At 41.3% G+C, this 123,140-nt stretch overlaps 6 protein-coding genes across 13 annotated transcripts; 2 read left to right on the top strand and 4 right to left on the bottom strand.

Moving 5' to 3' along the window:
• Window positions 1–7,782: 7,782 nt before the first annotated feature.
• On the bottom strand, window positions 7,783–10,760 carry LOC116352800 (uncharacterized). 2 transcript variants are annotated; one of them, XM_031788808.1, is made up of 5 exons: window positions 10,650–10,760; window positions 10,129–10,148; window positions 9,885–9,999; window positions 9,535–9,705; window positions 7,783–8,968 (listed from the first exon to the last, which is right to left on the bottom strand). In XM_031788808.1, the coding sequence occupies exons 1-5, from the start codon at window positions 10,650–10,652 to the stop codon at window positions 8,360–8,362; spliced, it is 918 nt and encodes a 305-aa protein (XP_031644668.1). In that variant the 5' UTR covers window positions 10,653–10,760; the 3' UTR covers window positions 7,783–8,359. The 2 variants fall into 2 exon arrangements, with proteins under 2 accessions (XP_031644668.1, XP_031644669.1); XM_031788809.1 differs by having other exon boundaries at window positions 10,422–10,659.
• A 7,367-nt stretch (window positions 10,761–18,127) lies between these two features.
• On the bottom strand, window positions 18,128–21,251 carry LOC109903456 (uncharacterized). 3 transcript variants are annotated; one of them, XM_020500187.2, is made up of 5 exons: window positions 20,995–21,251; window positions 20,474–20,493; window positions 20,230–20,344; window positions 19,880–20,050; window positions 18,128–19,313 (listed from the first exon to the last, which is right to left on the bottom strand). In XM_020500187.2, exons 1-5 carry the CDS (start codon window positions 20,995–20,997, stop codon window positions 18,705–18,707), a joined length of 918 nt encoding a protein of 305 aa, XP_020355776.2. In that variant the 5' UTR covers window positions 20,998–21,251; the 3' UTR covers window positions 18,128–18,704. The 3 variants fall into 3 exon arrangements, with proteins under 3 accessions (XP_020355776.2, XP_031644670.1, XP_020355777.1); XM_031788810.1 differs by having other exon boundaries at window positions 20,767–21,004; XM_020500188.2 differs by lacking the exon at window positions 20,995–21,251 and adding an exon at window positions 20,767–20,988 and having other exon boundaries at window positions 19,880–20,344.
• An 11,574-nt stretch (window positions 21,252–32,825) lies between these two features.
• Window positions 32,826–34,576, top strand: LOC109904412 (major histocompatibility complex class I-related gene protein-like). The gene is made up of 3 exons (XM_031789256.1): window positions 32,826–32,872; window positions 33,720–34,011; window positions 34,242–34,576. Exons 1-3 carry the CDS (start codon window positions 32,826–32,828, stop codon window positions 34,473–34,475), a joined length of 573 nt encoding a protein of 190 aa, XP_031645116.1. The 3' UTR covers window positions 34,476–34,576.
• A 7,641-nt stretch (window positions 34,577–42,217) lies between these two features.
• On the top strand, window positions 42,218–47,193 carry LOC109904676 (XK-related protein 8-like). The gene is made up of 3 exons (XM_020501859.2): window positions 42,218–42,655; window positions 43,093–43,283; window positions 43,600–47,193. Exons 1-3 carry the CDS (start codon window positions 42,291–42,293, stop codon window positions 44,337–44,339), a joined length of 1,296 nt encoding a protein of 431 aa, XP_020357448.1. The 5' UTR covers window positions 42,218–42,290; the 3' UTR covers window positions 44,340–47,193.
• Window positions 47,194–48,801: 1,608 nt separating this feature from the next.
• On the bottom strand, window positions 48,802–76,866 carry LOC109903455 (eyes absent homolog 3-like). 4 transcript variants are annotated; one of them, XM_020500185.2, is made up of 18 exons: window positions 76,731–76,866; window positions 64,703–64,799; window positions 63,875–63,924; window positions 63,403–63,500; window positions 61,007–61,090; window positions 60,635–60,704; window positions 59,764–59,873; window positions 59,229–59,369; window positions 58,590–58,666; window positions 56,299–56,479; window positions 55,171–55,340; window positions 54,643–54,726; window positions 54,337–54,485; window positions 54,049–54,209; window positions 53,407–53,521; window positions 53,158–53,279; window positions 52,339–52,439; window positions 48,802–52,147 (listed from the first exon to the last, which is right to left on the bottom strand). In XM_020500185.2, exons 2-18 carry the CDS (start codon window positions 64,760–64,762, stop codon window positions 52,067–52,069), a joined length of 1,854 nt encoding a protein of 617 aa, XP_020355774.1. In that variant the 5' UTR covers window positions 64,763–64,799; window positions 76,731–76,866; the 3' UTR covers window positions 48,802–52,066. The 4 variants fall into 4 exon arrangements, with proteins under 4 accessions (XP_020355774.1, XP_020355772.1, XP_020355773.1 ...); XM_020500183.2 differs by having other exon boundaries at window positions 53,398–53,521; XM_020500184.2 differs by having other exon boundaries at window positions 53,398–53,521; window positions 64,703–64,802; window positions 76,731–76,865.
• Window positions 76,867–79,874: 3,008 nt separating this feature from the next.
• Window positions 79,875–95,676, bottom strand: LOC109903454 (serine/threonine-protein kinase Sgk1). Of its 2 annotated transcripts, none has more exons than XM_020500182.2 (9): window positions 95,446–95,676; window positions 86,155–86,230; window positions 84,765–84,837; window positions 84,359–84,544; window positions 83,939–84,183; window positions 83,478–83,697; window positions 82,822–82,977; window positions 82,576–82,665; window positions 79,875–82,328 (listed from the first exon to the last, which is right to left on the bottom strand). In XM_020500182.2, the coding sequence occupies exons 1-9, from the start codon at window positions 95,471–95,473 to the stop codon at window positions 82,167–82,169; spliced, it is 1,236 nt and encodes a 411-aa protein (XP_020355771.1). In that variant the 5' UTR covers window positions 95,474–95,676; the 3' UTR covers window positions 79,875–82,166. The 2 variants fall into 2 exon arrangements, with proteins under 2 accessions (XP_020355771.1, XP_020355770.1); XM_020500181.2 differs by lacking the exon at window positions 95,446–95,676 and adding an exon at window positions 86,757–86,984.
• Between the last annotated feature and the right edge of the window lie 27,464 nt (window positions 95,677–123,140).

A 123,140-nucleotide genomic window follows, 5' to 3' on the forward strand; every position in this document is an offset into this window, starting at 1 on the left:
GTGGTTCCGGAGGAGATGTAATTTAGATGCTTTTCACAAAATTCAAAATGGTGGAAAAGCCATCATGGTTGATCTTATGAATTAATTACGCTTCACCATCTGGCAGTCCGTCGGACAAATCTGGTTTTGGGAAAGCCAGGAGAACGCTACCTGCCTCAATGAATAGTGCCAACTGTAAAGTTTGGTGGTTTGAATTATGGTCTGGGGCTGCTTTTCATGGTTCGGGCGGCAGGGTAGCCTAGTGGTTAGAGCGTTGGACTAGTAACCGGAAAGGTTGCAAGTTCTAATCCCCGAGCTGACAAGGTACAAATCTGTCGTTCTGCCCCTGAACAGGCAGTTAACCCACTGTTCCTAGGCCGTCATTGAAAATAAGAATTTGTTCTTAACTGACTTGCCTCGTAAAATAAAGGTAAAATAAAAAAAATAAAAAAAATAGGTCCCTTAGTTCCAGTGAAGGGAAATCTTAAAGCTACAGCATAATGACATTCTAGACGATTCTGTGCTTCAAACTTTGTGGAAACAGTTTGGGGAAGGCCCCTTCTTGGTTCAGCATGACAATGCCCCTGTGTACAAAGTGAGGTCCATGCAGGAATCGTTTGTTGAGATCTGTGTGGAAGAACTTGACTGGCCTGCACAGAGCCGTGACATCAACCCCATCGAACACTTTTGGGATGAATTGGAACGCAGACCGCGAGCTAGGCCTAATCGCCCAACATCAGAGTCCGACCTCACTAATGCTTGTGACTGAATGGAACCAAGTCCCCACAGCAATATTCCAACATCTAGTGGAAAGCCATCCCAGAAGACTGGGGGCTGTTATAGCAGCAAAGGGGGGACCCAACTCCATATTAATGCCCATGGTTTTGGAATGAGATGCTCGACAATCAGGTGTCCACATATCTTTGGTAGTGTAATTACTATTTACAGAACCAGTCAAAAGTTTGGACATACCTACTCATTCAAAGGTTTTACTTTATTTTTACATTGTAGAATAATCGTGAAGACATCAAAACTATGAAATAACATATGGAATCATGTAGTAACCAAAAAAAAGTGTTAATACAGAAGCCCTATTTGGTAAAAAATATTATGGCAAGAACAGCTCAAATAAGCAGAGAAACGACAGTCCATTACTTTAACATATGAAACTCAGTCAATCAGGAAAATTTCAAGAACTTTTAAAGTTTCTTCAAGTGCAGTCGCAAAAACCATCAGCTTCAGAAATTGCAGCCCAAATAAATGCTTCACAGAGTTCAAATAACAGACATCTCAACATCAAATGTTCAGAGGAGACTGCGTGAATCAGGCCTTCATGGTCGAATTGCTGAAAAGGAACCACTGCTAAAGGACACCAATAATAAGAAGAGACTTTCTTAGGCCAAGAAACACAGGCAATGGACATTAGACCGGTGGAAATCTGTCCTTTGGACTAATGAGTCCAAATTATAGATTTTTGGTTCTAACCACTGTGTCTTTGTGAGTAGGTGAACGGATGATCTCCGCATGTGTGGTTTCCACCATGAAGCATGGAGGAGGTATGTTGGTGCTTTGCTGGTGACACTGTCAGTGATTTATTTAGAATTCAAGGCACAATTAAACTGCATGGCTACCACAGAAATCTGCAGAGATAAGCCATCCCATCTGGTTCGCCGTATGGGACTAGCATTTGTTTTTCAACAGGACAATGACCCAAAACACACCTCCAGGATGTTTAAGGGCTATTTGACAAAGGAGAGTGATGGAGTGCTGCATTAGATGACCTTGCCTCCACACCCTCATCCCAATTGAGATGGTTTGGGATGAGTTGGACTGCAGTGTAGGAAAAGCATCTCAATTTATTGTTGCTAGTTAAAATAGTAGAATACACAAGACGCAATTTCGAAATTTGGCTGTGCATCAGAAGTTTTTTCTTGTTATGTTAGCCACTGATAGTTAGTCCCATGTCAGCTAACATGTTTTAGATTGCTAAGTTAGTTTAGCGGCTAGCTATCTAAACTTGTTATCATAGGTGAATTACCGGCCGGGAGGCACCCTTTGTTACTCAGTGTCACTCAAATATCATTAAACAAATGTAAAAATTCTCCACCCTATGGCAAAATGTGTAGAATTGCAGGAAGTTAGCTGTAAAACAGCAAATGTTCCTCGCAGCCCCATGGCAAAATGAGTAGAACTGCATGAAATTAACTGTAAAACGTACAATTTTATCCACTATCAAGAGAGGACCACTAAAATGTTTTGCTTGCTATGTGGGTGTGGGTAGGGATGTGTGTATGCAGACCTGCGAGCAACTGTGGACCCTCATGATGAGTTCAGATTTCTTTTGACCCCCAACCCCATCAAAGTTGCCCATCCCTGCTCTAGGTCTCTGCGTGACCTTTCAAAGTTTGCCATTTCAAATCGCCTATTATTAGTGCCACCTTGTGGCCAATTGGCAAAGCATTGCATGAGAGGGTGTCAACTACTGGCGGCCTTACCATCTCACAGGAATTTGTATGTTAATTTTGCTCGTAAGAAGACCCAGTATGTTAATAATGAACCAGAAGAAATACAATAGGGTTTCACCAGCTTTGTTGCTTGAAGCCATAATGAATGCCAACCAATACAATAGGATTTCACCCAGCTTCGCTGTTGAACCCCTAATTATATTGGATAACAATTCAATTAAAATTTACAAGTAAATATGCATCAAAAACGTACCTAAAATGACGACCTCAGCACCATGCTTTTCAGGGCTGGCTTGCCTGTCCACTGTTTCACACATACGTTACTGGCTGTGAACAGTCTGAGTATTTGGCGCATGGTGGAGACAGTCTGTCAGAGAGGCTGAGGGTTGAGAAACAGAGTCTGCTGGCAGGGAGGCAAACAAGAAGGCTGGCAGGGAGACAAACAAGAGCATCATGTCAAAGGAGCTTTAGCAGACTGTTGATATTTGGTTACTAACATAATTAATCCTGCAATAAATTATTTTGATTGAATCCCATTCTGCCCCCCTTGACAGTGACTTTGCTAATAGCTACACTACACAACGAGAAGTAAGTGGACACCTGCAAGTCAAACATCTCATTCAAAAATCATTGGCATTAATAGGGAGTTGGTCCCCACCTTTGCTGCTATAACAGCCGCCACTCTTCTGGAAAGACTTTCCACGAGATGTCAGAAACTTGCTGTGGGGACTTGCTTTCATTCAGCCATGACAGCATTAGTGAGGTCAGGCACTGATGTTGGCCAATTAGGCCTAGCTCGCAGTCAGCATTCCAATTCATTCCAAAGATGTTCGATGGGGTTGAAGTCAGGTCTCCAAAATATAAAGAGTTTCAGAGACAACTCAGTAATGAACGTTTCTATAGAAAACGGAGTGTTGATCCCACACAGGTGTTCCAAAGGGAAATATGCTCTAATCTGGAGCCCTATTAAACAACCTGATCTCAAAACCTGAATATGAATATCTTTGCTGCAAATGTGCCATACGTCCATGCGTGTACATTTTACCAAAATTACACAAACCTAAAAAACAACAAGGCAATTATCCAGGCAGAGCAGCGGTTGCAGGAATAGGCTCAATGCTAGAGCCATTGTCAAACTTTGTACTCTTTTATTAAAACTCATGTGTAAGCATTGCCATCATATGTAAAAGACTCTTTAGACTTCATAAACAAGATCTCACCAATAGCGGGTTTAAAAGAAGACTATTTTGGTCACATTAGATGTCGAGAATCTACGTATATACCAGCATTCCCCATGTGGGGTGGCTGGCAGCACTAGCACACTATTTGGGAGACAGAGATACCAATGAATATCCACCAACAAACTTCATTCTAGAACTGGCCGAATATGTTTTGACGTATAACTATTTTAGGTTTGATGATGAATACTACCTCCAAACGAATGGAACATCGATGGGTTCCACATTCGCTCCGAGTTATGCTAACTTTTATGCAGGTCTTTGTGAAGAACGTTTTGTTAATAATGAAAACGAAAATCCATTTTTGAATAAAGTCCTGAAGCTCTATCGATATATTAACGACATTTTTGCATATGGGAAGGAACTGAACAAGAGCTGTCAGATTTTATGGCACTACTCAATGACATTGACCCCAATCTCAAATTCACTGTTGAATGTGACACTCAACGTGTTCATTTACCTCGATATGTGGATTGAGAAATCAAATGGAACCCCGTTTACAACTCTGTATAGAAAAGAAACGGACAGAAATACTCTATTACAGGGGGACAGCTTCCATCTTGAGCCATTAAAAAGAGGACTTCCAAGAAGTCAGTTTTTCAGACTGCGCCGTATATGCCACTCCACAGAGGATTATCTAGAAAAAGCAGCGGAGGTGAGCATTAGGTTTCTAAGAAGAGGCTATTCGCCACAATGTGTGGATGAAGCTCTTAATTTGGTTTTAGGGAAAACACGAGATGAACTGCTCCAAAAAAGACCCGCTAACGAACAATCCATAATGTTCACAACCACATATACTTTGAACTCGCGAAAAGTGGGAGGTGTGGTCAAGAAACACTGGCATATTTTATCATCGGACCCAGCTTTGCCGGCTGAATTTAAAAATCCACCACTTATTGTTTATAGGAGAGGTCGCAATTTACGAGATAAATTGGTTCATGCCAACTGCCAGCCACAAAAGAAAATCAGCCAGGCTCTTTTACACCCTCTACCAAATGAAAAAAAAAAAGTATTTAGTCAGCCACCAATTGTGCAAGTTCTCCCACTTAAAAAGATGAGAGAGGCCTGTAATTTTCATCATAGGTACACTTCAACTATGACAGACAAAATGAGATTTTTTTTCCCAGAAAATCACATTGTAGGATTTTTAATGAATTTATTAGCAAATTATGGTGGAAAATAAGTATTTGGTCAATAACAATAGTTTATCTCAATACTTTGTTATATACCCTTTGTTGGCAATGACAGAGGTCAAACGTTTTCTGTCTTCACAAGGTTTTCACACACTGTTGCTGGTATTTTGGCCCATTCCTCCATGCAGATCTCCTCTAGAGCAGTGATGTTTTGGGGCTGTTGCTGGGCAACACGGACTTTCAACTCCCTCCAAAGATTTTCTATGGGTTTGAGATCTGGAGACTGGCTAGGCCAATCCAGGACCTTGAAATGCTTCTTACGAAGCCACTCCTTCGTTGCCCGGGCGGTGTGTTTGGGATCATTGTCATGCTAAAAGACCCAGCCACGTTTCATCTTCAATGCCCTTGCTGATGGAAGGAGGTTTTCACTCAAAATCTCACGATACATGACCCCATTCATTCTTTCCTTTACACGGATCAGTCGTCCTGGTCCCTTTGCAGAAAAACAGCCCCAAAGCATGATGTTTCCACCCCCATGCTTCACAGTAGGCATGGTGTTCTTTGGATGCAACTCAGCATTCTTTGTCCTCCAAACACGACGAGTTCAGTTTTTACCAAAAAGTTATATTTTGGTTTCATCTGACCATATGACATTCTCCCAATCTTCTTCTGGATCATCCAAATGCTCTCTAGCAAACTTCAAACAGGCCTGGACATGTACTGGCTTAAGCAGGGGGACACATCTGGCACTGCAGGATTTGAGTCCCTGGCGGCGTAGTGTGTTTACTGATGGTAGGCTTTGTTACTTTGGTCCCAGCTCTCTGCAGGTCATTCACTAGGTCCCCCCGTGTGGCTCTGGGATTTTTGCTCACCATTCTTGTGATCATTTTGACCCCACGGTGTGAGATCTTGCGTGGAGCCCCAAATCGAGGGAGATTATCAGTGGTCTTGTATGTCTTCCATTTCCTAATATTTGCTCCCACAGTTGATTTCTTCAAACCAAGCTGCTTACCTATTGCAGATTCAGTCTTCCCAGCCTGGTGCAGGTCTACAATTTTGTTTCTGGTGTCCTTTGACAGCTCTTTGGTCTTGGCCATAGTGGAGTTTGGAATAAATGTACTTTTAATCTGTCTGTCTGCCTGTCTGCTTCGTTCAAGACATGGCATATGAGGGTGCAGTGAGATACCCGATGGGCTGGACGATACTATTCTCATCAATCAGCAGGAAAAACATACTTAAAAACTGGAAATAAACCAATCCTCCATCCTCCACAATGGAAAGGTCAAATGCTTTATTATCTAAATGTTGAATGTGCATGGTCGATGGAGAGAAATAAAATGGTGCAGTTTGAGGCCATGTGGCGGAGAGTGATGGGTGCTGGAGATGGGAGATGTGAGCAGGTGGGTCTGGGCAAGGGGAATGTTGTTGATGTTGTTGAGTGTTTGTTTGTGCATGTTTTGTACTGTTGAAAAAAAATGAATAAAAGTAAAAAGTAAAAAAGAACACTAGAGGTTCAAATGGGATTACTTTTGATTTCACATAGGAAAATAAGTAGTCCAATTCTGATAGTGTTGATACAAAATCCTAGGGTTTAATATGATTACTTTTGATTCCCAATAGGAAAAAACACACTCCAGTAGAATTCCAATAGGATTCTGATACAGGTGACACAAAATCCTATAGGACTGTGAGAATTATATAGGATCCTATTGAAAAAAAATCACTCGTCCTATAAATCACTAGTCCTATAGGATGTTTTTACTAGGGTAGTGTAGTTTTGTTTCTTCCCTCTTATTCTCTATACAGTATAGTTTTCACCAAGCGTTCCTATTTCTACTGACTGTTACTGGGATAGAAGACTGGTTTATACTTGGTAGATCAATGTCGTTTCAGGAAAAATTGTATGGAAGAGATAGAATGTGAGAAGAGAACAGTGAAAAGGAGGGTGGAGAAAGTAGAGAGAGGGAGAGGGGGAAGGGTGCTGAGGCGGGGTGTCAGTATCAGGCCAATCTAGCAAATGGCCAATGGCAGAACTCCATTGGTGAGCCCCCAGATAGCTCCGTCAATCAGCACTCTCCCTCTACTTCAACGAGAAATTCCCTTTCCTAGGATGCCACAACAGATAGGCAGACACAGACACATTGAGCTTTGTGTTTGCCATCACTGAGGCATGGTATGGGCTCAATCCTTTTTTTGGAATAGAAACTGAGTTTGAGCACTGCGTGTATGCGTGTGTGTGTGTGTGCGTGTGACTAAGGGTCTCCAATCAGCTGGAGTCCCATCATATGATCTCTACCTCAAGATCAAGAGAGAGGGAAAGGAGAACATACAAATAGAGAAAGTAAAAAGGGTCTAACAGACCCTCAACTTCAGTTCTTTATACAAACTAGAATTATTTCTGACTGTTCTTTGACACGGGGGAGGAGTTATGGAGGGAGAAAGTGAGAGGTGGAGAGATGGAGGAAGAGGGAGAGAGGGAGGGAGTATGAGGGTAGAGAGGGAAGAAGAAAAGAGGGAGAGGTACAGAGATGGAGGAGCAGAATAAGGGGAGACTGAGGGAGGAAAATTGCCAAACCTGGTGAAAAGGGTGGAAAATGCCAGTGCACCAGTTTTTACTTGATAAAATAGCAAACTAAAGTGCGTTTGACACTTGCACCTCAGCGGCAGCCGAAAATAAAGCCCTTGGTCTTTCCATATCCATGTGTCACATAAGTAACTGCAATTTATTCGTGCAGGTTGTTAACCTTATGTTTTTATTAATCCTAGGACATGTCTCTTCCCACACACATACAGTATATTCACTTCAATATACCAATACACAATACCATGAATACTTGCACTTCACTTTTCAGCATCCTGTTTTTTTGTTCTACTATTTCAACTCTCTTCACCCTTCCGTTTGCAAACTAAGAACAGTAAGCACTGACAATCTCTCTGTCACACACACAAATGACAACATAGGCTACATTACAATGGTCACAATGTAAGTTCCTTTATTAGATGAATTCCTCACATAGCTAGAAATCAACCCAGACATGAATTCACACCAACATTTACAGTATTAGTAATTTGTTACAGATCAGTAAAATGTGCATTAATAACTAGAGTATACAGAAATAAAGTTTAAAATCCCAATTAAAATCATCTTAAAAAATATATGTTAAATGCTGTGTCTAGACTAGAATATTAAATTCAATTTCAGGTATCTCCATGAGCTACTCTAAACAACGGTCCCCTTCTAAAAGAACCATCTACTTCACAGATGTCATTGATAAGAGCCGATAGCAATAGCCTAGCAGTTATACTGTATACTACATGCACAGAGTGGTTCACTGCTTTGGCAATGTTTCAATGCTAACTGTCAGACACAAATCACATGTTGCTAGCCCCGCACCAAGCTATGATTATATGTTTCATGTTTTGGATCTCAGTGTGTTGCAGTAAGAGTGTATATATGTGTGTGTGAAGTATGTAAGTGATTGTGTGTGTATGTATGTGTTCGTACGTGTGTGTATGGATGTGCTTCACCATCATCTTTGACAATCTACAGTGGAATGTAATAGTCACCATCCCATTCATATTCAATAGACCTGAGTTTTCTTTGCAGGTCAGATCTTACCGACTGTATCACCTCCATTCGCACCTCATCATCTACTACTCTCCTAGCAACAAATCCCTCTCCTTTGAACAGTTTGCTCAAGCTCTCTGCCTCGGCGCAGTTCCCGTAGGGCCACATCTGCGTTCCTCTTGGCTCAAGGCCAAACAGATTATGACATGATTTGCAAGGATCCATCCTGTCCCGAGTCCTCAGATTGAAAGCCTGGCACCTGAAATCCGTTGGTAGATTGAAGGTGTGGTCAAAGTTCTCTCTCATCTTCTTGGTGTTTGGGTCGTATGTCATCACGGCATTGGATACACCGCAGTGCCAGGTACTCAGACAGGACACAGCAACCATGATCTGTCCTTCTTGCTTCCCATTGCAGGACATGGACGCTCCATAGTAACTTCTTTGAACATCCTTCCCTTGAGAGACACAGATGGTTGAGGAGTTGAACTTGTATTTACTATTGGGTTCTGACATGCCATTGGCGATTTGATGCAGTCTCTCCACCAGTATATTGATCTCTATGTCTGGTCTAAGCGAGGAGACCACCTGGGAGTAGATGACAACAGACATCAAAAGACAGGTCAGGTAAAATCCCCAAAAAGAAAAAAAGGGTGGCCTGTATATTACAGAGAAACCTTATTGAACTATTCACAGCATGGTTTACACAAATATATACAGATAGGAGCAGATCAATATATTATGTTAGAGCAGGTCACACACATCTTTTTGTGAATACTTTACAAAAGTTTCTCCGCAATATACTGTCCACCTTTTTTCTACAAACGGTAGACATCGTAGGATAGGAATGCCCCTTGTGGGCCGTGGCGTGTATTCATGGATACCAAAGGAAGCCAGACTTCTCTCTGTGTTTCAGAATTTTCCGTCAATTCGCAAGACGCTGAATGTACAGTATCGCACAGGAGAAAGCATCCAAGCGAGTAAAACAGCGCCCCTCTGTCTCTCTACTGGTATGCCATCTATCTGATGCTGTCTGGTCCAAACGAATATGACATTGTTGCTGCATATATCATTGAAGTCATTGAAGGTTTGTCCCTTCTCAGTTGAATTAATACGGTATAATAATAAAAAGCATTCATCAACACAACACTTACCATATCCAGCACAGAGGAGAACGGAGTCCGTCTTGGCAGTTTACTGTTGTAATTCTCAAATGGTCTCGGGAAAATCTCCTGCACTTCAGGCTTAAATTCACCAAGGATATCGTTGGGGGTGCATTGTTGGGGTTTACGAAATAAACCTAAGAAGAAGATGCTGTGGAGAATCTTAGAGACAAACACAGGTTTGCTATGAGATGTACAAATTAAATGATTGTCTCTTTGGATGCATAACCCTAATTTCTGGATGACTCTATCCATCCATCCATTTATTCATATTTTTTGAGGTCGTTTTATGCAGGAAAAGAAGATAAACTATCCAATGACACCTTCAAATGCATACATACCTCATCCACATGCACCTTACAGCCAGGGTTCTCTACGTATAGTTCAATCATTATATTGATGATTCTGAAGGCATTTGTCCTAAAACTTGCTTCAGCCAATAGAAGTTCTTCTGCCCTAAAATATATATTTTTTGTCAGTTATGACAGAACAAGATTTTTATTAAATAAATAAGTGTGCAATTATTTAATATATTGAAATATCAAAAGAAGAGTTCATGTTAATGGTGAATATGTTAAGGCTTACTTCTTCTGTCGTTTGGCGTCCTGTCATGAGAAAGATGACGTCATAACCATTAAATAGATCACTTGGCCTATACAATAAACTGATACTGCTGATATGAAAACTCATTAGAAGGTTCATATTAATTTCAAATTAGCCAAATGATTTACTGAAATAGCTACGTTTTTAAGAGGACTGAGCAAATATAGTAGACTACACCTAACATTTGCATAGATGTGTCTGCGCACGGGGACAGAGGCTATTAGGACACTTCTGACCTGCAAAACGACTTAACAAAACATAATACTGACACTTACCTTATCTAAACCCTGATCCTAACATAATTTTAACCAATTCTGAAATGAAATTTGGTTTCCTTATTGCCTTTTACGTGCGCACGTTCCTGCGCGTCAAAAGTCTTGAATGGATTTCGAGTTGTTTTGGCTAAATCGATAGATGGATACAAGATAGTGTGTTCAATTGTTCATTATCGCCTTTTAGGCCTATTTTTCTTCTCAACAGACGGTGCAAAAAAAGCTACTCACCATTTTTGAGGAAGTTGCAAAGATGAAAATGAAACTCAACAGCCAAACAGTCGTTTAGTCACCATCACGTGATTTACAGTAAGAATTCAAGAATTAGATGTGTGCTGACTTTAAGTGCCGACTTTTCATATTTGATTGATGGTTATGCCTTTCGTCCTATTGCCTAATCAAGACTTGATTTTACTGTTCTTACAACAAATTCCTATAATTAAGTTAATGTTGTTTGAGAAACAGCTCTATTAAATAACTTCACTGAGTGTACAAAAAATGAAGGACACCTTAATTACCCAATTGTGTCAAGTTGGCTGGATGTCATTTGGGTGGTGCACCATTCTTGATACACAAGGGAAACGAAACTGTTGAGCATTTTTTTAAACAGCAGTGTTATATTTCTTGACACAAACTGGTGCACCTGGCACCTACTAAAATACATAAATAGTTTTTTTCACCCGTCTCCTCTCCTTCATCTACACTGATTGAAGTGGATTTAACAAGTGACATAATTTAAGGGATCATAGCTTTCACCTGGACTACAGGAAAAGGAGGACCGAGCACACCCCCATTCTCATCGACGGGGCTGAAGTGGAGCAGGTTGAGAGTTTCAAGTTCCTTGGTGTCCACATCACCAACAACCTAACACGGTCCAAGCACACCAAGACAGTCGTGAAGAGAGCACGACAAAACCTATTCCCCCCCAAGAGACTGAACAGATTTGACATGGGTCCTCAGATCCTCAAAACGTTCTACAACTGCACCATCGAGAGCATGGTTGCATCACTGCCTGGTATGGCAATTGCTCGGCCTACGACCGCAAGGCACTACAGAGGGTAGTGCGTAGGGCCCAGTACATCACTGGGGCCAAGTTTGCTACCATCCAGGACCTCTATACCAGGTGGTGTCAGTGGAAGGCCCTAAAAATTGTCAAAGACTCCAGCCACCCTGGTCATAGACTGTTCTCTCTGCTACCGCACGGCAAGCGGTACCGGAGCGCCAAGTCTAGGTCCAAGCTTCTAAACAGCTTCTACCCCCAAGCCATAAGACTCCTGAACATCTAATCAAATGGCTATCCAGGCCTTTCACTGTAAGGTATACACCTGGTGTATTTGGCGCATGTGAGAAATACAATTTGATTTGATTTGATTCATCTGGTCAGTCTATGTCATGGAAAGAGCAGGTGTACATTATGTTTTGTACACTCAGTGTCTATGTTAACATATTTTCTGGTGTCTGCTCCCCATAGGCAGGATCTAAAATAGAATCTCCCTGCTTAAGTACAGGTAATAAAGCAGCTGAATACATGAATGAATAAATATATACAGTTGTGTGAAATGCAGTGGATGATCTTAATGCAACAGTGAAGACTTCAAACGGGAGAACAACGATTCATTATTCTAGTTAATTCAGGCTGATTCTCACAGAGCTGCTAGGGTGCACCTCAATAGTCTACAGTAGCTTCATGCTTTCTCTCCTCATCACCTTTCCCAGCTTTGCTGTTGAACCCCTAACTATATTGGATAACATTTTAGTTTAAATCTACTTGTAAATATGCATTAAAAAAACAACAACCTAAAATGACCCCTCAGCACCAATCTTTTCTGTGCTTGCTTGCCATTGGTGCCTGTCCCCTGTTGTGTAACATACGTTTCTGGCTGTGAACAGTCTGAGTATTTGGCACATGCTGGTGGAAGGTGGAGACAGAACGTCAGAGAGGCTGAGAGGGGAGAAACAGAGTCTGATGGTAGGGAGACAAACAAGAAGACGTATTGTAGAGCATCATGTCAAAGGAGCTTTATCAGACTGTTGATATTTGGTTACTAACATAATTATGTTAGTCCTACTATAAATTATTTTGATGGAATCACATTCTGACATGCATTTGATAATGCAAAACATGTACTTGTGTCAATTCTTTAAAATGTGTTATCAATACAATGAGAAAGGGAATAAATCATGTGTGGGTTTTTCTTTTTGCATATAATGTATTTTTATTCTCTTTTTTGTTATTTAATGGATTCAAGTGTGCAATTAAAATACTCTAAAATAAATAGACTCCCACCGTGTCAGATTTCAGTAGTTGTCTGTGTGAGTTAGCAAGGAAAGCTACTTTCACTTCACAACCATGTCTTTGACCTGCCTAGTTTTTAGTAATGTGAGGAACTGTAGCAAATTTTCATTGGCTCAAAATCCTGCTTTGCATAGTAATTTATTCATGCATTGCGGACTGTTTCGTACTTTCAGTATCTAGGTTTTCATCCAATTGATGACAGATTGTCATGCAAATATTCTGAAATCTGCATAAAAACAATATGCACATTTTCCCAACAGAGTTGTTTCAGACTGATTAAAGGAAAAAGCTTCTTCCAGTCCGTGGTGAGTAATCCCAGTTCTGATGTCCATAAATCATTTTCGGTCATAAGAGACGGACGCAGCAACATTATGTACAAAATAAATTACAAAATAGTTACAAAAACAACGCAAAAAATGAACAAAAAAGCACAATTGATTACAGGCATGTAAAACGTCAGCCATCCTCTTCGGCACCATTTTCGGGATAAGCTTTTTACATGCACCTTTGATATACCGCTCACGAGTATCCCTGTATACATGAATGAACTAAATATTCCTCATTTAAATTCATACGGGTTAAATGGAATAGTAACTGAAATATGGACACGAATGTAGGCCTATAACCTCTCACATGAAGCATAATATAATAATAACCAGTGGTGGAAAAAGTACCCAATTATCATACTTGAGTAAAATTAAAGATACCTTAATAGAACATGACTCAAGTAAAAATGAAAGTCACCCAGTAAAATACTTGAGTAAAAGTCTAAAACGATTGGGTTTTACTTAAGTATCATGAGTAAATTGAATTGCTAAAATATACTTTTTATTTGTATTAATTTTACCTTTATTTAACCAGGTAGGCCAGTTGAGAACAAGTTCTCATTTACAACTGCGACCTGGCCAAGATAAAGCAAAGCTGTGCGACAATAAACAACACAGAGTTACACGTGGGATAAACAAAAGTACAGTCAATAACACAATAGAAAAATCTATATACAATATGTGTAAATGGAGTAAGGAGGTAAGGCAATACATAGGCCATAGTAGCAAAATAATTACAATTTAGCAAATGAACACTGGAGTGATAGATGTGCAGATGATGATGTGCAAGTAGAAATACTGGTCTGCAAAATAGCAACAAAAAAAGTAAAAAAAACAATATGGGGATGAGGTAGGTAGTTGGATGGTCTATTTACAGATGGGCTGTGTACAGCTGCAGCAATCGGTAAACTGCGCAGATAGCTGATGCTTAAAGTTAGTGAGGGAGATATCAGTCTCGAACTTCAGCGATTTTTGCAATTCGTTCCAGTCATTGGCAGCAGAGAACTGGAAGGAATGGCGGCCAAAGGAGAGGTTGGCGTTGGGGATGACCAGTGAGATATACCTTGTGGGTGTTGTTATGGTGACCAGTGAGCTGAGATAAGGTGGAGCTTTACCTAGAAAATACTTTTTGATAACCTGGAGTCATTGGGACTGGAGACAAATATGTAGCGAGGGCCAGCTGACGAGAGCATACAGGTCACAGTGGTGGCATACAGAGCATACAGGTCACAAAATGGATGGCACTGTGATAGACTACATCCAATTTGCTGAGTAGAGTGTTGGAGGCTATTTTGTAAATGACATCGCCGAAGTCGAGGATCGGTAGGCTAGTCAGTTTTACGAGGGTATGTTTGGCGGTGTGAGTGAGGAGGCTTTCTTGCGAAATAGGAAGCTGATTCTAGATTTAATTTTGGATTGGAAATGTTTAATATGAGTCTGGAAGGAGAGTTTACAGTCTAGCCAGACACCCAGGTATTTGTAGTTGTCCACATATTCTAAGTCAGAACCGTCCAGAGTAGTGATGCTAGTCGGGCGGGCGGGTACGGGCAGCAATTGGTTGAAGAGCATGCATTTAGTTTTACTAACGTTTAAGTCAGTTTTTCAGACTGCGCCGTATATGCCACTCCACAGAGGATTATCTAGAAAAAGCAGCGGAGGTGAGCATTAGGTTTCTAAGAAGAGGCTATTCGCCACAATGTGTGGATGAAGCTCTTAATTTGGTTTTAGGGAAAACACGAGATGAACTGCTCCAAAAAAGACCCGCTAACGAACAATACTTTGAACTCGCAAAAAGTGGGAGGTGTGGTCAAGAAACACTGACATATTTTATCATCGGACCCAGCTTTGCCGGCTGAATTTAAAAATCCACCACTTATTGTTTATAGGAGAGGTCGCAATTTACGAGATAAATTGGTTCATGCCAACTGCCAGCCACAAAAGAAAATCAGCCAGGCTCTTTTACACCCTCTACCAAATGAAAAAAAAAAGTATTTAGTCAGCCACCAATTGTGCAAGTTCTCCCACTTAAAAAGATGAGAGAGGCCTGTAATTTTCATCATAGGTACACTTCAACTATGACAGACAAAATGAGCATTTTTTTTCCAGAAAATCACATTGTAGGATTTTTAATGAATTTATTAGCAAATTATGGTGGAAAATAAGTATTTGGTCAATAACAATAGTTTATCTCAATACTTTGTTATATACCCTTTGTTGGCAATGACAGAGGTCAAACGTTTTCTGTCTTCACAAGGTTTTCACACACTGTTGCTGGTATTTTGGCCCATTCCTCCATGCAGATCTCCTCTAGAGCAGTGATGTTTTGGGGCTGTTGCTGGGCAACACGGACTTTCAACTCCCTCCAAAGATTTTCTATGGGTTTGAGATCTGGAGACTGGCTAGGCCAATCCAGGACCTTGAAATGCTTCTTACGAAGCCACTCCTTCGTTGCCCGGGCGGTGTGTTTGGGATCATTGTCATGCTAAAAGACCCAGCCACGTTTCATCTTCAATGCCCTTGCTGATGGAAGGAGGTTTTCACTCAAAATCTCACGATACATGACCCCATTCATTCTTTCCTTTACACGGATCAGTCGTCCTGGTCCCTTTGCAGAAAAACAGCCCCAAAGCATGATGTTTCCACCCCCATGCTTCACAGTAGGCATGGTGTTCTTTGGATGCAACTCAGCATTCTTTGTCCTCCAAACACGACGAGTTCAGTTTTTACCAAAAAGTTATATTTTGGTTTCATCTGACCATATGACATTCTCCCAATCTTCTTCTGGATCATCCAAATGCTCTCTAGCAAACTTCAAACAGGCCTGGACATGTACTGGCTTAAGCAGGGGGACACATCTGGCACTGCAGGATTTGAGTCCCTGGCGGCGTAGTGTGTTTACTGATGGTAGGCTTTGTTACTTTGGTCCCAGCTCTCTGCAGGTCATTCACTAGGTCCCCCCGTGTGGCTCTGGGATTTTTGCTCACCATTCTTGTGATCATTTTGACCCCACGGTGTGAGATCTTGCGTGGAGCCCCAAATCGAGGGAGATTATCAGTGGTCTTGTATGTCTTCCATTTCCTAATATTTGCTCCCACAGTTGATTTCTTCAAACCAAGCTGCTTACCTATTGCAGATTCAGTCTTCCCAGCCTGGTGCAGGTCTACAATTTTGTTTCTGGTGTCCTTTGACAGCTCTTTGGTCTTGGCCATAGTGGAGTTTGGACCTATAGAATAAATGTACTTTTAATCTGTCTGTCTGCCTGTCTGCTTCGTTCAAGACATGGCATATGAGGGTGCAGTGAGATACCCGATGGGCTGGACGATACTATTCTCATCAATCAGCAGGAAAAACATACTTAAAAACTGGAAATAAACCAATCCTCCATCCTCCACAATGGAAAGGTCAAATGCTTTATTATCTAAATGTTGAATGTGCATGGTCGATGGAGAGAAATAAAATGGTGCAGTTTGAGGCCATGTGGCGGAGAGTGATGGGTGCTGGAGATGGGAGATGTGAGCAGGTGGGTCTGGGCAAGGGGAATGTTGTTGATGTTGTTGAGTGTTTGTTTGTGCATGTTTTGTACTGTTGAAAAAAAATGAATAAAAGTAAAAAGTAAAAAAGAACACTAGAGGTTCAAATGGGATTACTTTTGATTTCACATAGGAAAATAAGTAGTCCAATTCTGATAGTGTTGATACAAAATCCTAGGGTTTAATATGATTACTTTTGATTCCCAATAGGAAAAAACACACTCCAGTAGAATTCCAATAGGATTCTGATACAGGTGACACAAAATCCTATAGGACTGTGAGAATTATATAGGATCCTATTGAAAAAAAATCACTCGTCCTATAAATCACTAGTCCTATAGGATGTTTTTACTAGGGTAGTGTAGTTTTGTTTCTTCCCTCTTATTCTCTATACAGTATAGTTTTCACCAAGCGTTCCTATTTCTACTGACTGTTACTGGGATAGAAGACTGGTTTATACTTGGTAGATCAATGTCGTTTCAGGAAAAATTGTATGGAAGAGATAGAATGTGAGAAGAGAACAGTGAAAAGGAGGGTGGAGAAAGTAGAGAGAGGGAGAGGGGGAAGGGTGCTGAGGCGGGGTGTCAGTATCAGGCCAATCTAGCAAATGGCCAATGGCAGAACTCCATTGGTGAGCCCCCAGATAGCTCCGTCAATCAGCACTCTCCCTCTACTTCAACGAGAAATTCCCTTTCCTAGGATGCCACAACAGATAGGCAGACACAGACACATTGAGCTTTGTGTTTGCCATCACTGAGGCATGGTATGGGCTCAATCCTTTTTTTGGAATAGAAACTGAGTTTGAGCACTGCGTGTATGCGTGTGTGTGTGTGTGCGTGTGACTAAGGGTCTCCAATCAGCTGGAGTCCCATCATATGATCTCTACCTCAAGATCAAGAGAGAGGGAAAGGAGAACATACAAATAGAGAAAGTAAAAAGGGTCTAACAGACCCTCAACTTCAGTTCTTTATACAAACTAGAATTATTTCTGACTGTTCTTTGACACGGGGGAGGAGTTATGGAGGGAGAAAGTGAGAGGTGGAGAGATGGAGGAAGAGGGAGAGAGGGAGGGAGTATGAGGGTAGAGAGGGAAGAAGAAAAGAGGGAGAGGTACAGAGATGGAGGAGCAGAATAAGGGGAGACTGAGGGAGGAAAATTGCCAAACCTGGTGAAAAGGGTGGAAAATGCCAGTGCACCAGTTTTTACTTGATAAAATAGCAAACTAAAGTGCGTTTGACACTTGCACCTCAGCGGCAGCCGAAAATAAAGCCCTTGGTCTTTCCATATCCATGTGTCACATAAGTAACTGCAATTTATTCGTGCAGGTTGTTAACCTTATGTTTTTATTAATCCTAGGACATGTCTCTTCCCACACACATACAGTATATTCACTTCAATATACCAATACACAATACCATGAATACTTGCACTTCACTTTTCAGCATCCTGTTTTTTTGTTCTACTATTTCAACTCTCTTCACCCTTCCGTTTGCAAACTAAGAACAGTAAGCACTGACAATCTCTCTGTCACACACACAAATGACAACATAGGCTACATTACAATGGTCACAATGTAAGTTCCTTTATTAGATGAATTCCTCACATAGCTAGAAATCAACCCAGACATGAATTCACACCAACATTTACAGTATTAGTAATTTGTTACAGATCAGTAAAATGTGCATTAATAACTAGAGTATACAGAAATAAAGTTTAAAATCCCAATTAAAATCATCTTAAAAAATATATGTTAAATGCTGTGTCTAGACTAGAATATTAAATTCAATTTCAGGTATCTCCATGAGCTACTCTAAACAACGGTCCCCTTCTAAAAGAACCATCTACTTCACAGATGTCATTGATAAGAGCCGATAGCAATAGCCTAGCAGTTATACTGTATACTACATGCACAGAGTGGTTCACTGCTTTGGCAATGTTTCAACGCTAACTGTCAGACACAAATCACATGTTGCTAGCCCCGCACCAAGCTATGATTATATGTTTCATGTTTTGGATCTCAGTGTGTTGCAGTAAGAGTGTATATATGTGTGTGTGAAGTATGTAAGTGATTGTGTGTGTATGTATGTGTTCGTACGTGTGTGTATGGATGTGCTTCACCATCATCTTTGACAATCTACAGTGGAATGTAATAGTCACCATCCCATTCGTATTCAATAGACCTGAGTTTTCTTTGCAGGTCAGATCTTACCGACTGTATCACCTCCATTCGCACCTCATCATCTACTACTCTCCTAGCAACAAATCCCTCTCCTTTGAACAGTTTGCTCAAGCTCTCTGCCTCGGCGCAGTTCCCGTAGGGCCACATCTCCGTTCCTCTTGGCTCAAGGCCAAACAGATTATGACATGATTTGCAAGGATCCATCCTGTCCCGAGTCCTCAGATTGAAAGCCTGGCACCTGAAATCCGTTGGTAGATTGAAGGTGTGGTCAAAGTTCTCTCTCATCTTCTTGGTGTTTGGGTCGTATGTCATCACGGCATTGGATACACCGCAGTGCCAGGTACTCAGACAGGACACAGCAACCATGATCTGTCCTTCTTGCTTCCCATTGCAGGACATGGACGCTCCATAGTAACTTCTTTGAACATCCTTCCCTTGAGAGACACAGATGGTTGAGGAGTTGAACTTGTATTTACTATTGGGTTCTGACATGCCATTGGCGATTTCCTGCAGTCTCTCCACCAGTATATTGATCTCTATGTCTGGTCCAAGCGAGGAGACCACCTGGGAGTAGATGACAACAGACATCAAAAGACAGGTCAGGTAAAATCCCCAAAAAGAAAAAAAGGGTGGCCTGTATATTACAGAGAAACCTTATTGAACTATTCACAGCATGATTTACACAAATATATACAGATAGGAGCAGATCAATATATTATGTTAGAGCAGGTCACACACATGTTTTTGTGAATACTTTACAAAAGTTTCTCCGCAATATACGGTCCACCTTTTTTCTACAAACGGTAGACATCGTAGGATAGGAATGCCCCTTTTGGGCCGTGGAGTGTATTCATGGATACCAAAGGAAGCCAGACTTCTCTCTGTGTTTCAGAATTTTCCATCAATTCGCAAGACGCTGAATGTACAGTATCGCACAGGAGAAAGCATCCAAGCGAGTAAAACAGTGCCCCTCTGTCTCTCTACTGGTATGCCATCTATCTGATGCTGTCTGGTCCAAACGAATATGACATTGTTGCTGCATATATCATTGAAGTCATTGAAGGTTTGTCCCTTCTCAGTTGAATTAATACGGTATAATAATAAAAAGCATTCATCAACACAACACTTACCATATCCAGCACAGAGGAGAACGGAGTCCGTCTTGGCAGTTTACTGTTGTAATTCTCAAATGGTCTCGGGAAAATCTCCTGCACTTTAGGCTTAAATTCACCAAGGATATCGTTGGGGGTGCATTGTTGGGGTTTACGAAATAAACCTAAGAAGAAGATGCTGTGGAGAATCTTAGAGACAAACACAGGTTTGCTATGAGATGTACAAATTAAATGATTGTCTCTTTGGATGCATAACCCTAATTTCTGGATGACTCTATCCATCCATCCATTTATTCATATTTTTTGAGGTCGTTTTATGCAGGAAAAGAAGATAAACTATCCAATGACACCTTCAAATGCATACATACCTCATCCACATGCACCTTACTGCCAGGGTTCTCTACGCATAGTTCAATCATTATATTGATGATTCTGAAGGCATTTGTCCTAAAACTTGCTTCAGCCAATAGAAGTTCTTCTGCCCTAAAATATATATTTTTTGTCAGTTATGACAGAACAAGATTTTTATTAAATAAATAAGTGTGCAATTATTTAATATATTGAAATATCAAAAGAAGAGTTCATGTTAATGGTGAATATGTTAAGGCTTACTTCTTCTGTCGTTTGGCGTCCTGTCATGAGAAAGATGACGTCATAACCATTAAATAGATCACTTGGCCTATACAATAAACTGATACTGCTGATATGAAAACTCATTAGAAGGTTCATATTAATTTCAAATTAGCCAAATGATTTACTGAAATAGCTACGTTTTTAAGAGGACTGAGCAAATATAGTAGACTACACCTAATATTTGCATAGATGTGTCTGCGCACGGGGACAGAGGCTATTAGGACACTTCTGACCTGCAAAACGACTTAACAAAACATAATACTGACACTTACCTTATCTAAACCCTGATCCTAACATTATTTTAACCAATTCTGAAATGAAATTTGGTTTCCTTATTGCCTTTTACGTGCGCACGTTCCTGCGCGTCAAAAGTCTTGAATGGATTTCGAGTTGTTTTGGCTAAATCGATAGATGGATACAAGATAGTGTGTTCAATTGTTCATTATCGCCTTTTAGGCCTATTTTTCTTCTCAACAGACGGTGCAAAAAAAGCTACTCACCATTTTTGAGGAAGTTGCAAAGATGAAAATGAAACTCAACAGCCAAACAGTCGTTTAGTCACCATCACGTGATTTACAGTAAGAATTCAAGAATTAGATGTGTGCTGACTTTAAGTGCCGACTTTTCATATTTGATTGATGGTTATGCCTTTCGTCCTATTGCCTAATCAAGACTTGATTTTACTGTTCTTACAACAAATTCCTATAATTAAGTTAATGTTGTTTGAGAAACAGCTCTATTAAATAACTTCACTGAGTGTACAAAAAATGAAGGACACCTTAATTACCCAATTGTGTCAAGTTGGCTGGATGTCATTTGGGTGGTGCACCATTCTTGATACACAAGGGAAACGAAACTGTTGAGCATTTTTTTAAACAGCAGTGTTATATTTCTTGACACAAACTGGTGCACCTGGCACCTACTAAAATACATAAATAGTTTTTTTCACCCGTCTCCTCTCCTTCATCTACACTGATTGAAGTGGATTTAACAAGTGACATAATTTAAGGGATCATAGCTTTCACCTGGACTACAGGAAAAGGAGGACCGAGCACACCCCCATTCTCATCGACGGGGCTGAAGTGGAGCAGGTTGAGAGTTTCAAGTTCCTTGGTGTCCACATCACCAACAACCTAACACGGTCCAAGCACACCAAGACAGTCGTGAAGAGAGCACGACAAAACCTATTCCCCCCCAAGAGACTGAACAGATTTGACATGGGTCCTCAGATCCTCAAAACGTTCTACAACTGCACCATCGAGAGCATGGTTGCATCACTGCCTGGTATGGCAATTGCTCGGCCTACGACCGCAAGGCACTACAGAGGGTAGTGCGTAGGGCCCAGTACATCACTGGGGCCAAGTTTGCTACCATCCAGGACCTCTATACCAGGTGGTGTCAGTGGAAGGCCCTAAAAATTGTCAAAGACTCCAGCCACCCTGGTCATAGACTGTTCTCTCTGCTACCGCACGGGAAGCGGTACCGGAGCGCCAAGTCTAGGTCCAAGCTTCTAAACAGCTTCTACCCCCAAGCCATAAGACTCCTGAACATCTAATCAAATGGCTATCCAGGCCTTTCACTGTAAGGTATACACCTGGTGTATTTGGCGCATGTGAGAAATACAATTTGATTTGATTTGATTCATCTGGTCAGTCTATGTCATGGAAAGAGCAGGTGTACATTATGTTTTGTACACTCAGTGTCTATGTTAACATATTTTCTGGTGTCTGCTCCCCATAGGCAGGATCTAAAATAGAATCTCCCTGCTTAAGTACAGGTAATAAAGCAGCTGAATACATGAATGAATAAATATATACAGTTGTGTGAAATGCAGTGGATGATCTTAATGCAACAGTGAAGACTTCAAACGGGAGAACAACGATTCATTATTCTAGTTAATTCAGGCTGATTCTCACAGAGCTGCTAGGGTGCACCTCAATAGTCTACAGTAGCTTCATGCTTTCTCTCCTCATCACCTTTCCCAGCTTTGCTGTTGAACCCCTAACTATATTGGATAACATTTTAGTTTAAATCTACTTGTAAATATGCATAAAAAAATAAAAATAATAAAATGACCCCTCAGCACCAATCTTTTCTGTGCTTGCTTGCCATTGGTGCCTGTCCCCTGTTGTGTAACATACGTTTCTGGCTGTGAACAGTCACATGCTGGTGAACAGGCACATGCTGGTGGAAGGTGGAGACAGAACGTCAGAGAGGCTGAGAGGGGAGAAACAGAGTCTGATGGTAGGGAGACAAACAAGAAGACGTATTGTAGAGCATCATGTCAAAGGAGCTTTATCAGACTGTTGATATTTGGTTACTAACATAATTATGTTAGTCCTACTATAAATTATTTTGATGGAATCACATTCTGACATGCATTTGATAATGCAAAACATGTACTTGTGTCAATTCTTTAAAATGTGTTATCAATACAATGAGAAAGGGAATAAATCATGTGTGGGTTTTTCTTTTTGCATATAATGTATTTTTATTCTCTTTTTTGTTATTTAATGGATTCAAGTGTGCAATTAAAATACTCTAAAATAAATAGACTCCCACCGTGTCAGATTTCAGTAGTTGTCTGTGTGAGTTAGCAAGGAAAGCTACTTTCACTTCACAACCATGTCTTTGACCTGCCTAGTTTTTAGTAATGTGAGGAACTGTAGCAAATTTTCATTGGCTCAAAATCCTGCTTTGCATAGTAATTTATTCATGCATTGCGGACTGTTTCATACTTTCAGTATCTAGGTTTTCATCCAATTGATGACAGATTGTCATGCAAATATTCTGAAATCTGCATAAAAACAATATGCACATTTTCCCAACAGAGTTGTTTCAGACTGATTAAAGGAAAAAGCTTCTTCCAGTCCGTGGTGAGTAATCCCAGTTCTGATGTCCATAAATCATTTTCGGTCATAAGAGACGGACGCAGCAACATTATGTACAAAATAAATTACAAAATAGTTACAAAAACAACGCAAAAAATGAACAAAAAAGCACAATTGATTACAGGCATGTAAAACGTCAGCCATCCTCTTCGGCACCATTTTCGGGATAAGCTTTTTACATGCACCTTTGATATACCGCTCACGAGTATCCCTGTATACATGAATGAACTAAATATTCCTCATTTAAATTCATACGGGTTAAATGGAATAGTAACTGAAATATGGACACGAATGTAGGCCTATAACCTCTCACATGAAGCATAATATAATAATAACCAGTGGTGGAAAAAGTACCCAATTATCATACTTGAGTAAAATTAAAGATACCTTAATAGAACATGACTCAAGTAAAAATGAAAGTCACCCAGTAAAATACTTGAGTAAAAGTCTAAAACGATTGGGTTTTACATATACTTAAGTATCATGAGTAAATTGAATTGCTAAAATATACTTTTTATTTGTATTAATTTTACCTTTATTTAACCAGGTAGGCCAGTTGAGAACAAGTTCTCATTTACAACTGCGACCTGGCCAAGATAAAGCAAAGCTGTGCGACAATAAACAACACAGAGTTACACGTGGGATAAACAAAAGTACAGTCAATAACACAATAGAAAAATCTATATACAATATGTGTAAATGGGAGTATGGAGGTAAGGCAATACATAGGCCATAGTAGCAAAATAATTACAATTTAGCAAATGAACACTGGAGTGATAGATGTGCAGATGATGATGTGCAAGTAGAAATACTGGTGTGCAAAATAGCAACAAAAAAAGTAAATAAAAACAATATGGGGATGAGGTAGGTAGTTGGATGGTCTATTTACAGATGGGCTGTGTACAGCTGCAGCAATCGGTAAACTGCGCAGATAGCTGATGCTTAAATTTAGTGAGGGAGATATCAGTCTCGAACTTCAGCGATTTTTGCAATTCGTTCCAGTCATTGGCAGCAGAGAACTGGAAGGAATGGCGGCCAAAGGAGAGGTTGGCGTTGGGGATGACCAGTGAGATATACCTTGTGGGTGTTGTTATGGTGACCAGTGAGCTGAGATAAGGTGGAGCTTTACCTAGAAAATACTTTTTGATAACCTGGAGTCATTGGGACTGGAGACAAATATGTAGCGAGGGCCAGCTGACGAGAGCATACAGGTCACAGTGGTGGCATACAGAGCATACAGGTCAGTAAATGGATGGCACTGTGATAGACTACATCCAATTTGCTGAGTAGAGTGTTGGAGGCTATTTTGTAAATGACATCGCCGAAGTCGAGGATCGGTAGGCTAGTCAGTTTTACGAGGGTATGTTTGGCGGTGTGAGTGGAGGCTTTCTTGCGAAATAGGAAGCTGATTCTAGATTTAATTTTGGATTGGAAATGTTTAATATGAGTCTGGAAGGAGAGTTTACAGTCTAGCCAGACACCCAGGTATTTGTAGTTGTCCACATATTCTAAGTCAGAACCGTCCAGAGTAGTGATGCTAGTCGGGCGGGCGGGTACGGGCAGCAATTGGTTGAAGAGCATGCATTTAGTTTTACTAACGTTTAAGAGCAGTTGGAGGCCACGGAAGGAGAGTTGTATGGCAGTCATTTGAAAAACCAAGGCTGTTGAGTCTGCCGATAAGAATACGGTGATGGACAGAGTCGAAAGCCTTGGCCAGGTCAATGAAGACGGCTGCACAGTACTGTCTTTTGTCGATGGGGGTTATGATATCGTTTAGTACCTTAAGCGTGGCTGACGTGCACCCGTGACCAGCTCAAAAACCGGATTGCATAGTGTAGAAGGTACGGTGGGATTCGAAATGGTCAGTGATCTGTTTATTAACTTGGCTTTCGAAGACTTTAGAAAGACAGGGCAGGATGGATATAGGTCTATAACAGTTTGGGTCTGAGAGTGTCACCCCCTTTGAAGAGTGGGATGACTGCGTCAGCTTTCCAATCTTTAGGAATCTCGGACAATATGAAAGAGGTTGAACAGACTAGTAATAGGGGTTGCAACAATGGCGGCGGATAATTTTAGAAAGAGAGGGTCCAGATTGTCTAGCCCAGCTGATTTGTATGGGTCCAGGTTTTGTAGCTCTTTCAGAACATCTGCTATCTAGATTTGGGTAAAGGAAAAGCTGGGAGGCTTGGGCAAGTAGCTGTGGGGGGGGCGGAGCTGTTGGCCAGGGTTGAGGTATCCAGGAGGAAAGCATGGCCAGCCATAGAGAAATGCTTATTGAAATACTTGATTATCGTGGATTTATTGGTGGTGACAGTGGTTCCTAGCCTCAGTGCAGTAGGCAGCTAAAAAGAGGTGCTCTTATTCTCCATGGACTTTACAGTGTCCCAAAACTTTTTGGAGTTAAAGCTACAGAATGCAAATTTCTGTTTGAAAAAGCTAGCCTTTGCTTTCCTAACTGACTGTGTGTGTTGGTTCCTGACTTCCCTGAAAAGTTGCATATCGCAGGGACTATTTGATGCTAGCGCAGTATGCCACAGGATGTTTTTGTGCTGATCGAGGGGAATCAGGTCTGGAGTGAACCAAGGGTTATATCTGTTCTTAGTTCTACATTTTTTGAAAGGGGCATGCTTATTTAAGATGAGGAAATTACTTTTAAAGAACAACCAGGCATCCTCTACTGAACTGACGAGGTCAATATCCTTCCAGAATACCCGGGCCAGGTTGATTAGAAAGGCCTGCTCGCAGAAGTGTTTTAGGGAGCGTTTGACAGTGATGAGGGCTGGTCGTTTGACCGCAGACCCATAACAGATGCAGGCAATGAGGCAGTGATCGCTGAGATCCTGATTGAAAAGAGCAGAGGTGTATTTGGAGGGCAAGTTGGTCAGGATAATATCTTTGAGAATGCCCATGTTTACGGATTTAGGGTTGTACCTGGTGGGTTCCTTGATAATTTGTGTGAGATTGAGGGAACCTGTCTTAGATTGTAGGACGGCCAGGGTGTTAAGCATATCCCAGTTTAGGTCACCTAACAGAACGAACTCTGAAGATAGATGGGGGGGGGGCAGCGGCGATCAATTCACATATGGTGTCCAGGGCACAGCTGGGTGCTGAGGGGGGCCTATAACATGCGGCAGCAGTGAGAGACTTATTTCTGGAAAGATTCATTTTTTAAATTTGAAGCTCGAACTGTTTGGGCATTGACCTGGATAGTATGCCAAAACTCTGCAGGCTAACTCCTCCCCTTTCGGCAGTTCTATCTTGACGGAAAATGTTGTAGTTGGGGATGGAAATCTCCAAATTTTTGATGGCCTTCCTAAGCCAGAATTCAGACACCGCAAGGACATCAGGGTTGGCGGAGTGTGCTAAAGCAGTGAGTAAAACAAACTTAGGGAGGAGGCTTCTGATGTTAACATGCATGAAACCAAGGCTTTTATGGTTACATAAGTCAACAAATGAGAGCGTCTGGGGACACACAGGGCCTGGGTTAGCCTCTACATCACCCAAGCAACAGAGGAGTAGGATGAGGGTACGGTTAAATGCTATCAAAACTGGTCGTCTAGTGCGTATGGGACAGAGAATAAAAGGAGAAGATTTCTGGGCGTGGTAGGATAGATTCAGGGCATAATGTACAGACAGGGATATGGTAGTGTGCGGGTACAGTGGAGGTAAACCAAGGCATTGAGTGGACATATGAGAGGTTGCGTCTATGGAGGCACTAGTTATGCTAGGTGCGGTCACCACATGTGTAGGTGGGACAAAATAGGTATCTGAGGCATGTTGAGTGGGACTATGGGCTCCGTAGTAAAATAAAACAATGCTAACTACCCTAAACAACAGTATACAAGGCATATTGACATTAGAGAGAGACATAAAGCGAGGCATAAGGCAATCACAGGTGTTGATTGGGAGAGCTAGCTAAGACAAGAACGAGTAAGACAACAACAGCTAATCAGCTAAGACAACAACAACAGGTAAAATGGCGATGAATGGGCATAGAGGGTCAGTTAACTACACACAGGGCCTGAGTTCGAGGCTGGGGCCGACAGAAACAAAATAAACAAAATGGAGTAACGTGATTAATGAACAGTTAAACATCAAAAGTAAAAGTACAAATAATTCAAATTCCCTATATTAAGCATCATAAGTAAAAGTACAAACAATTTCAAATTCCTTATATTAAGCAGACAGCAGCATTTTCTTGTTTTTAAAATGTACGGATAGCCAGGGGCACACTCACTAAAGCATTTGCGTTTAATGAGTCTGCTAGATCACAAGCAGCAGGGATGACCAGGGATGTTCTCCCTGGTCAAGTGTGTGAATTGGACCCTTGTGCTGTCCGGCTAAGCATTCAAAACTTCTACAGGCTAGGGTCTATTTTTCTCCATTTCCGCCTGACTGACGTCCCCAAAGTAAACTAAACTAAACTAAATCCAGATATGCATATAATTGGTACCATTGGAAAGAAAACTCTGAACTTTGTAGAAATGTTTAAATAATGTAAGCGACTATAACACAATAGATATGGTAGGAGAAAATTCAAAGAAAAACCAAACCGGACATATTTTTTGTTTTGAGAGCCCATGTTCCTCCATTAGAACGTATAGGGAAAAAATTAAATCCAGCTCCCAGTATGCAATTCCTATGGCTTCCACTGGATGTCAGTAGTCCTTGTTCAAGGTTTCAGGCTTGTTTCTTCCCAAACGAGGAAGAATTGTGAGTTTTAGTACTGGGATACAGACTTAGAAATCAGTCTATGCGCGCACGATGAAGAGGACGCGCACCTGCTAATATCATTTTCCTATTGAACATACTTCTTTCTGTATGAAATAATATAGTTTATTTACAATTTAGGGTACCTGAGGATTAAATAGAAACGTATTTTAACTTGTTTTAACAAAGTTTAGCGGTAGCTTTTGGATTCCTTTCTCTGCATGTTGATTGAGTGAATTACTCAAATCGATGGCACCAACTAAACAGACTTTTTGGGATATAAAGAAGGATTTTATCTAACAAAACAACACTAAATGTTGTAGCTGGGACCCTTTGGATGACAAATCAGAGGAAGATTTTCAAAAAGTAAGTGAATATTTTATCGCTATTTGTGAATTTATGAAACCTGTGCTGGTGGAACAATATTTTGATGTGGAGCACCGTCCTCAAATAATCGCATGGCATGCTTTCACTGTAAAGCCTATTGTAAATCAGACAGTGCAGTTAGATTAATAAGAATTTAAGCTTTTAACCAATATAAGACACTTGTATGTTCCTAAATGTTTAATATCCATAATTTCTATGATTATTTATTTGAATTGCGCGCCCTCCAGTTTCACCGGAAGTTGTCCCGCTACTTTTGAGTGTCACAGAAAACGTAAAAAGTACATTATTTTCTGTAGGAATGTAGAAGTAAAACAAAAAGTAGTCAAAAATGTAAATAGTAAAGTAAAGTACAGACAACAGAGAAATACTGAACTTCTCTAGGATAGGGGGCAGCATTCGGAATTTTGGATGAAAAGCGTGCCCAAATTAAACTGCCTGCTACTCATGCCCAGATGCTAAGATATGCATATTATTAGTAGATTTGGATAGAAAACACTCCAAAGTATCTAGAACTGTTTGAATCATGTCTGTGACAATAACATAACTTATTAGGTCACTCTTTTCAATAGGGTTTCATTGGGAATCCAGATTTCTAAGGGACCTTCTTGCAGTTCCTATTTTTTCCACTGTATGTCAACAGTCTTTAGAAATTGGTTGAGGATATTCCTTTGAGAAACTAAGAAGTAACACTGTTCAGAATGAGGCTGGAGGGAAGTGTACTCTTTGTTAGAGGCGCGTTACACAGAGGCTAGCTAGACTTTGTTTTCCTCCTGTATTGAACACAGATCATCCCATCTTCAATTTTATCAATTATTTACATTAAAAAATACCTAAAGTTGTAATACAAAAGTACTTTGAAATGTTTGAACAAAGCTTACAGATAACTTTTGAGATCTTTTTTTATTTTTCTGGATCAAATGCACCAAATAAATGGACATTTTGGATATATATCGAAGGAATTAATAGAACAAAAGGATAATTTGTGATGTTTATGGGACATATTGGAGTGCCAACAGAAGAAACTCGTCAAAGGTAAGGCATGAATTATATCTTTATTTCTGCGTTTTGTGTTGCGCCTGGAGGGTTGAAATATGATGGTCTGGGTTTGTTTGCTTGGGTGCTATCCTCAGATAATAGCTTGAAAATCTGACACGTTGGCTGGATTCACAACAAGTGTAGCTTTAATTTGGTATATTGAATGTGTGATTTCATGAAAAATTAATTTTTATAGGAATTTATTTGAATTTGGCGCTCTGCATTTTCACTGGATGTTGGCCAGTTGGGATGCTAGAGTCCCATATATCCCAGAGAGGTTTTTAAAGTATTTTAAATACATTTTTACACCACTTTTATTAACTCATGCAAAATGTCGCATTCTTGTAGTAAAACTATACAACAAATGTTCATTTTGTCTGGGAACAGGAATATAATTTTTTTTTATTTCTTTCAGCATATGTTGAGAATTTTAATGCCTGTGTAACTTGTTATCTTATCAGGAACGTTTTTCATCATTTTCTCAGCTTTTCATTTACTTATAAACCTGTCCATCTGATGACATTTTGACATTTTGCACAGGACCAATCTTACCACAAGTTATTGCGTTTTCTCCTCGGTCCCTAAACCAAAAAGACAACTTTGGCAATCAACAGACAACTTTACCGGTCGTTGTACTATTGCATAATTTCTTTTTACTATGTTTTTGTTGATGAATGCACAAACTGTCAGATAAAGTAAAAGTTATGTTTGTGAGCAATACAAGCTGATACATTCACTTTGTAAACATAGGAGCTTTACCCTGCCTAGTTTTTCTGTGATGTGGTCGATTGTAACAAATTTTAAATTGCCTCAAATTCCTGCTTCGCAACATAATTTTCATGCATGGCCAGTCCGACCCTGTCACATCCTGACCTTAGTTCCTTTTTAATGTCTCTATTTTGGTTTGGTCTTGGCGTGAGTTGGGGTGGCATTCTATGTTGTTCATTTTATGTTTTGTTCTGTGTGGTGTATTTCTATGTGTTTGGCCAGGTATGGTTCCCAATCAGAGGCAGCTGTCAATCGTTGTCTCTGATTGAGAACCATACTTAGGTAGCCTGTTCCCACCTGTGTTTGTGGGTAGTTGTTTTCTGTTTTGTGTGTCTGCACCTTACAGAACTGTTTCGTTCCCGCGCTCTCTTTGTTGTCTTTTGGTTATTGCAGTTTTCAGTTTATTTATTAAAATGAACATGGACACTTACCACGCTGCATTTTTGTCTGATCCTTCCTATTCCTCATCCGAGGAGGACAGACCCTTAATACTTTAATTTACTCCGCTTAGATGGAGTCTGTTTTTGATCCATAGATATGTGAGCGAGCATCTATAATTGATGGGAATGTTCTTTCAAAGTGTTTTAACAACCGAACCAACCAAGTTAGTGTCTTATTACTTTGCTTCTCTGCGTTCACGCTCCATCAGCAAATAATAACAAATAATGGTGTTTTTTAATCTGTTTGAAATAAGGTTGTTTCGTTTGTCAACTTTGCCCTGCCTCACTCTTATCAAATCAAATCAAATGTATTTGTCACATACACATGGTTAGCAGATGTTAATGCGAGTGTAGCGAAATGCTTGTGCTTCTAGTTCCGACAATGCAGTAATAACCAACAAGTAATCTAACCTAACAATTCCAAACCTACTACCTTATACACACAAGTGTAGAGGGATAAAGAATATGTACATAAAGATATATGAATGAGTGATGGTACAGAACGGCATAGGCAAGATGCAGTAGATGGTATCGAGTACAGTATATACATATGAGATGAATAATGTAGGGTATGTAAACATATTAAGTAGCATTGTTTAAAGTGGCTAGTCATATATTTTACATACATTTCCATCAATTCCCATTGTTAAAGTGGCTGGAGTTGAGTCAGTGTGTTGGCAGCAGCCACTCAATGTTAGTGGTGGCTGTTTAACAGTCTGATGGCCTTGAGATAGAAGCTGTTTTTCAGTCTCTCGGTCCCAGCTTTGATGCACCTGTACTGACCTCGCCTTCTGGATGATAGCGGGGTGAACAGGCAGTGGCTCGGGTGGTTGTTGTCCTTGATGATCTTTATGGCCTTCCTGTGACATCGGGTGGTGTAGGTGTCCTGGAGGGCAGGTAGTTTGCCCCCGGTGATGCGTTGTGCAGACCTCACTACCCTCTGGAGAGCCTTATGGTTGTGGGCGGAGCAGTTGCCGTACCAGGCGGTATAATGCCATCATTGTAAAATGTCTATTCTCTTCTGTACATAAATCATTGATAGGCACTGACACATGTACAGGCACCAGCATTCGAAAGCCTGTATCAAACTACTCAGAGTCAGAGTGCTGATTAAGGATCAGCTTGGCCTTTTAGATCATAATGAATAAGAGGACATCGACATAGGGGACCTGATCCTAGATCAGCACTGATGCGTAGAGGCCCAGGGCTGTCTACCCCTGGCTTATGCCGCATTCAAAGCAACTAGGAACTCAGAACTGGGAACCTGGAAATCTCCAACATTCTACTTCAGTGCATTCAAAACATCTGGGAACTCCGGGGAAAAGAACGAGCACAGACTGGGATTTTTTTTAAATTTTTTTAAAATCTCATCCAAATCGGGAATTCCCGCTCGGGAGCCTTTTATTTGATTTCACCTTTATTTAACTAGTCAGTTAAGAACAAATTCTTATTTGCAATGACGGCCTACCAAAAGGCAAAAGGCCCCCTGCGGGGACAGGGGCTTGGATAAAAAAAAATATATATAGGACAAAAATGCACATCACAACAAGGGAGACACCACAACACCACATAGCGAGAGACCTAAGACACCAACACAGCATGTTAGCAACACATGACATGGCAGCAGCACAACATGGTCACTACTTTCTAGAGCTCTGACTTTCCCACCAGAAGATTACTGACTTCATGATTTGACCTCATATTTTGGAGTTCCCAGTTGTTTTGAATGTGGCATTCCTCAGGCCTTTTGTTGGATTGGTAAAAATGACTATTTTTCATTATTTCTTGAAAAACATAAAATCATACAGTAAAAAAATAACAACATGCTGAAGTTAATGTGTGTGCTGCCAGGAGCCAATTGTGAACTACTTTAATGGGGAATTTATTAATATTCCACTTTACTAGAATTTCAAAGTTGGTTTTCAGAAATAGTGCACATTATCCCCATCTCATCATTCAGAGAATAACATTCAAAAGTACGCTCAGTGAGTGGCCAGTTTATTAGGTACACCACCAATTACTCATGTGGCCATGGCTTGCTATATAATGCAGGCACACAGGCATTGGGTTAGTGTTCAGTTGAATGTTAAAATGGGCAAAATGTGTGACCTAAGCGACTTTGAGAGTGATATGATCGTCAGTGCCAGGTGCGCCGGTTCCAGAATTTTAGAAACGGTCGGCCTCCTGGACTTTTCACGCAAGACTGTGTCTAGGGCTGAGAAGGAATGCCTCCAGAGAAGGGTGTGACAAAAAAAAACATCCAGTCAGAGGCAGTCCTGTGGGCAAAAACAGCTCGTTGATGAGAGGTCGAAGGTGAATGGCAAGAATCATGCAAGATAACAGGCTGCCCCGAACAGGCAAATAAAAGTACAGTACAACAGTTGTTTGCAGAATGGCATCTCGTAACACACATCTCGTCGGTCCGTGTCACGGATGGACTATTGCAGCAGACGGCCCCACCGGGTTTCACTCCTATCAGCAAAAAACAAGAAGAAGTGGCTCTCAGTGTCAACGGAACAGGCTGGTGGTGGTGGTATAATGGTGTGGGTAATGTTTTCCTTGCATACATTAGGTCCCATGATACCAATTGAGTAACTTTTCCATGCTCCAGAGAATTCAGGCTCTTCTGGAGGAAAAAGGGTGTCCAATACGGTACTAAATGGGTGTACCTAAAAAGCTGAACAGCCACACCATCTCTCAATAGGTACTAACCTACCGTATCTGTCAGTATGTCTATCTTCTGTGTCATTTATTACATACTATTGTTGAGTTAGTACATAGAGTTACTGTATATGTGGTAATTGTAGAATATTTCTACTATTAAATATCAACTTAACTAAGCATGTGTGTGTGTATTACCCTCCTCTGTAACCAACAGCAGAGCCTCCTCCCTGTGTGAGTCTCTGATAAGAGAGAAAGCAACGAACAGAGAAAGCAGTGCACTGTGATGATATCTCGACAACTCTTACTCTGAACCTCATTCGGTCTCTCTCGTTGCCTCTCTCTCTCTGGTGTGCACATATCCCAGGTAATGTATGGTTGTGAGTGGGATGAAGAGACTGGTATCACTGATGTGTTGTTCCAGTATGGTCATGATAGAGAGGATTTCATCTCATTTGACCTAAAGACAATGACATGGGTCACTCCAAAGCCACAGGCTGTCATCACCAAACACAAGTATGACAGTAACATAGCTGTCAATGAGGGGTATAAGCATTACCTCACCCAGAGGTGTATAACTTGTCTCAAGAAGTATCTGCAGAATGGGAAGAGTACTCTGCAGAGGATAGGTACAGAAACACTGGGACAATTTCTTCTACATACACAATTCTTATTTAATACTGTTGAGTTTTTAAATGTGTGCATTGAATTGTACATAATTCACAATACTGTTAACACTGTGCATTGCTAATAACAACTTCCTTATTCTGCTCTACATCTTTTCCCTGTCATTCTTTCTCTCCCATCTCTGTCTCTTTACCCCACCCTTCTCTCTCTTCCATCCTTTCTTTCCACACCCATGTCTCTCCCCCAGTGTCTATCCTCCAGAAGACCCCCCCCTCTCCAGTTGTGACATGTCATGCTACAGGTTTCTACCCCAGAGGAGTGATGGTGATGCGGATGAGAGGAGAACAGGATATCCATGAGGATGTGAAGTATGGAGAGACCCTCCCCAACCACGACGGGATCTTCCAGATAAGGTCTCGTCTGACAGTGGACCCTAAGGAGTGGGACAACAACAACACCTAAAGCTGTGTGGTCCAACAAGAACCCTGTATTACACCCTGATCTGTTCCACCAGTCTTTGTGCTCATCTCCACCCTAATCCAGGTGTTGCCCATCTTCCCCATTACCCCCAGCATATTTATACTTGTGTTCTCTGTTTATCTGTATTTTCCGAGTTCCTGTTTTCTACTAGACTCTGATTTGACCTCTTGCCTGCCCTGACACTGAGTCCGCCTGCCTGACCATTCAGCCTGCCCTGACCTCGAGCCTGCCTGCCGCCCTGTACCGTTTGGACTCTGACCTGGTTTATGAACTTTTGCCTGTCCTCGACTTGCCTCTAGCCTGCCCCTTGGTTGTTCAATAAATATCAGAGATTCGAACCATCTGCCTCCTATGTCTGCATCTGGGTCTTGCCCTGTGTCGTTATACCCTGAGGATGAAGTCACCATCTGGGTCTTGCCCTGTGTCGTTATACCCTGAGGATGAAGTCACCATCTGGGTCTTGCCCTGTGTCGTTATACCCTGAGGATGAAGTCACCATCTGGGTCTTGCCCTGTGTCGTTATACCCTGAGGATGAAGTCACCATCTGGGTCTTGCCCTGTGTCGTTATACCCTGAGGATGAAGTCACCATCTGGGTCTTGCCCTGTGTCGTTATACCCTGAGGATGAAGTCACCATCAGACTGGAACACTCAGGTGGTCAAGACCAACTGGAGTTAGTAATTATGATCATACAGAGAAACTGTGAATGTTACGGCATACTTGTAGAGAGGCTACAGTCTACACAAAGGACCTCTGTCATGTTAATTGATCATTTTTGCCTTTGAATATTGGTAAAACATTTAACTCTATGCATATAGTCATAGGCTATTAATTTATTTTTACCTCATAAACCACAAATTCCCAAACTTAGCATACCAAACGTTCAAAATAAAAACAAATGACCTCAATGATAAAGCATTTACTGTGTGGAAAGGTGTCCTCTTTCCTGGCCAATGAAGTCCAATTTTGGGGACCATTTTTTACTCATCAACGGGACAGATGAGTTTGAATCCAAAACTAGTTGGAATACCACAGATCATAATTACATCACTTGCAATTAATGTCTGCACGGTTGAATTCAAATTGCATAGCCAGTTACCATTTTCTCATGGACATTTACAATAAGAACTGTAATATGATCTTTGTAAGCACTGAGAAGCTGTGGAGGAGTGTCCCTAACTTATGTCATGTCATACTAAGACCAACGCCTAAACAAGTACCCATAATTCATTAACATATTTTTTTCATTCCAGAGGATGACAATGCAGGTTTCATCATTGGGAGTGTGGAAGCTGCTGCTACTTTCGGGTCCTGCTGGCTGCTGTCTGGTTAAACAGGAGCAGGACCAGGGAGTCATGCAACAACTACCAGGAACACAGAGACTAGTGGGGACCAGAAACATGGGGTAGATTCATTACATTCAGGGATGTCATTCCAACTAGTGTTCTCCCCTATCATTTGTATTTTCCTACATGGATTTCTTTAAGTATTATACAGTATATTCCTCCACCAGTTTCCCACATTACGAAGAACTTCTCATTCTAGATAACTATCAAGTTAAGTGGGTGGGTCATTTATTACAATATTATGGTTGTTCTAGTCTAGGTAAACATCCAAGTAATGTACATAATGTTAATATGGAATATGTGCAAAATGTAAATATAGAATATAAGTAATGTACAAAATGAGGACATGAATGTGTAAACAGATGTAAATATGTGCATCAGACCAAAGTCAATCCAAAAGGTAACATTTTTCACATAATATGTTTATACTGAAAGTTGCTGTATTTTTCTAGCCTTTTTTATACTCAAAGCAAACTTCATTGTGAAGTTCGTTGATCATAAAAACCTGACCTCGCCTACAGGTGCATCAAAGCAGGGGCCGAGAGACTGAGAAACAGCTTCTATCTCAAGGCCATCAAACTGTTAAACAGCCACCACTAACACTGAGTGGCTGCTGCCAACATACTGACTCAACTCCAGCCACTTTAATAATGGAAATGGATGGAAATTGATGTTAAAAAAATGTATCACTAGCCACTTTAAACATTGCCACTTAATATAGTGTTTACATACCCTATATTACTCATCTCATATGTATATACTGTACTCTATATCATCTACTGCATCTTGCCATCTTTACGTAATACATGTATCACTAGCCACTTTAAACTATGCCACTTTTATGTTTACATACCCTACATTACTCATCTCATATGTATATACTGTACTCGATACCATCTACTGCATCTTGCCTATGCCGTTCTGTACCATCACTCATTCATATATCTTTATGTACATATTCTTTGTCCCTTTACACTTGTGTGTATAAGGTAGTAGTTGTGGAATTGTTAGGTTAGATTACTCGCTGGTTATTACTGCATTGTCGGAACTAGAAGCACAAGCATTTCACTACACTCGCATTAACATCTGCTAACCTTGTGTATGTGACAAATACAATTTGATTTGATTTGATTTGTAGTTGTAGCCTATTAAAGAGAAACCAGCTATAATCAGCAAGCCAATTTAAACTAATTAGAGACCACATTTGTATTAATGTTTGTATCTTTGTTATGAAAAGACAAAATGTCTGCTGTGTTTTCCTGACACGCTGATGTTGAAAGGCCCACAGTAAGTTCAGCCCTGTGGTGATGCTGTTCTGACTGCTCTGTTCCAGTCATATGGGCTCAAATGTCAGCCTATTCCCTATATGGTGCTCTACCAGGCCCCATAGTAGTTATGGGTCTATGGGCTCTGATCAAAAGTAGTGCACTAAATAGGAAATAGGGTGCCATTTGGGACACAACCATGGTGTCGGTGTAACAGAGTGTCACGTTCTGACCTTTATTTCCTTTGTTTTGCCATTATTTAGTATGGTCAGGGCGTGAGTTGGGTGGGCAGTCTATGTTTGTTTTTCTATGATTTGGGTATTTCTATGTTTCGGCCTAGTATGGTTCTCAATCAGAGGCAGGTGTCATTAGTTGTCTCTGATTGAGAATCATACTTAGGTAGCCTGGGTGTCACTGTGTGTTTGTGGGTGATTGTTCCTGTCTCTGTCTTTGCACCAGATATGACTGTTTAGGTTTTCCATGTTTATTGTTTTGTAGTGTTCATGTGTACATTTACGTATTAAAAGAACCATGGACTTACCACGCCGCATATTGGTCCTCTGATCCTTTTCGCCTCCCTGACACAGAGACACTGACTCAGCAGGAATTGACATTAGCTTTTTTAGCCACTAGTTCTTCGGACAAGTAGGACAGATTGTTTTAGCTCAAGGACCAGTGGAAGTAAAATTTCCCCATAACCTCAAAGATCCACCACCATATTTTACAGTGGGTATGGGGTTATTTCCTGCATGGGGCAGCAGGAAGCCTAGTGGTTAGATTGTTGGACTAGTAACCGAGAGGTTGCAAGATTGAATCCCTGAGCTGACAAAGTAAAAAACTGTCATTCTGCCCCTGAACAAGGCAGTTAACCTGCTGTTCCTAGGCTGTCATTGACAATAAGAATTTGTTCTTCACTGACTTAAATAAAAGGTAAAATAAAATAAAAATAATAAAATGTTTCACTTGATGCAAAACCCACCACTGGTGTGCATGGCCAAATAGCTTTTTCTAACAAATTTAAACACCTAGAGTTTGATAAATGGCATTGGAACTGGTGCTATGGTCAGATGACATGAAAATAGAGCTCTTTGGCCACACACACCAGTGGTGGTTTTTGCGTGAAAAATGTGCACATACAGAAAAGTACCTCATACCTACTGTAAAATATGGTGGATCTTTGATGAATGCACTAACTGTAATTCGCTCTGGATAAGAGCGTCTGCTGAATGACTAAAATGTCATGTAAAATTTAAGGGGCTATTTTGCTCCTTCTAAAGCTGTTCTCCAATCTAATAAAACATTTTAGAAAAAGGCTCAGTGCCATTTTTCTGGCAAGGGGAGGTATAGTATTGAAAACGGGGATGCCAATCATTTTTACCCCTATCTTTAAGATAAAAAAGATTACTTGTTAAACAAAATTTCTCTTAGCAATTGTGTTAGTATAAAATAATATACAGTTGAAGTCGGAAGTTCACATACACTTAGGTTGGAGTTATTAAAACTAGTTTTTCAACCACTCCACAAATTTCTTGTTAACAAAATATCGTTTTGGCAAGTCAGTTATGACATCTGCTTTGTGGATGACACAAATAATTTTCCCAACAATTGTTTACAGACAGATTATTTCACTGTATCACAAGTTCACATACACTAAGTTGACTGCCTATAAGCAGCTTGAAAAATTCCAGAAAATTATGTAATGGCTTTAGAAGCTTCTGATAGGCTAATTGACATCATTTCAGTCAATTGGAGGTGTACCTGTGGATGTATTTCAAGGCCTACCTTCAAACCCAGTGCCTCTTTGCTTGACATCATGGGAAAATCAAAAGAAATCGTAGACCTCCACAAGTCTGGTTCATCCTTGGCAGCAATTTCTAAACGCCTGAAGGTACCACTTTCATCTGTACAAACAATAGTACACAAGTATAAACACCATGGGACCACGCAGCCGTCATACCGCTCAGGAAGGAGACGCGTTCTGTCTCCTAGAGATGAATGTAATTTGTTGTGAAAAGTGCAAGTCAATCCCAGAACAACAGCAAAGGACCTTGTGAAGATGCTGGAGGAAACAGGAACAAAAGTATCTACAGTATATCACAAAAGTGAGTACACCCCTCACATTTTTGTGAGGGGTGTACACTGAACACTGAAGAAATGACACTTTGCTACAATGTAAAGTAGTGAGTGTACAGCTTGTATAATAGTGTAAATTTGCTGTCCCCTCAAAATGACTCAACAACCAGCCATTAATGTCTAAACCGCTGTCAACAAAAGTGAGTACACCCCTAAGTGAAAATGTCCAAATTGGGCCCAATTAGCCATTTTCCCTCCCCGGTGTCATGTGACTCGTTAGTGTTACAAGGTCTCAGGTGTGAATGGGGAGCAGTTGTGTTAAATTTGGTGTCATCACTCTCACACTCCCTCATACTGACTGGTCACTGGAAGTTCAACATGGCACCTCATGGCAAAGAACTCTCTGAGGATCTGAAAAAAAGAATTGTTGCTCTACATAAAGATGGCCTGGGCTATAAGAAGATTGCCAAGACCCTGAAACTGAGCTGCAGCATGGTGGCCAAGACCATACAGCGGTTTAACTGGACAGGTTCCACTCAGAACAGGCCTCGCCATGGTCGACCAAAGAAGTTGAGTGCACATGCTCAGCGTCATATCCAGAGGTTGTCTTTGGGAAATAGACGTATGAGTGCTGCCAGCATTGCTGCAGAGGTAGAAGTGGTGGGGGGTCAGCCTGTCAGTGCTAAGACCATACGCCGTACACTGCATCAAATTGGTCTGCATGGCTGTCGTCCCAGAAAGAAGCCTCTTCTAAAGATGATGCACAAGAAAGCCTGCAAACAGTTTGCTGAAGAAAAGCAGACTAAGGACATGGATTACTGGAACCATGTCCTGTGGTCTGATGACCAAAACTTATTTGGTTCAGATGGTGTCAAGCGTGTGTGGCGGCAACCAGGTGAGGAGTACAAAGACAAGTGTGTCTTGCCTACAGTCAAGCATGGTGGTGGGAGTGTCATGGTCTGGTCCTGCATGAGTGCTGCCGGCACTGGGGAGCTACAGTTCATTGAGGGAACCATGAATGCCAACATGTACTGTGACATACTGAAGCAGAGCATAATCCCCTCCCTTTGGAGACTGGGCCGCAGGGCAGTATTCCAACATGATAACGACCCCAAACACACCTCCAAGACGACCACTGCCTTGCTAAAGAAGCTGAGGGTAAAGGTGATGGACTGGCCAAGCATGTCTCCAGACCTAAACCCTATTGAGCATCTGTGGGGCATCCTCAAACGGAAGGTGGAGGAGTGCAAGGTCTCTAACATCCACCAGCTCCGTGATGTCGTCATGGAGGAGTGGAAGAGGACTCCAGTGGCAACCTGTGAAGCTCTGGTGAACTCCATGCCCATGAGGGTTAAGGCAGTGCTGGAAAATGATGGTGGCCACACAAAATATTGACGCTTTGGGCCCAAATTTGACATTTTCACTTGGGGTGTACTCACTTTTGTTGCCAGAGGTTTGCCAGAGCCAGAGGCTGTGTGTTGAGTTATTTTGAGGGGACAGCAAATGTACACTATAAAACAAGCTGTACACTCACTACTTTACATTGTAGCAAAGTGTAATTTCTTCAATGTTGTCACATGAAAAGATATACTCATATTTACAAAAATGTGAGGGGTGTACTCACTTTTGTGATATACTGTATATCCACAGTAAAACAAGTCCTATATCGACATAACCTGAAAGGCCGCTCAGCAAGGACATCCCAGGGAAGGAAAATTACATGGATATATTGAAGTAACATCTCAATACATCAGTCAGGAAGTTGAAGCTTGGTCGCAAATTTGTCTTCCAAATGGAGGGGTTCTGTTTTTTGTGTTTTTTTTTTCACAAAAAATATATTTTGTATCTTCGAAGTGGTAGGAATGTTGTGTACATCAAGTGATACAAACCCCCCTAAAATCAATTTAAATTCCAGGTTGTAAGGCAACAAAATAGGAAAAATGCCAAGGGGGTGAATACTTTCACAAGCCACTGTATGAACTGTTTATAGTGACCACGGTCCATTCTTTAATTTATCAAACCTATCCTAGCCAGAGATGTAAAGTTAGAGCCTATGCATAATGCTGTGTGTAGCCTATAGTGTAAATAACATGTACTAAAATGCCTACTAAATGATGAAGGTATAGCTAATCAAAGAGTACTCCATAAACGAGGAATGCATTTACTCAAATCGACTAATAAGATGTATTAGTCATGAAAGAATAAACACTCATACAATAACAGTGTACCTGGAATACATGACATGCAAAATACAACAGATGATCAACTAAATAAGACTCCTGTGTTTACTTACAGGTGTGTCTTCAAAATAATATCTAGAGAGAAAGTCTGTGTGTCTGGTACAGTGAATTCACTGCCCATTTAACCAAATTGAAAATGGGAAATTCACCCACAACTTTATGATATATATTTTGTGTCAATTTTTTTAAGGACGCGGCTCAAATATTGCCACCACCTCAGCACAAGCAAGCTGATGTTAGATGGGTAAATTGCTGAACCTGGCATTAGGGCCCATTATACTATAATCTCATATCATGTGGCAACCTGGTCTCAGAGCATTTTGTATTCTTCTGTATATCTGAAACACTCCATTTAGTAAAATGTTACATTTTGCCTATTTTTATGTAACCATACCAAATATATATATATATATCATACTATTTTGAGTGTCTTATTAAACTAAATGTTACTACACCTAGTCTATGATACCAGGCTGTGTGTGGGCATATGAGTAATGCTCACACGCCTCGGTCTTCAAACATGTACATTGAAGTGCAGTAGCAAGTATGGAACTGTTGTACTTTAACTGTATGTTACATGAGGATCCATAGGGACTTCAGTAACTTTGTTCATTTGCTTGTCTTTTATCATCTGCTCAGGTTGTGTACAACTTACCTCTCTGTTGTATGGCAATGTGCTTTACATATTTCTCTTCTCCTTCTACAAAACATGTTGGAGGCGTGGAGATTTGATTGGAAGTGTGTGTAGTTAAACTGTCTGGACTTTGCTGTTTGCTTACCTTCAGTTTCACAGTCGATGGGTCACTCAGTGAGCAGGAGTCACAAGTAGCGGCTGTGTTTTTCTTTTTCTTTTCTTTCCCATTTGAGGGTTAAATGCTAGAGCAACCGCAAACGTGTGGAATTGAGGTTTACTCAGTCATCATGGAGGAGGACGGGGGAAGCCCTCTCTTCAAGTACCCAGTATCTGACTTCCTGTTGACAGTCGGTGGTCTGGTGTTCTTTCTCCTGGACGTGGGACTGGACGCGTTGGCGGTGGTGTCTTTTTATCAGGAAGAGGACTATGTGTTCATGGGACTGCTGGTGTTCCTACTCCTAGGTTCCTCAGCCCTGGTCCAGGCTTTCAGCTGGCTGTGGTACCACTATGACAAGGACGGGACTGAGACCAGGACTGAGAGCCTTGTGAAGAACCTCTGCTCTCTCAAGATCCTACATCTTTTCCAGATGGGAGTCTACCTCAGGTGGAGTTCAACTGTGTTTACTTGGTGTTGAACTGGAAACAGCACAGGCCATGTTTATAATCTAAAAAGGTTGTTTTCAGAGTCCTTGTGAGTCTGGCAAGCAAGGCTCCTTTAAGAATTCTCCTTCTCTGTTTCCCTTTCTGCTCCACTGATTGTGTTGCAGTTGAAAGGAATAGTCCCGGCTGACAGGAAAAATACAGCAAATACAATTGCCTAATACCATGTTTTAAATGATACATAAACATCCCAGAGTACATTGTCAGAGTTGTACATTCATGAAGTAGTACATCATTGAAGTAAATGAGTAGCAGTTCTCTGAAAGAGTTTCCCACTCATCTCAAGGCAGAAACACCTTTGTAACCACACTTCTTTGTATTATAGAATTAAGATGGTGAATATAGTCTCAAGTTACACATACTGCTTGGCTGTCATTCTAGATATGCTGGTGTGGTGAGGATCTCGATATGTGGCTTCTGCTGTGGAAAGCGTTACATGGGCGGCGATGCTGTGTATCTGACCCATGACCTAAGCCTGCTGCGCCTCATCGAGGCTTTCTCTGAGAGCACCCCACAGCTTGTCCTCATGATCACTATCATTGTCCAGAGGGGAGAGGTTGAGCCCATCACAAGTACATACATGTATAGACAGAGACTGCGTCCCAAATGACACCCTATTCCCTATATCATACACAACATTGACCAGAGCCCTATGTGCCCTCGTCAAAGTAGTGCAAAAAATAGGGAGCCAAATGTGACAGTCCTAGAGGTATGACACATTGTGGCTGGTATTGCCCTGTAACTAGGCTTCAGAGTTTTCTCCTGACCCTACATAATCTACGAGTACAGACTCCAAACATTATGATACATTTTTATAATTTCATCCATTGTCAGTTAGTTGATCAGTCTGTTATTTAACATCCTGTGTTGGTGTTCTCTCTCCCTCAGTCTTGAAGGCACTTGGTTCAGCATCTGCCATCGCCGTCAGTGTGACCATGTACCACCGTTCCCTGCGCTCCTTCCTCCCTGACAAGGCCAGGCAGGGCTGGTTCTCCTCCGTGGTCTACTTCCTGTGGAACCTGCTCCTTATTGGTCCCCGTGTGGCAGCAGTCGCCCTCTTTGCCTCAGCCTTCCCCTGCTTTATCACTGCCCATTTCCTGTCTTCCTGGATGGTTCTCTTTTTCTTCGCCTGGCGACTCAAGACAGACTTCATGGACAGCCCTGGTGGAGAATGGCTCTACCGGGCCACCATAGGACTCATCTGGTATTTCAGCTGGTTCAATGTGATAAAGGGGGACACCAGGTGCCAGAGCACCCTCTACCACACCTGGATAGGAGTGGATATTGGTATGCTTTGTGGTCTTTGGGTGTGGCAGATGAAGAAGAACCCTCCATATTTTGAACTGCCACTAGATCCCTATGTCATCCTTGGCATTATGATCTCATTCTACATTGTTGGGCTCGGTCTTAAGGTGATATACTACAAGTACAGTCACCCAAAGATCACACAGCTGAGAGAAGACGACCGTTGCCTCGAGCCGGAGCCAAGGTCTGAGCCAGAGGATCTCACCTCAGATTGCCATGACGAAGTGGACTCTAGGCTTATGAGCCATAGAATGGGTCCTACAGAACCGGTCATCAGAGTCAATAAGAGGATGAGGAACTTAGCTGATAACTTCTACTCCTGAATTGATCATCAGAGACCTCCTGAACATGGAGAAGGCTGTATGGGCTTGTTTGACATTGCAGCCGACATTGCAGTCAGTCTCAATTAGTCATTCAGTCACAATTTACCCACAATGACTAAATGGTCTGTCACATGTGGAGATGGAATCCACATGACAGATGGTAATGTGAGCCCTTCCCACACTGGTGAAAATACCAAGGTCCTTTAAAAATATATATTTAAACTTTATTTTGACAGGGAGTCATGCTGAGACCAAGGTCTCTTTTACAGATGAATCTGGAGGCGAAAGAAAGGCACACGTGTTTAGGCGAGGTGCTGGCTAGCGGAGTAGAACACGTGTTTAGGCGAGGTGCTGGCTAGCGGAGTAGAACACGTGTTTAGGCGAGGTGCTGGCTAGCGGAGTAGAACACGTGTTTAGGCTAGGTGCTGGCTAGCAGTGTTTTGTTGTTGTTGGAACATCCCTTTAATGGAAAACTTCAGCTCCCCTAATCGTGATATTTAAACTGAAAATGTAGTTTGCTCACCTGCGCACATACTCCAACTTCTTTTAGTAAAGAGTTATTTTATACCTCCAGCCAATCGCAATCACTCTATTGAGACATATATCAGACTCGTTGAAAAATATGTTGGTAATCTCCTTCAGAACAAAACAGGAGTACATATCCTTCCATAATTTATCAGAGAATGAAACACAAGCTTCGCTTGATTTACAATCCGATACATCAGTCTTTACCCCCCTGCTGATAAGGGTGGGTCGGTTGTACTCATGGATAGTACAGTTTATGTAAAGGAGTGTCATAGACAACTGCTTGACAACACCTCTTACAAGAAACTCAGAAGTGACCCCACTTCCTAATTTCAGAACACTATCTTTACTGTCCTAGATGGGTTTTAAGTTCTGGTCAGATCACCCAAAAAAAACACGACTTTTTGGTTATTCAACACCCTAAAAGTGTCACTTTCTATACTTTGCCGAAATTACACAAGAATGTTACAAAACCTGCAGGGCGCCCTATTGTAGCGGGCATTGACACAGTAACGGCTCCTTTATCGCCTTTTGTTGACTTTTTATTAGACCACTCGCAGAACAGCTCCCCTCCTTTGTAAAGGACACCAGCAGTATGATCTCTATTAGTGAATCTCTTGATCCTCTCCCTGATTGTACTTTGTTAGTTACTTTTGATGTTGAGTCGTTATACAGAATATTCCACACGAGGGCGTTATTGAAGCCATGGAACATTGTCTTCTGCAACGTGAATGAATTACCTTCCAGTGCATGCATTATGACTTTGGCTGAAATAGTACTCGCACACAACTACTTCATATTTCTAAATTATTTCTTTATTCAGATGAAGGGTACTGCTATGAGTTTACTAAGGTTTCTAACTACGCTAATTTGTATGTGGGTTACATGGAGAAACAGTCCATTTTCAACCCTCTCAACAACAAAACATCTTGTCTAACATTATTATTTGGAAACGGTACATTGATGTTTTTGTTCTATTGAGGGGTGAAGTGAAACAGCTCCAGGCACCTGAGATTTACTACGCAATCTGACACGCGTCAAATGAGTTTGCTTGATCTTCTGATTTTGTTTGAGGATAATGATCTATACACTGATCTTTACAGGAAACCTACTGATCGTAACAGTTTCTTGAAAAACAGTTTGCCCTATAGCCAATTCTGTCGAATCAAAATAATTTGCAAAAAACAATCAGACTTCGACAGAAATATGTCTGAGATGCAAAGTAAACTCAAGGATTCAAGGGTACAAAAATGGTCGGATTAATACTGCCACAAGCATTTCGCTTGTGCTAAACTAATCGAGACATGAGCTTTTTCAAGGACAAGTCTCGCAAAAATAAGCATTCTTGCGTTCTAGGCTACCCGCTATTCAAAGTGTTCAGGAACAAATTAAGCAAACATTGGCACTTTCACAAACATGTGTTTTCGGACCCTCACTTGGTCGTATTCTCGCGGGGCAGAAATCTCAGATAAATTGATAAACTCTAATTCACCTCCCTAAAACAACCCTGCACAACGTCTATTTGCGCATCTACCGGATGGAAACGACAAGTGTAATGGCTGCGCTCAATGCAATGGCATTTAAAAATGTAGATCAATCAAACACTCCCAAACAGGGAAACAGATCCCTATCAAAGGTGTTATCACGTGCTCCACTAAGGCAGTTATTTATCTTATATCTTATCCTTATGGTAAAAGGAATGTGGGTAAAACAAAGCGCGAATTAAAAGTACAAATCTCGGAGCATCGTAGCACCATTAGGTGCAAAAACTCGATTTACCCAGTTGCGGCTCACTTTTTGGAAGTGAACCACTCGATTTCGCCCCAACGTTATATCGGCATCGTAACATGTCACCCCCCCTAGGAGATTGGGTGACCTCGACAATTTATTAATAAAACGAGAGGATGCCTGGATCTTTCATTTAAAGACCCTTGCTCCCTTTGGTCTCAATGTAGACTTAGATCTGAAACCATTGGGATTGTGCTACTCATTGTAAATGTGTGTAGCCAAATTGTATCTACGATCGTACGCTATCCATTCATGTTTTTTGTATGTTATTTTTATATCTGGGAATTAACCAATGATATCAGGCCATACCCGGACATGATTACAGACACCTGTATGTGTCCTGAGACACTAAACTAGTGCCCCATAATGTTTGTCATTATACCCTGATGAAGACAGCTTTTCTGTCGAAATGTTGGATAATTAGGTTATAAACTGGTTGGTTCAGCACTGAATGCTGATTGGCTGACAGCCATGGTGTATCAGACCATATACCACGGGTATGACAACATGTATTTTTACTGCTCTAATTGTGTTGGTAACCAGTTTATAATAGCAATAAGGCACCTTATTGGGTTTGTGATATATGGCCAATGCACCACGGCTAAGGGCTGTGTCCTGGCACTCCGTGTTGCGTCGTGCTTAAGAACAGCCCTTAGTCGTGGTATATTGGCTATATACCGCACCTCCTCGGGGTCAAATCATGATGTCAGTGATCTTCAGGTCGGAAAGTTGGAGCTCTAGAAAGAGGCCCGAGTTGGATGACCTTTCAAAAAGTTCAAAAGTCGGCTTCTATTTGAAGTGATGATCTGTGAGGTGCTAACATTTATTTGCTTTGTGATTTGTCAAAAACTGTAAACGACTTGTCAAGTCATGTGCTCCAGTTCTTGTATACACTATAACAAGTACATTGAAGTTTGGCCACTTTTCAGCATATTACAAATCTAAATTCATATTTTTCAGACAAAGGGCGCAGCCATCTTTGAATTTGTTTATTTGCATTTTATAGTGAATGGCATTCTGGGATTAGGGAGTATTTACTTGTCAAACAAACATGGCTGCCATCATAAATCATTTAACTGCTGTTAATTTAGCTGACACGCATCGCTTTTCTAAACAATATTCCATTTCTCCCTTGTACTCACCAGAGATGTGGCACATTGTAAATAAGTCTAACTGTTAGGTTGCTAACTTATGTTTTGGTCAGCGTAACCTGTTATTTAGACTGGTTTATGGAATGCGTTTGGCTGTGGATGTGTTCGGGTGAAGTTTGGATGACGTTCGCGTTTATCTTTTACAATAAAAGATGAAATTGAGGAATAAAGTTGTGAAGACTTATTTCCAATTAGTACAAAAGATTACTTGGATGCTTTTCAGACAATGATAGTTTAGACGCGTTTGTTGCATCATACGTTCTGTTGCTACTGTTCCAATCATATTAGTGATGGTTCGCTGCAGGGACCGTGCACTCAACTCAACAATGATCACAAATATGTGATTGTATGCATCAAAGGGTTTTAATACATGCAATAGGACAGTGATCACAGATTTACCGCCGTCTTGAATCTTTCAAAGTTATCAGCTCTTTAAAATCCTGCTTTAGCAGCTCCGAATTAGGCAGTTTGAAGTTGTTAGACCCAGGCCTCTGGCATAGCATGGAAGAAAACCACTGAGTAATAGCCTTAACAACCTTGTGCCCCAGGATAGCACAAGGTTCTTAATCCAGAAATCGAAACATTTCTGATCTCTAAACTGCCGACGATTTGAACCGAGCCGGTGGAACATTCCATCAGAGGAAGGGGACAGAGCCTCTGAAGTCACCGGGGCATACTATTAGACGAATTGAGCTTCCCATAGCACGGTAAACATTCCAGAAATTTGTATTATTGTCATGAAGTTCTTACTACTGCAGTCTCGTGACCACAGCGGATCAGGGTTACATACTGAAACGTTAGCAGGGCCTCCAGCGTGGACATTTTTAAGATTTCGATGGTAATAACCTCAGGGGATTTAATAAGTTTCATCTCTCACACAATCATTTTCATACAGCTGCTAGCGAGAGGTTCTGAAGCACTTTATGGTGTACATTTGCATTTTTTGTTCTTTGTATGCAAACATGACTATAAAATGTGCCAAGACAATGAAAACCAGGCACTTTCAAAGTCATTTTATTTGTATTTACAATTGCCTTGAGTGTTATTATACACAGGACAACCTTATTGGGCCTTCAACAGTGTTCTGGTCCCAGACAAAAAAAGTGGGGTGGGAAAACACGTCCCTTACATGTTTTATCGTCAAGGCTTTTTTTCTACAGAAGATAGTCACACTAGCTGAGTATTCAAGAAATAACATGATCAAGTTGAGCCAGATATGTCCCTACAAAGCTGTGCCTTCATAGCTCCTTGCATTTGAAATATAAATCACTACATGACAGCCAACAGAGACTTGTCAAAATGCACTTATAAAATTGTATAGTTCTTAGTCTTCAACACAAATCCAAGGGAAATGTAAAAAGCAGACACAGCTTTTTTTTTTTAACAATCAACTTGTTTAGCAACAGAGTACTTTAAATCAGAAACCATCACTGATAGAAATACATGCACCGTAAACACCTAAGATAAACTAAATCATACCAATCAAAAGGGTGAAAGGCAAACAAAACTAAAGATGATCTAACGAACAGTTCAACAATAAAAAACAAAACAATAAAAGGGATTTTGGTTTGGGTATGCTGACTTCCAAATGTGTGTCAACTTCACAAAATGCCATGTCCATCTAATTCATCATTTTACAATGCATTCATTTCCTCTCAACTCCATTAGGTAGTAACATGTACTGTTTTAGGAGAACATACACCAAACATACTGCAAGTCTATATACATGCTTCACCGTAGGCGGTGGATCTGGGCACCATTCAAAGTACCATGTGATACAGATTTGATTGTCTAAGCGGTAAAAGCCAGTCACAGCGACTCAGAAATGCTACATGACCGCATTGGGATTCAGTTTTCAACAAAGGGAAGGGATGACTTGGTGAACAAAGCTGCGAATCGTCTTTAAAAGGAGAGAATTTCCGCTGTAACATTTGTCATCGGCAGGACAATCAAAACAAGAAAATAAAACTGATTCAAAAGGAAAAAATACATTATTCACATACAGTAAGCTTTTCAGTGCTACTGAGTTACAAATAAAAGATTTCAGCACCGATTAATGACGGTAAAAAAAAAAGATATGAGTAGTAAAATAACACTTAAACTAAAGTGTAACAACAACCATGTTTGATAAATGCATTTAACACAACTTAAGTATTTCCCTTAGAGATGATATATTCATATACAATATAGATGGCTAAAAAGGCACAATACAAATATGTACAAGACACTCTAGAAAGATGCAAACAAATACACAAAGAACACATTCTTAACGGTCAAGCTGCAGGGGTGTGTAAAATTGCCAAATCTTCTTCAGGCTCAGTATTGTTTAGTCATAATCTCACACAGACCAGGGTTTATTAATATCAACCCTCTAACCACCTCTCTTGACCAGCTAGCTACATGCGGCAACAAAATGTCCCTTGAAATATAGACCAGTTAATAACAGGCATACCATTACCACTGACCAGAAATGTATTGCACGGTCATCCCTGTCACCCCCCCATATGTATAATGATGAGGGTAGATCGACTGACTACACTGCAAACAGACAGCGGCTGTATATTTTTTGGGCACCCCAGCTAGTTCACAGATGAATTACAAACTTGGGGACATATTTTTGTATGCTGCTGTTTCTCTATTCAAAATGTGACGATAGGAACATCTGTGGTATTTGGAAACTGTGGGAAACACTTGGGAAATAAATCAACACATATTTTTGGTAAGTTACCCACCACATTGAAATAATGGTATCTGGGTTTGTGTGACCCGCACCATGCAAATCAGCTAAAGATTGATTTTACAATTGCGACCTACACACATTTCCATTTATCAATGACTCAAGCAGTTGATCTTTGATGGAAAATATCTGCCATGTGAGGTAATCAGGACCAGATTGACCAGACAAACCTCCTATGACTTGGTCTAACATAATTTCCAGTATTGAACAATAACAACAATTGCACTGTATCTTAAACAACATGTGATTGGATTGTGCCATTTGCCATTCCTTTCAGCAAACTGCTTTTAAATGCTATTTGTCAAGTTTAAGTCCCTTTGCAGGAATTCAAGGACACTTAGGGCTGTGCTCTGAGGAACAGTTAGCCCAGTGGGGACAGCTTCTAAAAGGTTATTTATACATGTACACACATTGAACTTCAGTACAATGCTGAAGAAATTACACATTGTTTTGAAGGCCCATCTTTAGTCTTTTAAAGTTAATTTACAGAAAGGCCTGGTTTGGCTTATCTTAGGTAATAATATAGAGCAACCTGGGGTCCATAGATATCATGCAGTGAAATACAGGCTAGGTTCTTCATTGAGTCATTGTCTTTGCCACATCAGTTTATGTAAAAAGACCACAGAAGACTGTTAGGCTGTTGAAGTCTGACACAGTGGAGAGGTCGGGACAGCTGAGAGAAGGGTGGTTTTATAATGAGCACAACATTCTATCTCCATGGAGGACATTGTCAGTACTAGAGTATAACTAGTAGAAAGGTTACATCCAGAAGGCAATTGAAGGTCATTCCTAAGTAGCCATCTCATCATATGCTTAGAAAAACTAAAACAATTCCCAACCCCAATCAATGCTGCCTCAGTAACATTGAATCCTGTTTTCAAGCTTTGGAATGAGTGCAAAATAACCCCAAAATTAGAAAAAAAATTCATTTTGTGACATTATCCTTTCATGTATAGCTACCGAGGGCTCTAAAACAATCGAAAGCGTCCGTCCGTGATGTCCGACAGTGCTGCAGACCTTTGCTTTGGTCAATCCACGAATGAGAGACAGTGTGCATCCCAAATGGCACCCTTTTCCATATATAGTCACTACTTAGCCAAAAGTAGTGCACTGCATAGGGAATAGGGTGTCATTTGGGATGAACCCAGAGGAACAACAGCCTGTGAGTTGTGGAGCCTGAGGTTTGTCTTCTTCCCTTTAGTTGTGTCCTCTCTGACAGCTGTGCCCCAGTGCCAGGATAGCTGCCATAGGGAGAGTGCTGCTGGGCAGGAGCCCTGCATCAGAGAGTATATCTGTCCAGTCTGCTTCCCAACCACTGCCATCCCCAAGTCCACCTCAGTTCAGTCCATGGCCATCACACTGGGGCAAGAGTAACTCACTAGGGCCATCAGGTGTGTGTGTGTGTATTTCAGAGGGCTGGGGTGGAGCCAAGTACCTAATAATAATAAAGAAAATAAGTCACTCCACAAGCGAACAGTGGTGTGACTGACTGTTTCCCTCTGTGTCAGACCTCTATCCCTTCCGCTCTACAAGAAGTCTAGCTCCAGAGCTTGGTGCAGGGATACTAGGTCCCCGTGGGTGGAGATACGCCAGAAAGGCATGTTGTGCTGCAAAAACAGAGCAGAGATACCAACAGTCAAATCAATACACCAAGACTAATTTACTGCAGTGTTGAGTGTAAACGGTGACCAGAAGTACTTGACATACTGTATGCAAAACAGAAGAATTACTGCCGGCTGTTTGTTCAGTCTTAATACCTTGTAATATGCAGCCGATACCCAAATGCACATAGGCCTACCTGTTTTGCTGCAAATTCCTCATCACGGCCATCTCCTACCACCACATAGGTCACCTTCTTCCCAAAGCGAGAGACGATGCGCTCAAAGCAGCTCTCTTTCCCTACAGAAAGACCACAGCAAAATCATTTTCCCTAGAGAAAGACCACAGCAAAATCATTTTCCCTAGAGAAAGACCACAGCAAAATCATTTTCCCTAGAGAAAGACCACAGCAAAATCATTTTCCCTACAGAAAGACCACAGCAAAATCATTTTCCCTACAGAAAGACCACAGCAAAATCATTTCCCCTAGAGAAAGACCACAGCAAAATCATTTTCCCTAGAGAAAGACCACAGCAAAATCATTTTCCCTAGAGAAAGACCACAGCAAAATCATTTTCCCTAGAGAAAGACCACAGCAAAATCATTTTCCCTAGAGAAAGACCACAGCAAAATCATTTTCCCTAGAGAAAGACCACAGCAAAATCATTTTCCCTAGAGAAAGACCACAGCAAAATCATTTTCCCTAGAGAAAGACCACAGCAAAATCATTTTCCCTAGAGAAAGACCACAGCAAAATCATTTTCCCTAGAGAAAGACCACAGCAAAATCATTTTCCCTAGAGAAAGACCACAGCAAAATCATTTTCCCTAGAGAAAGACCACAGCAAAATCATAAGTAAATAGTCACAAGGACACACACTAGTAGATTGACTTTCAGCTGAGATACTCAAATGCTGCATTTAATCAATTTCATCCACCTTGGATCAAATACAAATCCTTTAAACCCCACGGCTATGGAGAACATGGGTTAAGGTCTGTGTGTTAGTGGTTTAGTTTACCTATCTTGGTGGCACTGTAGATGTTCTCTATGGGGAAGACGTCCCCCAGGCCGTAGAGCAGCACCTTGGCCAGAGCAGGCACCAGCTGGGTGGTCGTCACCAGGACATTCATACACTTACCTCTGTGGACACGGATGCACACACAGTGAGTAAGGCCACAAACTCCACTACAACCCCCCCCCCCCCCCCCCCCCCCCGCATCAAATTACACTGTAAAATAAGAACAAATGTCAAACTCACTGTGCTGACCTGGACTGGATGAGCAGCAAGGATTTGAGTGCCGTACTGAGCCAGGCGTCCGTCACATTTTCCATCTCAGACTGCAGTCGAAGGAGCAGCTCCCTCTTCATGGGACTCAGCAGGCCTGGAGGAGAGCAGAGGTGTTAGATGTGTTATTACCAGGAAAAGCCCAAGAAAACAAATATAGCATCACTAATTTCTTGCATTGATGCCGTATATAAAAACAATACCATCAGAGCAGGGCATTTAGAGGTTATTACCACAGCAACCAGGAGATGGCGCAGGAACACATTTACAACCTCCCCATCGTCCCCCTATTCTTTTTCCATCTATTGGTATCTGGCTTTAGATCTGGCTGTTATATCAATGTCTGGTTAGATTCTACATTCTAGGATGCTGCACACAAAAAAATGGCTGTGCACAAGCAGGAATATTCCTCCCAGGCGAAACTATGACACGGCAAGAGTACACAAAAGCATACTGTTTTTATTTGAACAATGCATCAACTTTTAACGTCTCAAAGTAATATTGCGGATATTAATATTCAGATGTCATCAGTGCTTGGACACCGTGCCCTAAGGGTTTCCCAGTAAGTCACAGTCTGGTGATTAGTCCAAATTTGAAGACAAACACAGTTGTCACACATCTCACCTCCCACATTGCATTTGTATCCGTTGTAGAGGTCCTTTAGACGGCGGTAGCGGAAGGCCAGTTTCCTCATCCACTCCACTCCACCCTGGACTCCAGTAGTGGCCCCTGGGGCCCCTCCACCACTGGGGCAGTTGAAGCCGTCCGCCAGGAAGTTATAGGTGCTGAGAGGAGGATGAGAGGATTGTATGTGGCGAGCGAGGAAATTAGGGTCACTATTTAGCTAAATAGTATGGCCTTTGTATTTACTGGTTGTTTCCAGCAGCATCATAACTGAAGACATGTCCATACCTCAGATCCTGTCCATTGTCATCAGAAGCCATGTCTTCAACATGGACCTGGTCACACTCCTCCAGGTCATTGAAAAACAGGTGTGTGTCTGCCAGCTCAAAGATCAGCTCCTCCATCTGAAGACCCAGATTCAGTACTGTGGCAGGGTCCTACACAACCCCAACAGAACAGAGGTTATTTTCATATCAATAGAAATCTTACCACAGAGAAATTCATTCTATTATACAGACGTGTAAAATAATAGATTACAGCGCAAAACATGATAGTTGCGATTTCCCCAATGTTTCTTCATTCCCAAAGACACACCTTGCCAAACTTCTGAGCGAAGGAGCCGGTGAGCAGAGAGTGGAAAATGATGATCGTCTCATCCAGATCCCAGAGAAAGATTCTCTGAAAGAGCCGGGAGAGGAATGAGTCAGTAACTAAAGAGTGGGATTAATCAGAAATTATTCAATTTATAAAATTACATGAACATGTAAAAACGAAATAACATGTTGTAGAGCAGATACATAAATAACAAAGACAATTAAAAGAACCAGTCACCTGAGTAGCTGGTTAATTTGTAAGTCTGTATATGAATGACTGCATTTTTAAACAGTCTGAGGTGGGGTTTTATTTATTTATTTTTTTAAATGTAAATGTATGCTTTGGCCACATACGAAGATAGGATGAGTCAACAACATTATTTGGGTATGAGTTAGACAACTTTTAAAAAGGGAGATTTTCACTGGAAAGTAACTTTAAAAATAACCTCATTTGAGTAGCTGGTAAATTTGTATGTGAATGAGTGAGTAAGTGGTTGTGCATCTCTGTTAATGTGGGTCCTATAGTTACCTCAAGGTCGTTGTCAGTGGGCGGGTTGCTGTCTGATTTCTTGGCCTTCCCCTTGGCCTTGCCAGCAGGGTTCCTCCTCCCTGCCTCATCCTGGTCCCGGGCCCCCGTGGGGAGAGCCACGCCTGCCGGGAGGGCCACTCCGGTCGGGAGGTTCTCACGTGGAGATGCGTCTGAGGGAGAGGGCAGACAGGTTGTGGATTGATAGCTGACAATTCAGTTGAGCACTGACACAAATCTCCCATGTTGAACACCTCAGCCTAAATGGACTAACAAGCCTGTAATCAAAGCAATGTTGATAACACATTAACTACTGGATCCCAGTGTTATCCATCCAGCTATATTCTAAACATGGAACTGACATTCATCCGGTAAGGCATTGTGACACCGATAATGGGAGTTATCAGAAGTACCTATAGATACCTGCATGGTCATACGGTAAGACTAGGGTTGCAAAGGGAGGGTATATTACTGGAAACTTTCAAGGTTTACCAGTAAACTACCAGAATGTTGGCCTCTTTCAAGGATTTTATGTAATCTATCACAATAAATCTAATGGCCCTTTTGGGTACTTCAGGTTTTTACAGGTGTCTAATGATCTCTGGCCCTCTATGTGGCCTCATCACATGTAAACTATTTTAATTAAACAAGATGATTTTAACAAAATATAATGACAAAGCTGTAAAACATGATCCTAAATATAAACCATTGGTGTTTAATATCCTTTATATTTTTCCCCACCCATTTATTTTAATATGTATTAGTCGTCAATGTTTTGGTGTCAAACTGGTGGCAGTTGTGAAAAACGTCAATCAATGGAAGAGTTGCAGAGTTAGTTGAAAATAATGAAATTGTTGATTAGATGGTTTTTTTCTTCATTAAATTAGGATATTTTCTCTAGATTCGTATTGGCCTATCTACTAGAAAAACTAATGGACACTGATAAACAATGAATACTATATAAGAATACATTTGTTAAAAGTTATTCAAGTATAAATGACCAAAGTTACCATAGATAGCCATTGATTCTGTTAATTACCAAAATAATGTTAACTTTTGTAAACTACCGGTAGCTTTGTAACCCTAGGTAAGACGGTACTGGGCTATTGTTATGAGGTAAGGCTGAAGTACCTGTAGTGCTGGGCAGTCCAGCGGAGGCACTGCCCTCCGTCTTGATGGCTGGATAGCCAGCCACACCCACACCGGATCCATTCCCTTCGCTATTTGGCTGGCCGGCGAGCAAGTAGCTAGGAGGCGGGGCGTAGTACTGAGGGAACTGGGCCTGGCCCAGAGAGTTATAGCTGCTGAACTCCTGCAGCATGAGAGACACATACAGAGAATGGACATGAAACAATCAAGGATGGATTTACAGGCTGTGTCCCACAGGGCTTTGGTCAAAAGTATGGCAGCTGTGAGGCAGCCATACTCCATAAGACATACTCCGTAAATGCATTGTGCCTTGACCCTGCACCACACTGAAGTCTCTGTGTAGAGATTTTGGTCTTGCCGTAGGTTGTAACTTTACATATGCTCCAGTGATGTTTTGCTACAGAGACTAGGGCAGTTGCAGTGACCATATTAGCGCCACACCGGCAGTCATGACCGCAGTAAAATTCTACATGAAAGTTGAGTCACGGTAATCTCCTCTTATGCACTCTGGACATTCCTTAGCAGTAGCCTATCCAACTGGCTAACGATCTTCAGGTCCTAATGGCCTGCTACTCAGGGCTCTATTGTCCCTCTAACCACTGACAATGCAAATGCAATGAAAAAAATCACATCAAAAACTCACCATTTTGATTGATAAATTCGAAGAAAGAAGTTCAACAATAGGTTGAAACGGAGTAGAACATGGCCATTCTGGATGTTGTTTCAAGGCCTAACAACTAAAAAAATGGGACAGCGCTTTCTAAGGAGACGGTTCATTCAAAAATACCCATACGCATATTACAGCTTACTAATAAGCATAGGCCTATATAAACCCGTTATACAATACATAACCAATGAATAATACACATTTTTTAATTTATTTTAATTACTGATATCTTTGGTACATGGTCTAGCCTACATTAAACCAATTCTGATTTAGCCTACACTTAGTGAATTTGTTTAAGATTTTGAATAGCTTAGTAATAGGGATTTTTAGAGAATATCTCACCACTCTTGAGTTTCCATCTACTTCATTCCTATCTCCAGCGCACAGAGAGGGGCTGTCAACAGTTTAATGAAAAATGTTTTGTGAAAACATGTTACTATCGATGTCCCTGAACAGATTTAACTTGGTTTCTCAAATTAAGCACTGGGTAGCTGTTGGAACAGGGTTGGAGAGCCCATGGCAGAGAGTTTGGGCAGAATGAATATCACCTGTGGTGCAGCGAAATTACCGGAGTAGCCTACCTAACATTAGTGAACAAAACATACCGTCAGAAAGTGGCCTCCATTCTCTATTCCAGTGCATAAGGATGACATGTCTTTTTTGTCTTGACCCTGTTCCTGCCCATTTGATAAATAGGCCATTCTAAATCTAAATATATTTTACATATTGGTAAAGACAAGATTAAATTGAGAATAGTCTGATGGGTGAAAATATGATCACTTGATGAGAGAACAGTGTGTGCAACCTGAGGCAAGGAACAGAGCGCAAACTTTTTTCATGCAGCTCAAATATCTTTGGATTTCTACGGCCTTCTAATGTTTGTAACATTTATGACTAAAGTAGCGCCCCAAAATTAATACAAATAAACTATACATCTAGCATATAGGAACTGTTTCAAATTCTCACTTTTACGCTCAGCACTTTTACGCTTTCGCTCCGGAAAAAAATCTGTTCTATTTTATTTAGCTAAGTTCAATTATATGATTCATACTATAAAAGGTAGCCTAGTGGTTAGAGCGTTGGACTAGGAACCTAGTTAAACCTAGTTAAATAAAGGCGAAATAAAAAAATTATAATATATAATAGTGGCACTGGACTTATAAGCATATCTGATCAGCTAAATGAACAAGCCTACAGCCTATGGCACAGTGTAGTCAGATAACATACAATAAGGCCAACTCATTCTGTTCTGAAAAAAACCCCACCATTTCTTTAGACCACCTAAAATAAAATGTATTTTTCATTTTTTAATAATGAATGTATTGTGATGGTGTATATTAAATGTATTTATTAGACTTTAAATGTAGATGTTCCAAAAAGGCACATATTAGTGGCTTGTATGCTGCTTCTATGAGTGGAGCCTTGAGATGCTAAACATGTTTATGATAATTAATGGTAAATTACTATTAGACCAGCAGACTTTTGCATGACAATAACCAGCTGCCAAAATTTCATGACCCCGACAGCCCTAACAGAGACCTTTCAGATTAATTGTTGTTGCTTTTTGAGGCCCTAATTTCCCTGGTCAAAGCTAGCCAGTCCTTACCTGGTGAGTCACTGTAGGTGTAGCCGTGGTAGCTGAGGGGATGTTAGTGTACACACTGGATGTAGTGAAACTGGAGCCTGGCAGAGAAAACAGACACCTCAAAACATTGGAAAAACGCAGACAAGAATTAATACTTCATCTCAATCCATTTCAATGAATAGATCATTCACGCCAGTGAGCGCAGTAACCGTAGTAGTGAAAAGTGCAAAAACACATCTGCATAAATCATAGCACCGATTTCCTTGTCCAGTAAGCTTGTGCCTGACTTGCACTATGGGACTGTTCAGAACCGTAATGTGCTGTGTTGGATATTTTTCTTCCACATTGCCTTTTCCAGAACAGTTAGAACAACTATTGTGGATGCGTAACCAGGCCAGGCCAGCCCAGCCCAGCCCAGCACAGGTTGGCTCAGTTTGGTCCTGTAGTGTGAATCAAGCATATTATTATGAGGTGCACCCTTATTAGCGTTGACAGAAAGCGGATGTTTCCGGTTTTCAGGAACACAGTATTTTCAACCTAACTTCCATTTGCGCTGAATAATAGAAGTAGGGAATCGTCTCAGGCGTCTGTCTACATCTGCTACGTTAGGCTATATGATGTGAGTCAGGGTGGTGAGATTGATAGATGGCGATGGCTTGCCTTGGCTGGGGTATGAATAGTGCACCTGGCCTGGCTGGGTTGAGGTATATGCAGAGCTGAAGCTGAGAAACCCAGGCTGGCCAACAGAAGGCACTGCATCAGGCAGCCCTGTCTCTGTCTTAACGCCTGGCCACATAGCACCTGAGGGAGGGATGGACAGAGAGAGAGAGAGAGAGAGAGAGAGAGAGAGAGAGAGAGAGAGAGAGAGAGAGAGAGAGAGAGAGAGAGAGAGAGAGAGGGAGAGAGAGGGGGAGAGAGAGGGAGCAAAAGGTAGGAGAGGGAGTTGTAAAAGGAAATTTAAAAAAGATGTAGAGAAGGAAAAGAGTTAAAGAAAGACCTTTCAGTCAAAGGAGTGAAAATTATTGGAAATTTTAGGGCATTTGAATCAGTGCAAAAGCTTGACGTAGCGTAACAAGCGTAATAATGAACGAACAGAAGCGTAGTGTTGGGTTATTGTGCAGGTGATGTTAGGAGAAGACCAGGGAGGTGAATAGTGTTTGTGTGTGTGAGAGAGCGAGAAAGATCAAGGACTGACCGAATGGTGGGAGGCCGTAGGTCTGTCCTGCCTGGGGGAAGGCGGTGTACACAGTGGACTGGGTCAGAGGAGGGAAGGCCACCTGGCTGCTGTACGACGTGACGGCTGGGCTGTGGGACAGACGGGGACTGTGAGAACTACTGGAGGAAAACTCTCTTCCCAATAGCATGCAGTGGAGAGCTGGGCCCGCATTGATCAATTGTCTCAGCGTATAAGTGCTGATCTAGGATCAGGCCTGCCCTGTCCATGTAATCTGATGCATGATGATTTAAAAAGCCAAACTGATCCTAGAGCAGAACTCATACCCTCAGACGCATTGAGAATATGGTCCTGGGCCCCCATTTATCAAGTGTCTCAGATAAATATTGCTGATCTAGGATCAGTTTGACATTTTAGATCATTATAGTTCAGATTATTATGGACAGGGCGGACCAGATCCTAGATCAGCACTTCTACTTTGAGACACTTGATAAATATGGGTCCTGACCAGAACTTTTTGTCTAGAGTTTCCACAGACATATTCTTACATTAACATTTATACAGTAGAACTAGAAGTCATCACACACTGATTACTTCTGGCTGCACAAAGCATTTCCCTGCGGGAACAATAAAGTTTGAATTGAACTGTCATGCAAGTCCCAACATACAAGTAACCCAGTGTTTCCCAATCCTGGTCCTGGGAACCCAAAGATGTACACATTTTTGTCCTATCCCTAACACACTTGACTTAACAAATCAACTCCTTATCAAGCCTTAGATTAGTTTTTTGAATCCGGTGTGTTAGTGCTAGCAATTTAAAAAAAATATGCACCCCTTTGGGTCTCCAGGACCAGAAAACACTGAATAACCTATGACAGCAGACAATACTCACCTGCTTCCATGGTAGATGTGGGAGTTATATTCAGAGGCTGTTGTCATGGTGAGCTCTTTGCAGGTCACCGCTGGAAAAACATGAACAATGGTAGGCAAGCCTCAGCTTAAACACGTTTTACAAAACATGGTCTCACTATGACAAATGAAAAGCTTGTGTAGACCCAAGGAGTGTTGTGCTCGAACCGGCGTGTGCAGGGCAGCGGTTTCCACCTTTTGGGTTTTGCCCTAGCACTACACAGCGGATTCAAATAATCAAAGCTTGAGGATTTGAAATCAGCTGTGTAGTGCTAGGGCAAAACCCAAAAGGTGCACCCCTTGGGGTCCCCAGGACAGAGTTTGGGAAACCCTGTGTAGGATGTTGTGCTCATACCAGTGTGTGTGTAGGGGTTCATGGACTCGTCACAAGCCTGAGGCCCTGCTCCTCCTCTGTCTGAACCAGACTGGTCCCTGCTCCCTGAAATCAAAAAGACAACAGTCAACCATCTACACCAATGAGTGAACTACCACTTATGTTCACTAACGCCATCTACAAGTTCCATCTATTCCTTATATGCCCACACACATTCCAGCAGCATACCACCCTGCATATCACTGCTGGCTAGCAGGGTTGGTCCTGGGCAGTTCCAGGATGGGAGACCAGATGCTGCTGGAAGTGGTGTTGGAGGGCCAGTAGGAGGCACTCTTTCCTCTGGTCTAAAAAAATATCCCAATGCCCCACTGCCCTGTGTAGGGTGCCGTCTTTCGGATGGGACGTTAAATGGGTGTCCTGACTCTCTGGGGTCATTAAAGATCCCATGGCACTCATCGTAAGAGTAGGGGTGTTAAACACGGTGTCCTGGCTAAATTCCCAATCTGGCCCTCAAACCATCACGGTCACCAAATAATCCCCAATTTACAATTGGCTCATTCATCATTGGCTCATTCACCGTTGCTGCAAATGAGAACGTGTTCTCAGTCAACTTACCTGGTAAAATAACAGATAAATAAACAATAGATCAGGGCATAAAATGAACACCTACCAAATGTGGGTAGATTTAGGTATTTGCAGGTAACAATGTCTATTTCACCAGCTACTTTGGCGGGTGGTCAATTTGCAGGGCTCTACAGTGAGAGCAGTGCATTCGCAAATGTGAAAATATTCAAAAGTCAAGTATGAGCACTAGAGGTTGACTGATTAATTAGGGCCGATTTCAAGTTCATAACAAATCGGTATTCGGCCTTTTTGGACGCCGATTATGGCCGATTACATTGCAATCTACGAGGAGACTGCGTGGCAGGCTGACCACCTGTTACGCGTGTGCAGCATCAAAAGGACCTTGTGGCTACAAGAAGCCAAGGTAAGTTGCTAGCTAGCATTAAACTTAGCTTATAAAAAACAATCAATCAATCTTCACAATCACTAGTTAACTACACATGGTTGATGATATTACAAGGTTAACTAGCTTGTTCTGCGTTGCATATAATCAATGCTGTGCCTGTTAATTTATCATCGAAGCACAGCCTATTTCAACTTCGCCCAACGGGTGATGATTTAACAAAAGCGGATTTGTGAAAAAAGCACAATCGTTGCACAAAATGTACCTAACCATAAACATCAATACCTTTCTTAAAATCAATACACACGTATATTTTGTTAAACCTGCATATGTAATTAAAATAAATTAATGTTAGCAGGCAATATTAACTAGGGAAATTGTGTCACTTCTCTTGTGTTCATTGCAAGCAGAGTCAGGGTATATGCAGCAGGTGGGCTGCTTGGCTCGTTGCGAACTGTGTGAAGACAATTTCTTCCTAACAAAGACCGTAATTAATTAGCCTGAATTTTACATAATTATGACATGACTTGAAGGTTGTGCAATGTAACAGCAATATCTAGACTTAGGGTTGCCACCCGTTCGATAAAATACGGAACGGTTGCGTATTTCCTTAAAAGAATAAACGTTTAGTTTTCGTAATGATAGTTTCTGGATTTGACCATATTAATGACCCAAGGCTCGTATTTCTGTGTGTTTATTATATTATAATCAAGTCTATGATTTGATATTTGATAGAGCAGTCTGACTGAGCGGTGGTAGGCAGCAGCAGGCTCGTAAGCATGCATTCAAACAGCACTTTAATGCGTTTGCCAGCAGCTCTTAGAAATGATTGAGGCACAGGGCTGACTTCAAGCCTATCACCTTCCGAGATTTGGCTGGCAATAGTAAAGTACATATAAGAACATCCAATAGTCAAAGGTATATGAAATACAAATGGTATAGAGAGAAATAGTCCAATAATAACTACAACCTAAAACTTCTTAACTGTGAACTGCCTGCCAGTGAAGTGCAGTGCTGATAGTCATTTTGAGGCACTGTGCACAGCAATAAAAGTTGGTCTAATTTACTCTAAAGTCCACAAAGTGAGACTTTGTCCCCGTGTTTCTTGGCTATTTACTTCTTTTTCACAAGGTCGGTTGTTTTTCAACGTTAGTTTGAGTCTGCTGCTTCAACCAATAACAAAGAGACGCCCTAGTCAGATCCCAAGTCACTCGCACTCAGGACTCTTATAGGGGCAGCTGAACATTTTGTCTCTGATATTTTGGTTAAAAGAAATTTAATTAAATTTAGCAAATCACGGTCATCCATTTTGTGAGTTGCTGATAGACTTCGTAATCTACCTGCCACAGGGGCTGGTGGATAAAAAAAAGTACATTTTAGGCCCATAGGCAATAGATTAGCATTTCTTTTAGAGCCATTTATTTCTCAGGCTTTCCTTTATTCAACTCACCTCCATCAAGCTGGGCATTAGACAAGGAGGAGAAGGAGTCGTCCTGATCTCCTGAGCCCAAGAGAGTAGGGGGGCTCTGGTCATCACCACCCAATCCCCTAAAAAAAAAACATCCATTTACCAAATATCACAAGCCTATTTACTACCCACCGACAGCACTACCTGTGCTAATGAGAGAAAAGTAAAACTGAACCATCAAACTATTCAGTAATACACTTATCAGTCTAGCCACCATATAGAATCTTTGAAAGGCCATTAATAAGAACAAACACCACTGTACAACCCACAACAGGAAACAATCACAAAATGATCTTCTAGTATATGTGAGAATGCTGAAAAAGCTGACAGACCCTCTCAAATGTCTGCTCTTTCAGTCACCTATTATCAGAACATAGATCTCATTCATCCGAAGTGGCTTTCTAGAGACAAAATGGGCCATGTTAAAAAGCATGTTAGAAATAAACAAACTGACCGTGGCTCTTTATCCAGTCCAACGTTGAGCTCATGCCTTGCCTTCTTGATCTGTGAAAGTAAAACACACATGAATGACATGTTAACCGTTCTTTAAGTCTTAAAACCCTAACCCATAGAAACAAATTACGACAGTCAATCAGGTAGTGTCAACTTTAGTGTCTGGCAAGTTGTGAAGTGATGTTAAAGGGAAATCTACTCAAAAACCCAACATTGCCACCAATTCTGTCAACAAGAAGTATATTACAAATCTTTTCCGAGATGTGAGAATTAACTTGCTATCTGTAGTATTGTATAGATTTGGAATCGTGACATTACGTACTTGAGGAAAATAGGCACGTTTCGACATATTCCTTCAATCATTGGATTCCTATCTCCTTTCTATAATATCTCTGGCAATGGCACCATGCAATGCGCACTGGACTAAAGAGGCAGACTAATTGGAAAAATGTGCTAGACCCTCCGTTAAATTACACCATTCTTGAGGTAGGAATGTAGTAAAAATATGATCAATGGCTCATTCGAGGAGATATCCTCCCGAGTTATGACATTGGCCTGTATTGAAATCTGACATGTATGATAGATGTTTTCTTGATCCAAAAGTAATGTTCCTATTATCTTTCAGTGTAGTGAGACCTTATCACGGTGCTACGTCATACCGGCAGGATTTCTGCCTGCTTGAACGCCAATAACTCAGATACCCATGAAAAAACATGAAATGACCCAGGGAATCAATAGAAAATCCCGCAGAGACGCAAAATAAACAAATGTAACATTCAAAAATCGGTGAGCCATTCCTTTAAGATGAATGTCTTGAGACTCAACTCACCGGCAGTTCAGGCAGGTCCTGCAAGTCATCCATGTCTGCTGAGCCACGTCCTCCTGACATATCTTCACTCTCTTCTTCTGGGGAGGCTGTCCGGACACTGCTTCACACAAACACGGTATGCCCAGGGTGAGTGGACAGGACCACTGGTTTAAGTAGCCAGCTATGATCCCCTCCCCCCTTACGCATCTCCGGGTGCCCCCCGCCCACCCTACTATCGTAGGAGTTGATCAACAGTGAGGCGTGATGTCGCCTACTGGGGAAGAAGTGATGCACGGTCGGCCTAATCTACCGCAGGGGAGCGGCAGGTGAGGCACGTGCACCGTGGCCCCACCACTCCGGTGTTTACAGTTGGATTAAGGGGAGCGTGCCTCCTTACATGACCTAGCCTACATTTGAGGAAATGTATTCTCTGCGGATTATATGAGCGGCATTAGGTGTTCAGGTGCAAGCTGTCGTATCAATAGGTGGTCCACTGGATAAGATCTAACCTCATTTTCAGCCACCGGCCGCCCCCTTTAGCCTCCTCTCGGTGTGCCCTGGCCATAGAGCCCTGATCTAACTGGCATTTGCGGGAAGAGAAGGGAGAAAATAGTATTTTAGAATTTCCCACCTGACCTAATTTATCAGACACTTGTTAAAGAAAACCGTGCACATGAACAGGATGCCAGCCACCTGAATTATAGACATAAATCGAGGCACGTGTCCCAAAAACATTTACACAACTCTTCCTAGTAAAACGGACCACTACATATTTTTTAGGAACCATTTTTGTATACCATGCAGCTTACGTCAGATCATCTTGCAACTTTCTCTGTAAAGCTAACTTTTGTCAAGTTCATATATTCTACAATTGGTTTCTCTTTTCATTGTCAGTAGGCCCATCCATTTTCAGCATTGATATCCATAACATCTAAGTGTTGATATTGATGGCTCATAGCTTCAGAAGCTTCTGCATTCACCACATTGTGTGTGCTTGTTCTGAGAAGTATTTTTCATACTTTTACTGAAGCAATTGTTGACATTGAAAATGTGTTTTAGCTAAGATACGCTTAGAAAATCCACACTAAAATTTATTTCTCATATATAGCAGTACTGTTCTTAATTTCAGATAAACACTTATCTTTCTATCAACAATCTTTTAAAAGTCCTGGGAGTGTATTTTTCTAATTAAAGTGACCCAAAACATACGGACATCATCCAGTGTCCTGAAAAGTGGATTAGTACATGTATCATTTGCATATTTTGTACGCAAACAGTATCAGAAAAATTATAATACAAATTTTTTTTTGAAATATTTGTGTTAGATTATAAATCAGTTTTATAGCATTCTTAGTATGAATAATTGTCTTTATATATCCTTAGAGATTCATTTAAATTATTTGATATATCCTTAGAGATCAATTTCAATGATAAATTCAAGCTCTTTGTGTATGAGAAGTAATTATTTAGTGGCCTGCAGTAATGTGTACTCCCTATAACTCAAGGCCTCTCCTGACTGATAAGAAGTTATGTGATATGCAGAGAAATCCTGGGTGATGGAGGAGTACTGAAGTGCATATTTGTGGAAAGGAAGGGGCAAGAGGGTGTAAGTGGACACTGCACTGCACTGAACGTATGTTTTCACAGTCTTATGTCCAACAAATAAATGGATTTTTATTTTATTTTAAATTGCTCAGAAAATGTTGGGTTCGAAATAAAACCATAACCAAATTCAGCCCACAAGTTGGGGAACCCTGGTGTTTACCTTCAATTGGTTAAGGTTAATTTGGATATATCAAAACGAGAAGAAAAACCCTATTTAGGTTGTGGTGCCTTGCATCAGGGATGCAAACTGGTAAGGTCCCAAAAACGTGACACTTTCCCTCCCCCCACTGCTTAGGAGGAAATGCAGGTTAACTAATTAAAACAAAGAAAATTATCTACATGATCAGCTTGGGTGTAAAAGAGTGGTTGACGTGAACCTAACTCACAGCTAAAAAATGTAAAGAAAGCAATCCAATGTTATTTGTTGCCTCGTCTTTACTGCAAATGACACTGACATCTTGAGAAAAAAAAAACAATACACTAATATTGCAGTTAGCCATGACAGCCTTTATAATAGAATGCTTGTGACCACACATAAATATTGCACTTGGGGAAAAGGACATCTTAAGTAGAAATATAATGAAACAGGCATTCTATTTTTGCTCTATTATAGTGGCCACTATATACATCGATTAAGTGCACAAGACTACATGTGTGCAAAAATAACATTCACTGAGTAAAAAACAAAAAGAAACAAAAAGATAATCCCCCCCTCTCACTCACACGTGTTACTGTCAAGTTCAACACAACAAAAGCAATATCTTTGGGCTACACTGCACATTATTACAATGTACACTTTCTGGCTGTGGACATTTGTTCTACAATGTACCAGCAAAAGTGAGAAAGGGGGAAAGTGTGTGGTGTTCCTTTCACCTCTATAGTGGCATCCAGGTTAAACCAGGCCCAGCTCCAGCTACACTTGATCCCTGAATCCACTTGTTTAACAAGCAATGCCTCATTTTCAACTAATTCTCTCATTCTGAAAATTAACCACATACTGTAGAGGGAAAACATTAGTGAACAGATAGTGGTTAGTTTGATAGCTAGTTAACATTTCAGACAGATTGACAGGGTCCAGTAAGCAACTAACGCATTACAACTTTGAGGAACGGTGTTTTGCCGAAAATCTCCAAACACACATCACTCGTTCGCTTACAGCCAGTAGTCATCCAAAGCCCCCCCACCCCCAAACTTATCTCATCGGATCTACACGAATCACGTAGGTCACCTATTTTGGATTCAAAACGGCGAAAGAAGGAAAACCATCTCTGTAGCACTCCACCAATCAGGCCTTTATGGTAGAGTGGCCAGACAGAAGCCACATGACACCACACTTGGTGTGTGCCAAAAGGCACCCAAAGACTCCCAGACCATGAGAAACAAGATTCTCTGGTCTGATGAAACCAAGACTGAACTCTTTGACCTGAATTCCAAGCTTCACGTCTGGAGGAAACCTGGCACCATCCCTACGCTCAGGACATCGGACTGGGGCGAAGGTTCACCTTCCAACAGGACAACAACCCTTGGCACACAGCCAAGACAGCGCAGGAGTGGCTTCGGGACAAGTGTCAGTGTCCTTGAGTGGCCCAGCCAGAGCCCGGACTTGAACATCTTTGGAGAGAGCTGAAAATAGTTGTGTAGCGAAGTCCCCCATCCAACCGGACAGAGTTTGAGATAATCTGCAGAGAAGAATGGGGAAAACTCCAAATACAGATGTGCCAAGCTGCAGCATCATACCCAAGAATAATCAAGGCTGTAATCACTGCCAAAGGTAAAGTTCTGAATACTTATGTAAATGTGACATTTCCGTTATATATATATATATATATATATATATACACACACACGCAAATATTTTCCTGCCGAGTGGCGCAGTGATCTAAGTTGTGATATTGCAGTGACGCCTCCATTGCATGCTCTAGCATCACTACAGGCGTCACTACAGACCCGGGTTCAATCCCAGGCTGTATCACAACCGGCCGTGATTGGGAGTCCCATAGGGCGGCTCACAATTGGCCCAGTGTCGTCCAGGTTAGGGGAAGGTTTGGCCGGGGGGACTTTACTTGGCTCATCGCTCTCTAGCAACACCTTGTGGCGGGCCGGGCGCACCTCAGTCATCAGTTTGACTGTTTTCGCCGACACATTGGTGGGGCCAGCTTCCGGGTTAAGCAGGCAGGTGTTAAGAAGATCGGTCTGGCAGGTCATGTTTCGGAGGACGCCTGACTCGACATTTGCCTCCTGAGCCCGTTCGGGAGTTGCAGCGATGAGAAGATCGAAATTGGAGAGAAAAATGGGGGTAAAAAAATGCAACAAGTGGAAACATTTCTAAAAACTTGCTTTTGCTTTGTCCTTATGGGGTAGTGTGTGTAAATTGAGGGGGGGGGGGGGCAATTTAATGAGGCTAGGATTGCACATTTTTGGGAATATTCAGAGGTGGAAACTTTCCATGGGAATATAAGCAAATTAATATTAACACCATTTAAATGTAAATGCTTTTTAAAAATATTTACCATATCATATGGAGACAGAAACATAAACCTAAGTAGACAATTGCAAATGATTAAATCCTGCAAATGATTTAGTTACAAATTGAACCTTTAAATGAGTTGACTCTTCACATGGGATGATTTCACTGAACAACAAAAGAGAATATTGAACAATCCCCAATGATTCATCGCATCTCCCAAAACCGTTTTCAACATACATCTGTAAACTAAGAGTCTAGAAACTAAAGCTTGTCATCTTCCTCTCAGGCGTCCATGTCTTCTCCTTAGACCTCCTCAATGTCAAACTCTTGAACATCAGACTGAGGCCTCATCTTCACTATGACTTTCCAACCTTGTTGAGGATGGCTTGTTGTCAGGCACAAAAAGCCTCAAATTTCCCAGGATGGCCACCAATTTTTCAACCCTTGTATTGGTCAGCCTGTTGCTTGCTCTGGTGTGGACCAGTTATGCTCTGAGGCGGCTGATATCGGTGGGATTTGGAGGATGATGGAGGCAACAGGCGAAAGAGTCTCTGATCCACAAAGTCCCTTCCATCAAGTGGCATATTGCATCTCCATCCCAAAGCCCTTGCTTGGAAGTGTACCTCGTAAGACTGCCGAGAACCTTGCCCTCATCCAGGCCAAGGTGGCGAGACACGGTAGTGATGACACCATAGGCCTTGATCTCTGAACCAGACTGGATGCACTTGCCAGCATACTTGGGGTTCAACATGTACGCTGCAGTGTGTATGGGCTTCAGGCAGAAGCCTTCATGCTTTTTGATGCATTTCAGAACTTCAGTTTCCTCTGCTTGGAGCAACAGTGAGGTGGGCAGGGCAGTACGGATTTCTTCTTTTACATCTGCAAGCAGAGTTTGAACATCAGACAGGATGGCATTGTCTCCCTCAATCCGTGCAATGGCTACTGCTATAGGTTTCAGGCTGCTTACCACTCTCCCCCAAAATACATCATCCTGGAGGATCCTCTTGATGGGGCTGTCCATATCGGCAGACTGTGATATGGCCATTTCTTGCAGAGACTCCTTCCCCTCCAGGAGACTGTCAAACATGATGACAACACCAACCCAACGGGTGTTGCTAGGCAAGTCCAATGTGATACTCTTATTCTTCTCACTAAGCTTGGCGAGGTAGATTGCTGCTATAACTTGATGACCCTTCACATACCTAACCATTTCCTTGTCTCTCTTGTAGTGTTTCTATTGTTTTCAGTGCCATGATGTCCTTGAGGAGCAGATTCAATGCACGAGCAGCACAGCCACTGGGTGTGACATGAGGGCAGGTCTCCTCCACTTCAGACCAAGCAGCCTTCATGTTAGCAGCATTGTCTGTCACCAGTGCAAATACCTTCTATGGTCCAAGGTCATTGATGACTGCCTTCAGCTCATCTGCAATGTAGAGACCGGTGTGTCTGTGCCCTTGTAGAATACTGGTTGAGGGGTGGAGATGTTCGTGGGCAAGGAACAATTAATTACATTCGACCACCCATCAGAGATGATTGCAATACAGTCTGCTTTCTCTATGATTTGCTTGACCATCACTTGAACATCCAGCAAATGAGTAGATAAAGCATGTCTGGTTGGAGGGTGCATGTTGGTTGAAGAACATTCAGAAATCTCTTCCAATACACATTGCCTGTGAGCATCAGAGGTGAACCAGTTGCATATACAACTCGAGCAAGACATTCTTATCAGCATTTCTCTGACTACGTTCCTCCATTGAATAAAACAACTCCTGATTCCATGAGGACCATGAGCTGTTGCTATCGATAAGGTGTCTGAATCATTATTTTCACCTCGAATAGAGGTAGAGGGACTTTTGTCAGAGGTTGCTTGTTGTGAGCGGTGAGGGAACTTTATGCACTTGGCCAGATGATTCTGCACTTTTGTTGCATTCTTCACATAGGATTTGGCAAAGTATTTGCACATTTATACAGCTACTCCTTCTACATTAGCTGCAGTGAAATGTCTCCATAAATCAGATAGTTCCCGTGGCATTTCCCTGTAAAGATTAGAAAAGTTACAAAATACAATTCAATGTAAAGATAAATAGATTAAACAGCTTTTGTAAGATACATGTTTGGAAACAGGTGACTTAACACTCAGTGAGCAGGCTCAAGCAAGCTAAAACCCACATGGTAGCAAAAACTAACTAGAAGAAATTGTAAACAAGTTAGAAATGATTTAAAACACACTTTGCTGTAGGCTACTATTTCCTAGTTAACAAAAAAAATAATGTACGTCATACAAAATATATTCACCCCACCCAGTATTGTAATCAAAACTTACCAGAAAGCATGTAGTCCTTGGCTCAGACAGTGTAGTAGTGGGGGCTCAATAGTATCTTATTACTGTGAAAAATCTTGAGCATCAGCTGTACACGTGATGGAAGAATGCACTGTGCATGCATAGGGTTGCAATTCCATTGAATTGGGGATAGTTTAACCAAAATATGCCACAAGACCTAGAATTGCCTTGTGCATCCCACAAAAAATATTCACTGTTATAAGCTAACTTTTTCGATGAATTCAAGCAAAATTCCCAGGCTTAACTTCCCATGGAGAAATTCTGGAAATTTACCGCAAATTTTCAGACACTTTGCAACCCTAAAATAAGGCTGTAACATAACAAAATTTAGAAAAAGTCAAGGGGTCTGAATACTTTCTGAATGCACTGTACACTCCCCCCAAGGGGTACTATAGACACACATTAAAAGTTACATTTTATATTTTGTGCATTCTGAGACAGTAAAGTTGTGATATTGCATGCAAATGTAACATCCATAATGCTAGAACTGCCCAGTAGTACTAAGTTCAAAAGGCAAAGCTGAAGAATTCAAATGAGGGCACCTTTGACTAAATAAAAAGTAAAAAATATCCCTGTCATTCGCAGTGCAGTGTAAACTTCTAAAATTTTAAATACGAATTTAATCTGATGGTTTAAAGATTTGCAAACAGCCCTGGCATTTTCTATTGAATATAGGCATATTATGAATCTGGCCTTTATAATCTAATACAGTGTTAAGATCTGGCTTGTGAGACTATTGTGAACCCAATGCAATCTCGGTTGTCCTGACAACCATACAAAAGCTCGAGCTACTCACGGCACCTGCTGTCGACATAGGTAACCTGCTGTACTGTACACAGTGATCAGCTGATGTTACCCTATGGTGTTTCCAGTTCTCAGAACCGTCACTAAACTTCTAGCCAGCTGAATCACAACACACACAGGCACTGTAGTATGCTTTATGCAAAACAATGAAGCAAGCCCACCTGCTCCACAGACACTGAGGTATGAATCTTTTTTCATTTATTTATTATTATTATTTTTAAATAGGCTATACTGTAGTCTACTTCAGTGATCATTAACTAGATTCAGCTGTGGGTGGATTTCTTTGTTGAGCGGATAGTCACGGGGCAAGAACATAATTACAAATACAAATGTTGGGCTAAAAGAAAATAATTTCAAGCTTTGCTTACATTTGTATATGATACTTGGGCTCAGATTTCTCAAGTTAAAATACATTTTTTTCCTGGCGTTTTTAGTCTTATGTCCAACAATGAAAATGTAACTTTATTAAAATTGGGATGTCTCTGTGCTGCCTATGAGTATTGTCTTGATAAGCAAACATTGTGTGTATGATGATCTTACTGTTATTATTGCCTCCTCTAATAAGACATTGTGACATTTACAGGAGCACTGTGCTGATTTGACTTAATCTTTGCCCAGGAAAACCGTCCCTACAGTGCCTTCAGAAAGTATTCACACCCCTTGACGTTTTCCACGTTTTGTGTCACTGGCCTACACACAATAAACCATAATGTCAAAGTGGAATTATGATTAGGAATTTTTACAAATTAATTAGAAATAAAAAGCTGAAATGTCTAAGTATTTTACCCCTTTGTTATGGCAAGCATAAATAAGTTCACTATCACTGTGTGTAATAGTGTTTAACTCATCTCTGTATGGTCCCTCAGTGGAGCTGTGAATTGCAAACTGATGCAACCACAAAGACCAGGGAGTTGAACATTGAATAACCCTTTGAGCATGGTGAAGTTAATAATTACACATTGAATGGTGTATCAATCAACCCAGTCACTACAAAAATACAGGTGTCTTTCCTCTCAGTTGCCAGAAAGGAAGGAAACCACAAGGATTTCACCATGAGACCAATGATGACTTTAAAACTGAGTTTAATTGCTGTGATAGGAAACTGAGGATGGATCAACAATATTGTAGTTACTCCACAATACTAACTTAAATTACAAAGTGAAATGGAAGCCTGTAAAGAAAAAAAAAGAAAAAAAAATTCTGCATTCTGTTTGCAATAAGGAACCAAAGTAAACATGAAAAAAATATGGCAAAGAAATTACATGTATGTCCTGATTACAAAGTGTTATGTTTGGGGTAAATTCAATACATCACGAGAACCACTCTTCATACTTTCAAGCATGGTGGCGGCTGCATCATGTTATGGGTATGCTTGTCATTGGCAAGGACTAGGGAGTTTAAGATTTAAAAAAAAAAGCTAAGCACAGGCAAAATCCTAGAGGAAAACGTGTTTCAGTCTGCTTTCCACCAGACACTGGGAAACAAATTCACCTTTCAGCAGGACAATAACCTAAAACAAGGCTAAATCTACAATGGAGTTGCTTACCAAGACAACATTGAATGTTCCTGAGTGGCCTAGTTACAATTTTTTATTAAATAGTTGTCATGACATTGCCCTCTTTGGGTACAGCAAGCCCCATCCCCCTCTCCCTGCCTCTTTCAACTAGGCTGCTGTGGTCAGAGGAAGGTCGTAAATTCCAGAGGAGAAGACCCTGCCTCATGGCCACACAGTATAAGAGAGTGAATTTTCAGAGAGAACAAAGGAATTTCTTCCACCTCACAGAACTTGAGGTCCGAACAAATTTCATGTTCCGGAAAAGGTATAAAAGATCGGTGAAGAATCCAGCTACGAACTGGTCCGTTTGTTACAACTTGTGGAAGCTCATGGGAGACGGTGTGGCCACATTACCATAACGCTGTATATATAATAGCCTCAGATATGAGGTTTACATCTAATTGTTGTATAAGATGAATGAGTGAGTATGATACTGTTTACACAATTTTACAATGTGATGTTGGACTGTTTAATGAAGGAAACTCCAATTCCCTTTTGAGAACTAAATCAGAGGACCGCCCCTGAGCCCAGTTAGGGTCAGGAATCCTGGGACAGCCCCTTTTCTGCAATTCCAAATAAAACCCAACTTTGAGAAATTATCACCAGACCATGTTTCTCTCAATCACAGGAGTACAAAGGTTGCAGACCATTGCTGAATCTTTTAACCATACCGCGTGGTTAAACTCTTAGACTATCGATACCAACAGAATAAGAACAAGTCTTTGATATGAATTACTAGTCTGTATTGATTGCAATTGTTCCCGAGTGAGCAAAGGATTAGCATTTCAATTGTTATAATTATCACTCTGTAGTGACTTCTCAGCTGACTCCCCCTTTTGTCCACCAAGCCACGATGCCGGTTTAGCCCACTAGGACACATTGCCCTATCATTTCTTGAAAACATATTTACCTTGTTTGTTTGTTTATGCATTTCTGTGAATTACTTAGTAATAAATACATGATTTAAGACAATTTGATGTATGGATGACTCAGTGAAGACTGGGTTCGTGCAGATAACCAACAATTTACGACGTTTGGAATGAGACTAACGTGAGGTAAAGTAAATAATTCATTCATCAGAAGACTATGGATCAGATATGAAAATATCTGAAAAGTTATTTTAGGAAATGATAACTTTGTAATCGGAATATTTTCCTTGGTGCCCCGACTTCCTAGTTAATTACGGTTACATGATTAATCAGTTTGATCGCATAATACTAATTACAGAGAATCTTTGATAAAAACTAAGTCTTCAATCTAATGATAGTAAAGACACGACAGTCTTGAAATCTATGGCAAGACTTTTAAAAAATATTGGCCGTCTAGCGATGATCAACAACCAAAGCTCAGAAGTTTACCTAGAAAGACTTACAGCTGTAATCACTGCCAAACGTGATTCTAACATGTATTGACTCAGGGGTGTGAATATTTATGTAAAGTAGATATTTTCAATACATTTACAAACATTTCTAAAGACACGTTATTGTGTGTAAATGGGTGAAAGAGAAAATATTCAACCCATGTTGAATTCAGGCTGTAACAACACATTTTTGAATATGTCAAGGCATATGAATACTTTCTGAAAGCACTGTATACATTTTTTCTGAATAACGTAGCTCATTGAGCTGGACTTGATTCATATTAAACATAACATATAGGGCCCGTTTCCCAGAAACAGATTAGGCCTGAACCTAAAACTAGTCATGGACAAAAAAAAGCAAGCTCAGCATGCTTTTAGTTCAGGACCAGGCTAAATCTGTGTCAAGGAAACCAGCCCATTGAAAACTGATGTACCTTTGGATTCTGTTCTTGCTTCTTTCTGACTCGTGGACTATTGGAAACAAATAATCTACTGTCTAGCTGGATTTCGATAACATCCTGCCATGGTTTCAATTAAATTATTTGAATTAAAAGCTACTCAATTATAAGCTTTGACCTTCATAGTAGTAGCTAGCTAACGCAGGTAAAAACCAATGACAAGCTGGCAGCATGCCATTATCTGTGGTGGCGGTAGCTATCTGATTTTAACAACTAGTATTTACACACTAACGTTACTAGTAGCGTTCCTGGGAATTAACGTTAGCTTACAAAAAAAAACATTAGTCAGCCGGAAAATTTAATTTCAACGTACTCTGTCGAGGGAATTTGAGAAAAAAAACATCTAAATGGAACAAACGTGAGTCTGTTGTAGACCCATGCAGTTTCTGTTAACTGTTACCTCATGGACATGTCAAAATAAAAGTCCCACACAAGTTCTTGCTTTTACGTGTGCAGGCAGGTATGGCGCACGTGTAGGATTTTGACATGAGGTTTAGTATATTAGAATCCCCAAGCTACTCTTCCCCAGATATTAAGATATAGCTAGGTAAGCAGAGAGGAAGTGGGTCTACAATAGACCCACGTTTGGAATGTCTGTTTAATTTGTTTTTCTCAATCCCCCCTGCATAAGGACCAACACTACGGACAACAGGCAAAATACATTTAAATGTAATTAACTTCAGGCTTCCTGCGGACTATTCCGTTTTTTTTACAAGATAATTATGACATCTGGTGGTAGCTGCTTTTAGTGTGTAAATACTAGCCTTGCTAACGACAGCTATGGTGGTGGGTGTCTGAGGCTGACTTTAGACTGTCATTTCAATACGTTTTGAATGATAAGCGTGCAGATGATAGTAAAATAGCTAGCCAATTTTGCCTCCAAGGCAAATCCAAGTTAAATTCTATACAAGTGAGTGGGGGGTACTAATAAGTAATTAGCATGCCCAAAACAGGTGTGCTAACGTTAACTGCTCCACGCTCAACACTGAATCCAACACTGGTTCCTAATTTCTATTCATCTTTATCCAGGAACTGTATACACGATTAAGTGTTGCTAGCGATGACACGCTTACTAGAACATTCTACATTTGTAGAGTCAAGGACAGCTTGTGAAGGTGAAGTCCAGTTTTTGCTAGCAAATAGGATGTCTAGCTAAATTAGCCAAATTACTACGTTACTTATCCAACGGACTTTTCATTTTAGCAAACTAGGAGGAATTGAAAATCAATAGATATGGTTTTATATATATTGCAATTAGCTGAGTACCGGGAACATAGCTAACTAGAAAGCGTTAGCTAGCGCATAGCAAACTGCATTGTTTTTAGCTAGCTAGCCAACGCTCTCGGGATGCTATGCTAGCTAACGGAGTATTACCGCAACGTGTTGGAACTTCCCTTCCAAAGTTAGAAATCGTTATCGCCCGTGGGTCTACATTGGAGTTAGTCAAACTTAACCTTACCATTGGTGTAATGTATTTTTGCTTTAGTCGAATATCTTCGTACTGAATCCACACCGCTTTGTCTGTTCGACCACTATTTAGCAGGAAGTTTTGATTATTCATGTTACGCCGTGTGCAAGGTCCTTGCAATCCGGGATCTTTGGGACGTCACTACCCACCATTGAAGCTGAAATGTTAAATGGTTAAGGGATACTTTAGATATGTTTGCATCAAATTGACTGACTTGTCGCAGATAAAAGGCTGTGCATGATGATGTATGGCACATAAACATACCCTTTGCGGTTAAATTCCCATGTGATGAATAAAAAAGACAAGTTAAATGGGTTTCCATCGCATTTTCAACTCTACTAATGGTTTTCTCACTTTTTTTGTTTCGTTATATAGCAAGTGTGCCCCCTGGTATTGGCATGTGCGCTCTAGCCAACTGCGCACATATAACCTACAAAATAAGATTATTATGGATAAAAGAGCGAGATTATATTGTTATTTGTCAAACGGCAGCCAAGCATCAATGATCATGTCATCAGAATAAGACCCTTGATATTTATTGGAAAGGAGCATCAAACTCATCAATCAATCACTCATCAATCATGCACATGTATTTGTAAAGCCCTTTTTACATCAGTTGATGTCACAAAGTGCTGTACAGAAACCCAGCCGGAAACCCCAAACAGCAAGCAATGCAGGTGTAGAAGCACCTGCATCATCATTTATTTCAGTCATCATAATGTATTTCATCTGTAGCCTAATAAACTGCATGCTTTCCCAACGAGTGGGAAGACCACACATCATTGCATGACTCTACATTTATTTTGATATGATGGTTATTATATCAATATCTACAGTGGGGAGAACACGTATTTGATAACCTGCTAAATCAGCAGTGTTTTCTACTTACAAAGCATGTAAAGGTCTGTAATTTTTATCATAGGTACACTTCAACTGTGAGAGACGGAATCTAAAACAAAAATCCAGAAAATCACATTGTATGATTTTTAAGTAATTCATTTGCATTTTATTGCATGACATAAGTATTTGATCACCTACTAACCAGTAAGAATTCCAGCTCTCACAGACCTGTTAGTTTTTCTTTAAGAATCCCTCCTGTTCTCCACTCATTACCTGTATTAACTGCACCTGTTTGAACTCGTTACCTGGATAAAAGACACCTGTCCACACACTCATTCAAACAGACGCCAACCTCTCCACAATGGCCAAGACCAGAGAGCTGTGTAAGGACATCAGGGGTAAAATTGTAGACCTGCACAAGGCGGGGATGGGCTACAGGACAATAGGCAAGCAGCTTGGTGAGAAGGCAACAACTGTTGGCGCAATTATTAGAAAATGGAAGAAGTTCAAGATGACGGTCGATCACCCTCGGTCTGGGGCTCCATGCAAGATCTCACCTTGTGGGGAATCAATGATCATGAGGAAGGTGAGGGATCTGCCCAGAACTACATGGCAGGACCTGGTCAATGACCTGAAGAGAGCTGGGACCACAGTCTCAAAGAGAACCATTAGTAACCCACTGCGCCGTCATGGATTAAAATCCTGCAGCGCACGCAATGTCCAGCCCCGTCTGAAGTCTAGATGATACAGAGGAGGAATGGGAGAAGGTCATGTGGTCTGATGAGACAAAAATAGAGCTTTTTGGTCTCAACTCCACTCGCTGTGTTTGGAGGAAGAAGGATGAGTACAACCCCAAGAACACAATCCCAACTGTGAAGCATGGAGGTGGAAACATCATTCTTTGGGGATGCTTTTCTACAAAGGGGAAAGGACGACTGCACCGTATTGAGGGGAGGATGAATGGGGCCATGTATCGCAAGATCTTGGCCAACAACCTCCTTCCCTCAGTAAGAGCATTGAAGATGGGTCGTGGCTGGGTCTTCCAGCATGACAACGACCCGAAACACACAGCCAGGGCACCTAAGGAGTGGCTCCGTAAGAAGCATCTCAAGGTCCTGGAGTGGCCTAGCCAGTCTCCAGACCTGAACCCAATAGAAAATCTTTGGAGGGGGCTGAAAGTCCATATTGCCCAGCGACAACCCCGAAACCTGAAGGATCTGGAGAAGGTCTGTATGGAGGAGTGCGCCAAAATCCCTGCTGCAGTGTGTGCAAACCTGGTCAAGAACTACAGGAAACGTATGATCTCTGTAATTGCAAACAAAGGTTTCTGTACCAAATATTAAGTTCTGCTTTTCTGATGTATCAAATACTTATGTCATGCAATAAAATGCAACTTAATTACTTAAATCCTACAATGTGATTTTCTGGATTTTTAGATTCTGTCTCACAGTTGAAGTGTACCTATGATAAAAAATTACAGACCTCTACATGCTTTGTGAGTAGGAAACACTACCGATTTTGCAGGTTATCAAATACTTGTTCTCCCCACTGTGTGTGTGTGTGTGTGTGTGTGTGTGTGTGTGTGTATGTATGTATATATATCATTTCTCTGAAATTTCAGCTTCTTTCATACTGGACACCGATACATAAAAATGGTATCCATGACTTAATCTGACTCTGCGGAAATAGATAAAGGGCCTCATTGCCAAAATCCCGAAGTACCCCTATAGGTTTAGGAAATGTTTGGTTAGGGTAGGGACGTCCTAAGCAACCCGGATTGCACTAACTACGCGTGTCACATCAGATCGTATCAAATTTTCAGACCAATAGTATGGGAAAAAATAGTTCCCCTTTGTCCTCAGAACAGCCTCAATTTGTCAGGGTATGGACTCTACAATGTGTCAAGCGTTCCACAGGAATGCTGGCCCATGTTGGCTCCAGCGATTTCCACAGTTGAGTAAAGTTGGCTGGATGTCCTTTGGGTGGTGGACCATTCTTAATACACATGGGGAAACTATTGAGCATGAAAAACCCAGCAACTTTGCAGTTCTTGACACAAACCAGTGTGCCTGGCACCTACTACCATACCCCGTTAAAAGGCACGTAAATATGTACCAAGTGTGTGGTGCTTTTTAAAATTTATATGAAAATGTATGGAAACGTGTTCTTTGGAACTAGAATGTAGGCAGCTAAAACTGACTACTTACTATTTTAGCATACTACTTACCATATTTTTCTTAACTCCTATTTAGTATCAAACTGGCCTCCAGAAAAATCACTTGGTTCACACTTCCATTTGAATTTGGTCAATACATTTTATTTACCATTTTGAACAGATAACAATTCAATATTTTAATTTATCAATACTAGGAATTTGTCCTCTGGTCTTTAAACATACAGTACATTGTGTCATGATGTAAATAAATATATATGGAGAAATAAAATATAAAAACAACATATGTAAAGCTTCCAAATATGGAAGAAAATCACCTAGAACTGTATTGCGTTGTTTGTCATTTTCTACAAGAAGGAAGCGGTACCACAGAATGGTCTGTAGATATTCGCTGCAGAATCAACACTTCTTTGCAGACCAACATTTTCAGACTTGGCAGGATCAAGGAAGTTAAAGTGACATATCAAATTAAGTGTCAGTCCTTTATCAATTTACACTATATAAAAATAAAAAAAACGTGATTTTCATCATGAATAGATATTTGTTCTGTCAGTCATTACAAGGTTATATCTGTTAAGGCCAAATAAAATAAAATCAGTTCATGCCCTTTTTTTTATTTAAATTTTGACTACCGACATCTGGTAAACACTGTGATCTTCCATAATCTCAGTCATTTTAGAGGATGATTTTAAGGCATGATGACTAATGGAAAAAATATATCTCTGATCAATTAAAGGTGATTCTTGCCAAGCCTGCGATGTTATTGCACTATTTAGGGCCATCAGTAAATGAACGCCGCTAGCGCTGTTTACAAAGAGTAATTGCAGTCTAAGCTCTTGTCATTGCAGCAGCACAGCTTTTCAGGTCGTGGTCTCCAGACCATGAGGATAAGGGAAGAAATAGATACAAATGGATCAGGCCTACCTATCCTACTGTAACATGGCTGGAACAGACAGGCACACTTTACAAAACGAAATGCATGTACAGTTCCTTTCTATATCAATCTAGCAGGAGTTCTGTACACAATGCAAATGGATATACATAACAATATAATGGATTCTCTAGAGTGTTTTGCCAGCAAAACAGCAATCACTTTCACTCGCAAGAATAACAATGATTGATATGTGTTATTACTGCAGAAGACCTATTATTGCTGGTAAAACTGTATACTCCATTTTCTGTATTTATGATAAAAAATATATTAATGAGTCTACAAACATTTATGTCAACACAGTGTCAGGGGGGTAAAAGTGCAGGTATTAGAAGAACAAAGGCAAGAACATTTTGTTCACATAGGGAGTATAAATATCTAAACATTTGGAGCTTCTTAATATATTACTATGGTTTTTGTTAAAGATTCAAGTGGAAAATGTGTTTTTAAAAGGAGTACTTTGTAATTTCTCAAACTGAAATACTGTAGTAAAATGAACAGTACCATTAAAATAGTAAACCAATGCATTATTTGGTAAGATTACAATTAAATTACTATGCCATGATATACAGATTTCTTGTAAAATAACATATTCCGTGTCTGCTTTCTATGCATCGGCATTCATTTGCTCTATTAGTATCATCACTATTTGGTTGAAAATGATCCACCAGTAGAATTTGGTTCAGATGGTACCATAGTACCCTACTTGGTCCAAAACAAAATTGTTGAAATTTCATTGTCCATTCTGGTGTTTTCCTACTTGTTTGAGATATGATTTTGTGGGTGAAAAGATATGCAGTTGACCAAGAGACAGAGTGGATGCTTAAGCAACGCAAACATTTTCTTTACCCTTGTTTCCTCAAGTGCAATCGACCATTCACATAACAAACAGATGACAAATGCATTGTGACTCGAACAGACATGTACATCTTCAATATATGCAGAAAGATTAGGAAGGCATGGACCTCTCTACAGCTAGCGCCAGGGTCATAAGTCCAAACAGACTGGAAAGTCTGCGGGTTTGATGCAGCCGGCTCTTCTTGCCTAGCTCTGTGGGTACAGTACTGTTCTCGCTGCCTTGAAACTTCAGGCACTTCATCCTTATCTCCGACAGTGGTCGTAGTCCACATCGATTTGAGAGAAATGTCCTTTCTCCCTGTAGTACAAAACATAATCTCTGTTTCCCACCTTGGCACACTTTGGATCAGTTTTGGGGTGGGTGGGTAGGTAGGGCCATTGGTGTTGAAGATAAGAGTCCCATGCAATCTACACCCCTCATGCAACAATCCAACAAGATCTGGAGTTTCTGGACCCCCTTTTCATGCCTCTTAGACATGTCACTCAGGATTTCCATTAGCAGGCCATGCAAACCTCCTAAACTGCTCTAACAGTGCGTGGTCATTGTCCCAGGCAGTGTTTGTCTGTTCCTATTCCCCCTTTCGACTGTGGAGGGGATGAGGATCGAGGTGGATAGAGGAGTCCTTCACATGAAGCTGTCAGCGGGTCCATAGGAGAAGCCTGGGAAGGCTCCAGCTGCCTCCTTGATGCTGCTAGTCACCAGCAGGCCGTCCGTGTTGCACAGAGATGAGGTCACAGGGAGGTGGGTGAACTCTGGGTCAAAGTGCCTGAGGTCCGTAGGCCCGCTCTGTGAAAGCCAACCAAACAGAGCACTATATTAGAGATGTGCTCTAAAACACAAACATCAAATTCACATTTCACACCCATACAGCCTCTAAATATATACATTGCTGTCATTGGGATGCAGTTTGTGACCATTTTTGAGTAAAACAAGATGGAAATTCTACTTGAAGTGAACAAGAAAGGGTATATTTGTACTTCTCTCATGTCAACCTGGAAGACTACATGTATACATTGTTGGTAGATGTACTTACCACTGAGGGAATGTAGGGTGGTGTGATGTTCCTTGCCATCAGGTCATCCCAGTTGATGGGTGAAAAGAAGGTGTGGAACTTCAGTTCCATCTAGAGGCAGATAAAAACACTACATCAATCAACTGGTACAGAACAATACTGAGACCGTAGTAGTATTTTTTTCTTGTGTGTTATTCATATAATGTATTTGTTTGTTGTACATTGATTGCTCTGTCGGTGTCTATGTCTGTGTGTGTGGGTACTTACAAAATCATCTTTCACTCCCAGCCTCTTAGTGCGGTCCTTTTGCAGGAGCCCCTCCAACAGTTCTCTGCCTGCGTTGGACACGTTGGGCTTCAGTACGAGAGGCTTGTTCAGGATATTGTTGTACATCTCAGCTGTGTTGCGGCTGTAGAAGGGGGGCTATGGAAAGAGACATCAAAAATCAGTACATGCTACGTGGCCAAAATCCATACAGACCACACACCATGATTGTCAGTGTACTTGTGTGATTCATACTGACATTCCTTATATATGGGGCGGCAGGGTAGCCTAGTGGTTAGAGTGTTGGACTAGTAACCGGAAGGTTGCAAGTTCAAACCCCCGAGCTGACAAGGTACAAATCTGTCGTTCTGCCCCTGAACAGGCAGTTAACCCACTGTTCCTAGGCAGTCATTGAAAATAAGAATTTGTTCTTAACTGACATGCCTGGTTAAATAAAGGTTAAATTAAAATATAACTGACATGGTGACATACGGTGTCCCACCAGTCTATAGAGCTCTGGTCAAATGAAGTGCACTATATAGGGAACAGGGTGCCATTTGGGATGCATTAATAGTGGATATCATAACTAAGGTAAATGCATTGTGAAAACTGAACCATGAAAGAGATGCTGAAAAGAGCAGTGATCAGTAATGCCTCACCAGTCCATAGAGCATCTCGTAAAGCACGGATCCCAGGCACCACCAATCCACGGTTCGGTCGTATGCCTGCTTCTGCAGCACCTCGGGGGCCAGGTACTCCGGGGTTCCACAGAAGGTGCTGGTGGTCCCAGTGGGTGCAAGGCCCTCTTTGCAAAGGCCAAAGTCTGTCAGGACGATGTGGCCCGCAGAGTCTAGCAGGATATTCTCAGGCTTCAGATCTCTGTGAAGTTGAAGAGAGAGAGAGGGAGAGGGTTAGGAAAGTGCAACTCTCCCTATACTTAATGCATTTTTATGCAAAAGGTGGATAAAACAGTGTTTACGTCCGTTTACCTTCCTCTAAACCACTGGCCCTTATTCAGTGGACCAGACTACACATTTCTATATGTGGTATTGTTTCTGTCATATGCTATGAAAGATAGTCACCACCAGAGGGTGGTGTATGATAGGATCTTAGTTCATACCTGTAAACAATATGCAGGGAATGGAGGTATCCCAGAGCACTGGCGATCTCTGCAGCGTAGAACCTGGCTCTGGGTTCTAGGAACACCCTCTCTCTCTGTAGATGATAGAACAGCTCTCCTCCATTCACGTAGTCAAGCACAAAGTACAGCTTGTCAGTAGTCTGGAAGGAATAGTGCAGCCCCACCAGGAAAGGATGTTTGATATTCTTCATCAGGACACTTCGTTCCGCCATTATATGCTTTTGCTAGATGAGGGAGTAAGAGATAGATGAGCATACCACTCACAATGACATCAGTGCATACTTAAATTAGAGCAACTGAGCGAGCGACTGAGTGGTTGTATGGGTTTGTGGCTATTGCACCTTGCTTGGAGTATTGACTGTGTGTTTTTATGGTGAAGATCAGTAGAGTAAGACTCACTTCTTTCTTCTTCAGGATGATTTTCTTCTGTAGAACCTTGACGGCGTAATACTCGTTGCTCTCCCTGTGTCGAGCCAGCAGCACCTTCCCAAAGCTCCCTTTGCCGATGATTTTCAGGTAGTCGAAATCACATGGTTTGATCGCCAGCTCTTCAGTTAGTGAGCTTCTGGGGGAGGTCAGTAGCATCTAAGAATAGAGGAGGAGAGAAGGAGCTAAGAATGACCATCTTGGCTCTGGATAAAATGATCTATTTACAGTTCACTCTGGCAATTCAAATGGCACCCTATTCCCTATATAGTGCACTACCATAGGGCTCTTTTTCAAACTTGTGCACTATATAGAGAATTGGGTTCCTTTTGGCTCAGTCTGTCCCAGTGGCCAAAGCATGTGTTATGCTGATGCTCACCGGATTTAAGAGCTCAGCATTGTCCAGCTTCTCATTCTGGTTCTCATCGATCTTGAGGAAGTCAACTTCAGAGCTGAGGATTGAACAGAGAATGTTAGAATGGAATCCTCCATCACTTATGATTCTCAAAATAACTTATGGTTATTTTGACTGATACACTCATTGCCACTTTGTGATTTTATAGGGATGAGTGACCTCTCTAAGTTGGCATTGTTTTTTCTAGAGTGTTTAAATTATAACAGTAGTCTAATACTTAGATTGCCATCACAGGCCAGTATTACGATTCAAACAATTTTTCAAAGTCGGACATCGCAATAAAATGGTGAGTTTTACAGTGATTTAATTGAGTAATTAGATAGAGAAGGTTCCATTTGTCATAACTGACCCAAATGAGATACAAACCGGCCAAGACTGTAAATAAGGGTCTCTCCTCTAACTCCTGAGAGACAATAAGGGTCTCTTTTCTCTAACTCCCGAGAGACTATTCAGTTGTTGTTGAGTCTTCAGCACCATCTGAAAAGTAGTTCTAAGCCAGGGGATCAGACACGACTAGCACAAACAGCCCAGAATCTGACTGCTATAACAACCTAGCACCTGATGATGGTATTTCATTTTTTGTATATTTTATATAACCTTTATTTAACTAGGCAAATCAGTTAAGAACAAATTGTTATTTACAATGGCGGCCTACTCCGGCCAAATCTGGACGACACTGGGCCAATTATGTGCCGCCCTATCACAGCCAGATGTGATACAGCCTGGATTTGAACCAGGTACTATAGTGACACCTCTTGCACTGAGATGCAGTGCCTTAGACCACTGTGCCACTCGGGAGCCCATGGTGTTTTGGAATTTTCCACTGAGCTAGACCCCCCACCTGGCCCCTTTTAAGGCTGTTGAGTACAAACCATATTGTGTGGTGCGCGCTTAATTGAATTACCCGGTTATCCCAGTCAAGGGGACACAGGGGATTTGCAGAAAAGGTGCTTAAGCACTGGAGAGGCCATGGCGGGAACACACTTGACATGACATAACTATTCTTGTGCTGGCTTTGCCTGCTTGGCCCCAGATTACTGCTTTGACTCAAAATGTGAATAGTGACGTGCAGTTGATTGGATTGGAAATGTACAGTAGCTTACACACCTAGGTAGACCTATACAATTATAAATAAACACATAGACCTAATCTAATGCCATGGGAAGCAGATGAAATGTCGCACAGAGGCCTATTGTGTGCACACCTATCATATATCTTGACTATTTGATAAATATCTATACTTTCAGAAAATATCATTTGTCATAATATTATCATATTTCATTGGCAGCTGGTAGCTCATATATAATATCTAAACATCTCATTTGGCCATACAAGTGCTCCATATAATACTTACTGTTGACACATATGTGGGTTTGACACCAGCCTCGATATGAAGTCGTTAAGTCCAATTTTCCTCTCCTTGATGAAAGCTGCAAATCAAAAATAAGCATGTATGTCAGCTGGGCGCCGAGAGAACACAACGTCACAGATTTAACACAGCCCTTCATCAGACCTAAGCTACACCATTGCAGAACTAGGGCCATGGATAGGCCTCTACTATCTACCTGGGATAACAGCTTACATTTCATCACAGTGCGGTGAACAGTCTAGAAATTATAGCCGTATGCCTATATTAAATCTGTTCAAAGCTTTCATTTTAAAATGTTTCAGAGGTTCAAACGTGATTTGGAATGGATCCCGTTATAACGCATTATGTGCCAAATTTAGTCGTTATGCAACAAAATATTACTATTCCTTTGGCGAACCGCCGCGTCGCATAGTGAAAAATAACACTCAAAGCCTATATCACAAACATGGACATGAGTAAAGGAGCATACAGTCCATCTACAAATCATAATCCAAATAATATTGATGCATACTATTAAACACCACAATGTAGAAGTTACATTCTAAATAAAATAATTGAACTTAGATTAACATAAATAATATGCCTACCAGTGAGGACTGACACAATTCCTCTCATTTTGCAATAGGACAAGTCACATGGAGCCTTGGTAACAGCCATGGTGAATAAAAATATGTATCCACTTGTAAAACAGCGCCAAAAGAAAGCCCCTTTATGGAGAAGACACGCTGGTTGCTTTAGTACCAATTGCTCCAATTCATGCGTACTGGCTACAGAGAACCCTGCCTGCGAACACGATCAGTCCAAAATGTCTATCCAGGGCGCTGGGCGGCAAGGAGTTATATACTGAGCACGTGGTATAAGGAGGAGCGGCATACTGACGTCACTTGGTTACCAAGCAACTGTCAGAGGCAGTGATGTCACGGGATTCCGCAGCTCCATCTCTTGCCTGCAGGAGGCGGGGAATGACAGGAGGCACGCAGCAGCGCATAGGTGGAGCGCGCTAGATTGAACATCGCTCCCCCAACCCCCTTTTCTACCAATGGAAAAATACGGATGGCTGTAATCTCTCTAGAACCGATAGGGTTAAAGGCACTCTGGATCATTTATAATGAAAAATGGAATAACAGGTGCATTGATCCTACACAGACTTCTGTCACCAGCCTCAAAAATACACTGAACAAAAATATAAACACACCATGTTTCATGAGCTGAAATAAATGATCCTATAAATGTTCCACACACAAAAAAAGCTTATTTCTCAAAAAATGTTTACATCCCTGTTAGCGAGCATAACTCCTTTGCCAAGATAATCCATCCACCTGACAGGTGTGGCATTTCAAGAAGCTGAATAAACAGCATGATCATTACACAGGTGCACCTTGTGCTGGGGACAATAAAAGGCCACTCTAAAATGTGCAGTTTTGTCACACAACACAATGGCCAGTGGTGGAAAAAGTACTCAATTGTCATATTTGAGTAAAAGTAAAGATACCTTATTAATAGAAAATGACTCAAGTAAAAGTGAAAGTCGCCCAGTAAAATATTACTTGAGTAAAAGTCTAAAAGTATTTGGTTTTAAATATAAGTAAATGGAATTGCTAAAATGTACCATTTCAAATTCATTATATTAAGCAAACCAGACGACACAATTGATGATTTTTTTTTTTTATTGAAGGATAGCCAGGGGCACACTCCAACACATAACTTACAAACAAAGCATTTGTGTTTAGTGAGTCCACCAGATCAGGGGCAGTAGGGATGACCAGGGAGGTTATCTTGATAAGTGTGTGAATTGGACCTTTTCATGTCAAAATGTAACAAGTATTTTAGGCTATCAGGGATAATGTATGGTGTAAAAAGTACATTATTTTCTTTAGGAATGTAGTAAAGTAAAAGTTGGCAAAAATATAAATAGTAAAGTACAGATACCCCCAAAAATGACTAAAGTAGTACTTTATAGTACTTTTTTTACTTAAGTACTTTACACCACTGAAACTGGTAGGCTGACTGCAGAAATGTCCACCAGAGCTATTGCCAGAGAATTGAATGTTCATTTCTCTACCATAAGCCGCATCCAATGTCATTTTAGACTATTTGGCAGTATGTCCAACTGGCCTCACAACCGCAGACCATGTGTATAGCGTCGTGTGGGCGAGCGGTTTGCTGATGTCAACGTTGTGAAATGAGTGCCCCATTGTGGCGGTGGTGTTATAGTATGGGCTGGTATAAGCTATGGACAACAAACACAATTGCATTTTATTGATGGCAATTTGAATGCACAAAAATACCGTGACAAGATCCTGAGGCCCATTTTTGGAGAAAGGCATTTCAAGATTAAAGTTTTTTAAGTTCTGTAGCCAATTCCCTGTTTGCATCATCAGCAAATATCCAATATGTTCTTATGAAAGGATGGAAGCAAGTCAATGCAAGGAACATTCAAATGCAGGTGAAAATATGCCAACAAAAAAGTGATTTTCTTTCATATTCTGCAAGACATTATATTCTACAATACACCATCAAATCCTAACCCTGATGTTTACAAAATGGCCTCTCTCCATTTCCCTGACATGAGGCCCAGTTATGGAGCTATGCATACAGTGACAGTGCAGATGAAAACATTAAAACAAACCGCAGGATCAAAACAGAGAACTGTCAGGGGTAACTCCTAGGCTATGTCCCAAATGACACCCTATTCCCCACAGAGCACACTAGTTTTGAGCAGGGCCCATAGAGCTCTCATCAAATGTAGTGAACTATGTAAGGAATAGGGTGCCATTTGGGATGTTTTGCTTGCTCAATGGCATGTGATAGTCATGCATACTTTGAAGGATGTCCCATCTCGGGACTGAATTTGACCGATAGTTCCTACTATATAAGAGGAAGCATGTTGCCAAGCTAAATACATGAAGAGGCAAAATGGTGTGAAGACAACAGCTAATCGTGTCATGTCAGGTTATGGTAGTATACTTTCCCAGCAAAGATCTATTTACACACTGTCAGGATCAGATGGCACGACATTGACACCTGGGTTGTGTCCCAAATGGGGCCCTAGTACCTACATTATATTGTGCACAACTGGTCAAAAGTACTGCACTACAGGAAATAGGGTGCCATTCATGTAATTGTAAAAAATACATACAAAGTGGTTAGAGCGTTGGGCCTGTAACTGAAAGGTTGCTGGATTGAATCTCTGAGCTAACAAGGAAAAAATATGTTGTTCTGCCTGTGAACAAGGCACTTGTTCCACAAGGCACTTGTTCCCCAGTAGGTTGTCATTGTAAATAAGAATTTGTTCTTAACCCGACTTGCCTGGTTAAATAAAGGTGTAAATATAAGATTAGATTTCACATGACTGGGAATACATATATGAATCTGTTGATACCTTAAAAAAAAGATGGCCTCAGAATGGGCCTCAGGATCTTGTCACAGTACTTTTGTGCATTCAAATTGCCATGCAATTGTGTTTGTTGTCCATAGTTTCTACCAGCCCATACCATAACCGTCACAATGGGGCACTCGTTTCATAACGTTGACATCAGCAAACCGCTTGCACACAAACGCCATACACATGATCTGCGGTTGTGAGGCCGGTTGGACGTACATTGGAGGTGGCTTATGGTAGAGGAATGAACATTCAATTCTCTGGAAATAGCGTTGGTGGACATTCCTGTAGGGAATATGTCAATTGCAGTATGCCAGTATGCCAATTGAGATATCTGTGGCATTGTGTTGTGACAACTGCACATTTTAGTGGCCTTTTATTGTCCCCAGCACAATGTGCACCTGTGTAATGATCATGCTGTTCAATCAGCTTCTTGATATGCCACACCTGTCAGGTGGATGGATTATCTTGGCAAAGGAGAAATGCTCACTAACAGGGATGTAAACAAATTTGTGCACAAAATTTGAGAGAAATACGATTTTTGTGCGTATAGAAAGTGGGACCAACACTTTACATGTTGCATTTTATATTTTTGTTCAATATATACAGTACCAGTCAAAGGTTTGGGCACACCTATTCATTTAAGGGTTTTTCTTTATTTTTACAATTTTCTACATTGTAGAATAATGGTGAAGACATCAAAACTATGAAATAACACATATGGAATCATCTAGTAACCAAAAAAGTGTTAAACAAATCACAATATATTTTATATTCTTCAAAGTAGCCACCCTTTGACAGCTTTGCAGACTCTGAACCAGCTTTTACATGTTACAATGTAACCTTTTATTTAACTAGGTAATTCAGTTAGGACAAATTCTTATTTCCAATGACGGCCTACACCAGCCAAACCCAGACGACACCAGGCCAATTGAAACTGGCTCTCATGAGGAACGCCACAGGAAAGGAAGACCCAGAGTTACCTCTGCTGCAGAGGATACATTTATTTTAGTTACCAGCATCAGAATTTGGAACACGAACAATGGACATTAGACCTGTGGAAATCTGTCCTTTGGTCTGATGAGTTCAAATTTGAGATTTTTGGTTACATTTTTGGATACAACTGCTGTATCATTGTGAGATGCAGAGTAGGTGTACGGATGATCTCCGCATGTGTGGTTCCCACTGTGAAGCATGGAGGAGGAGGTGTGATAGTGACACTGTCAGTGATTTTATTTAGAATTCAAGGCACACTTAACCAGCATGGCTACCACAGAATGCTGCAGCGACATGCCATCCCATCTGGTTTGCGCTTAGTGGGACTATCATTTGTTTTTCAACAGGACAATGACCCAACACACCTCCAGGCTGTGTAAGGGCTATTTGACCAAGAAAGAGAGTGATGGAGTGCTGCATCAGATGACCTGGCCTCCACAATCACCCGACCTCAACCCAATTGAGATGGTTTGGGATGAGTTGGACCGCAGAGTGAAGGAAAAGCAGCCAACAAGTACTCAGCATGAGTGGGAACTCTTGAAGACTGTTGTTGAAGCATTCCAAAAGCTGGTTGAGAGAATGCCAAGAGTATGCAAAACTGTCATTAAGGCAAAGGGTGGCTACTTTGAAGAATCTCTCAATTATAAAATATACTGTATTTAGATTTTTGTAACAGTTTTTTGGTTTCTACATTATTCAATATTTGTTATTTCATAGTTTCGATGTCTTCACTATTATTCTACAATGTAGAAAATAGTAAAAAATAAAGAATCTGGAATGAGTAGGTGTGTCCAAACTTTTGACTTGTAATGTATGTATGTACAACATATATATTTATTATTTTAAATCTATTTTCCTTTATTATTTTCCCTAACCCTATCACCCCTTCCCTAATTAGAGTAAACTAATGGACAACAACACCTAGACTTCTACTTCCAGTTTATATTTACATTTTACACACACAGTATATTTTGGATTTCTAATTGCCATATATTTTTCCACTGTGCTGTGTCACAAAAGTTCTGATGTCCCATGTATTTTCCGAAATCAAATAATGCTTAGACCCTGCCCATCTGTCATCCACTATAATGCCAGCACGAGGTTTCCTAGTGTGTACGCACATCATTACAATCACCAAAAGAGAGGATCAGGATTACAATGTGTAGATGGGGGAACTCCCTTCTATCCAGGTTTGGCTGCAATCCGATTCTCCTTCTGACAAATTAGTCATTCAAAGCCTGCGACTTGTGTTTAGTCTGCTTTTGGAGATGCTTTATGGCAATGGAAACATGTGGTGAATCAGAGGTGCTGAATCTACAGTTTAAAAGCTTTGCATGTTTAACAGTCAAAGATGACCTTTCTCTATTTCATTAAACAACACTATTTCACACAACAACACCACATAATGGCTTTAACGGTTATATTTAGCATCCTCCCAATCCTAAAAAAAAGACCTTCATTTGCCACCACCTCTTTGTCTGATTCATGCCAAGCAGACAGGTGGGAGTATAGGCAACATTTCCACTGGTGAATACTACCCATGATGAGTCACTACTCACCAAGGACCCCTGTCCTCGCCAGCAGCGGCTGATAAATGCCTCTGTTAGTACTATCTGTTATTAAACCCCAGTCCCCAGCCTGACTGTCTTCTTTTACGTTACTACTTCGTGTTGTCTTGGCTACTTGTTTCTGGCTATCTCTCTATGTTCAGCTCCTACGGATGTTTGAGTTTAGTATTTACATCCAAGGCAGTGTGTTGCTGGTTCAGGTCCCCACGGATGCATCCCAAATGGCACCCTATTCCCTTTGTAGTGCACTACTTTTGACCAGGGCCCCCAGTGCACAAAGGGAGTAGGGTTCTATTTGCATCTGTTTTGGATGGATCTGGTGGGAAGGCAGGACCTGCTGTGCAGCTAGACCCCCACCTGGCTGGTTAACCTGCTACTGTTGCTGGGCTGAAGGAACCACCAGGGGAGGGGGGCGCACATCCAGGCCTCCCCCGCACCACTCACTCTAGGTGGGTCGTGGCTCCAGGGAGGAGTGGGTAGTGGGCGGGGGAGCCAGCCTCTCCCTCTCCCTCTGACTGTCTAAGAGAGGGAGGTAGTGTCCAGGCCTGCGTCCCAAATTGCACTCTATTCTTTACATAGTGCACTACTTTTGACCAGGGCCAATAGTGCACTACCCTATGTAGGGAATAGGGTTCCATTTGGGATTCAGCCCAGGGCTTTGACTTCCTGCCCCCACAGTTATGCTGTGCCATTGATTCCTCCCCCCCCCCCCTCCACCTGGTGTGAGTCGCCCGGTTGAGTAATGAACCTCCAGTGTAATTCCCTACAATTTCTCACCTGCTACATCCCATCTCTCTCTACGTCCATCATTTTTGCCTTTTCTACTGCTTCTCGATTGCCCTTTTTCTCAATTTCCTCGAGAGAATCATCCCACCCCTCCCTCTTCCCTTCTATTGCTCTTTCTCTGTACCTATCTACGTCTGTGCTGTCCATTCTGTCTATGCTCAAGGAAACTTTGGCATTATTCAACGTTGACCCACAGAGACTAGAGTACTGGAGGTGTTGGGGTCCTTGAACAATGAACACTGCAATGCAGCTTCAGTTCCGAGTGAGTAGGAGGCTTAACTCATCATCCTAGCACAATCTGTATGGTAGAATTCTACAATTCCCAGAAACAGAGATGACTGATATTCAAATCACAGTCAGCTGGGATACGGATATGTGCCTTTGAGTCCCAATGACTCAAAATCAACTCAATGGTTAACAGCCACGGAAGCTCACTTTAGGTGAGAGTTTATGTAACGATTCTGGTGCCATCACCAAGTACTCTATTAGCAATGTCCTTCAAGCTTCTACATTAAGCCAACTGTTACTTAACTTTAACTTAAACTTAACCTACTATACCAGGCCTACCACAACCGCACCTTCTAATATTCCTGCTGATGGTATAATTACTAGTACATTTCACTAGCTACTGCTACTACTATTCATTCTAAATTAATATTTAATATGACCAATATCAATAGCCATTGTATTATGGGCAAAGCTAAATTCCCCCTGAGTCTGTTCTCTTAGGCTGTTCCAAATGGCACCCTATTTCATACATAGTGCACTACTTTTGACCAGAGCCCCATGGACCCAGGTCAAAAGAAGTGCACTAAAAATGGAAATAGATACAACTCTGCTGGTGCAGCCAGAGCCAGGTGACTACTCTACAACAGGCCTGTCACGCTCTACTGACTTCCACAGCATTACCTAGCTCAACACGGTTCAGTGGATGGTACAGGGGAGCGTCTAGGGATTATACCACAGAACAACCACTCACATTCATTCAAAATGACAACACCAGTCATGTTTACAAGCATCAATAAATGAATCAATGGGGAGTGTTGTGACTCAAGTTCTCTCTTTAAGATGCTGCTTCCCCTTCCTTTGTTGGGTTGTTCCACCAATTTCGGTGACTTATGAAAAGTGTAACTTGGTCAAAAAACCTTGTGATTTCACCAATTTTTTTTTTGTCATAATAAGCACATGTTCAACTTAATAAAAAACATGTTTTCCCATCGTAAGATGTGAAATAAAAACAATACTATATGCCAAAGAAAGTAACAGGGTTGACTGTAACAGTACCAGCCATAAATCCCCTCATGACAGGGGGAATGGAAGCTCGTTTTGTGCAACAGAAAGGTGCAATTGAATGCAAGCTTCACAAAAAATAATCAAATTCCTAAAGCATTTCTAACCTGTATGTCTATGGGTAACAGCGTTGGCATATTATACACGACCTGAAAAGTATTCCAAAAAACACCAGAAAATGTCAAAAAAGAGTAGAACCAGCTCACCTGCTTTACAAAATTATTTGCCTATTAGATGTTCATTGTTTCTTTTGAATTAAAAAATATATAAATAATAGTTTTACCATATTAAAACGAGAGTTCAGTTCACTTAACAGTGTTGACCGTACAATGAGGGACAGACTAATCACATTAAATAAATACTAATCTTCAGAAATTACTTTGTCAAGAAAAACTAAATAATTTGGGCTTTACAATGATGTTAAATTAATTGAAATATTCCTAGAAGTGACACAGGGTTGACGCAGGGATATGTCAAAATGCTGAATCTTCGCACTTTAGCAAGCCTTTATAAAAATCTGATTTATTGAATAATCCATGTGGTCTATATTAAAAGGCACTTCATTTAATATAACAATATTTTAAAATGCAATATTGGTGGACAATTTCTACTTAAAATATCAAAGAGATGCAAAAGGCCCTCTTTTTGTGGAACGACCCTGTTTCTCTCTCACTAATCCATACATGGGATGGATCATGATTAAAGATGTGTAAATGTGAATGAAGCAATGAATGAGTGGGTAGCTGGCTGGAATGCACTTACATTCAAAGAACAGAGTGTGCTTAAACAAAGTGTTCTGTCTGTCTGATATTTCCTGTCACTTTCTTTTCCCTCGTACATAATCTCAGCGTGTTTAGTGATTACTGGCTGCTCCCTACCATCCAGGTGAGTGATGATTATAAGAGTAAAGTGGATTATGTCACCTGTGATGGGACAGATAGAGGTGTGATTGATAGATAGATGGAGCAGGAGGTGATATGAAATCCTGCCTCTCTCCCTGACTAAATTATTTAGAGAGAGACCATAAGAAGTAAGTCACGTAAAAAAAGGGAAGGAAAGAGAATCTGAAAGAGATGATAGAACAGACTGAAAGAGAGAAACAAACAAAGTTGAATGAAGACAATAAAGCACGAAAAGTTATATTTAAACTCCACTTGTTCTAGACCTACAACAATGGCCTCAAACATGTCACCCATTGGATAGGCGTTGCCAGATAAAGCTTATTATCACACAAGAAATGAAAGAAGTTCCTACCTATGAAGGATTTCTTGCCAGTCTTCATGTCCTCTTCTATTTAGGTGCAGTGTGTTTTGTGTATTTGTGTCTGTTTCTCTGTGTGTGTGTCTGAAGCAGTAATATTCCAGTGTATGTCTCTGTGTGTGTATGAATGATGTAATCTTGTCTCCAGCTCCTCTCCCTCAGTAATATCCCCCTCTCTATCTCTCTGCAGCACCGTTTGAAAGAATTTGACTCTGCAATTCACAAGACCAGCAAATCCTTTCCTTCATCGCACTTCCCTATCTTTCTCTCTCTCTCTCTCTCTCTCTCTCTCTCTCTCTCTCTCTCTCTCTCTCTCCCTCTCTCTCTCTCTGTGTCTCCCTCTCTCCCAGGCAGTACTGGCTGAACTGATGAAACCAAAGAGGCGAAACCAGAGAAGTGTGACGCACCTGTCCCCCTCTCAACCCCCCTTCACCTGTTCCTTTATCTACCAGAGAGCCACAAACAAAACAATAGCAGGTGTCAGGATACGGTTCCCGTGAGTATGGGAGTCCTGCCCGAGGGAACCTAGTCTGCATCCTAATTGCACCCTATTCCCATCACAGTGCACTACTTTTTTTGTTTACCAGGGCCCAGGTCAAAAGTAGTGCACTATATAGGAAATAGGGGGCCATTTGGGACTCAGCCCTGGTCTCTATGACACTAGAGCGCACCTGAGTCACCTGAGCAGTACAACACCAGGATTTTAAATCCACCTTTAATTGGGGGATATTACTCTAATGATGGTGATGATGATGGTGTCTCCATCCCCCTATAGTACAGTATAGTATAGTCTTTCTATTTAAAGTCTCTGAAGTAATCCAGGAAGTAAAGTGATCTATTTAGGAACACTGTTACAGTTCTGATATATTTTACTGCCTGAGGTCATACGTGAATAGATACAGTAGGACAATGAATGTTGGTCAGGAAACGAGGTCTGCTTCCCAAATGGCAGTCTATTCCCTTCATATGACACTACTTTTGGACCATGCACTGGTCAAAAGTACTGCACTATGTAGGGAAGAGATTGCCTTTTGGGACACTGCCTTAGGTCTGTGGGCACACCTTGCTGCCATTCACTGTAGTTCTATGGCGAGTTCTATGCAACTGGGTCATTGACGCGGTAAGGCCCTTTTCAATGAGGAAAACCTAATTGGTAAATAATTATTTATTTCTTTGTTAGTGCTAATCTAAGACACTGAATATGTGAAATCATTGTAAATGTGTTGTGAAATGTGATATACAAGTGTATGCAGGCGGTAGGTAGCCCAGCTGTTAAGAACATGACAAAAATATGAAATGTAAATGTTTGCATTATTTAATGTATTGAATATAGTACATAGTATTTGACCATGGTGGTTCGTTGAGTGGGCTCTTGTAACAGAATGTAACACTGTGTCCAATACAAGTCCTGGCTAAAACTATTAGGTCCAGTTTCACGGACACATATATTAAGCCTAAAAATCATGTTCAAAGGAGATTCACCATTGAAAGTTCTTCTTCGTCTAAGATTAGGCTTAATCTGTGTCCGGGAAACTGGCCATTAGAGAATCATTTTAAAAAGTTGAGTTCACACATGGATGTTGCTGACTTTGAATCTTTCTGTTCACCAAGTCCTCTGTTAAAGTTGTAATCCTTAATGGTTAAACTGCCAGGTCAGTTTGCGACATTACAGCAACAAAGAAGTTACTGCAAACAGCGAACACCGTCTCAGACATCATTGCACGACCGATAGAAGAACAGTATAAGTACTGCCATTTTCTTCTCCCTTGAATGTGCAGCGCTCCCCAACTCTGCTTTGTCAACAAAACACTAACAATGGCTGTGGGGCAGACAGTGGCAATGTTTCCCCTACTTTAAACCAGTATCTGTCTGTCCCTTTTGGATTTTTCTTCACAATTGATTTGCCTTCCACTTTGCAAATGAGAATGGCAAAGCTGCCACACCGCTGATAACCGAATACATTTCTCATCCACTTTGTGAAAGAAAATTCGAAATGCATATTACTACTATAACCCTGGACAGAGAAAGCATTTATATCCCAGGGATAGCAATTGTTTTATTTTATGTCCTTGCTGTAATAGAGGTCCATTTTACATCCCAAATGGTACCCTATGCACTACTTTTGACCCTCTGGTCAAAATGTGTGCACTATATAGGGTAGCATTTGGGACACACACACATTCTCAGCCTATATGGAAATAAGATGTGCCGTACCGTGTCATTCAGAAAACAATCATGGCTGCCTTTTGGTGATTAAACAGGTTGTGTAGTAGAATGGACTCCATGGCTGTTCAATCCACATTATCTGATGCTTCTGTTCAAGGCCACTTGCATTTCTATGCCTTGACGCATTCTACAACCCATTCATTCATTTCTGCTGTATTGATATCGAGGCAATAGTGGTTATGTCCTGAGTGGCGCAGCGGTCTAAGGCACTGCATCTCAGTGTGTGAGGCGTCACTACAGACCCAGGTTCATTCCCGGACTGTGTCACAACTGGCTGTGATCGGGAGTCCCATAGTGCGGCACACAATTGGTCCAGTGTCGTCCGGGTTAGGAGAGGATTTGGCCGGAGGGGACTTTACTTGGCTCATGGTGCTATAGTGACTCCTTGTGGTGGGCCGGGTGCCTGCAGGCTGACCTCGGTTGTCAGTTGAACTGTGTTTCCTCTGACACATTGATGTGGCTGGCGGGTGAGTGTTAAGAAGCGCGGTTTGGCAGGTCATGTTTCGAAGGACACATGACCCGACCTTTGCCTCCCAAGCCCGTTGGGGAGTTGCAGTGATGAGACGAGATTGAAATTTGGGGGTAAAACTTTTTTTTTTCTTCCTCATGTCCAAAATGGCACCCTATTCCCTATTTAATGCACTACTTTAGACCAAGGGCCCTAGTGCACAAAATATGGAATAGGGTGCAATTTGGGACGAACTTTGTAATATTTCAGTTGACGCAATACAGCTTCCCTGCCCTGGTGTTGAAACCATGGATTTGAACAAACAGTATCACTCACAGGCCATGCAGATAAAGCATGCAGATACTTGGAGGTTAGTAGGACTTGTTACATTGGTGTATCTTTTACCTCAGTCTTGTTCATTCCATGGAATTACATTGACCGAATACAAACAGTGTAACTATTCCCTCCGCAAGGCAATCAAACAAGCTAAGCGCCAGTATAGAGACAAAGTAGAATCTCAATTCAACGGCTCAGACACAAGAGGTATGTGGCAGGGTCTACAGTCAATCACGGATTACAAAAAGAAAACCAGCACTGTCACGGACCAGGATGTCTTGCTCCCAGGCAGACTAAACAACTTTTTTGCCCGCTTTGAGGAAAATACAGTGCCACTGACACTGCCCGCAACTAAAACATGCGGACTCTCCTTCACTGCAGCCGACGTGAGGAAAACATTTAAACGTGTCAACCCTTGCAAGGCTGCAGGCCCAGACGGCATCCCCAGCCGCGCCCGTGTTTACGGACATATTCAATCAATCCCTATCCCAGTCTGTTGTTCCCACATGCTTCAAGAGGGCCACCATTGTTCCTGTTCCCAAGAAAGCTAAGGTAACTGAGCTAAACGACTACCACCCCGTAGCACTCACTTCCGTCATCATGAAGTGCTTTGAGAGACTAGTCAAGGACCATATCACCTCCACCCTACCTGACACCCTAGACCCACTCCAATTTGCTTACTGCCCAAATAGGTCCACAGACGATGCAATCTCAACCACACTGCACACTGCCCTAACCCATCTGGACAAGAGGAATACCTATGTGAGAATGCTGTTCATCGACTACAGCTCGTTATTTAACACCATAGTGCCCTCCAAGCTCGTCATCAAGCTCGAGACCCTGGGTCTCGACCCCGCCCTGTGCAACTGGGTACTGGACTTCCTGACGGGCCGCCCCCAGGTGGTGAGGGTAGGCAACAACATCTTCACCCCGCTGATCCTCAACACTGGGGCCCCACAAGGGTGCGTTCTGAGCCCTCTCCTGTACTCCCTGTTCACCCACGATTGCGTGGCCACGCACGCCTCCAACAATTCATCAAGTTTGCGGACGACACAACAGCTTGATTACCAACAACGACGAGACGGCCTACAGGGAGGAGGTGAGGGCCCTCGGAGTGTGGTGTCAGGAAAATAACCTCACACTCAACGTCAACAAAACTAAGGAGATGATTGTGGACTTCAGGAAACAGCAGAGGGAACACCCCCCTATCCACATCGATGGAACAGTAGTGGAGAGGGTAGTAAGTTTTAAGTTCCTCGGCGTACACATCACAGACAAACTGAATTGGTCCACCCACACAGACAGCATCGTGAAGAAGGCGCAGCAGCGCCTCTTCAACCTCAGGAGGCTGAAGAAATTCGGCTTGTCACCAAAAGCACTCACAAACTTCTACAGATGCACAATCGAGAGCATCCTGTCGGGCTGTATCACCGCCTGGTACGGCAACTGCTCCGCCCACAACCGTAAGGCTCTCCAGAGGGTAGTGAGGTCTGCACAACGCATCACCGGGGGCAAACTACCTGCCCTCCAGGACACCTACACCACCCGATGTCACAGGAAGGCCATAAAGATCATCAAGGACAGCAACCACCCGAGGCACTGCATGTTCACCCCGCTATCATCCAGAAGGCGAGGTCAGTACAGGTGCATCAAAGCTGGGACCGAGAGACTGAAAAACAGCTTCTATCTCAAGGCCATCAGACTGTTAAACAGCCACCACTAACATTGAGTGGCTGCTGCCAACACACTGACTCAACTCCAGCCACTTTAATAATGGGAATTGATGGGAATTGATGTAAAATATATCACTAGCCACTTTAAACAATGCTACCTAATATAATGTTTACATACCCTACATTATTCATCTCATATGTATACGTATATACTGTACTCTATATCATCTACTGCATCCTTATGTAATACATGTATCACTAGCCACTTTAACTATGCCACTTTGTTTACATACTCATCTCATATGTATATACTGCACTCAATACCATCTACTGTATCTTGCCTATGCCGCTCTGTACCATCACTCATTCATATATCTTTATGTACATATTTTTATCCCCTTACACTTGTGTCTATAAGGTAGTAGTTTTGGAATTGTTAGCTAGATTACTTGTTGGTTATTACTGCATTGTCGGAACTAGAAGCACAAGCATTTCGCTACACTCGCACTAACATCTGCTAACCATGTGTATGTGACAAATAAAATTTGATTTGATTTGATTTGAAATAAAAATGTGTTTTTTATTGAACGGTTTCAATGTTTGATGAGTTAGTCATCTTATATCTTGAGGGAACTAATGTGTTTCATGTAGCAAACACACCTTGTGGGTTCTTTTCATTACTCTGTACAATCCAAAGCAAACATTACACAGGGAAAGCAAACAGACTAGATATTGGCTGGCTGATTCCATGGAACTTGATGACTGGGCCTGTTTTCACAAATCATCTCAGAGTAGGAGTACCGATCTAGAATCAGAGGTCCCCCTGTCCATATAATATTACTTATTATGATTTAAAAGGCTAAACGGATCTTTTATCAGCACTCCTACTCAGATACTCTTGATGAATATGGGCCCTGGTGTGTTGTGAGAAAAGATCAATAGGGAAACAAAACAAACAGAAATTTGGCAAAGGTTGGAAAGTGTGTCAAGCAGCATCTTTTGAAAGATTTTGAATAAACAGATTAGAGTGTTATGTACAACAAGGGAAAAGTGTGTCACACGTCATCTTTGAATGGATTTGAACACATTGTGATGTTATTTAGGGCAGAGAGGAGTAGGGTTTGAGAGGAGGGGAAAATGAGAGGAGTAGGGTTTGATTCACTCATAACAATACTTTTACAATCCCCATCCAGCCATTGGAAAATCATTAAGAATGGAAGATGGCTATTCTTTCAAGTGTTGACAATTCCTCCACAGATTGAATCAAATGTGATTTTTGGCAAGAGATGGCCTCAGCTGGTCATAACAGGCCTCATCTGTCATTATGTTTGCCTGATTCTTCGATATCCCAGTCACCATCCAGCATTGAGTATCCCAGTCACCATCCAGCATTGAGTATCCCAGTCACCATCCAGCATTGGGTATCCCAGTCACCATCCAGCATTGGGTATCCCAGTCACCATCCAGCATTAGGTATCCCAGTCACCATCCAGCATTGGGTATCCCAGTCACCATCCAGCATTGAGTATCTCAGTCACCATCCAGCATTTGGTATCCCAGTCACCATCCAGCATTGGGTATCCCAGTCACCATCCAGCATTGGGTATCCCAGTCACCATCCAGCATTGGGTATCCCAGTCACCATCCAGCATTGAGTATCCCAGTCACCATCCAGCATTGAGTATCCCAGTCACCATCCAGCATTGGGTATCCCAGTCACCATCCAGCATTGAGTATCCCAGTCACCATCCAGCATTGGGAATCCCAGTCACCATCCAGCATTGGGAATCCCAGTCACCATCCAGCATTGGGAATCCCAGTCACCATCCAGCATTGGGAATCCCAGTCACCATGCAGCATTGAGTATCCCAGTCACCATCCAGCATTGGGAATCCCAGTCACCAGAATCCCAGTCACCATCCAGCATTGGGAAATCATGAACACGACTAGCCAAGATGTGTTAAAATGTTGACACTTGTCCTGCACGTTCTGTCAAGAATCAGACATGATGTCTGGCCTGAGATCAATCAAACTGCTTCAGCTGCATGGTCCCAGCTGGTCTCATCTGTCATGTTGTTATGTTTACATTTGAGTCATGTAGCAGATGCTGTTATTCAGCGCAACTTACAGTTAGTGCATCTATCTTATTAATAAGGTAGCTAGGTGAAAAACCACACATAAGTTATGGTAATTGCATTATTTCTCAATAAAGCAGCTATAAGCAAAGTCCAACATTGGATATTTCTAGTAAGAAAAGACAAGTGTTAGTGCAGAGATGGCAACAGTGTGAGTATTTCTTATCTCAAGTGCACATGATCCCAAGTGGAGTAGTGCACATGACTGATAAGATGGACGGATCACAGCATGATTTTGAAAGTGATCATATTTGTAAACGGCCAGAACATCCACCCATAAAACAAAATTAGTCATAAACCCTAAGAAATCATGGCACCTGATCAAAGGGATTAGGGATCTTGTAATTGTTTTATTTTTGGAAGAATAGGCTCCGTCCCAAATGGCACCTAACACGCTAGATAGTGCACTATTTTTGACCAGATCCCTATGGGACTATGTGCACTACTGTACATAGGGAATAGTGTGTGACTGAGATGTAGACAGTCACTCATGACAGCCTTTAAGTTAAAATGTTAAACATTAATCAAATATTTCCAATTTGGTTCTGGGTTTAGAGATTAGCTGAAGTACAATTTATGAGGTAAAAACAAAAACATTGCATTCAAGACCATATCACCTCCACCCTACCTGACACCCTAGACCCACTCCAATTTGCTTACCGCCCAAATAGGTCCACAGACGATGCAATCTCAACCACACTGCACACTGCCCTAACCCATCTGGACAAGAGGAATACCTATGTGAGAATGCTGTTCATCGACTACAGCTCGGCATTTAACACCATAGTACCCTCCAAGCTCGTCATCAAGCTTTATGTTAAAGTTTTGTCACATGCACAAGTATAGTGCAATGTTTAACTTGTGAACTCTACCCAATAGTGCAGTAATCAATATCTAAAATAGTTTAACTAATAAAAAAGTATATAATAAAGAACACAATAAGTAAGAGAGGAAGCTATAGACAGGGTCAGTGTCAACACCAATTTTACAATGTGCAGAGATACTGGAGTAATTTGAGGTAGCTATGTAACATGTAGGTAGGGATTAGGAGAAAATGACTGGTATCAGGGTAAATAATAATAATAATAGTAAACAGTATGGTAGCAGGGTGTGTGTGTACAAGAGTGTCAATGTAGGCGTGATCGGCAGATATACAGTACAAGTAAACAGGGCTGAAAAGTGACTAGTAGCAGGAAAATAGTGTATAAGTACTTATGGTAATATACTAATGGCAATATATACAGTTGAAGTCAGAAGTTTACATACACTTAGGTTGGAGTCATTAAAACTCATTTTTCAACCACTCCACAAATTTCTTGTTAACAAACTATAGATTTGGCAAGTCGGTTAGGACATCTACTTTGTGCATGACACAAGTAATTTTTTCAACAATTGTTTACAGACATTCTTTCACTTATAATTCACTGTATCACAATTCCAGTGGGTCAGAAGTTTACATACACTAAGTTGACTGTGCCTTTAAACAGCTTGGAAAATTCCAGAAAGTGATGTCATGGCTTTAGAAGCTTCTGATAGGCTAATTTACATAATATGAGTCAATTGGAGGTGTACTTGTGGATGTATTTCAAGGCCTACCTTCAAACTCAGTGCCTCTTTGCTTGACATCATGGGAAAATCAAAAGAAATCAGCCAAGTCCTCAGAAAAACAATGTAGACCTCTACAAGTCGGGTTCATCCTTGGGAGCAATTTCCAAATACCTGAAGGTACCACGTTCATCTGTGCAAACAATAGTATGCAAGTATAAACACCATGGGACCACGCAGCTGTCATACCGCTCAGGAAGGAGACGTGTTCTGTCCCCTAGAGATGAAAGTACTTTGCAAATCAATCCCAGAACAACAGCAAAGGACCTTGTGAAGATGCTGGAGGAAACAGGTACAAAATGATCTATATCCACAGTAAAACAAGTCCTATATCGACATAACCTGAAAGGCCTCTCAGCAAGGAAGTAGCTACTGCTCCAAAACCACCATAAAAAAGCTACGGTTTGCAACTGTACATGGAGAAATGTCCTCTGGTCTGATGAAAGAAAAATAGAACTGTTTGGCCATAATGACCATCATTATCTTTGGAGGAAAAACGGGGAGTCTTGCAAGCCCGAAGAACACCATCCCAACCATGAAGCACGGGGGTGGCAACATCATGTTCTGGGGGTGCTTTGCTGCAGGAGGGACTGGTGCACTTCATAAAATAGATGGCATCACGAGGCTGGAAAATTATGTAGATATATTGAAGCAACATCTCAAGACATCAGTCAGGAAATTAAAGCTTGGTCGCAAATGGGTCTTCCAAATGGACAATGACCCCAAGCATACTTCCAAAGTTGTGGCAAAATGGCTTAAGATCAACAAAGTCAAGGTATTAGAGTGGCCATCACAAAGCCCTAACCTCAAAACCTATAGAAAATGTGTGGGCAGAACTGAAAAAGCGTGTGTGAGCAAAGAGGCCTACAAACCTGACTCAGTTACACCAGCTCTGTCAGGAGGAATGGGCCAAAATTCATCCGAACTTATTGTGGGAAGCTGTGGACGGCTACCAGAAATGTTTGACCCAAGTTAAACAATTTAAAGGCAATGCTATCAAATACTAATTGAGTGTATGTAAACTTCTGACCCACTGTTAATGTGATGAAAGAAATAAAAGCTGAAATAAATAATTCTCTCTATTATTATTCTGACATTTCACATTCTTAAAATAAAGTTGGGATCCTAACTGTCCTAAGACAGGGAATTTTTACTCTGATTAAATGTCAGGAATTGTGAAAAACTGAGTTTAAATGTATTTGGCTAAAGTGTATGTAAACTTCCGACATCAACTGTATATGTGAACAGGAGTAATAGTGATAAAAAAGATAGATACTAATGGTAATGGAAATCAATAGTCAATGAACAGCAGTGTAGTGGTAGTAATAAATCCAGTGTAGGTGTGAGGGGGAGCAGTTGTTGTTAGCCATTTAATAGTCTCATGGCCAGGGGATAGAACCTGTTAGGAGTCTGTTGGTCTGGGCTGGTCTGCATCGGTATCCTCTGCCTGATGGAAGCAAGGAGAACAGTCCATGTCTCGGGTGGCTGCAGTCTTTGGGAATTTTCAGGATGCTCTCCATGGAGCAGCTGTAAAAGGGGTCATGCCAAATAGTTTCAGCCTCCTGAGGGAGAAGAGGCACTGCCGTGCCTTCTTCACGATTGTGCTGATGTAAGAGGACCATGTTACGTCCCAAGTGATGTGGACACAGAGGTACTTGAAGCTCTTGGCCCTCTCAACTGCGACCCCCGTGGATGGGGGTGTGCACCCACTCCGTCATGTCGTCAGCAAACTTGATGATGGGGTTGGAATCATGCGTGGCCACACAGTCGTGGGTGAACAGGCATTACAGGAGAGGGCTAAGCACACACCCCTGGGGAGGTCCAGTGTTAAGGGGCCTGTGTGGCAGAGGTGTTGTTGTCTACTCTAACCACCTGGGGGTGGCCCGGCAGGAAGCCCAGGATCCAGCTGCAGAGGAGGGTGTTCAGTCCCATTGTCCCTAGCTTCAGACTAAAATGTGGGTGGGGATGACAAAGAGAAACATGAAAATGCAAAGTCATTCCCCTCTTGTCTTGACTGTAGATAATGAGGAAGGGGAACTCGGTTCGGCCAGATCATGGGAGGAGGGAGGGTGAGGAGATGTGATGGATTGTTTACGGATGCTGTACAATAGTACACCCTCTAAATAACCCTAACTTTGGACTGATTAACTGGTCATCTTAGGTAGTATCGTGGGATCTGTTTAAATCATGTGGGCTGACTCACTCCCTGACTGCTGCTGACCTTGGACCAAAACGCCTGCAAGGCTATTTCCAATCTTCCCCTGTTGAGCAAATCTCATGCACTCCTACACTTCACCTTTAGGATCACAGGTTCTTAAGACCTCAGACCTATTTATAACCTCCTGTGATAATCTGAGCTTTCCAATGTCCACAATGCAAAGACACCAACCAACACCTCTCTCCCTCTTAATACAGCTGAACTGCTTAGTGACCCAATGTCTTTGTGGGACCGTGTGGTCACATGCACCGCAGCCTATGGCCTGTCTAAGAAAACACAGGACAGGTGTGTCAGCTTGCTGGATTATTGTCAGGTCAACACAGCCAAGGTTGAGAGCCTCTCAATATAGCTGAACTACTCAGTGACCCAATGTATTAAATGGTTACATGCACTGCTGCCTAGAGCCTTTCTAAGAAAACAGTACAGGTGTCAGCCCGTTTCTATTTAGGTTTGTCAGGGATTTAGAAGGCCAAGTCTCCAGACTAAACATATGGATCAAATCAGCGGAGGACATATAAGAAATATTGTGCGTAACACTTTGTCACTATGTAGAATTATAATGCAATGAAATGCATCAATATCACACATCTTGATATAAAATCAGATTTCAGGGAGTCAACACATTCTCAGGCACTGATCAGGCCACCTAAAGGACATAAGAGAGCTGGATAGAAAATATGGGTTTAAAATAGACCCCCTACAGCATCTCAAGAAGTCCAATAACTTTTTAGATAGATGAATCAAATCCAGTGTTTAACATTCTATCACTGTCAGGACTGATGGCCATAACGATGATATTATTTGCACAGCTATCTCAGATAGAAAATATCCCAGATTTGCGTTATTTGTCAGATATAATCTATCTCTGACTTTTCCTTGATGGCTGGTCCCGGGAAAGGGTGTGTATGTGTGCATGTTCAGTGTGTGTGTGTGTGTGTGTGTTTGGTAATCATGTGTTTCTGTGTGTATCGATGCAGACGAATGGGCAGCATGGCATGAGTTGTATTGTGGAGCATAATGATTTTGAGGAATGCAAGGTTACAGTCCTCCTGCTCTCTGCTCTCTTACCCAATCCCGCTATTATGGTTGCAGTAGCATGATAAAAGGGATGGGCTGTGCCGCAAATTCCACCCTATTCCCTATATACAGTAGCGCACTACTTTTGACCAGAAGTAGTACAATATAGAGGTGTGGGAGTAAAATTATCCTGCAGCTGGAGAATTTGATTCTTTAACAAAAAGTGATAATTTCTAACAGGAAATTAGTTTTGATAGGCTACAGGAGGCTATAGTGTAGGTGTGAGATCTAGTGAGAGAAAGAGAACTGAGGGGATTGAGTGAATTTATATAAATCACCAGACTGATTTAGATTTCCTGGAGCGTAGGAAAATTGTCTGCGACAACAGACTGATCAAATTATGAAACTGCATCTGTATAGGGGATATAGTGCCATGGGACACAGCCAATGGAGTGGTCTATAGAGACCAGGCTGGATAGAATGAATATGTGTGATGTAATAAGAGAACCAACTGCTATCAGCTTTACAAGTGTTTTTATGCATGGCTTATTGAATTCATATGCATTTCATATCCCACATTACTCACCCATTTTAGGGATACCAGCTTCTCTTGCATAAATGAGGTAGCAGTCAGATATAAGTCTGTCTTATCTAGTCCTTACTTCACAATACAGTCTGCTGCTCATCCTCGAGATTGGTGTGTGTGTGTGTGTGTGTGTGTGTGTGTGTGTGTGGTGCATGCATGTACATGGATGTGTGTGTGTGTGTGTACTCGCTCACTGAGCACAGGGAATGTTCAGGGATGATAAAAACTCTATTGGGGGGCCACCATAAACCATCATTAATGTTTGAGAGAGAACTCACTGGACTTAGCTGCATCTGGAAACTAATTGGTTTCAGGCAATGTTCTTTAGGCCTGAATTTCATGTTGTCAGAGCAACATAGTGGCAGTTTGCTTATTTGAAATGCATCCAAATGTACAGTAAGATGTTTATGTCCCCACATGGGCTTATTCCAGAACAGAATAAAAACCCTGCCTACAAGCAGACGACTAAGTTGTCTTAATAATTAGTGTTTTAAATAGAACTTTGTCTCCTTGTTGTATGGGCACATACCTTTTCTGTAGTTAGGCCTGGCGGCTATCTTATTACGTTATTGTCACGTTCTGACCTTAGTTCTTTTGTTATGTCTTTGTTTTAGTATGGTCAGGGCGTGAGTTGTGTGGGTTGTCTATGTTCCTTTTTCTATGTTTTGGGATTTCTGTGTTTGACCTGGTATGGTTCTCAATTAGAGGCAGCTGTCAATCATTGTCCCTGATTGAGAACCACACTTAGGTAGCTTGGTATCACTTTTGAGTTGTGGGTGATTATTTTCCGTGTCAGTGTTTTGTTCCACACGGAACTGTTTCGGTTTTGTTTTTCACGTTGTCGTTTATTGTTTTGTTCAGTGTTCATTATTCTTATTAAAAACCAAGATGAACACTTACCACGCTGCGTATTGGTCCGATCCTTGCTACTCCTCCTCAGAAGAGGAAGAGGAAAACCGTTAAAGTTATCTAACAGTGTATACAGTAATCTGCATTTCAAATGGAACCCTTTTACCTTAATGGGCTCTGGTCTAAAGTACTGCACTATATAGAACATAGGGTGCCATTTGTGAGAGTTGTTCGCTGCAATCTTTGTTTGAATGATGTTCAACAAACGTTCAACAAAGAAAAGGGAACTATGCCAAGTACCAGGGGTTAAGAGAAGTGGGAGTGAGAGTGGGACCACCCAAAGGGTTTTGGTTGATTCATGTTCAGATTACAAGAGCAGTAGGGAATGAAGAACTAATACGTCATCAGAACCCTCTAACTAAAGAGAGAGGGCACTATTCAATTAGATCCGCTTTAGCTGACATCCGCATAGTGGTTGTTTTGGCGGTGTTGGAGGTGGAACTGTGCTAGAGCTGTCAAATCCACAAGTGGCTCCTGGCTTTATACCTATAAAGTGGACATTACCATTGGCTGCACGGAGTCACATGAACAGAAATCCCATGCAGCCTTGTTTACAAGTTGGAATATGTGATGTAATCTACACCTCCATTATGATGATAGAAACCCTCATTATTTAGTTTAATGATTTTAAATTTGAGAGTAATTATTTCTATAAAGCCTACACTTTCTTGTTCTGCACTTCTAACCCGAGTGGGGCGGGTGTGGCTTCGTGTCTATGATCGCAAAAGCAGCTGTCACAAATTTCACCGATTTGATGGTTCCAACGCAGTTCCACCTCCAACACCACCAAAACATCCGCTATGCGGCTTCTATCGCTGCGGCTTCTATCGCTATGCGTCTTCTATCGCTGTTTAACGCTTGATCTGATTGAATCTAGATCCTATTGTACATCCCAAATGGCACCCTATTTGCTACATAATGCACTACTTTTGACCAGAGCCCTATGGACCCTAGTGCACTATATAGGGAATAGGGTGCCATTTAGGAGGCTACTCTATAGTACAGGACAGCAGGGGATTAAATTACATCCTTTTAGCAGAAATACCCATCATCATCATTATCTGTTTGAGTGAGAGTTGATAAAGTAGATTACATTACTGCTATAATCTTCTTATTGATGTCTGATGGAGGGATACGGAGAAATGACCAAACGATGTGACTGCATTGGGCTGAAAAACAGCATCCATCTTTAGGGATCAAATTTGATACTTTGGAGAGAATAAAAGGTGTTGGTCGCAGGTGCAGGACCAGGTCTAGCATGTCTGTTACAGATTATAGATTGTTAAAGATTGTTTCATATCTCCCTAAAGAGATGTGTGTGCATGTGCATGTGTGTGTTAGATGTACTGTGCATGTGTGTCTGAGAGAGAGAGAGACGGAAGGAGACCAACAGAGGGAGAGAGAGGAAGTTATGAAGAGGGAGGACAGAGTTATGTAACTCAATAGGATGTCTAATGACTTTATAATGAGAGAGAAAGAAAGAGAGAGAGGGAGAACATTCACTTCCTTGCAGGTCTAAATAAGTTCATGCTGCAGACACGGGATGCGTCCCAAATGGAACCCTATTCACTTTAAGTGCACTACTTTTTCCAGGGCCTAAAAGGTTCTGATCGTAAGTAGTGCACAACATAGGGAATAGGGTGCCATTTGAGACACAGACAGTCTTTCAGGGACATCCTCTTGATCTTTTCATCCACTCCCCTCTCACTTTTGATCTTCATCAAAACCCAGGCCTCTTAAAGAGATTTTCATCCAACTGACTAAGAGAAAACCCCGGCCTCTTAAAAAGATCTTCATCCAACTGACTAAGAGAAAACCCAGGCCTCTTAAAAAGATCTTCATCCAACTGACTAACAGAAAACCCAGGCCTCTTAAAGAGATCTTTATCCAACTGACTAACAGAAAACCCAGTCCTCTTAAAGAGATCTCATCCAACTGACTAACAGAAAACCAAGGTCTCTTTTAAATAGCTCTGCAAAGCCTTCAGTAGATTCTCCTCCCCTGCTAGATTTATTTATCCATTATTTAACCAGGTAAGTTGACTGAGAACACATTCTCATTTGCAGCAACAACCTGGGGAATAGTTACAGGGAGAGGAGGGGGAGATCTAGATCTCTAGATCTAATTCCTCATTATAGCTCCACCCTCCAAAATGCATTGTCTTGTCAAAGATTTCTAGTCTCTTTGAAAAAGGCTGGTGCAGTGCACTGCAGTGGCCTTGATTCTTGGCTTTGGGTATTATGTCTTCAATATTATGTTATTATGTCTGATGGCCAAGAGAGGGCTATGGCTTCATCCCATATGGCACACTATTTCCAATATAGTGTATTTAGTCCATGGTCAAAAGTAGTGCACTACATGGGGAATAGGGTTCCATTTGGGACACAACCCTACTGTATATTACAGCCCAAGGTGACAAAAAGCTTCCTCTCTTTTACCCTGACCCTGGCTCATAGCCGATCCATGAATCATTAAAGATGCACTCTTAAATGTTTGTATAATTCCAGCCAGTAGTTTTGAAAGTGGTGCTCACGAGCCAAAGTGGTCCGCGTTTTTTGTGTACTACGTCATCCAAATGTGTACCATGTCATTCATTTTGTGTAATATTTTACAAATGTTTGCCATTTGTATGATACAGTACTTTGATTATCTGAAGTGGTCTGGTGTGGGTGCAATTATTGTTTTGTAAACCAATCGGTCATGCGATTCATTTAAAACTGGACCGGCACAGACCTAAAAACAAAAGTACTATAATTTGATAGTTTCCTAACAGCAAGTGTTTTACTGAGTCCTCTTTTACTGCTGTCTGCTATGTTGGTCTCAATACGTTAGTCTCTGAAGTATATGGCCATTGTCCAATCTCATCACCACATTGTCCTCAATCTCTGACACTTCATTCTGCATCACTGCACATTTACAGTACATACAGTAGTGAGGTACCATGAACAAATACAAACTGTTGTTGCCATTTACAGGACATACAGTAGTGAGGTACCATGAATAAATACAAACTGTTGTTGCCATTTACAGTACATACAGTAGTGAGGTACCATGAATAAATACAAACTGTTGTTGCCATTTACAACAAATGTTGTCATTTGTGTGATGTGCTAGGAATCCAATTTGTGCAATATGTTACAAATTTGTTGTGCTTAAGATCCCGGTCTGCATCTTTAAGGGAGGTTGGATTGTCTTTTCTATTTCTCAAATTTCTCTGTGTTGTGTCTGTATTGGATCCTATAGCTGGCTCTGTGACACTAGGCAAATAAACGTGCAAAGAACACTTCCAATGGGGATGGAGGGGCGGAAGGAGTGCATGGGAGGGGATGGGAGGGGGTGAAACCTGTGTGTGTGGACTGGCTCTTCCCTCTCCCGTTCCCCAGGGTGGTTATGCAATATCCCAAGAGGAGAAGCTCCAAAGAAAGAACACAACGGGGGAGAGGGGTCTGAAGGTCTGGCCTGCAGGTGCCATAACAGCGGGGTTGGCCCTGTTTTTGGAGTTGCTGTTGACTCCACGGTTGTGTCCCAAATAGCACCCTATTCCCTATATACTGTACTACTGTTGACCAGAGGGCTCTGCACTTTATAGGGAATATGGTGACATTTGGGATACACACCCATCCCCAATGTACATCAAAAAACATGCTGCTGGGAAAAGCAGGGAGCCAAAGGCACAAACCGACTGAAACCAAGTCAATCCGGTCCTATCCAAAGAGAAAGTCTGGCCTGGATCTTCTTATGATGAGTTTAAGCAGTGACATCCCTTCCCCCTGTGGGAAAGAGGATCAAAGAGAGAAAAGACAGTGTTTGTGCTTGACATTACACAGACAATGTTGTCGGTTTAAACAGGTTTCAAGTGCTATATTAACAACTGAATGAGTGGGTTTGAGTGCCTGAAATGCAAGTGGGTTTGAGTCACGATGAATAAAATGGAATCCTTGCTACGTTTGTGGAAATTACAGAGAATCTCTGTGATGTCTCTTAATTTGCATTATCTACTGGGGAAAACACCACAGCTGTAATAATAATAATAATAATAATTTGGTAGGTGCTTATATTTGTGCTGTTTCACACAAGCACAAGTGTGTTTTATATGCATATGTGAAATGGGAACGTGTTTTTTGCATATCCCAACTCCCCTTGAGATACCCTTGGAGAGTGGGGACACAGCCTTGGAGAGTGGGGCCACAGCCAGGTTCAGCCATTATCAACAGTGACCCTGGAGCTTAATTTTAGGGTTAAGGGCCTTGCTCAAAAGCACATTGATATATTTGTTTACCTTGCTGGCACAGGGATTCAAGCTACCAACCTTTCAGTTACTGGCCCAACCCTCAAACCACTAGGATACCTGAAGGAGAATGAGGACTTACAATGAGTCAGAGCAATCTGACAAGATCAGCTAGACATGAGCACCTCTTCATTATTCACAAGGGAACAACTGTACAGTGATATGCGAACCAGCTTGGATCTAACTCTATGAGTATCACAGTATCTCGCTCTCTATCTTTCTCTCTCTCTCTCTCTTTCTCTGTCTCTCTCTTTCCATCCCACTTTTTCTCCCTCTATATGGACCTTTCACAAACACAAACACACTTTGTTTACTTGTTATCTTCCTCTACCGTCTCCTAAGTTAGGGTTAAACCTCACACTCTCACATGGTGTAAAGGTTGGGTTCTACTGTCTCCTGAGTTAGGGTTAAACCTCACACTCTCACATGGTGTAAAGGTTGGGTTCTGCTGTCTCCTGAGTTAGGGTTAAACCTCACACTCTCACATGGTGTAAAGGTTGGGTTCTACCATCTCCTGAGTTAGGGTTAAACCTCACACTCTCACATGGTGTAAAGGTTGGGTTCTACTGTCTCCTGAGTTAGGGTTAAACCTCACACTCTCACATGGTGTAAAGGTTGGGTTCTACTGTCTCCTGAGTTAGGGTTAAACCTCACACTCTCACATGGTGTAAAGGTTGGGTTCTGCTGTCTCCTGAGTTAGGGTTAAACCTCACACTCTCACATGGTGTAAAGGTTGGGTTCTACTGTCTCCTGAGTTAGGGTTAAACCTCACACTCTCACATGGTGTAAAGGTTGGGTTCTACTGTCTCCTAAGTTAGGGTTAAACCTCACACTCTCACATGGCCTTAAAGGTTGGGTTCTACTGTCTCCTGAGTTAGGGTTAAACCTCACACTCTCACATGGTGTAAAGGTTGGGTTCTACTGTCTCTTAAGTTAGGGTTAAACCTCACACTCTCACATGGTGTAAAGGTTAAGTTTGGGGAATTTGTCATCATAGGGAAAGCGCCATTGTGAATTCTATTGCCTGTGGCCGTGTGGAGTTGTACAGTGGACCACATACCCTCTATTCCATACCTATCTGTTATGCTACGCATGAATAAAGGTTGGGTTCGGGGAATTGGTCATCGTATAGAAAGCAGAATGTTGATTGCCACAGGCTGAGTGTGGAAGGAGTTATACTGTACATATTTTCTACTTCATACACTTGCTGTCCTAAACCGGGCAGGAGAAGGGGTGTTTTGTTTCATCATTTGAATACCATGACAGGATACAAGAGTCACCGGTTTAAGAAAACAGACCAAGGGCCGCTCCTCTCAGGACTCAGGACACACAAAGATAGGGACTGAAGGACATGGAAATGCACGTCAAGATGCACAAAGGAATGTTTATTCCCTTCTCCTTTCTCAAGAGGGTCCATTCTCAGCTGTTGATGTATCCCTTCTCTCTCAGGAGAGATTAAACAAATCATTAGAAATTTTGGAAAAATGCCAATGCTGATAAGTTCTCATGCAGCTATCAGCCCTGGTGAGAGGGAGAGGGTGATTTCAAAGAGATGTGGCTGTAGTAGCATTACCACTGGGCACAGACGTCAATTCAATGTCTATTCCACTTTGGTTCAACTTAATTTTATTGAAATGACGTGGAAACAACGTTGATTCAACCAGTGTGTGCCATGTTGACATAAGCACAAGCAGGTGTACAGATGTAGGATCATAATTTGATCACCCTGTGGACATTTAAAACTTGCAGTGTATTTGAGGTTTTAAAAGGCTTCTGAACTTTATAATTTCCACTGATATTTCAGACTTCATTTTCTCTTACGAAAACTTTATTAACCCCAACAAAAAAGTACATTAATTATAATCCACATAATAATTCACATTTCCTGTTGCTGCAGGATTATTTTCCTGCGCTAGCAAACTGGCTCAAATTAAGATCCCACATCTGTAACATGCAAAACAGGTACATACTAGGATGATTCACCTCCACTAACCTGGAAAGAGACAGAAACATTTGAATACATGGAAAGTTGTTCCAGGAGAGAAGCACAGCAGATAATATTAGCCTACATAAGGTTTAATATCATAATGACATAATGGATGGATGGGATAGAGGGAGAGAGGGAGGAATAGAGTGGGAGGGAACAAGGTAGAGGTCATGTAGGGGAGGGAAAGAGGGAATATAGTAGGGACAAGGAGATGGTAGGTAGATGTCCCAAAACGGGTCCATGATAGATTTGGAGTCAACATGGGTCAGCATTTCGACACCTTGTAGAGTCCATGCGCCAACTCAATATTAGGAAGGTGTTCTTAATGTTTGGTATACTCAGTGTAGGTCCAGGTAGATCTCCATTGAGTGTACAAAACATTAGGAATACATTCCTAATATTGAGTGGCACACATACTCAGACATTTTAAGACCTTTAGACTATTCTGGCGACTTTTTGTAATTGTTCTGTAAATATATGTTTCTTTTTTCTGTTGTTGTTGTGTTTTACATTTTGAAATGTAATCTTGACTGCAGCCAAATGAGTTGACTCTTGAGGACATGAACATTTTCTGAATCTGAATGTTGTTTAATACACTTCTAATCCTCCCCAGCCACTGATGTCTTTTTGCCTGATCGCAACTCTTGCTCTTACATATAAACCTTGGGGCTGACGCAGAAAAACACAAAGAGTCATGAAAGAAGGGGGAAAAAGCCATTTAGCCTCTTTCCATGCCACTCAAGTATGGATGCATGCACAAAACCTCAGACATTTGCGTGCACTGGCTGTGACAGTAATATGACCAATGAAAAGCCTTTGCTTCTCCTTCGCTCTTAGATCCTCATCCCTGCAGTCTTGGCCTTTTTTTCCTTTGTAATTCTTGTATTCTCTTTCATTGTCTTTCACTCATCTTTTAGTCTCTCACTATTCTCTGTCTTTGACCCTTGCAGGATGGGCCCTGGGGTGACCCTGTCCTATTCAGAGCGGGTTGCGTAAGGTGCTGAGCTAGCTCTTTCTGCCAAATTTCCACTGGTTTGCTGTACTCTATATCTAGGTTAATGCTGTGGCTTGGTAGGGGGTTTAAAACAGCATAGTGGGCACAGCTGAGTCCTGGGGTGTGTCCCAAAATGGAGACCCTATTTCCTATGCAATTCACTTCTTCTGACCAGTACCCATAGGGCTCTGGTCAAAAGTAGTGCACTATATAGGGAAAAGGGTGCTATTTGGGACGTTGACTTGGTGTAGGTGGGAGGGGAGGACAAAGCCCTGACTGCAATCGAAAGGGAAAGAAAGCTAAAATATGTACAGTGCCTTAAGAAAGTATTCACACTCCTTGACTTTTTCCACATTTTGTCTTATAATGTGGGATTATTATTTATTTTTTGTCAACGATCTACAAAAAATATTCTGTAATGTAAAAGTGTCCGAAAATTTGAGTGTTTGTAAAAAAAAAAATATGAAAAATAAAACACTAATATATCTTGATTAGATACAGTTGAAGTCGGAAGTTTACATACACCTTTAAACTTAGTTTTCACAATTCCTGACATTTAATCCTAGTAAAAATTCCCTGTCTTAGGTCAGTTAGGATCACCACTTTATTTTAAGAATGTGAAATGTCAGAATAATAGTAGAGAGAATTATTTATTTCAGCTTTTATTTCTTTCATCACATTCCCAGTGGGTCAGAAGTTTACATACACTCAATTAGTATTTGGTACCATTGCCTTTAATTTAAATTGTTTAACTTGGGTCAAACGTTTCAGGTAGCCTTTCACAAGCTTGGCACAATAAGTTGGGTGAATTTTGGCCCATTCCTCCTGACAGAGCTGGTGTAACTGAGTCAGTTTGTAGGCCTCCTTGCTCGCACACACTTTTTCAGTTCTGCCCACAATTTTTCTATAGGGTTGAGGTCAGGGCTTTGTGATGATGACTACAATACCTTGACTTTGTTGTCCTTAAGCCATTTTGCCACAACTTTGGAAGTATGCTTGGGGCATTGTCCATTTGGAAGACCCATTTGCGACCAAGCTTTAACTTTCTGACTGATGTCTTGAGATAACCTCACACTCAACGTCAACAAAACTAAGGAGATGATTGTGGACTTCAGGAAACAGCAGAGGGAACACCCCCCTATCCACATCGATGGAACAGTAGTGGAGAGGGTAGCAAGTTTTAAGTTCCTCGGCATACACATCACAGACAAACTGAATTGGTCCACTCACACAGACAGCATCGTGAAGAAGGCGCAGCAGCGCCTCTTCAACCTCAGGAGGCTGAAGAAATTCGGCTTGTCACCAAAAGCACTCACAAACTTCTACAGATGCACAATCGAGAGCATCCTGGCGGGTTGTATCACCGCCTGGTACGGCAACTGCTCCGCCCACAACCGTAAGGCTCTCCAGAGGGTAGTGAGGTCTGCACAACGCATCACCGGGGGCAAACTACCTGCCCTCCAGGACACCTACACCACCCGATGTTACAGGAAGGCCATAAAGATCATCAAGGACATCAACCACCCGAGCCACTGCCTGTTCACCCCGCTGTCATCCAGAAGGCGAGGTCAGTACAGGTGCATCAAAGCTGGGACCGAGAGACTGAAAAACAGCTTCTATCTCAAGGCCATCAGACTGTTAAACAGCCACCACTAACATTGAGTGGCTGCTGCCAACACACTGACACTGACTCAACTCCAGCCACTTTAATAATGGGAATTGATGGGAAATGATGTAAATATATCACTAGCCACTTTAAACAATGCTACCTTATATAATGTTACATACCCTACATTATTCATCTCATATGCATACGTATATACTGCACTCTATATCATCGACTGCATCCTTATGTAATACATGTATCACTAGCCACTTTAACTATGCACTTTGTGTACATACTCATCTCATATGTATATACTGTACTCGATACCATCTACTGTATCTTGCCTATGCTGCTCTGTACCATCACTCATTCATATATCTTATGTACATATTCTTTATCCCCTTACACCGTGTATAAGACAGTAGTTTTGGAATTGTTAGTTAGATTACTTGTTGGTTATTACTGCATTGTCGGAACTAGAAGCACAAGCATTTCGCTACACTCGCATTAACATCTGCTAACCATGTGTATGTGACAAATCAAATTGGATTTGATTTGATTTGAGATGTTTCTTCAATATATCCACATCATTTTCCAGCCTCATGATGCCATCTATTTTGTGAAGTGCACCAGTCCCTCCTGCAGCAAAGCACCCCCACAACATGATGCTGCCACCCCCATGCTTCACGGTTGGGATGGTGTTCTTCGGCTTACAAGCCTCCCCTTTTTCCTCCAAAGATAACGATGGTCATTATGGACAAACAGTTATATTATTCTTTCATCAGGCCAGAGGACATTTCTCCAAAAAGTATGATCTTTGTCCCCATATGGTGGTTTTGGAGCAGTGGCTTCTTCCTTGCTGAGCGGCCTTTCAGGTTATGTCGATATAGGACTCGTTTTACTGTGGATATAGATACTTTTGTACATGTTTCCTCCAGCATCTTCACAAGGTCCTTTGTTGTTGTTCTGGGATTGATTTGCACTTTCCACACTTGGATTGTGCAACATTTGCTCATTATTCTTTTCAAAATTCTTCAAGCTCTGTCAAATTGGTTGTTGATCTCTGAATGCTTGACAACAATTTTCATGTATTGCCATATATTTTCAAGCAGATTTAAGTCAAAACTGTAAGTCGGCCACTCAGGAATTCACTGTCTTCTTGCTAAGCAACTCCAGGGTATATTTGACCTTGTGTTGTAAGTTATTGTCCTACTGAAATATTAATTAATCTCTCAGTGTCTTGTGGAAAGCAGACTGAACCAGCTTTTCCTCTAGGATTTTGCCTGTGCTTAGCGCCATTCCATATCTTTTCCCCCCTGAAAAACTCCTCAGTCCTTAATGATTACAAGCATATCCATAACATGATGCAGCCACCACTATGCTTGAAAATATGAAGAGTGATACTCAGTAATGTGTTATTGGATTTACCCCAAACATAACTGTTTGTATTCACAACAAAAAGTTGATTGCTTTGCCACATTTTTTGCAGTATTACTTTAGTGCCTTGATGCAAACAGGATGCATGTTTTGGAATATTTGTATTCCTTCTTTTCACTCAGTCAATTAAGTTAGTATTGTGGAGTAACTACAATGTTGTTGATTCATCTTCAGTTTTCGCCTATCAGGTCCATTAAACTCTGTAACTGTTTTAAAGTCACCATTGGCCTCATGGTGAAATCCCTGAGTGGTTTCCTTCCTCTCTGGCAACTCAGTTAGGAAGGAAACCTGTATCTTTGAAGTGACTGGGTGTATTGATACACCATCTAAAGTGTAATTAATAACTTCACCATGCTCAAATGGATATTCAATATCTGCTTCTTACATTTTTACCCATCTACCAATAGGTGCACTTCTTTGCGAGGCATTGGAAAACCCCCTGGTCTTTGTGGTTGAATCTGTGTTTGAAATTGACTACTCGACTGAGGGACCTTACAGATAATTGTATATGTGGGGTACAGAGATGAGGTAGTCATTCAAAAATCATGTTAAACACTATTATTACAAACAGAGTGCGTCCATGCAACTTCTTAGGTGACTTGTTAAGCTTATTTAGGCTTGCCATAACAAAGAAGTTGAATACTTATTGACTGAAGACATTTCAGATTTTCATTTTTAATGAATTTGTAAAAACTATTTGAAGGCACTGTATGCTAACTGGAAGAAAGAATACTGGTGAAACAAGTAAAAATACATTGCTATCACATTTATAAAGACTTCCCAGGTCAAGTTTCCCCAAAACAGCTCTTCAAAAAGTATGACCAAAGACCAAAATATAATAGTATTCAAGAAAGAGAATTCACCATCCATTGCATTTCTCCATTGGATGTTACAACATCTTCCCACAGTGAGAGACAGACAACAACATCTCTTTTGTCCCAAAGGGGGTTGAATCGTCCTCATGGAAGAGCCACAAGGAAATTGAACGCATCAGAGTAAGAGACACACATAAATGAGACGCAATGAATGAATGTCATGAAGGGCTTGAATCCATGATGATAACAAAGAGGAACTTGTGCCTGTGGCTAGGAAACTGCAAAAACACAGTAAGTGGGAAGAACTCCATTAAATTGCGACACACAAATGGTGACACACAGACACTCACGCACGCAAGCACACAGCCATCAATTCAGTCCAAATCATCAATCCAAAACACACACTCACACCAAATCCAATCCCCAACCCAGTAGATATGAGAATTGTTTTGTGCTCTGGCCCTCTTTGGGTGACTTTACAGCCTGGGTCACATGACCAGACATTTTATAGTAATCATGGCCTGTGTCCCAAACAGCACCTGTTTCCCTATATAGGCTAGTGCACTACTTTTGACCAGAGCCCAGTCAAAAGTAATGCCCTATATAGTGAACATAGTGCCATTTGGGACACAAACAGGATGTTTTATAGTAATCAAAGTAATCAATCAGATTGGGAGCTTAGTCAACACTGTGTGCCCAATTACCACTGCTCTTACCGGTATTGGAGAATATCCCAAAATAGCAATGGCAGAGGATTGTTGATGCATAGGTGACAATGCTCTGTTGGCACGGTTACAGAGTAGAGCCAGCCAGGGGCGCATGATGTACCAACCAACCCTCTCAGTGGGGAGTGTCAAGGTCGACCACATAACACAGACCTAGTAAAAGAACAACAGAAACTAGTAGCACTGGCACGGCAATGGAAAATATAACCAGACCCATCAATGGGTAATGGCGTAGTTCTCAGAGCTTATTATATATTACATTGATTGTCAGTTCTGTATTTATTTAGTTGTGTACTGTGATATCTACTGATTTTGTTGTAGTAATACAAGTAGTAGTAGTAGTAGCAGCATTAGTAACAGTAGCAGTAGTGTTTTTCAATAGCGGTGAGTGGGTAAGAAAAAAAAGCCATATTACAACCTGTGTTGTGATAATTGCGTTGTTTGCTCTATAACCTCTTAGTTCATATGCCTTGTCACCGTCATATATAGGCCCACGGTCAAGACAATAAGAAGACACTGGCAGAATAAAGCTACATATTGAACTTTCATTCTCTCAGGCCAGGGGCACAATTTATGAATTAATGGTTGGATCAGAATCGGCGTTATAATTATTGGCCAGTACGGATAATTAAGTATAACCACAAGTCCAAATCCTTATCTCCATCCATGACTAATTTAGGAAAGGGACAATTTTAGCTAGCTAGCTAGCCACTCGAGGACAATGACACAACAAGGTGAAACAATTCAAGTGTTTTCTGTCAATAACGTATGCTCTCAATGTGATGTGATAGGTGTGATGCCAAATTCAAACTGGCTTCCCTTTCCTTTTTTTTGTTGGTGTGCCAGGACCATTCACAGTTGCAAGTGATGTAATTCTTTGTAGAATCCTTCAAAGAGTTTGTGTCTAAAAGACACTTATGGCAGCATTTATCTGATGTGTGTAAATTCTTCAGTAGATTACACAACATAACAAAATAACAATTGAATTGTGTTGTTAGAAGTGTTGCAATTGTTACGGTTTTCTTCCGTCGAAAGAGAGGAGGACCAAAATGCAGCGTGTTTATCTTTAAACATCTTTAATGAAGATGATAAATGAACAATATACAAAAAACAAGAAACGTGAAAAACCGAAACAGCCCTATCTGGTGCAACAAACACAGAGACAGGAACAATCACCCACGAAATACCTAAAGAATATGGCTGCCTAAATATGGTTCCCAATCAGAGACAACGATAAACACCTGCCTCTGATTGAGAACCACTCTAGGCAACCATAGACTTACTTAGACTACTTCACTAACCACAATCCTATAACCTACAAAAAAAACTAGACAAAACACACCACATAAATACCCATGTCACACCCTGGCCTGACCAAAATAATAAAGAAAACACAAAATACTAAGGCCAGGGCGTGACAGCAATTGATGCCACTCTTTTTCACACACAGCTCCTTGAGAAAGTATTCATACCCCTTGATTTATTCCACATTTGGTTGTGTTACAGCCTAAATTCAAAATGGATTAAATGGATTTTTCTCTCACCCATCTACACACAATACCTCATAACGACAAATTGAAAACATGTTTTTAGAAATGTGTCAGGTATGAGGGTAAGACCCAGATGCAGATAATGTCAAATGAACAATGGTTTAATAATCCAACAGGGGCCAGGCAATAGAGTCAGGACAGGCAAGGGTCAAAACCAGGGGGGCGAGAAAAAGAGAGACTGGGAAAAGCAGGAGCTGAGACACAAAAACGCTGGTTGCCTGGACAAACAAGACAAACTGGCAACAGACCAACAGAGAACACAGGTATAAATATTTATTGAAAATTAAATACAGAAATATCTCCTTTACATAAGTATTCACACCCTTGAGTCAATACATGTTAGAATAACCTTGCAGTGATTACATCTGTGACATCTGTCACATTTGTATGGAATGGGGTGAGTTTACGTTACATGTTAAAATCACCTTTGGCAGCGATTATAGCTCTTTCTGGGTAAGTCTCTAAGAGCTTTGCACACCTGGATTGTACAATATTTGCACATTATTATTTGACAAATTCTTCATGATCTGACAGGTTGATTGTCGACAGTGATGTCAAGTACTTATGTAAAAATACTTTCAAGTACTGCTTAAGTAGTTTTTCTGGGTATCTGTACTTTACTTTACTATTTTATATTTTTTACAACTATTAGTTTTACTCACTACATTCCTAAGAAAAATTATGTACTTTTTGCACCATAAATTTTCTCTGACACCCAAAAGTACTCATTACATTTTGAATGCTTAGCAGGACAGAACATGTGCCAGTTCGCACGCTTATCAAGAGAACCTCCCTGGTCATCCCTACGGCCTCTGATCTGGCGGACTCACTCAACACAAACGCTTTGTTTTTAAATGTGTTGGACTGTGAACTTGGCTATCTGTAAATAAATACAAATATTGACGGTTTGCTTAATATAAGGAATTTAAATGATTCATACTTTTACTTTTGATAATTAAGTATATTTTAGCAACTACATTTACTTTTGATACTTAAGTATATTTAAAACCAAATACTTTTAGACTTTTACTGGGTGACTTTCACTTGAATCATTTTCTAAGGTATCTTTACTTTTACTCAAGTTTTGTACTTTTTCCACCACTGGTTGTTGATCATTGCTAGACAACGTTTTTC

Source organism: Oncorhynchus kisutch, linkage group LG14 (genome assembly GCF_002021735.2).
Source record: "Oncorhynchus kisutch isolate 150728-3 linkage group LG14, Okis_V2, whole genome shotgun sequence".
In the NCBI taxonomy this organism is placed as follows: Eukaryota; Metazoa; Chordata; class Actinopteri; order Salmoniformes; family Salmonidae; genus Oncorhynchus; species Oncorhynchus kisutch.

Bases quoted from the DNA above. Each gene is read 5' to 3' on its own strand.
- LOC116352800 (XM_031788808.1), bottom strand. The intron at 10,000-10,128 runs GTAAGCCTTAAC...TATATATTTTAG, and splicing joins GACGCCAAACGACAGAAGAA to GGCAGAAGAACTTCTATTGG. The intron at 8,969-9,534 runs GTAAGTGTTGTG...ATCTACTCCCAG, and splicing joins TCTCCTCTGTGCTGGATATG to GTGGTCTCCTCGCTTAGACC.
- LOC109903456 (XM_020500187.2), bottom strand. The intron at 20,345-20,473 runs GTAAGCCTTAAC...TATATATTTTAG, and splicing joins GACGCCAAACGACAGAAGAA to GGCAGAAGAACTTCTATTGG. The intron at 19,314-19,879 runs GTAAGTGTTGTG...ATCTACTCCCAG, and splicing joins TCTCCTCTGTGCTGGATATG to GTGGTCTCCTCGCTTGGACC.
- LOC109903455 (XM_020500183.2), bottom strand. From the start codon at position 64,762: ATGTCAGGAGGACGTGGCTCAGCAGACATGGATGACTTGCAGGACCTG. The intron at 63,925-64,702 runs GTGAGTTGAGTC...TTACTTTCACAG, and splicing joins AGGACCTGCCTGAACTGCCG to ATCAAGAAGGCAAGGCATGA. The intron at 61,091-63,402 runs GTGAGTTGAATA...TTTTGATTTCAG, and splicing joins TAATGCCCAGCTTGATGGAG to GGAGCAGGGACCAGTCTGGT.
- LOC109904676 (XM_020501859.2), top strand. From the start codon at position 42,291: ATGCTAGAGCAACCGCAAACGTGTGGAATTGAGGTTTACTCAGTCATC. The intron at 42,656-43,092 runs GTGGAGTTCAAC...CTGTCATTCTAG, and splicing joins CAGATGGGAGTCTACCTCAG to ATATGCTGGTGTGGTGAGGA. The intron at 43,284-43,599 runs GTACATACATGT...TCTCTCCCTCAG, and splicing joins AGAGGTTGAGCCCATCACAA to TCTTGAAGGCACTTGGTTCA.
- LOC109904412 (XM_031789256.1), top strand. From the start codon at position 32,826: ATGTGTGACCTAAGCGACTTTGAGAGTGATATGATCGTCAGTGCCAG. The intron at 32,873-33,719 runs GTGCGCCGGTTC...CGGTCTCTCTCG, and splicing joins GATATGATCGTCAGTGCCAG to TTGCCTCTCTCTCTCTGGTG. The intron at 34,012-34,241 runs ATAGGTACAGAA...CTTTCTTTCCAC, and splicing joins GGAAGAGTACTCTGCAGAGG to ACCCATGTCTCTCCCCCAGT.
- LOC109903454 (XM_020500181.2), bottom strand. From the start codon at position 86,826: ATGGCTGTTACCAAGGCTCCATGTGACTTGTCCTATTGCAAAATGAGA. The intron at 84,545-84,764 runs GTGAGCATCAGC...CTCTATTCTTAG, and splicing joins ATGCTGAGCTCTTAAATCCG to ATGCTACTGACCTCCCCCAG. The intron at 84,184-84,358 runs GTGAGTCTTACT...TCCCTCATCTAG, and splicing joins TCATCCTGAAGAAGAAAGAA to CAAAAGCATATAATGGCGGA.